The sequence below is a fragment of the Diadema setosum genome, chromosome 1, assembly GCF_964275005.1.
Source record: "Diadema setosum chromosome 1, eeDiaSeto1, whole genome shotgun sequence".
NCBI lineage: Eukaryota > Metazoa > Echinodermata > Echinoidea > Diadematoida > Diadematidae > Diadema > Diadema setosum.
The window spans coordinates 37,983,269-38,099,637 of record NC_092685.1 but is presented as its reverse complement, the minus strand read 5'-3'; the positions used below and the strand labels follow the sequence as shown (position 1 = coordinate 38,099,637).

Genomic DNA, 116,369 nt, shown 5'->3' with positions numbered 1-116,369 from the left:
GGAATCCAATCACTACACAATGGGTTTTTGACTATTTTGGTAGCAAAATCCAGGCAAAGCTTGTTTCGCCTGTTTCTGAGCTTATCGAAGGAACAAATTTTAAGTGCTTCATTATTATTGTCGCCTAGTATTATCCTGCAAGACCGTTTTTGAATGACTTCAAGGAGATCACTTCCTTCTTTTGTTAAGCTGCCACTGAAAACAGGTGCTCCATATTCAAGTATAGGTCGGATGTATCCACAATAGACTGTGATCATGTCACGCAATGGCAATCTGTGTCTTTTCAGACACCTCAGCATGTACAGTTTTTTGTTACACAGTTTCAGTATGTCAGATCATATGGGAATCCCATTTCAGGTTTGATTGAATGGTGATGCCCAATACTTTGGTTTTGTCAACTGTATTGAGAATCTTGTTGCCTATTGAAAGAGGGATTGAAATTGCCGGGTTTCTGGAGAAACATACTGTCATAACTTCACATTTTGGGGGATTTAAAGTCATGTTATTGCGAAGAGACCATTCATGAAAGTCATTATGAGTTAAACAGAGTATGATTTGTGTTTCTTTTAAAAGAATCGAGAACTACAAATGTCACATTCTCTTCTTCTTTTTTTTTTGTATTCAAAAGGTAATGGTCTGTCTGTTTGCTCCGCAGGATGAACTGACAAGACTGACTGAAACATTGGCCGACGAATCGAGCTCGAGGCAAATTCTACGAGAGGAGTGAGTAGACTGGACGCCGAATGTGTGACACAATAATAGTTGTCATGTCGTTCCCAATATCTTCGAATATTTTTGCTTTGTGTTAACTATACAAGCAGGGAGGTCTCTCCCACCCCTTGGTACAAGTGTATACATACTGAATTGTTTTAAAAAGTTGGGATTTGTGTGTTAGTTTATGGTAGCTAAACTACAAAAGTCGGATAACATCAAACCTGTCTACAGCGGCCACCCAAGGGAGACGCAAAGAGAGGCCGGTATAGACAGGGGTGGCCGCTGTAGACAGCTTATCTGACATATCCTGTGCATTGCATACTGTTATCATGCATCATCGTCATCTATAAGTACTTACCTGTAAAAACTTCAATTTTTTGACAGACTGGACGCGTCAAGAAAGCTCTGTTGCGAGTTATATGAGCACCTGCTAACTGAGAGGACTGCGAAGCGCAGATCTCATGATATTGACGAGGTCGAGCGCCATCTGTTGCCAGAAAATTTCCAATATTCGCTGTCGGATGCTGCTGTCCAGACGGATGAATATGCCGCGCCAAATTCACAACTAAATTCGACGAAATCAAAGCTGTGTGCGTCAACTGTAAGTTCCTTATACCATCTTCCTGATGTAGTGAATTGAAATTGTATTAGATATAAGTCTAAATCGTAGAATAAACGACAGTTAACGTTGCAGTGCAATTTTTGTCAAGTAGTTGTAGAGTGTCTAACGTTAGCTAGTCCATGAATGAATGAATGATGCACGTAGACCTACCCCATATCGCACGGTCCCTTGTATTGGAAAATTTGTTATGTAGTGTCGATAGACAAGCAATTTTCTACATGTAGATATCCATCAATACCATTTTCATGTGATTTCTTTTAGATACAGGATCATGAATGCAGTGGCGAGCTCAACCAGACACAAAGTAAGTGAAGTACCTTGGGAGCTTCCTGCATTTCAGTAGTCTTCTACTTGTTCATATCGAATATCAAAAGTTTCTATTTACAATTTTACATTATTTTTATACATAACCTTACTGGTACCATGTATGTGGTACGGTAGATCTAACGTTAGTCGGTACCAGTATTTAGAGTAGAACAGTCTAGGCCCTGATAAAAGCCCCAATTTTCGGCCGGCCTCTAAAATCCGGACACTTATCTGCTTATCACTTTATATCACAAGCCAGCAAATTCTAGAAACTACTGTCACAACACACGCATATCACATTGTTTCACATACTGGCACACTCGTCCACCACAAGAAAGTGCCTTAGTCACCTAAAAAAAATCCATCTAAAATCCCAAATTTTGCTGTCAAAAATGCAAAATCGCCGTAACATTTTCAAAGCGTGCACAAATTAGTTCCCGTGTAAAGAATTGGGGTCGCCAAAAGAGCGCCAAAAATTGAAAAATTACACCGTTCTGTTGTGAGATTTTTCGCTTAACGCAAGCTCAGAGTGTACAATTAATGGTATCCTCAAATTCACAAAAGAAAAACAAAATCTCCGTACGTGCCGATGCAGTAAATAAATGTACAGGGGCTGGATGCAAGTGCAGAGTCACCAAAATTCGGACACAAACGGACGCTGCAACGTCCCCGATGCAACCTTGCGCCAACAAGGTCTGGCTCGCGCTCATTTTTCAGCGGCCTTGTACATGTATGCGTAATGGCATTGTGTGTGTGTCCGAATATTGGGGAATTGACAAGATGATAATATTTGTCGATTCTGTGAAATCTTATGATGTATTTAACAAAACCAATATTGGGAAAAAGTAGGTTGATATATTTAACATACATTATTATAAGTATGATTTTGTAGAGTATTATTTGAGTTGAACAGATATTGCAAAAAAAGCTTTAAAAGTGTCCGAAAATTTGACTTTGTATTACAATAGCAGTATGTACAAGTTTATAAGTATCACTTCTGTATCACTCTTGATTGCAAGTATCAATGCAGAGGAAAATCAAAGAATTGATGAATGTTATGTGCAACACTAGTAAGAAGTGACAAAACCCTTACAAGTGTAATATAGGCAAATGCTGAAAGGTTCTCTCCCTGAGAACATATTTGAAGTCATTGTACTGCATAGCTGTCTGTACCTATGTTTTGTTGTTTTTCTACTGAGAAAACTCCGTGAACAAATTAAACAAACAAACTTGCACCATCTGTTTAAGTGCAACCAAATGTGTGCATGTGTGAAGTGTGTTTTACTATTGTTTGACAACTATGAACATAAACATGACTTTGCAGACTGATCAAAATACTGTAATCTAATACAATGGCTTTTTCGTGCCTTGACTTCCTTGATGCAGATGGACCAAGATCAGACCTGTATCTGTTCAAACTATTGGAAGAGTATCAAGAGACACAGAAGCACATGGAAACTCAGGTAAAGATATTAAATTCTGCTTACTCATGCAACAAAACTGACCTTTATGAGTAGCGGGGTATTTATCTATTGACTCATAGCTTCTTTGTAGCAGGAGATTCTTCATCATTGTAAGTTCCAATAATGGCATTTACCGTGGCAGCGGTCAGGAAACAAAAAATTTTCCTGAAACTCCAAACTGATCACTCATATTAAAAGTGTATCCATGGTAAAACTTGCTTTAACTGTACCTTTTCAGTGGGATCCCCAAAAAGTATGTTCAAACATGTGTTACCCCCAGAATCTTCATAGTAATGTTTATGTGGAAGACATTTAAAGCTATTGTCTGATTGAGAAATGCACAAATGATGCTTGATAGGTGTCATTTCATATAAAAGATGTTTCTTTGGTTTTGTTTGTGTTTTATTTCTTTGTTTTATTTTATTTTATTATTATTATTATTTTTTTTTTTGGGGGGGGGGGGTTGTCAGGAAAAGGGAGCATTCCTGTTTACAAATGAAATTGATGTGCTTAATTTATAATCTTTTTACTTGTTCTCAGCTGAAGAACCTCAGCCTGCAGTGCAGAGACAAAGATGCCAGCTTGAAGGAAACCAAGGAAAAGTTGGTCGGCCACATCAGACTCAACTCCTTACTGCAGTCAGATAAGGGTTAGTGACGTTCCAAAGTGTGGGATAAGTTCTATGATGCATTCACATCAGTGGTCGTTTCAACAGACCAGGTCCTAGTGAGATGGGCTAGTTGACACCTGGTGCCTCTTTAGTCAATTTCATACACTGTTTTCAGTTCATCCATTTCATGTTGCTTTTTTTTGGACAAAATTTCAGTTAGATGAATTCTGGCAAACTGTTTAGTAGAGAGCTAATAGCCTTTCCTTGAAATCCATAATTTTTCATTATGACACAATTTTTACCTCCAAAAAGGAAGAAGGTTATGTTTTCATTGGCGTTGGTATATTTGTTTGTCTGTGTGCAAAATAACTCAAAAGAAGCTGTGAACGGATTTGAATGTAACTTCCAGAAAAAAAAAAAAATGATAATGACTCAAGGAACAAATGATTGAATTTTGGTAGTGATCTGGGAATTTTTGTGGATTTTTGAACAATTTTTTAATCTTTCGGCATAGGTTCAATGAACTTGAGAGTTTAAGCTGCGAGAAGGTTTACATTTATCTCTATGCATGCGAAAAGCATGTGCTCTGCTCAAGGGGCTAGGCAGCTGGAAGCTAATGACATAAACAAAAAGCTTTTATATGCGGAAATTGAGTGATTTGCATCATGCGTGTATTTTATGGAAATGAGCTGCTTGGCGGAGGTCTATGCTGTCTGAGTGCTTTCCGATTATGGTATGAAACTGTGAGTTCATGATCATCATCACTCAAAATCATGAAAATGGTACCATTTGAAGTTGATCAATTTGAAAATATTACTGTCTCACAGTGCATTTGGTTTTCTTTTTATTTGATAGAATCAGTTCTATGCAGTGTTTTTGACATGGTTTCCAGTACTGCTAGCTGGTATCGCAGATTTTTCCATTTGTAGGTCATTTAGCTGCAAAGTCATTCTGCTTTGAAGTACCTTTGAAGTACCTTTGGCACAGTTTGAATAACTTCTTATCATCTGAGTTGACAATGTGCGACTGCTGGCTCTGGGGACTGAAAAATACCTCTTACCTCGAATCTGATCGCTCGAATTTCAGCATGTCTGGAGGACACCGTCTCACGGCTGAGAGACGAAGTGCAGTCATGTGACCGTCTTGTCGCGCAGTGTGAAGGGGCGCTGAGAGAGAAGGAGGGAGAGATCAAAGATCTCCAAGAGATTAAGGTTAGGAGGGAGAATGATCCCAAGGCCTTTCATTGCTACAGAAAAGTCTCCCTTTCCTGTTCTTATGTAAGATTGACCTAGAGGTGCTTCACAATACATTTTGATAATTGATCAGGGCCCTGTGGCATAAAACTGTGGTAACTTTAGACTCAATGGTAGCTAGGTAATCAGTGGTAACCATCATTGCAACACTATTCCAAAGCCAATCAAAGCAGCAATTTCTGGTGGTTACCTCTGATCGGATTGCCAAGTTACCATTGATTGTAATGTTGCAATAGTCTTATGCAGGAGATCCCAGATTAATGTTTCCCATTTATATTTCCAAAAAATACAGTTTATGTGTTAATAATTTCACCATCTTATGTCAGTCTGTACCCTATCAAGACCTTGAATTTTAGATAAGTTGCTGTGAGTCCAATATCATCCTAAGTGGGCAATCCTTTGACAAATGTTAATGGTTGCCATGGATACCTTTGTGGAGAGAGGCTGGAAGGATGACCTAGTGACAGGAGCATCTAGTTACCTGTTATCCTGTGATAACCAACAAAATGATGTGCTCCATGTATTTGAATACATTACAAAACAGCTCCATGGCAGTCTCTCACAGGGTGGCATGGCCGATTAAAATACTCTATCACTGATCACAGGCAAAAAAAGACAAACAGGAATCCCAAAAACCCTCTGTTGGGTTGAAAAACAGCCATCTGGCTGAGCCCAGTACCATGACAAAAATGAAATGAAATGGTTGCCGTGATATCTATTTCATGATGGTATTTTGTTGGTTATAGGTTGTTCTAACAGTACATCCAGTGGGCTGAATTCACAGTTAGCTTGAATCTAGCCCATGGTTTAAATGGGATTCGTGGTCTTCACATGCTCTTGTGAACATGCATTAGATATTGGATGTATGTTGGCATACACGACATGTGATACAAATTTACACAATTGAAATTTGCGTAATTTGTGTACTAGATTTAAACTACCTTTTCAAATTCCAGCCATTGAGGTAAGAATAGAGTGATATGCCTGCTGCATGTGTGATAAAGTGATAGTGCCCAACTCTGAGCATGTCAAAGGATAATTCAAACTGTAATCAGAGTTGGCCCTAAAGCAGGGCTCTACACTAACTTTTTCTTTTCTTTTTTTTTTTTTTTTTCAATGGTGGCCTGTCTGGGCCACCAATATCTTTAAATTTCAAAAAGTGGTGGCTCAAAAAGAAAATGTATTCCCCTGAAATAATGGGAAACCTAATGATGGATTTTGAATCCTAGTTGCCCAATCATGGGCCACAAAAAGATAACCTTTTTTAAAACCTGGTGCCCCTGGCCCACCGGGCTACCACTAATGTTGAGCCCTGCCTAAGACATCAAGTGTGACTTTAATTTTGTTTTTATAGTCTGCTTTCCTCTGAAATGTTATATCATCTTTCTGCTACCTGTAGGTACTTATTTATTCAGTTACCGTTTCACTGTAATCATGTGAATGTATGGTACATTACCGCATGGTTCCTAATCTTGTGCCTCAGGGGCCCTGTCTCTCCACAAAGAGAGGCCCAGGGCCTCGTGGGAATCGAATGGTGGAAGTGATGGATGGAAGCGATATTGAGCTGTTCTTCACGTTTCCTTCCGCAGTTTGAGCTGGAGCGGCGAGTGGCGGAATTTGAGTTCAAGGAGGCCGAGCTGCAGAAGATGGCCTCCAGCCTGCAGGATGACATCGGGGACCTCGCCGCGGAGAGGAAGCGGCTGCGGAAGTGTGTCAAGAAGGCATCCCGTCAACCATCTCACCAGCAGGTAGGCAGAGTCCTCCTAGCTCATTCTTCTTTTTCTTCTTCAGTAATACTGTCAAACACCCCAATGCAGGGGCCACCCAGACAAGGGGTATGTAAATGTTGGTGGTGCAGTTAGAAGTTAATTGCTTTGCTCTTGGATTCTGTGGAAAACTGCTGTATTGAAAGTATCTTTGTTTGTTTCATATCTGTTCTTATTTTTTATTCTTGAAATTATTGGTTTTTATGTGAGGATTGTGTCTTTGTTTTATGGCATTGATGAATAGAAATCATCCTATAACCAGCAACAAAACTAATTGCATCACCAGGAAAAGATAAATGGAATTAAATCAAAACATGCTGTTGGTTCACAAGCGTAAACACATAGGCTTCAGTAATTTCTTGTCATTACTAAGTGTTCTTCTTTAATAGGATAGTGTGATGAAATAGGATGATTTTCTTGGTTTTGATTGCACTAACTTCGTGTACAAGTCATGAAGTGTTTTGCATTAGTGCAGTGAAATTAAAATGAGTTTCCATCTTGGTTTTGCTACAAGTTTTGCATGACATAGTTCTCTGTGGATGTAGGCAAAACAGTTGATATGTGTTTGTATGAGTGTGTATTTATGTGCCTGTGTGTGCTTTAATAAGAGCAAATCATTTCTATCATCAGCTATAAACAGGATTGTTTTTTCCCCATTAAAGAAACAAAACAAAAGTACTAACTGCAGTGAAAACTTATCGAGCATTGCACATAGGGTGCATGACTCGATCGTATTTGATGCATCACACGTTACCCCGGGGTACCACATCGTATAGTGCCACCTCACGTCCACTCGAGGACAGCCGCAGAGAAATGCATGCACTGTGTGTGCGTGTACATAGTCATTCCCATGCCACTGAATGTTATACTATGCATGCATGGTACGCTGTGCTAGCAATAGCGCGTGCTTCAGTGCAATGCAATGCAGTGCAGTGCATTGGCTAGCGCTTGCTAGCTCCAGCACCAAAATAATTTCCTACTTATGGCTACCCAGGGTACAACCTTTAAAAAAAAATTCAACAAAGTGGCTGATTTTTATTTCGTACCCCGGGATACCATTTATGTCATCATTTAATGTCAGTGACACATGTGTAGATTGTACTATAGATACTGTACAATCACCAAGAATGTTAGGTCTGGATAGTATGTAAGTTTTCTATTATTTTTGTATTTATATTTGTTGTGTTGCTGAAAATTCAGCCTGCAATGGAGTCCTTTGAATGAAAAGTTGCAGTGTCAAATTTTCTTTGTCTCCTAATCACATGGACGCAATTACAGAGTGATGGTATAAGCAAAGACACAGAATTCATCAAGCTCATTGGGGTCATATCTTGTAAACAGACGTTTAACCCATTGAAGACAGACTGATATTCCAATAGCATGCATTCTCCATTCACCCCAGCTCGAGAATACTGGGCACTAGTCTTCAACGGGATCAGTAACAGTACATGTCGAAATTACAAAAATTAACATTGACTAGAGTGCATCAGCGTGAAATATGAGTTTGCGTGACCCCGATATAGAATAAGGTACAAGCCAGCTTTTCACAGTTTTCTTCCATTTTTAGAAATTTGGGCAATGTTTTAATGTTTGCAGCAGCAGCAGAAATAATTACAAGACGAGACAATTGGGCTCTTGTGTACCCTTCATCCATTACATGTCGTGAGAACTTCTGTGCCATTTAAAAGCAAAGCTGAAAACAGATGAATTAGTGAATTTATAAGTAGATTTATGAGAGAAACTATGGCTTTACTCATTTATCTATAGACTGTTTATTTCTTATGTTGTTCCTTCGTTTGTTCATTTGATTATTGTTATCTAAGACCTACTCTGCAAAGCTTTACTGCAACTTACGCCATGCATCAAAAAGACAGTTCGTTTAAAACTCAATAAAAGTTTTGAGTGAAGATAGCATGGTTTAGGTTCTAATTACTCACCCCCACATCCCCCCCCCATTTTCAGTAAATGTGTTTGGCAAACAGTCTTTAATGAGTTTACCACTGATGATCACTGGTCTTTGCCTGTGGCTAGATGCTGTGTGCCACGTGAGTGCTGAAGTGTTAGCACCTATTATTCAAGCCTCCACACAAGTGTGTCCTTGTTTTTGCCCTTAAACTCCCATGAACCCTCTCTGTGTGGTAGTTTTGTCTACCAGTAACAATATTCTGTGCAAGTTCTCATCTGTCACAGACATTTGAGCCAGACATGTCAAGGAACCTTCTTAAATGAGGGGCCTTGTCACCCCCCCCCCCTTTTTTTCTAAGAGGCAATGAAAAGTGAAGTTCTGGCTGTGGTAGCTTCCTATTCTGATTGGACTAGAGTAAAAGTATTAGAGCTGTGTTTATTTGCATACTAGGTCATTTATATTTTCCTGATGACTGATAAAAGGAGCTTATCAATGCGTTGCCAGAGTTTTATCCAAAACAGTGTACATCTGCTGGTAGATTTGTGGCATCGTCTTTGTATATTTTGCGACCATAAACTCACCTGCTAGGTGACGTGTGTATTCAGTAAAATTTGTTTTGAAGTGGAGTGGTTAGTGACGTTGATGAGTCATGTCTCCAGGCTTTATTAATGGGGTGTTGATAATCTTGCCAGAGTATCAGGAAGCACACATATAGGGGTCAATTTCATACCTTCCTGACATTGATGTCTCAAAGAAGTATGTTGAGGTTTTTGTGGTCCTGTCAATTCTATGCCAGTTGTTTCTTTTCTGATTACCTGGTTGCCAACAATTCACAGAATCTGTAATGAAATATTGCATTTCCATGGTTTGCATGTAAATCATAACCCAGTTTGTTTGACAAGTCAAAGAGATACTGCTAAAAAAAAAGTTGCCCACACGTGATAGTGAAAATCAGCGGACCCTATCACAGGGCTTTAAAATCAATCCTAATTCAACTGATCTTAGGGACAATTTTAGGATCAAACAGTCCTCAGAAGTTGGGAACTAATTCATGAAGGCATTTGGGAACAGTATCTTGCACCCACCTTGACACGTTCTAGAATATACCTTGAATGTCTATGTATTTTCCCGACTAGATCTGATCTGAATCTGTCTCAACTTAAGGTTCATTGTTAGGCTCGATGTAGTTCCCATGTTAATAAAACAGGGCCCAGGTACATTCCAGTGACATAAAACAGTCTTAAGTGTTCAGATTGGCTTAGGGTATGCTTGCAATTTAAGTGTTACAAAATCTCACTCCCATTTTTGCCATCAATTTCACACACTTAACATGTGGAGAGTATCACTGCTTGATAAATTGTATGTTGCCCCAATACCTTCTGAATGTTTTGTAGGTCAAATTAAGAAAAGGAAGTACTCTGTTAATTTCACGACACCCTGAGTGACAATGTGTGTCTCTGCCAATGAAAAAAAAAGAAGAAAAGAACAGAGTAACAGACTTTACTTGTCCTTGCCGGCTTGTTTTGTAATAGATTTTATGTGGTGTTTTCTTATTGGACTATTAAAAGAAAATGCCAATAGTGTAACAGTTAAGTTAAATTTTTACTCTCTTTCTACTGCAAATCGTAAATGAGTCTCGTGGATGTAATTTGTTGGTTGACTTGACCACAAGGTTTCAACATGAATTACTTCGGTGGTGGCACATTGCTCATTATACATTATATTGTCATTGCTGTCATTATCGTAATCATGGTACATGTTATTGTATTATTTTCAGTATTAGCATTTTTGTTACAGCAACTAGGCTTACTCCCTCTATGATTTTTCTACCTCAAATGGATGTTTTGATTGAGCAACTCATTAAATGGATTGTCATCCATTTCATTCTAAGCATTTATGGAACTTGGGTATGCTGAACAGCAGTTTACCATCAGTCATTGTAATGTCTTTATCAACAAGCTTGTTCATTATTTTTTTTTTCTTTTTTTCCATTGCTGAGCTCAAGGAAAAGGAAAGTAACATAACACATTCTTCAACCCTGTTATGCTGTCACAATGTGGAAGACAGGCTGTTATGTCCAGAGCATTACTTTCTGCTGTATTTCGATAGACATGTGGAGAACTTTACATCCATGTTTAGGGTGAGCTTGTTTTTTTTGCCGCAGAGTGACGCGTAGTCCACCGATCGCGGAAGTGCGGAAAGGGAGTCCCAACCATCATCTGGTCTGTCCTCGTGGCAGATGTCATGATGAGGCTTTCACACGCACGCACATGTGGATCTCATGACTAGCAGCATTTACTCCTCCTACCTCATGTGTGTTGGTGTGTATGTGTGTCTATGTGTCGCTGTGTGTCTGTGTTTGTGTTTATGTGCATGCACATTTGAGTGTGTGTGTGTGTGTGTGTGTGTGTGTGTGTGTACAGTCATCTGCAGTGACCAGCTGTTTCATCATTTCATGTCATGCCAGCCCTCGGCCTTGAGCGGCCATAATTAGTCAGTGACCACAACTGGCTTGCCCTCAAGCTGTCACTTGTAGTGTCTGGCTTTATAGTTTTGCCTTTCCATTTTCTCTCCTGTGGGCATGGGGTCCAATTTTATGCACTTGCCAGCTTATATAAAGCCAATTTTATGAACTTGCCAGCTATGAAATGTGAAGAGAACTTGATTTGCAATTAACACAAGAGAAATATATGGACAAAGTATGCCCATTTATGTTCTCTTGAAGTAGGTAGTTTTTGAAGCTGCAGTATATATCCACCATTTGAAGATGCTTAAAATTGAACTTTTCTGAAGATGCATTGCAAGACTGTTGTTAGATAATGGAAAACAGTAAAGATAACAAAAACAAAAACTATCTAGTGATCTCAATGTGCTTTCAGTTTTAGCTGTATGGCAGGTTTTATAAAATGGGTACAAGAATGTAGCCAATTGGAAGCGCTGAAATGAGTCACGTGTGCTTGTATTAATTTCTCACTAACATCCGGCTCCACGGCCGACGTACGTCACAATGTTTGCGCTAGCAGCGCGCACTCAATCAGTTGTTACAAGTGCGTCGCGCGCTACTATACGCGCTGTCAATCCTGTAAACAACTTTTAGTTCGGGCTGCCGGCCGGCCGGCCTTTCTTGTGTGCATAACATGTGTGGCGTACGTATACTCTTATATGTACAGTACTTATGGATTACCGAGTGCGACGTGTTTGGGACGAACATCTTCGGACATCTTAATCCACAAAGGTACGTGAAAAATGTTTTTAGTTTTCGACCCATTTTATAAAAAAAAATGATGCACAGGATTATTTCGTGGCGTTAGTGGAGATGCAGCTCACTCTCAGGTATTTACAATGTAGTGCAACATGCACTCGGCTTCGCCTCGTGCATGTTTCACAATTGTAAATACCCTCGAGTGCGCTACGCCTCCACTAACGCACTCTATCCTGTGCATCATTTGTATACTATCACATCTCTGATGCTGTGGGTAGAGAGGAGTATACGCTTCAGGAAAATAAACTAATGTTGTGCGATGGATCGGAAAGAAGTGGCATAGCGGTGGGTAATCACATCATCTTGTTTTCATTTGTACAGGCAAAACTGGTTAAACCTGAACGGGCAGATTCAAGGGAAGTGGAGTTGCAGGTATGAACCTGTTAAATGTCAGATGTATGATTTATGACAAATCCCAGGGGTGTTTAATGTAGCTCACTGTGTTGCCTTGTGCTCTCATGCATAATGCTCTGCAGCTGTTGCTGTTCAAATTCAGTACGCAGGCTTGTGAGAATGAATTGTTGCAATGTGTACATTCAGTAAATTATATATCATAGGGGAATGAAATGTCTTGTGTTTGCTTCACGTGACCTTGTTTGCATGAAAGAAAATTCACCTGAAATTTTTATTGTCAGTGAAGTTTGTGAAAGACAGAGCAAAGTCAGTAAATTTGTCATTTGATAAAATGCATTTGATGAAATGAAAGATGATAATGAAAATGGTTTGCTTGTCTGTAAGTATGTAATGTGCTATTCTGTGAGCATCAAACAAACAATGATAAAGAATTATGTTGTTCTGTATGCTATAAAATGTTATTGTTGCAATATTTTCTTGAAGGACACATTTCATTTAGGACTTTGCATTAGAGATATAATGGGTAACCTGTAATGTCAGCCATCAAACAGGTCAAAGGAAGATTTGAGACAAATAATACCTCGTGAACAAAACAGTGGATAGTCAAGGGAGTTTCTTCTCAGTGGCTATTTAGCCATGTCAGAGATGATACATTTGTACATTTCCCCCTAATTTTACACAAATTCCTTGCTTTTGCTCCAGTTTGTTCACCTTATATAATTGCCAGGTTAGATTTGTTTTCATATGGATGAATTGTTATTTCAGATGAGATATATATGAAAAGTTTTTGCTTTTTTCCAAGTGTGTAAAACATGTAGAACAAATATTTCTGAATTGACTGTGATAAAGGAGGGTTTTACGTGAAAGCCTCAAACAATGTGGATTCCTTCTTTCAGAATGAAGTGGCAAAACCAGTTGACCACATCCGTATGAATATGTTGAATGAGGCATGATTCTTGATGTGTAGATAGGTAGAGCCTACAGATTCAAAACCATTTTGCGACGCAGTACCTGTCCTAATTGTGGCATGGCACACGCTCAGCTCCATACATATGTTGAATTGAGTTTTGAATAATACTTCTCTCTTCCCACTTAATGCAGACCAAGGCCCAACTGCTGAATGCCATTAGAGAGATTGCCTTCAATCGTCCATCTCTTGCATCAGAGAGGGATACTCACCGGCCAAGAGGAACAAAAGAGACATCTGTTGTTCTGACGCAGAGGCAGTTTAATCAGCAAGGTGAGGATGACAAGTCGAGGGGGACACAGAGCTACACCACATGTTCTGTTGCCAAATCAGTCCTCATCACAGCAGGGGAGGATACCGTTCTTCTCCAGAGAACCAGTTCTCACAGCATCAGTCAGGAGACTCTCCCTTCCATAATGACCAAGGATGCGGGGTCCACATTGGAGAACATGGAAGAAAACCAGGAGTCTGCAGGTCCTCTCTCTGATTCCAACGAAGACATAAGTGAGCTCAGTGTGGATTCCCCACGGCCAGATGGTTCCAAGAAGCCTCATACTGCATGGCAAGAGCTGAGAGCTAGGCACCAAGCAAGAGAGCAACTGCAGAGGTATCCCTGGGATTACCATGCGTCGGACACCACAAGCCAGGCTTCTTCTTGCCTGTGTAAGAGTAGCCCGCAGCAACGGGGGAATTGTGAAGTGTCGTCATCCTGCCAGAGGCTTTATGGAGATGTGATCAACGAACTGCAGTGCAGAAATGCCCTCGATGCTGCAGGCAACAGCAGCAGCCTTCCCAGGTTTGGCATGAATGATACTCTCCTGGGACAAGGGACACCCTCCCTCGATGCAGAACAGAAGTCAAAGAACAGCCCCCGAGTCAGTGGGTATTGGACCAGCAGCAGCAGCAGATCCTCCTTCCAAGGGAAGGGTGTTGGCACAGTACAGGATAGGTATGGAGACATAGGAACCAACGGGAAGACTCCTGCAGGCAAGGGTGATCATGTTGTACAGTATCAACGTAACACACCACAGCAGGCATGCTCCTCCAACAACTCGAACGACTCTAACCGTGATGACAACCAGGGCAGTCCCGTCACTGTGGGTGATGGAAAAATCACCAAATGCCACATTCCAGAAGTAGAATCCTTGATGGGAGAAACCTCCCCTGTAGGTATAGAGGCAGTTGGTCTAGAGTCTGATTTCTTTGAGACCAAACAAGAGGTAGCAGTTGGCAATGACATGAAGAAGGATGGCTCATGTGAAGTGGCAACTGATGACTTTGACTCTAATCGAGACTTGCAATTTTGTGGGGGAAGGGAAAAATATTGTGACAAGCCAGTGTCTTTATCGTCAGAAAGCAACTTTGACAGTGAACTGGGAGAAACTGATTATGATATTGATGACACAGATGATGAAGACTTCCAGGATATTCAGCCACTGGATGAAGGCAGTCTTGAAACTCTGGAGGATGGGTGGACATCTTCTGAAGATGAAGAAGAATTACGACGAGTTGCCTTTGCCAATACCTTCCGAAAGGGGGCTGCAAGACCACCTGCGCAACCTCAAACCAGACCTCACCAGCACAGTGAGAATGAGAGCATGGTAGAGCAAAATAGTGAAGAGGATACTGTAAGTAAGATGCAAGAACGTGCTATCATTGAACAGCACCTCTCTGACAGTATTGTTGACCGCCAAGGACTTCGCACTACCGGGAACCTCAAACAAGATGCGAAAGCCGGACTTCGCAAACCTGGTGATAGACTTATCTTATATCCCCAGAGAGGCAAACCTCAGTTGAACCCCACAAGTGCGAGGGATGCATCAGAAGGACCGAACATTCGTCTGGAGGGACTGGCACAAAGTCGTGTCCACCGCAGACCTCAGAGACATCGTCGAGTGGGCTGTGTGGATGCCACACAAGATGCAGACCCTGGGGCGAGCAGACTAGGGCGTGTCCAGAAACTGATGTATGCGGATGCTTGTCTCTCTGATGAGGACTCTTTCTCAGACAAAGAGGCCGAGTATGGAGCTGGGGAGAACTCACCTGTGGCTGAGGGTCTGATGCTACGCAAGAAAGTGATGGACAACTATGCCACAAGGGCAAAAGACAGGTGACAGATATCTCGCGTTCATTAACCATGAATTATTTCAATCTATTCATTGTGGTTGTGGTTGAGAGAGAGAAAAAAAAATGTTAAGAGAAAATTTTGCTGTAGATGAAGGCAAAATCATGATTACAAAGTGTCATGCCCTCAATCTTCCTGTCTGAGGGGCAATTTCCTGTTCCTAAAATTCACTGCTGTCTCATTGTGATCAAAATATAGTTCAGGTAGAAAGCTGAATGATCAGAGCAGGAGTGTTGCCCGAGGTTTGGTAATAATGAACACGTGATGCGTAGTGGTGTGAAGTGCTGTACCCTTCCTTCGCCATGAGCAGCTGCAGAGCGTGCATTGACGTATCGCTTACTAGCAATTTTGTGACAGCGGTGGTGCAGTTTTACCTCTTGATGCTGACTGGCAGCTGCCTTTGATATCTTGCGTTCTCAGAGATTTGGAGTTTGAAAATGTGAGCTTTTTTTTTCTTTTTTTTTCACGGTCTCTCAAATGTTATGAATCCACATATTCAGCATCTCATGTACCATCCTCCATGTTGACATAGCCTCATTTCATTTTGCTGAAGTGGTATTTCTACACTCTCGTTGGTGTGTTTGTGTGAGGGAAAAAAAAGAGAAATAAATCAGTCTGGATTTTTTTTTAAAATGATAGTTACAGTGAAATTAATCATCCAGAACAGATGCCATTTTTTACAGCCACACATACAATGTGCTCAGTGTCAAAAGTTCGCTTTACATGCAGAATTTTAGGGCTAATCAATCACATCTAGTCTGGACTATCTCCGCAAACAGGAGACCCAAATGGCCTATTTATATGTCATGAGAGGGTATGCTGGCCTGTTGAAGAGTTGTACTGTGAAGGTTTTAGTGTGTAAATGACTGATGCTCTTGCATTGAAACTAAGGTCAGGGAGAGGGCACACAATGTTTACTGGTTGGCATGATTCATCACAGGCATGGCACTCGGCACCCGACTTTGAGTCGGGGTGAGGTCCCACATGCCTTGCCTGAGCCTCCTCTGACCATGACTGCCTGAAGTGTATTCTTCACCTCTGCTTCGGCTTTATGTAATTATGCATTTTTCAGTTGGACTTTGCTGTTCAGCTCGGTTGTAGGGCTGCGTATTGCTCCGTAATTGATATTATATCAAGATGATATTTCAGAATATTAGGGTATTTGCATATATGTTTGTTTGCAAGTAATTATCTTTATTCCACTCTTTGGAACACTAGACATGAATGTACATCTTGGGCATTTGCCTATCCATTTGTACCACGTTAAAACGCAAACATGGTCTCTGTTCTTTCTGAGCTGAGGAAAAGAAAGCGCTATAAAACACATAAGCCTATATGAAAGAAATACATAGCCTTTGTCTATTACAATTTGTTCTATTTCCTATTAAATCAGTCAGTGATTGTGAACAGATTTGGTGAAGATACTTATAAATCTGTGGAACTTTATAGATAAGCTGTGCAAAATGCATTGATGATATTGTGGTGGTACAATGATAGATGGATTGATATATGTTCTAATTGGATAAGTTCATTAGATGTAGTCTCCTAGGGTATCTTTCCCCAGACACTTCCATGAATACAGCTTGCGTGGTATGAAGCATACCTTTTTCTCAACATCCAATGTTTAAATAGCCAGGCAAGAATTCAGGAGAATAGGATACGATAGAGAAGACTAATACAAGAGTGAAGGTCGTGTGAATTGACCATTGGGAATTAGACACCATTTCCAGGCAAGCCCTGTAAAAGCTATTTGATTAGGCTGAAGGGCATACCACTAGAGCTCACATCTCATCAGCTAATATGGCAGTGGTCATGATCAAATAAGCCAATTATCCAAAGTGCTTAAGCGCAATTTACTTCAGGTGGTGGACCTTGCAGGTCAGTCTCTAAATATATTCACACACACACCCGATATTATTTGTTTTGTGTAAATTGTTTTTTTATGACGTGATGTGAAAACTGATGATTTGTGTGTGTGGACACACACGAAAAAAATCATGAACTCTTGTGATATGCATCAGAATGCGACAGTGAGTCCTGCTTGATATTTCTAAAACTCTTGCGATAATTTGTCCTGGGTAGCTTGTGTGACCAGCACACACACACACACACAAAAAAAAAACCCAACATTCATTATCATTAATTTTTAAAAAATATCTTACAATGCAACTCGGCACACATACTAGGTCTGCACACGGTGGTGCACGAGGTCGTGCTCTTGTCATTGTTCAGGCATGCGCTTTCTGGAGATTGAAAGCACGTCATCTGCAACCGAGTGATTTTTCCTTTTTTTTTTTTTGCCATGTGTGAATGATGGCAAATAAAATGGAGTTTTGCATCACAATGCAAAAAACGGTTAACTCCTGTCTGTGAATGCAGCTATAGAAAATGCCTACATATGAAATCTCCATCCTTCAGGTGCAGAATGTTTGCTGGATTCACAGAGTTGTGGCAGTGCTGCATTTCAGCATGTTAGTTCTTCCTGTCCAAATCACTCACGCATCTCGTCTCAGGTTCCATGTTGCCGCAGAGTATGAGCTACAGCAGTGGCAGTTAAGATAACAGCTCTCAAGTAAAATGCTTGTCCAGTTTCTTGAGTCTGTACTGCTCTGGATTTGATAATGATTATCTGTGTTCCTTATACATGTAGCACTTTACGATAGTAACTCTAAATGATTGCAGGTACTGTGGCAGTGTGTACGAAACAACAGGTTACCTGGCAGCATGTTTGCTGTGGCTGTGGGAGCTGCAGTTATTTCAACATGCCAATCTTGTATAATTGTCTTGATATTTAAAACCAGGGCTTAAATCACTCTGTGTCGTGCAGATTCATCTAACTGCCTTTTGCTTTGAGGAAGTGCATGTGTTTCTAGAATTTCTTTCTAGGATGATAACATACACATATCACTTGATAGTGAGACGTTATAGTCTCCCTACAATGTTTTTGATATTGTAATTATTAATGTGTCTTTGTGTTAGCATGCTCCCAATGAGATTCTCTCCTCAAAGATTTTCAAAACTGTCATATTCAGTCATAGCTGCCAACTATTAGTAATTTCAGCACATGGCTACTGTTTTGGTGTCTTAAGATTCTGCTCTATTAGTAACTTAAAAAAAAAATATGAATATACTGTTTGCTTGTATGCAAAACAACCCACTATTACTAGTAATTTTCATGAGAATGATTAGCAAATTGTGCACAGACATATTGGCAGCTATGTTCAATGAGGTAACTTCCTGTAGTTGATTGTTATCCCAACTGTCAGTGTTTGAAGAACAGCCTCCTGAATAGGAGATACATTACCTTTAACTAAAATATGTGTATATAACCTTTACTGAAATATCGCATCAACAAAATCTTGTATCTACAAAATGTCAAATGTTCAGGAGAGCAAAAAAAAAAAAATAAAATACAATAATAGTAATAATTATAAATAAATAAAAATGAAATAGATATATGGCAGCCAAAGCAATATATGAAATGGGATTGCCTTTCCTTAAACATGCCTTGGTGGCTTCATTTTGGGGGTAAGACAGCTAGGATTTAGACAGGACATCACTTAACTGATTATATGACCATAGACAAAAAAAAAATGTCATTTTTACCAAAATTTGAGGTACAAGGTCTTGTCACCCCAGCGACAATATATTGTCTGACATGGTAATCATTAATGGTAAACCAGTTATGTATTGATGGATCTTTTATTTTGATTTTGTGTAGCTGTTTGATGGAATACAGGTGTAGGATTATGTTATTTATTTTTTTTTTTTAATGTAATACACAAAGGCTTTCTTAGCATCTCAAAGTCATCTACTTGAAAACCATTGCATTTGTTTTCAATGAATGTCATCTCAAGACAGCTGCCTTAATGCCTGTGGAAATTCGAACTCGGAGAATGACTCTGACGTGTCCGTCATGTTTACCCCGGCTTGAATGCAGCTGCGCAATGTTCCTCGGTGTTCCACGAAAGGAGGAAGTAGTTTAATAGTGAATCGTGTGCCGTTCATTGTCTCAAACCGGTATTGACGATCTGAACTGAAAGTGCAAGCACTTTTGAACAGTAATGATCATACTGCAATTTGGAACTCATGTGTGCCTCTGTGTGTATGTGGGGGGGGGGGGGTACAATTTCCATCTGATTTCAGAGCATATTTTCTGTGTCTAGTGTATTCTGTTGATCGCAGGTTTTGAAATCAGTACGTGATTTGCTTGTTGGCTTGTTTGTTTGTAACTGTGAGTTGTTCTGATTTTTGCCCCGGGGAGAGAATCTTAGACCAGGTCAGTGACTGCTGCGGCATTATGAAATTTCAGATTCACTTTGAATCAACTGCAGCATGTATTGTTATCTCATGGTGCATATGAAGATCTGACAGAGTGAAAAGGAAAGTACACAAGAAAAAGAACCGAGACAAATAAAGGGATCTTTTTTATTGCCAATTCTTTGTCTTTCTTCAGAAAACGTCTGTGTTCATATAACCCATCAAAGTAGCTGTCGGTCTTACAGTGCAGGTGAATGATCTTGACCCCTCCCCCAGTTTTACATTATATCTTGAAAAGGTTTCGCAAAGCCAATTCAGCAGCGATACATCCATCGAACATGCAAGGGAACTTTTTTTCTGCAGGAGTCCCACAGTGAGTTGAAGGGGATGACTTTGTTTGAGTTAAGTTTCCAAATTCCACTTCAGATCCAGGGGCTGGCTTGCCCATGTCCTGAGGGATGCTCCAAGAGTGAGTTTGCTCTCAGCTGTACCTCCAACTTGAACTCTTGACTCCAGGGAGGGGGTAACAGGAGGGATAGAGGAGGTGTTGGGGGGAGGGAGGGGGAGGGGGGTAACTCAGGCTGGCTGACGTGTTGTAGGAGTAGAGGGGATTGAGTGTGTCGTGTGCCATTACCAGGTCTCATCATTTATTTGAGTAGAAAACAAATTCTGAGAGCCTGGAGTGACAGGATAAGCCCCGGCGAATGTTCTTCCCATGCTCCTTGGGATGAGTGCGTGCGTATACATCCATCAGCACTTCCTTGCTTGTCCTTCCCCCCTTCACCTTCCTTTCTGAGAACTAAGCAAGTTCTTCATACCCCATTCTCTCCTCTGTTACATGAAGAGCACAACATTATGTTCAAATAGTTCAATGCTACAACATCAAAAACATGTGAAACTGGAAATGAGCTGAAATGATTTTCATGGAATTTAAAGACTTCATCAGGGAAAAATCATGGAATTTTGTTCTATTGAAATACTGGAAACCCTGTGATACCTGTGACACTCCTGCATCATGCTGTTATTAAAGATGTAGTCCAGTGTTAAGAAAAAAAAAAACCAACCACACAAAAAATTGACAAGGCAAACTTCTGTGAAAAAAAGTGGGCCATTATGCAGTATAAATCCCAACTGAAGTTTGAAGTTTCTTTCCATATGTTTGCTGTACTGTATAACCTATTAGAGTGATTCCTTTGGTGGATCACATGAGGTTTGTCCATTCAAATTGAAATTCAGTATATTGCATTGGACCCATGCAAGTGTCTTCATTGTAAACTCTGTTTTGAGTACAAATCAGAATAAATTCAACTTTCTTGCATAAACTTAAATCCACACTTTTCCCCACATCACCATTTTTAGCTTTAAAGGGCATCGGGACTGCCGGGTTGATTTAGCTCAAAGCCGTATGCCAATGAAATATCTAAAGTATGGTTTGGATTTCCGTGAGGGGAAAACCAAGAATCAGTGGCATTTACAAAACATTTGTCAGGCGTTTCAATTCTATGGGCAACTTTTGTTGGTTGCATTTTAGTGATAGGCATATGCACAATGCTTGTTGCATGTGTAATTATAGGGTCCATATGTATCGATACTAGTAAAGCATCGGCCGCATGTGTGCACAAACAATAGGTATAGACTAGATTTATTCTCGCATGTGCACGTGCAGTGGTTGTGACTTGAGTGCATCCCGGGGCCAGGGACAAATATCGCTCCTCGTTTAATCAGTTGCATCAAGTGATGTATCATTACAGAACATCAACCCGCTCAAAGAATATTGTCCTTATGTGGAGTGGTAAGGACCTTCTGAGATGAAAGTAGTTGCGATATATAATGTTCATTAACAGTGTATCTATCATGTAGCCCAAACAAATGTCCTTCACGTGGCGGGAGTCTTTAAGAGGCTGTATGCACATTAAGTATGTTTATCAATTACAGAGATAGTCACAGTATGTAGACAGACCTTCGTGACAGATTTCGTTATTTGGCTGTTGACCAAGAAGCATGTTTGATACATATCATTTCTCAGCTGGTGGCGGTAAGTGGATACAGCTGGTCGTAGGGGAAGGAAAAGGATAGAAACTTAATCACGTCAACCGAGGGCCTTCTTCCTCGATCAGGATGTGAAATTTCATGCTGCTTCTTTCTAATGGAAAGCAGCATGTAATTCGCAAAATGGCATTAATGTTGCTTTGTATCTTCACGTTGATTTCACAGGGAGAGTGTGGGGCACCTCTTTCAGATGTCATTTAAATAGGAGACTCCAGCCCCAAGCTTCTCTTAAACTAGCTGGAAATTCTCCTGCCTGGGGCCCCAGAAGAAACAGGAGACTCTGATCATGCGAATATGCGCACAATATTGTGTGCGTTACACACACATCACAACTAAGCATTAGCGCAATATTTCTTGCGGCCAGCTCCAGTTCTAGGGTTATAAATGCACTCTGGTGATATCGTAGCCTTATTTTTAAACAAACATGTGTATAAAAACTGAATGAGCTTTAATCAAATGATGAAGTTCTTGAATATTATTATTTTTTCTTTATGTAATTCTTTTTTTAAAGAGTTGGTTAGGTGAGAAAAAGTTTAATTTTATTAAAGTGGAAGAAAATTCATGATGGCAAGAGATTATCAAAGAGAGTTTGTTAAAAATGTAGATCAGCAGTTGCGATCTTACTAATTTCATTTGTACAGAGGGAGACAAATTAAAGAAAAGTGATTCTGTGCCCCATAGGAAAATACATCTTAAGCGTGAGACACACGGCTAGAGTGGGAGAAATTCAAACTCATGTGGGAGAGCGGGAGGCTTTTGTAAAAATGGCCCCAAAGCGGGAAATCTCCCGCCAAAAGTGGGAAAGTTGGAGTCTCTGAAAAATGTGTAATTTTTAGTCTGTGATATCTGTGGTGCTTGTAAGGGATAAGTAGACAATTTATAGCAGCTTTAAGTGCATATTTAAATGTAGATTTACTGTAAAAGTGGCTATTTTTGCGCAACTTATTTTTCGCGCTTGGCCGGGTAAGAAGAGTTTCACATGTTTTTAATTCTGCGATATCAAGATATTAACTACAGGAACATATGACAAGCAAAAACATTTGTGTGCTTTTATTTTTGTGCTAGTTTCTAATTGCGCGAAATGTGCAAAATTTCAACACTGCGAAAATTTCCACTTTTACAGTAGCATAAGCAAATGCTTGTATGTGAGGAAATGGGCTAGAATTCCGAGCTTGAAATCAGTGCAACTTATTTTTCGCGCTTGGCCGGGTAAGAAGAGTTTCACATGTTTTTAATTCTGCGATATCAAGATATTAACTACAGGAACATATGACAAGCAAAAACATTTGTGTGCTTTTATTTTTGTGCTAGTTTCTAATTGCGCGAAATGTGCAAAATTTCAACACTGCGAAAATTTCCACTTTTACAGTAGCATAAGCAAATGCTTGTATGTGAGGAAATGGGCTAGAATTCCGAGCTTGAAATCAGTGCACGTTGTATGATCTGTGAAATTGACAGAACACTTTGTAGAGGATGTAGAGAATTTACTGCTGCTTTAAGATGCATCTGGTTTGATCTGTGAAACTTTTGCAATGTGGAAGATCTTGTCAGCAGTCTCTGTATGAAAGCGTTACCAGGCACAGTATGTGACCAGACAATGAGCAGGGATAGATGCATTCATCTGTGATCAAACCACGATCCATACTGCTGGTTTTCTTGCTGTGAATCTGCTCATGGTTCCATCACGGCTCTTTTCCGGAGCCTAAAGTTTGTCTTGGGCAGAATCTCGAAGGTTCCTTTCTTCTTCCCCTCCCTCCCCCCCCCCCCACCCCCCCCCCCCTTTCTGGGTGGATGGGTGATGATTGATTATCAAGGTGTACCCAGTGCAGGTCAGAGGTTACAGAGGCTGATAAGTGGGTTTGACATGAGTTCAGTGTGATTGGACTTGAGAATTAATGAGCTTGTCATCCTTGGAGGAAATTTGATGTGCAGGAGGTGATATAGGTTTGAAACTTAGTACTTGTTGTTTTCAGAGCATTTTGATGCTTTCCCACAAATGGGATGCCAGACCTATCTCTCCTAATGCTCAGTTTGGTTTGTTTGTATGTTTGTTTGTTTTTTGTCGTATTATTATCTCCTTGTCCCTCTTGAACTCTTCACAGTCTTCTCTGTTTCATTCAGGATAGCGCTTGAAGACCACTGGTTACTGAGCAAAGATTTTTGCTCATGCAACGTTCTAGTAAGTTTTGTAGTGTGCATACATAGTTTGCAGCTGTTCTATCTGTAGAGCAAGGCATGTACCAGGACATCAGATTTCTCATACAAGTGGATTGTATAAAAAAAAAAAAAAACAACAACAGACAGAAACGGAATGATAAGTTATTTGTGAGTGTAAATGAAATCAAAATAAGTTTCAACACTATTTCCTGTTTTGACAGGTCAGTTTTTGCTGGATGCATGTATCATCCAATGGAGTAGGATTCTGAAGACAATTTTGTGTGTGTACAGAAGAACAGGATAGCAGCGGTGTCAGCATACCGATTGCATCAACTTGCAAATATTGTTGATTTTGTGGACTTGTGAAAATGAATCCAAGTAAACAAGTCACACAAAACTTGCCCTATTTTCTGTATCCATGCTGAATCTTGTTTAGAGATTTTCGATGCTTTACACCAGGCATTACCTTACTTTGCCAGTAATGTTCCAGAGCCATTATAGAAGAAGAAGAAGAATAACAACTGTGCAGTTTAAGAATTGAATGAGGTGATAAGGAATAAAGCATGCATGGATACAACAGTTATCACAAGATTACAGATATGATTTTTTTTTTTTAAATAAAGTTATGAAAGGGCTTGCTGTTCTCTCCTAATGTTATCACATACTCTTGCAAGTTGTCTCTTCTATACATATTTTGTTTGTTTCTTTTTTTTTCAGGAAAGCTACGCTATAAATCTGACAATATAAATCACTTCTTTCTTTTTTTTTTTTGGGGGGGGGAATTTCTTTATTTCATTACCATTTTTTTTTTTGGGGGGGGGGGGAGGGAAGGGTTGAAATCCTTTTCAAAGATGGATCATGGGCATCTCCATAATTTATTATTCAGGTTGCTTATATGAGCAGTTCTCGAAATACGAGTACCCTACTTTTTCATCATGTAAGCCATATGTTTGCTGGGCTTCACAGCTAGAGGTGTTCTCTGCCAGAGCCTTTGCCATTTCCAAGAAATTCAATCTTCAGATGCAAATTAGCATAAGAATGGCATTTGTTGAATCTCAGATCAGAAGACTTCCTGTTAGGCATTCTGTGGTGAGTTACATTTCTCTGATATCTTTGAAAATGGAAAATTGTTTTGTATGGTAATGTAAATATGCACTTAGAGGTCCCCCATCTCAACAATGTTAATGGTGTGTTCAGGTTTCGAAATCCTTCTTTTTTTTTTTCTTTATGTGACAAAGTCTTCATTATGAGATAAAATAGTTTTCTGTGCAAAATGTTCATCAAAACTGCATCCAACAGAAATGCACTACATACATGTGTTCATACAAGAAGTTATGGGAAAGTGGGAACCCAGTCAATTAACCTTACTGTGTTGTTTTAGAATGCCCATCAGTCAACACCATGGACAGACAGACAAGTTCATTGCGTATCCATGTAAACACCCACACCAGTTCTCAGAATCATGTGTTTAGAAGAGACATGATTTGTGGATGAGAAAAATGGGTGGTTAGAGAGCTGACTCCGCAAGACTGGGACGGGGATGAGAGAGAGGAAGGGAGAACAAAGGCATCCTGTTTGTGTGCACAAGCCAAGTCCTTTCACCTGAGAGCGTCACTCTAAATCTGAGATGACACTCTAGATCAACTCTCTTCTACCGCCCCACCCCCATCAACGAGGGGAAAAACTCATGCCAACCGTAGCTCGCCATCAGCGTACAGGTATACACCGACAAAGATTTAAAAATACAAGATGGTTTCGAGAATAGAGGTGACTCTCTATATCAACTGTCTTCTACCACCCCTCCCCCTCCCTACCCCACCCCACCACAACCCCCATCAGCAGGGGAAGAACTCATGTCAACCCTAGCTTGCCATCAACGTACGGGTACCAGGGTATACACCGGCAAAGATCAAATACAGGATGGTTTCGAGAATAGAGATGATACTCTTTATCAACTGTCTTCTACCACCCCTCCCCCTCCCTACCCCACCCCACCACAACCCCCATCAGCAGGGGAAGAACTCATGCCAACCCTAGCTTGCCATCAACATACAGGTACCAGGGTATACACCGACAAAGATCAAATACAGGATGGTTTTGAGAATATCTCTTGACTGCTAATATCGCTAGGTCAAAGCGTACGAAGATCAAATATTTGGTGGGATGGTTTTGAGAATATTTATCGTAAGGTCAAAACATCATGATGCTTGCTGATCTGCAGGTAGATCCATATACTCCAAACATTGGATCACTGGCCAATATCTGCTCTTTCGAGCCCCTGTGGTTATATCACTTCACCAGGAGTGATATCATTTTGGAAACAGATGTATCTGGTTGAGAAAGTGTAAGCTGTCAGGGATTTCATTGAAGTGTTACAGCAATTTATAAATTAGATTTAGATGAAACCAGGTATAAATTTCAAAAGTGTGGATTGTGTTATTTTGTGAGCTCCTCTCAATGTTAGTACATCCTGTGGGGAGACATTTATATTTTTACAAAAATATTTGACTAGTAGAATTGTTTGTGTTTTTGTCCAACACTCACCTGCTTGATTTCAAGTGCATCATTAAATGTCGAATAAACTGATGTAGATTGATATTCATCCAGTCGAAGTCTCCAAATTCTTATAAATCACAAAACTGGAATGATTGTTAATCGGCGAAACATAGCATGACGTAAGTTTCCATTCCATCTTTGTGACTTACATTACAGAATTTTGAAATCTTAAAATGTCTTCTCGAAGGCTCTCTGTGAAATATGATAAAAACTCTTAAAAAAAAAAAAAAAATTGTGGGTGGTTTCACAGTAACAAAATTGTGGTTTTAAAAGTCAGTGGACATGTTTGTTTTTTTGTGCTAAGTGATGATGGAGAATTGCGCCTTACATCTGTAACTGTAGAAGACACCCACTTTCCTGGGAACCTATGAATAATGACATTTGAGTTTGAACCAAGCATATTTCCTGGTCGGATTACTTGCAGACTAGACTGATAGTGTAAACAGGCATTTAAAGCAGAAGAAAATCTTACAGCTTATTTGCAAGCTCTCCCAATGCTGAGAAAAAAAAATCCCATTGCACACCCAAATCAGTATTTTTTTTTTCACTATCTAGAATTGCAAAGAGAAATGGGAAAATCCCTGATTGTACCTTCTAGATGATTATGGCTTTGGCATGGAAACCAGACTTCAAGAAAAATTGGCTACATATTGTCAGAATAGTTTGTTATACAAATGCCATATCCCCAGACATCTGAGATCATGGGAATGAAACAGCTCTGAGTGAAATGAAAACACTCGTCTTGGTGAAGACCATGTGCATACCGCCTCCTCAGACATTGCCATAATGTGTGGTGATAACAGACATACATTGATACACACGTACAATAACACTGGCTGTGATATTCACAAGAGTGCCTCTCTGCACTTTTGCATGCTGTGAACCTTTGAGAACTGTAACAAAGGAAACTGTGGGAGTACTGAGGAGTTTGTGTGTTTGTGCACATAACTATGTCTTTGTCATCAGAAGAAAAATCTGACCCAGATTCTTGCAACTGCTTCAAATGAAGTAGGTGATGCTGAAATAGCCGGACCCTGAATCTTTGATTTTTTTTTTTTTTTTTAAGACAATTGGAGAAATATGTAATGCAGTACTGAAGGGCCTTCCTCCTCACTAGATCATGATAATCTCCAGTACATCATGAGTGATATATTCCATATGGTACAGGACATCCTCGGAATCATTTCATATGCAAATGATGGCATGATCACATGACCAAAAAAAAGGCTACTCTTTGTCATACCCACAAAATGCCTTGTATGATAGGCCCATTCACACAGCTGCCAAAAGTTGCAATTATTTTGGGCTGTGAAAAACTTGTATGATTTTATGTATGTGGACACGATAATCACAACTATAACTGAGATTCAATCCACGTACCAATAAAAGTACGACATTTCAGAAATAGTCACGCTTTTTCTGAATAGTTGCGATTATTTGAGGTGTGTATGACAGCTATGTGAAATTGAAATTTTTCATATCCCATGATGCAAGGTGTGCCGTACAGTTAGGTCAAAGTCAGGTCAAACCCCAACACTCTCTCATGCGCATTTTGACCTCTCTCGAACTGATGCCATTTGAATTGTGGTTTTTCTTAGTGAGCTGATGCAATTTAGATTACCAATTTTTTCTCGCCTAAGTATATGTGTATGTGAACCAGAGTGCAGAAGAAATTATTTGAATTATGGTTCGACTCACGCTTTTTCGGCATATGTGAATGAGCCTGATGACTCACTGCTGTTTGAATGATGATGAGTGTGGTAGTTCCTCTATCCACTTACCTCATCTGTCATTAATCTATCATATTTCTGTTTCAATACTTTGATCGAGACTGGTAGTCTCCCAGGTTTATACTCTCTTTTTAGTCAGAAAGAAAAAGAAGGAAAGGGGTCTGCATGCAATCAAATAATTGTAGAACAGTCGGGCTCAAGCAGTATGTTCGTTCCCTCCCTCCCCCCCCCCCCCCCAAAAAAAAAAAAATGAAGGAAAAAAAGAGGGGAAATCATCCACCATGCTTGTGGAGTTGGATGTATTTTTGAGATGTATAGAATTGGATCTCAAAGCAAAGCTCTGAATGACAAAAACATTACTGCTGGATGAATACGTAGAGAATCATGGAGAATATAATAAAAAAAAAATAAACAGACAGAACTATTAAACCATTATAAGTATTTTGACAAATGTACTGTACTGCTTTGATATGATTTGTAACGATATGATATACATTGTACAGTTATAGTATTGAGGTAAGTGTTGATTGTTGAAAGCAACTGACTGCCCCCCCCCCCCACCAACAACATCATCAACAAAAATCACCAAGTTGCACTCAATGTGCTTAGCTGTCTTCCCTTGAAAAAAAACATCTTTGTTGTCACTTTCTAGGGTATGTTGTCTGAAGCCAGTCCATTTAAGTGTGTGTGTTTTCTACTTTGTTTTACACTGTATTGGAATGTACAGGAGTAAAAGTAATCACTAATTTTTACCCCCCCCCCACAAAAAAAAAAAGAGAAAGAAACCAGACAATTTCTTGGGAAATAAATATTTGTGGCTTTCAAATCACAAAAGTCACAAAAACCTACTACGTTCCGAATCCGATCCAGATTGAAATAGCTTCCATTTCAAATGATTTCACCAGTCCTCTTTAACACTGCAGTGGCAGCAAAGAGCAGGTTCCATGCAGTATACTGTTTCAAGGAGGTTATTTGGCTGTGTGGCACAAGGGAAGTTGAGGAAGTTTTCCCCGCTCCACATATGCCTATTATGCCCTCCCAAAGGCCATAAAATTTCATTTGAAGATGGCTCTGGCATCTGTACCACCGGTGCTTGTCAGATTATAGATCATCATCAACTACCCAGCAGGGAATATTAGGAGGAAAGCGTTCCGCCTGTGTTCATTTTTTGTTAATATCTGTTGGATGGCAAAGCATCCTTCAAGGATATCGGAGAAAGACAGCCATTTCTTTCTTTCTATTTGTCTTTCTTTTTTCCCCCCTCCTGTTAAAGTCCTATGTAGTAGGAGGCTGTGTTTTATCTGCTTATGGAAACGGCAAAAATTGAGAAAAAGTAGTCAGCAGATGAGCTGTACTGTACATGGTATTTCAAAAGACGGTGAAGTAGGGCAAGATGTGCATGATAAAGAGACTGTCTTGTAATAGGAGCTACAAGGGTAATGAATACCCAGAAACTGATGTCACAGTGGTTGTCTACATTAGTTATGTTCAGACCGTAATCCCTATTAAACTTGAGGATAAGCTTGTAGCTAAGTATGGGACACCAAGTGTCGCATGGTCTCATTCCTGATAAGGAAATTGTACACTCGTTGACGTTGACGAAAAAACAATATCAGAAATGCCGAAAATTTTGTTGATAAGTGACAATGTCAGTTTTGTCAATGAAGGGTGACAAAATTGTCATTTTGTGATGAAATTATTAATTAAGTCAACAAATTGTCATTTCGTTGTAGAAATTGACGTTGTCACTTGTCAACAGAATAACAATATCAGAAATTGTTATTTGGTGACAAAAGAGACATGCGACACTTGGCGCCCCATACTTAACTACGAGCTTATCGTCAAAGTTATGGATCACTGTCTGAACAAAGTTGGGACATAAATGCTGATCGCTGTGATATGATGTGCATTTATACTGCCCTCAATGCTGTCACTAGAAGTAGAAAAATGCTGATCATCTGATCAGGATGATTGAAAAGGGGGGAGAGCTTGTAGTCCCAGGTTAAATTTTCTTTACATGCCAGCAAGCAAGAAAGGGTATTTTTACTTGTTCTTCATTTCATTATGAATTTTAAACAATTGTAGAACATTACATCTTGCATCAGTACATTGGCAGTGGTTTGTGTATAATATCCCACACACCACAACTTTCCAAAACGCATCATGCACGTCTCATTTCATCCGGATTGCTTTTTCTTTAAATCGTTTTCCATGTGTGACATCACAAATTGTTGTAGTCTTCTCATCCAGCGAATGTTGTAGCAAAATTTTAAAAATTAAAATTAAGTAATTATTACAACTTTTGAACAGAATATCTGATTTCCCTCATACTTCACTCATATGTTCTATTAATATTGCTGCATTCACTCTATCTGCATTTTTGGGCTTTATTGACCTTTATGAAATGTTCGTGCTCATTGTCTTTAGATGGAGGTTGACGTGATGCCTCCTCAGCTTGTCTGGCAATCCTTGTCAAGAGATGATATCATATAATGGCTTCAGAAAATATGTAGATTTGTATTGCAAAGATGCCCTCCACTTTTTTCGTGAAAGATGTCCTGGTTAATTATCGATTCGACAACTTGCAGCATACATGTCTGCAGTAGCCAACTACAGCAAGCCCGCGAGAGAGAAGGGCGGTTAGAAATGCAAAGGCGAGAGACTAATTGAGCGTGTAAACAGGCAGTTTGCAAGGCCCGGAGAATATGTAGGTCATACACTTGTGCATGGGGTTACTACCGTTTCGAAATATCCAACCTACTTCTGCATCCTGCAATAAATTGCAAACGTGAGGTTTTTTTTGTTGTTTTTTTATTGCTTGGAGGAATACACACACTTTGAAGACCGAAGGTGCGTCCGCAATAAACTGGCATTTATTGGAGCTTAATCTGCGTATAAGTAGAACAGTTGAATTAAGTCATCTCTCCAAGCAAGAATGTCATTTGGGAAAATTGGGGCATGAGTGGCTGAAGCATGCAAACTTAAAAGGAACCCATCAATATTTCCTGGTACCTGTAGTTTTGCTTAAGACTGCAAGCCATGATAAGACAACACAAACTCACCGTGGAAATCGGACTGCCGTTCTTTACATCTGAAAGAACAGTTTGAGGACACAAAAAAAGATGGTTTATGAGATACTAGCAGTATTAGCTGTACCATCCCTTTAATATGTAATGGATACCTGACAAGCTAGGGTAGGTTATTTATTTACACTCTCGAACAACTTCATCTCGTAGTTTTATGTGGATGGACAAAGGGAAGGTTTTGATACAAGGACAAGGACGATTCTAGTGCCTTGCCCCTGCAGTGCTTGATCAAAGTTCGTCGCAGAAACTGGCTGCATAAAAGTCGGTCATTACCACTAATAACTATACTGTTTTGTTTGAAAATTGTATTTTACAGTCATACGGTAGTTTGAAGAGGGTTAACTTATGAAAGACAGTGGGTGTTTTTTTACTGCCAGGGGTCTTCTCTGTCAGAGATCAGCAATTCCGACAGTCGCGCATTTTCATTTTTTTTGTTTTATACCTCTTTCAAATTGACTTCACCCAGTGCTTATTCATTTAATTTCTGGCTATTCTGTTGTGTGCTTCTTTTGTAGCACTGAATACCAGGTACTTCCGCCCACTTTTTATACTGCGGAGGGTGAAAACTGAGACACAGTGGAGAAATGATATGTGTTTGTTTCAGATGCTGTATGTGTATGTGACAGAATGACATAGTAATTGTTTTCCTTTATTAACTCTTTATGTGCCAAGTTCGCACGTCCGACTCAGTCGACGGCGTGCCAACTTCGCATATTCTGCTCAACAAACAAAGCCGCCAAGACCGATCGATAAACCGCTAATTACTGCTAAGCCCGCGGCACAATGAAAGCGTTTCTCATGCTTTTGTTCCTCTTATATACGACTTGCATTCTATGTGGTGGTCGACTATCAAGCGATGTTTCCAACTAGATTTGCTCGTACATTCTAAGTTTCTGTCACGATTTTATGTGCAAAAGTCATGCCTTTACAGTAATGTAGCAACTGGTCATTCAAAAGAAAAAATTGAAAATAGATTCGTCTTATACAATAAGGTTTATATAGTAACAAAGCTTGGTATTCCTCTTTGACTTTGCCTACTATCATGCCCATCTCAACAGAAATTTGTTGAAGTTATACAAATCGGAAAAACAGAATTCTTTCTCCAAGCATGACACTACCTTTGTGTCTCAGAATAACATGGCACACAGGGGGTTTCCACCATGGCACATAAAGAGTTAACAGAGCATATTGTTACTGAGGAGAAGCAGGAGGGTTTTTTAAATGCAAAATACTGTGTAGCTGTATTGACATAATTTTGGATCTTCTCATTGACAATATTACTTAGAGGAAGGAATATAGCATGGCTAGCTTCATTCCCTTTGTATAAACCATTGCCATAGAGCTGGCAGGAAAACAAACAAACAAACAAACAGAAAACAACATAACACTGATGCAAGATTTAATAATTTGCAGTAGTAAATGGAACAACAGAGATAAGATGTGAACATTAAGGTGCACCAAAAATGGAAGAAAAAGAAAAAAAAATGCAACATATGTAATTTGTCAAAGTTCTTAGAATTGAGGTGGAGAAATAAATCTGTGAGGTAGTTTGGCAGCATGGTTAGATATTGCCAAACAGAAGCAGCTACACACTATCAAAGTGAAATGAGGAGAGTATAGACTGTTTCAGAAATACAGAGCACTTTCTTCTAGCCCCCTTCTGAGCAGTAACAAGTTGATATAATCTTTGAAAAAATATCTAATATGAAGAATTGCCAAAAACAAAGTGATTTAGGCATCATGAACTTCTCTGAAATGCAGCTACAGATATCAACAAAGCATGACTGATGAAAATGAAAAATAAAAATGGGACAATAAGCGATCTCATCAGTCCAGTGGTGTAGGGGGTATTGAAAAGATATTTTGTCCTGATGTTATGTTGCTTTATTTGAAAATAGTGCAATTGTAAATGCGAGCCAGAAACATATTTCTTTAGAGTTGATACATGCAAAGTTGTTTTAAAACATGTTTACATCTTGGACCTGCTCACACCAACCACTGCCAACAACACATCTCCGCTCCTTGGGTGAAACTGCGCAATGGAGTTGCGCAGTGGTACGGCCTCCCAGTCGAGTCCCAGCGGAGTTGATATCAAAATGCAACAATTCGAGAAACATGATCTGAAATGCATTTGCAAACACATTTCGATAGTGGGTATTGAAATGCATTTCAAACATGAGGAAGTTGATGAACGCAGCCGAAGAGGCATATACAATGTACTGTATCATGGTTTCTTTGTTTGCGGTGTGGCTTCATTCACCCTCCATGTAATACATCACAGCAGTACAACTAATAAAATTGAGTACCAGCCCTCATAAGAGGATTTTCTTTCGGTAAGTTTTTTTTCCAACCCTGTGACATTTTCTGCTTGGGTTGATGAAATACAGATACGTATCAAAACCAGTTTGTCTCAACGCAGGAAGGTAAATGGTGCTTCACATTTTAGCTGCTATGTTAATAGGCAACAACAACAACAACAACAAAATGAAACCAAGAGAGAGAAGACAGGGTCAAGAGAGCCTGTGTATTTGATAATCCCAGCAGATTTTACAGGGTGCCCATTAGTTGACTCTGCGATATATGCACCTATGAAGGCCTGATTCCAAATGGATATGTGGTGGCAGAACCTGAAAAGCCCACTCATTGCATGGTTGAGTACAGATTTGTGGCATATATCAGTCATTTCAAGAAATATTGAAGTAATATTTTTAGGATTAAACGAATTGAGTACCTTTTTTTTTTTTCTTTCTTTCTTTGCAGCATGCTGTATGCATACTACACAAACTGTCGCTTAGGCAAGGCAAAAAGATATATGATCTTTGAGTTTGATATTTTTGTTATTTGCCTCTGATTTGAATTCATTACATTTGAAAAAGAAAGAAAGAAAGAAAGACAAATCCTATCATGAGTGCTCTCTTATGTTCTTCTTTCATGGAATAAACGTAGCTATCTATCCACGGAAAATTTGATGCAATTTACCCCCCCCCCCCCAACACAGTAATCAGGCCTTACGAATTGTACCTTAACCCATTGAGGATGGACTGATTTTGCTACAACATGCATTTCCCATAGCCACTTGCCCAAGTATACTTGGGACTCATCTTCAATGGGTTGAAGGTAAAACATAGTTCTTATATGACTGCAGAAACTGTTGATGCTGTTTATACCTGATAAATTCCGTAAATGCCATCAATATTATTTCTTGTTCTTCTTCACAGAAATCATAGTAATACTATAGATAGTTAATTGTGTGTTTATAGACAACTAGTGTAGTTCTCAGAAGGGCTCAAAATGCATCTGCCACCATTTGGAATTTACTTGCAATACATTGGAAGGGTCTACCACAAAACTTGTTTGGGTGACATGATTTGCCAGGATAATGAGTTATTTTGGAGTATTTTGAAATCAGAAGTATAGAATGATTTCGATCGTAGTACATGCCTGTTATTCCAGAGGAGCCTTCCCTTGGTCAGCATTGTAGGTATACGGTATGCATGTAGAACATTACGTGATGGTAGATCGTGCCCTAGCAATCCTATTTTCCAACAAGCTGCACGTGGATTCACTTACGCGTGGAAGATCGGTGGGTACCATTGTGGCCCAGTCTGTTGATGATCAATCATCGATTATGAAAAATTATGTAGCAACCACGATCAGGTGAGCTCTGAGATTCTAGTACTTCTGGCAAACCACTTTGGCTAAAAATCTACATTTTTGTTGTTACTTAACTGAAATTTGAACATTTTGTATGCATATGTGTACATTCTGGAGCAATAATGGACAGTTTTGCAGACATACGAGAACTCTGTTTTCACATTAACATAAAAAAAAAACAACAACCAACAAACAGATAAACAGAAGTCTTCTTCAGCGTGGGATGGTACAGTATTGGTGGAGATGAGAATTGGGCTTTTAACTTTTTGCGAGATACCAAGAAAACACTTATGAAATAGTTCAGAGCATACCATTTCAAGAGGAATTGAAAGTTTTTATTTGATGAAATCGGGTTTGGAATGACTGAAACATCAAAAAACAAAGTAAAACAAAGCGATCGTAATAAAGTGTGGGTCTCACACTTATTAGAATCACTCTGTTTTGGATATCTCAGCCATTTCAAAACCAATTTTCATCAAATAAATGTTCAATTCCTCATGAAATTACATTCTCTTTCATATTTCATAAGAGGTTTCTCATTATCTCCCCCCAAAATGTTAGAAACCTGAAATTAGGTCTCAACCAAAACTGTACGATCCCTTTAAAAACTTAACCTTCCAGATGAAGCATTTCGAGAAGCCTCATTTTGACTTTAGACTCCCCATATCTACAATGTATCTGTTTGCTTTCTCTGTTTTTGTTTCTTCTTCTTTTTTTTTTCATGCTGAGCTATACTTAATGCAATGTTGTGTCACAGGTATTGTCAAGTTTTCACAATATATTCATTATTCTGTGTGTTTGTACGTGGGGTTTTTCACTTTGCATAAAGGATTTCTCTTCTTTTCCTTTCCAGTGGAACTGAATGAATTGAATTAAACCTAGCACTTTGCACTTGGACGAGAACCGTCCGTGACTTCTAAGCTGCACGAGCCAGACTGCTAGTGTAAATGTAAATCGGCAAAGTGAACAAGGCGGGATTACCATAATGAGATTTGAGAAAATATCCAATATGCGATTTTATGAATTATTCAAAAACAATGATAGAAAAAGGGAGGGAGAGTAGCAGGAGGGTTGGTTGATCCTGTTACAGTGTTCCATCAGTGTGTACAATGTCATATGGAGTCAAGGCTTCTTGGATTACCATGTGGCTTTACTTTATGGGAAGAATTGATCACCAAATGGTGTTTGAGGGGTCAAGGATGTGGTGCTGGTGTCCGTGCTATGAATGTGTGAAACCCAGTAATCAGCTGATATTTCTATATCTATAAGTATACACAGACAGACAGACCCACAAACACACACACATTATAATATATATAATTATGTTAAGTAATTTGTAGTCCATTTGTTGTTAGAAATAATATTATCAATAATAGAACAGAACTCCAGAAATGGGCATGAATCATGCTGTCAATACCAACAGTTTATTTGAAGAACATGCTTTTATCTAATAGATAATCTGTTGGCATTGACAGCATGATTTAAAATGCCCATTTCTGAAGTTCTGTTCTATTATTGATAATGAATATGTAAGCATTCATTTATGTATAAGTGTTCAATGCGTAAATTCTGACAAATCGTCAAAATAGAACAATTCTAGGGCACATTTAGTGATTAGATGAAAATGTGAATTTTTGCTTCTTTTTCCACTTCCCCCCCCCCCCCATAAGATTGACGATGATTGAGAATATTTTCTTGAGGGTTGTTCAGGAGAACGCAGCAAGATGATCTTGCATCGCATCAAATGCGGCCGTCAGTATGATATCGGCAAATAGCATTTGCGGGATTTGCTGATCCTATTGAGGCCACGGGAGACCCAGGGCCTCAAGTGGGGAGAGAGAAAGAGAGCAGGCCGAGCTTTGACCATGATTGGATTAGGGAGAGGATGAATTAATAGGATGAGAAATGAAGTGTCCACATCCTCTTTGTTAGGTTTCACTCATCAGAAAGAGAAAATGAAATAAATCTTGAAGTGGCTATTTTGGGTGATTTTGTCATTGTTTTTTAACCAATGATAATGGGTTGATCGCAGAGTTAGAGAGGAATGATATTGAGCGCAAGAGGCATATTATGCTATATACAATGTAGCTTTGGCGCGCAAGTAAAAATGCCTCTCATAAATGCTACAAGTGTACACTAAGGGACACACCTACATACACACACACACACAGACACACATACACTATGGAAGGTCTTATGCACAAACACACACTCATGAGCACACTCTCATTTTGGCCTTTGATGGGAATTCATACATCAATGGCATGATAGTGCCCCTGTCCCATATTCCCAGTACTCACTTATCAGCATTGCTCTTTATCCGTCCAGAGCAAGTGTTACAATTCTGTCATCCATTTATATTTTAACCTTTAGGGCGCTCGCTATGGCTGAATTTCGCCTAAAGAGCAAATTTCAAAATAGTGTGGGGATGAAAAAAAAAAGAGAAAACTGACATGTGAGTGTCTTGTGATCGTGATGATGAAAATTGAAGTTAAGTGCAAAGAATGGAATGGAAGAGAGCACTACATGGTAATGCATTTAGATAAATAGGAAAGGTTTCGCTGCAAAGCAAAGTTGATCATATTGTGGATAGGAGGAGAAAGAACATGGAATATGTGATGTGTTGTGTGCTTCAAAATGAGATGTAGAATTGGGTGAGTGGGGGGGGGGGGAATGGCATGATGGGGGTGTGTTTACAGAGATTGCAATATCTGCTCTGAGATTATAAAGTGGGCTGTCACTGTCGTTAGCTTTCTAGGTCGTGCATTGTCAGAGTTCAGTGGCTTTAAAGGGTTCTTGCGCATTCTACTTCAAGTTTCACAGATGAATAGCCATCGATTCACATATGAACTGACCCGCTTACGAGTTTCGTGTTTGTTTGTTTTTTGTCCACTAGTATTATGTGCACCTCACCCTCGTATAATTTACAAGGTGCAGCAATGACGCTTTTCAGTCAGCAGAGAAGCCTGTTGTATGTTCAAATATATATGTCATGCTTGAGTGCACTCCATGTATGCCGAGTTCTTCACCAGAGCAAGGCTCCAGGGAGACATTAATGGATAGATATGTTTTGTGATATGAATTGATCAGGAGAAATTAAGTTAAAGATAGGGCTGTGAAACAAGTGCAATCATGTTCAAAACCTGAGATAACGATTAGGGGAGAATTGGGGAAGAAGCCTTGACAGGTCAATGGCCTTTGCTTCTTCTCCACATTCTGTATTGCATTTGATGACCATGCTGTTTTGTATTGCTCACTCTTTTTTAACTCGTGTTGTGAAAGTTGTGGGAATAAATGAAATGAAATGAAATGAAATGAAATGAACAGGATTACCAGAGAAGGCAGACATTGTGTAGTTCTTTATTGGTGCTCTCTGGAGTATTGTGTAGCGACTGATTTCTAAAATTCATATTCTAGTCAGTAGTTTTGTAGATGTCAAGTTATAGTTAGCCCTTGGAGTATCTGAACTATGGGTCTTTCCTCTGTAATTGAATACACAGTTTGTTAACTTTCATTGTCGTTATTGGTCTTTTAGGGACTTTGCTCTGGTGGATATTGATATTTTGAATCGGTATGTAACCTGGAATTTACGTTGTAAGGATATGGACTTTGTAAATATGTGAGAGTAGTGGAACGAAAAATGTGTAATCTGCGCTGATGAAGTTCATTACAATTCATAAGACCGAAACATTCCCTGTTTAAATGCAGGACAGCCTGAATCGTGCCTTTAATATTAAAATACAGATATGTGAACCACAGAGAATGATTTTGTTAATCTGCCATGCACAAAAGCTGCTCTATACAGTTTCACTGTGGAGATTTTTTTTCTTTTTTTTTTTTTAAATTGCTGAATGAAGGGAATAAAGACATAATTTACTAAAAGTTGCATTGATCTATCACACAAACTTCATGCCAAGACTTACCGATGTATACTACAGATTGCCCTCAGAAATGTGCTACAATATAGTGAGCAAATAGGCCTATCTCAAATGAGGCAACAGGCATGACAGCTGGCAGAGGCAATACAGTGGTGAAGTGGGGGTGGGGGGGGGGGGAAGACAGTGTGAAATATATCTGCCACTGTTTTGCCCCTCCACCAAGAGATGAACAGAGACAAAAAGAATCTCCTCCATGAAGAAAGGAAGAAAACAGATGTCTATCACATACTGTGCACCTGCACTAAGATTGAACCACACACATTCTCAACTCTTATCAGAATGAAGGACAGTTTCTGCTCGCTAGTTTCTTATCATGTGATGGGCACGTCCTACACGAGGCAAACTGCCTTTTCTGAGATGTTGTAACTTTGTACGAAAACTCATTTTGGCTGCATATGAAGTTCAGTGGCACGCTTAAAGGGACTGTACAGTACTGGTTGAGGTGGGGATTCATGTTTTGAACATTCCTAAGTGAGATAATGAGAAACCTCATATGAAATATGAAAAAGCATGTAATTTTTAGAAGGATTCAACGTTTATTTGACGAAAATTGGTTTTTGAATGGCCGAGATATCCAAAAAAGTAATAATAATAAAAGGCGACATGCCACACATTTATTAGGATCTCTTTGTTTCACTTTGTTTTTGGATATCTCAGCCATTTCAAAACCGATTTTCATCAAATAAACTTTTGATACCCCATAGAATTGCATGCTCTTTGACATCTAATAGAGTGATTTCTGAATATCTTGCAAAATGTTAAAGGCTAAATTTTCACCTCGACCAAAACTGTACACACCCTTTAAAATCAGAAGAGCTAAGAGCTTTTAAAACTAGTCTACTAGCACCACTCCTATTCGTGTGCATCATAGAAGTGGGAAGTTTGAAACTACGCTGGAGCTCTAGGCAGATTTCATCATTGAACAATGTCCCAAACTGTCACGGAAAGATACACATCATGAAAATCTGAATACTGTGTTTTCTTTCAGTTCCCAAGTAGTGGCTTTAGACATCTCTGAAAGACAAATATTGGATGAGTCAGTCTTTGTTTGTTTATTGTTTCCATGTTGCCATTGACACAGTAACAATGATATAATTCCAGCAAAGCAGTTGAGACTAATATTTTATTGCGGTAATAGTTGTTTGTTTCTTGGAGTTCCGTGATCAATTGCAACGATGAAATAACAAGGCATTTGTGTGCCAAATACCCCAAAAACTACCAGGTGCCCTGATGGTAGAATTTCCACAAGATTTGCGGTGCCTGGAATGATTACCTACCAGGAGATGGACAGTGAACAAACCATCGACAACCTTCGTGCATTCCCCTCGCTCTTTGGCAGATAGATAATTGGATTTTCATCTTATCCTTTCGACCGAACTTGCAGAAATTTAATTCTATTTCTAGGTTTTTGCTGAAATGTCAAAGAAAAAATCAAACACACCATGTTTTCATGTGAGATGTTTTGTGCTTACAAGTAGATTGCAGATTTTTATTGTACAAGTTTAACAGCATGATGTTGTCTGTTTTTACCGTGTATCACTTTACATCAAAAGGATGTGGCTCTGTCCAGGTAGGCCTACGTGCACATTTTTGCTGCCCCGAGGCAGTCTCTTTTGAATGCATCCATAGTTATGTATGAAAGCATGTGAACTGGCCTACTTTGGCGGACAAAAAGTGCCACTTCTAATTAATGAGCAAAACGTATTTGTCATTTACTGTGACATCAGTGCATTGTCACAACGTGTTGACATAGATGTTCCTCAGTGTGATGAGTGCTTCTGCTCAAAATTTTGTGTCTGAGTAGCACGTGACGAGTCTAATCTTGAGAACTGAATTATTTGGGTTGGGATGATTTGTCCCTTCCTCTTGCCAGAAACGGCAGTGTAAGTGTCAATAGCAAATCGAGAAGAATTTCAGCACAACTTACTTCTCTTCCCATTCTCCAGAAGGAGATATCTTAATCAGCACATGAGATGTTAAATTGAATGGAACATGACTAAACATAGTACAGGTACATGTATTTCAAAACACTGAAATCATAATGTATGTTCACTCACACACATGCAAACACAAATTATTCTTACATTCCGAGCTTGCAGGGAAAAGATGGGAGTGTACTGTTTGAAGATTTGTTCTCACCCAAAGGAATGCAAGAATTCTAGACACTGCATGATGCACCAAGTGTCATAGTTTTGATCAGCTGCATGGTGAAAAGTTTCTGCACTTCTAGGTTAATGTGTTAGGCCCACATAGGTTATTCAGTGTCGGCAACTTTGCTTGTAGCCTTCAGTAACGTCCAGACAATATATTTACATCTTGCTGGTCAAACAATGGTCAAGCTATATGTGAATATGCCGGTTATGTATGTGTACAAATGTGATTCATCATTCAGGATAAAGAAAGGTTAAATGTAATTTAGCTGCCAGACTTTGTGTGTGTGTGTGTGTGTGTGTTGGGGGGGGGGGGGGTGTTCTAGAGCAGTATCTCATATTGTGGAAAAGTAATCTTAGTACAGCCATCTATTGAAACTCTCTAACCCTTCTATTTGCTCCAAAATGATTTTCAGTTTTGTTTTATGAAGTCTCAGGTGTATTGTTTAGATAATATTTTCTTTCATGTTGCCGTGGAGACCAAAGGCTGGAAGACAAACAAGCTGGTAGGAAGACCCCGCCTTATCGTTGTACAATCACTATGTTTCCAGTGGCACCATTGCCACAAAAACACAAAGACCACAATAAAGCAGGAAGCATCATTTGTGTAAGATGAGTGATTCTAAGCTACAAAATACGTTTTGTTTGTTTTGTTGGGTTTGTTTCTGATGGTTCGGAACTACCCCCATGTCAGTTTGCAAATGATGACATTTGCCACCATACAAACTGGTGCATGGCCCAACTTTGGGTGCAGTCTTTTCTGTGCCGAGGTCCTCATTCTTACCAAGGCTTGGTCGGTCACTGGAGTGTTGCAATGTCAACGTCACTCTGCAAGAATTACTAGGCGTATCCATGAAGGGTACTTCAGGCGTAGCAAATTGTTCAAAGAGAAACTCCGCTCTGTGATCAGGTTGACTGTAAGAATGAAAATGAAACAAAGTAAATTTTATTAAAGGAATGGTAGAGTTTTGGTTATGGTCCTAATAAAAGGTGGGTCCCACCTTTAATTAGGACCACTTTGTGGTTTGGATATCTCCGCCATTTCGAAATGGATTTTCATCATATAAACTCTGAATTCCTCTAAGAATTGTATGATCTTTCATATTTTATGAGTGGTTTGATGAATATCAGGTTGAAATGGCTGAGATATCCCAAAACAATGTGGTCCTAATAAAAGGTGGGTTCCACCTTTTATTCGGAACACAACCAAAACTATGCCATCCCTTAAACAGACAAGACAAGGAAAAAAAAATTGTGAGGATCATGCCCAAAGACAAGCTAGTTGTGATATTATGAAGTTTTACATGAATTCACAAAAGAACTAGAGATTGTAATTTGTCATCACTGACAAATTAAGGTGATCCGATTTTTTTTAAATCAATGATTCGAGTCCTGATAGTGCAAAGTCTCAGCTACAACATATGAAAATCTGAGAGAAATTCACCGAAGCATAAGTAAGATAGTGCTCGATAAAGAGAGTCATGTCAATTTTCACATCTAAAAAATTCCCTCCCATAGAGATAATACGTCATAGCGAAGATAGAAAAAGAAGTACATATGACCTTTGACCCCACTTTGCACAGACAAGATGGCATCTGAGCAAAAAGTGGTTATGTTATGAAATGATCCCTGTAACATGGTCCTTACGTGTGCAAAATATGGGGAAGATAAGACATGTATTCACCAAGATACAGGATGAAACATCTATGACCTTTGACCCTAATTTACATACCCAAGATGGCGTCTGATCAAGTAGTTGTTATTTTATGAAATAATGTTCGTGACATGAACTAAACATGTGCAAAATATGGTGGTGATAGGGTATGTTTTTCTTGAGTTATTGCACATAAAGTTGTAAAAAGAAAGAAATATTACAATACATCGAAGATAAGCTTTAATTTCAACCAAGTTTTTTCACGTGATCCCGACAACGTATGAAAAAACGAAGGGCACACTAACGATAGGCCTACGTCTCAGCTACAACATATTAAAATCTTAGAGAAATTCACCGAAGCATAAGTGAGCTAGTGCTCGATAAAGATAGTCATGTCAATTTTCATTTCCATAAAAATTGCACTCCCATAGAGATAACACGTAAACTGGTCAAATTTGACAAGGTTACCTTCAATCCATTTTTTCGAGGTGATGTCGTCATCTAATCAAAATTGTGTAATTACATTTATGAAAGAACATATCATAAGCTACAACATATTGAAATTTATGTGAAAATTGGCAAAGGATAAGTGAGATACTCTCGAGTAAACTTGAAATTTGATGACGTCATTTTGAAAATTTACTTTTTTAACTTTATCAAGAAATTTGATATCTTTTAATCACTTTGTCAGCATAGCCAGCCCATGAAATGACTTGTACAATTCATCAGCTTTCAGAATATGTCAAGAAAATGGGGGGTCACCGTCCATCCTGACGAGTAAAATCCAATTTAAAATTGGCAGTTTTTTGGCATAGTTGCACTGTGTATCCCCATTGACGCACGCGCGGAATTTTGAATTTGACGGGCTCGTATGACGTCATATTGAATCGGATCGACTTGAAACTTGGTAGAAATATTCCTTGACATTTCGGACATCCGATCCGTGTGAAAAAATTGAAAATTTCGATTTCATATTAGCTGTGCGTGCGAATATGTGCGCGCGCGTACGCGTCCGTCCAATTTTTTCAATTTTTCAAAAAATGCTCAAAATGGTCTGAAACGTGTGCAAAAAAATGTTAAGCTCGATTTGAGCATACAAATATTTCAACGCGCGCGTACGCGCGCGTTTTGAGATAAAAATGAATTTTAAGAATATGTGTAGAATTCGCTTGACTTGAAATATATGTGACGTAAATTTCATTGAAATATTCCATTCCATTAATGAGATATGCATGAAAATGTGTTTTCATATAATGACGTCATAGTGACGTCACGGTCGACTGATCACTATGATTTTACTTGCGCTGTCGTCTTTGCGACATGATACACATATGGTATAAGTTTGACATTGAGAGGCAATGCACTTTCTGAGCTAACCTCTGCACAACTTTTGAGGAGAAATAAAGAAAGAAACAAAGAAAGAAGAAAGATTCAGTACAGATACAGAAGGTGATCCGAGAGGATACTCGGATCACCTAATAAATGCCAGTCACAATTGCACACGCATATTAAATGATGACATCACTGCACCATGCCTCACCAATGTTGGCATGCAAATCTTTGCAAAATTTTTTGTTTTGAAATGAAATAAAAAGAAAGGGAGTTTTATTCTACTGTATACGCCGTATACAGTATATAACAAGCCAAATCTTTTGCAAATTGGGACTTCCTGACAATTTTGCTACTGGTAAATTTGCAAATGTGGAGTACAGTTGAAATGCACGCATGCACGTCGCATTCATGTTTTAAAAAAAGGGTAATATATTCGTGTGTTGTTCAATTTGTGAAAAATAAAATCTCTCAAAATATATAGCATAAGTAGTATTTGCTAGATTATTTTAATGACTTTTCAGAGGGATTGTTTTTTACCTTAATTGACAGAAAGAGATTATGTAAACATATTGGAAAGTGCGAAGGTGATGAAATTAATCAGGGGGGGGGGGGGGGAGGCAGGGGACATTCTATGAGCTTTGAACTGTAATGATTTTGCAGTTTCTATGGTCAGCATCATGGACCGAATCAATCAGTTGAGAGTACTCAATTTGTTGCTGCAGTAACTGCACTTATTGCAGCTTGTAAAAATTGCCAGTGTCAATAATGAAACAGACCTCTAATTTGCATAAATGTGGTTCCATAAATTTGTAATTATCCAATCTTAACGCACTCTTTAATCACCATTCTACATGTTTAAGCGGTATGCCTTTTATTGCCATCAACTGGACTGTGGAATGGAATGCTCCTGCATGAAAGGGAGTAGAAATGAGTGATCATCATTGGAGACATTTACCCTATAGCAATGGTAGTTTATTTCAAGAGAATAGTGTGTAATATTTGCCCAACCCACCTACAGTCTGTAGCTACCATTTCATTAAAGGCATAATTTACCATTTGCAGATGAAACAAAAACCCAACATTAGTGCTTTAAAATAGTTCTAAAATGTGAGTTAGGGATAACAACAACCACTGTAAAAATTTGAATCCGTATAATCAATGTTAAGTATTCTTAAATACACAAAATGTGAACAATAGTTATAATAAGAATGCTTCCAGACTAAACCGTATACAGTTATGGTTTACTGGGAAAATGCTGATATCTCCTCATATTTTAGGCTTTATTGCAAAAATTTTATATGGTAGGATGTTTTGTGATACAACAGACCTACTCATATGTATCAAATGTGATATCTTGAACATTTTTGAAATCACTGCTCCCAAAGGTAAACTGGACCTTTAATACCAGTACACTGCATTCTACTGATGCAATATGTTTACTCTCCACACTCAAAAGACTCTTTTTTGGGGTGCTTTTTCATTTTTTCATATTTTCAAGTTTATCATTTTATAGGAAATGGTTCTTTTTGTCTGATGCTTGATATGCTCCAATGGCCCATTCTGTGTGATATTTGAATTGTAAAAATAGAATGGAAATACCCTGGGAGAAATATGACTTCTTTTGTGTGTGTGTGTGTGTCTGTCTGTCTGTATAATCCCTGTATGTGTGTGTCTGTGTGTTTGTGCATATGGGGGTGGTTGGGTGGGGAGTTGTCTCCTTGAACCATCATTTAAGGGCCTCTCTCACGAATAGACATCTCTGCAACTTGAGCGACTTGAAAGATCAAAAAATGGGTTGCGCTCTCACCAAGAAGGCGACTCCAGGGTGACTTTTGAGATGTTTCCAGACAAGGTGACAAGGTGACATGTCTCCACATCATCGCTGCTTGTCCGCCATGTGTCTCTTCAAGATCATGGAGAAGTCTTGAAGAGTCATCAACGCAATTAGTTAAAAGTGACTTCAGCTCGCCGCACATTATACGATCCGACCGGACATATGACCTTAGGACCAGAAGTGTGACATCACCAGTCTTGCCAGTTTCCAGTTGTACGACTGGGTCTTAGTGCCAGTCGTAGAGATTTGACATGTTGAATTTCCACGACCGGTCGTGAGCTGTCAGCCAATCACAATACAGTATGATGCAAAGAGTATTGAAGCGAACACAATGAGCACTGTGTGCGCTTCTATACCACAGCGAGAGTTCTGTGTTCTGTACTCATTGGTAACCTACTGAAGCCAGAACGGTCGTAAGACTAGTTGTAAAGTCAGGTCGTATAGTGTGTGTTGCCAGGTCATACGACCTCAGGTCTTATGGTCTTAAAGGTACTAGCTCACATTTGCAAACCCACGAAAATCAAAACTGCATAAAACAGGTCCAATATGACTTCAAGTACAAGTTATAACAGTAACATACCTCACCTGTCGCTCTTTGTCTATATCATTCGATAAAAGAGAGAAAATCATCATTTTAAAATCAATTTTCAAACCGGGTCAACCCGACCCAAAATCAAACTAGAGATTGTAATTTGTCATTACTGACAAATTAAGGTGATCCGATTTTTTTTTAATCAATGATTCGAGGTCTGATCGCAATAGGCATGACCATGCAGGTTTCATCTGTGTTTAGAGACATTGGCCGTGTGATGTTTGGATTCTCATTTAGAAAAGGGAGTCATATCTGTCATCTTTGGTACCAAATTCTGTATACACTGTAACGAAGATACAGAATCAAGTATATTTGACCATTGACCCCACTTTGCACAGCCAGGATGGCATCTAAGCAAAAAGTGGTTATTTCGTAAAATGATTCTTGTAACATGGTCTTTGCGTGTGCAAAATATGGAAGAGATAGGACATGTATTCACTAAGATACAGAATGAAACATTTATGACCTTTGACCCTAATTTACATACCCAAGATGGTGTCTGATCAAGAAGTTGTTATTTTATGAAATAATGTACGTGACATGAACTAAACATGTGCAAAATTTGAGGGTGATAGACGCTGTTTTTCTTGAGTTATTGCAAAGAAAGTTGCAGAAAGAAAAGAAACATCTCAATACATTGAAGATAAGCTTTAAATTCAACCACGTTTTTTAACGTGATCCCGACATCGTATGAAAAAGACGAAAGGTAAAATACGATAGCCCAAAGTCTCAGCTACAACATATTAAGATCTGGGAGAAATTCACCGAAGCATAAGTGAGCTATTGCTCGAAAAAGATAGTCATGTCAAATTTCATTTGCAGAAAAACTGCACTCCCATAGAGATAACACGTCATAATGAAGATACAGAAAGAAGAATATATGACCTTTGACCCCACTTTGCACAGCCAGGATGGCATCTGAGCAAAAAGTGGTTATTTCGTAAAATGATTCTTGTAACATGGTCTTTGCGTGTGCAAAATATGGGAGAGATAGGACATGTATTCACCAAGATACAGGATGAAACATTTATGACCTTTGACCCTAATTTACATACCCAAGATGGTGTACGATCAAGTAATTGTTATTTTATGAAATAATGTACGTGACATGACCAAAACATGTGCAAAATATGGGATTAATAGCCATTGTTGTTGTTCATCTATTGCACAGAAAGTAGTAGAAAGAAAGAAAAATAAAGAAAAAATTGTGTTATTTTTATAAAAATTTGAAGGAGAAGCATGAAAAAAATCAGAAAAAGATAAAGTTAGGAAAGGAGATTAAGAATAACTAAAGAAAAAGAAGAAAAAAATAGTGTTTAAAAAAATTTTAAAAACAACTGGCAGGGGTGAGCATCGAACCAGGGACCTTAGGATTACGAGTCGGATGCGCTATGCAATGACCTATTTCATGCTCCATAGGCCCTGTGTATTAAGCAAAATGACGCTGCATCGAAACCACATGCAATTTTCAACCAAGTTTTTCGACGTGATGCCGACGTCGTATGAAAAAATGAAGGGCACACTCACGATAGCCCAAAGTCTCAGCTACAACATACTAAAATCTGGGAGAAATTCACCGAAGCATAAGTGAGCTAGTGCTCGAAAAAGATAGTCATGTCAATTTTCACTGCCAGAAAAACTGCTCTCCCATAGAGATAACACGTAAACTGGTCAAATTTTACAAGGATACTTTCAATCCATTTTTACGAGGTGATGACGTTATCCAATCAAAATGTTGTTTTTACATTAATGAAAGAACATTTCATAAGCTACAACATACTGAAATCTGGGTGAAAATTGGCGAAATTTAAGTGAGATACGCTCGAGTGGATTTGAAATTTGATGACGTCATTTTGAAAATTTACTTTGTTTACTTTATTAAGAAATTTGATATCTTTTAATCATTTTTTCAGTATCGCCAACCCATGAAATGACATGTACAACTCATCAGCTTTTAGAATATATCAAGAAAATGGGGGGTCACCGTCCATCCTGACGAGTAAAATCCGATTTAAAATTGGCGGTTTTTTGGCATAGTTGCACTGTGTATCCCCATTGACGCACGCGCGGAATTTTGAATTTGACGGGCCCGTATGACGTCATATTGAGTCGGATCGACTTGAAACTTGATAAAAATATTCCTTGACATTTTGGACATCCGATCCGTGTGAAAAAACTGAAAATTTCTATTGCATATGAGCTGTGCGTGCGTATATGCGCGCGCGCGTACGCGTCCGTCCGATTTTTTCAATTTTTCAAAAAATGCTCCAAATTGTCTGAAACGTGTGCAAAAAAAATTTGAGCTCGATTTGAGCATACAAATATTTCAACGCGCGCGTACGCGCACGTATCAAGAGAAAATGTAAATTTTGAGAATATGAGTAAAATGCGCATAACTTGAAATATATGTGACGTAAATTTCATTGAAAAACTTCATTCCATTAATGAGATATGATTGAGAATGTGTTTTCATATAATGACGTCATAGTGACGTCACGGTCGACTGATCACTTTGATTTTAGTTCGATTGCCGTCTTTGGGACACGATACATACATGGTATAAGTTTGAACTTGATAGACATAGCACTTTCTGAGCTAACCTCTGCACAACTTTTGGGGAGAAATAAAGAAAGAAGAAGAAGAAGAAGAAGAACTAAAGAATCCGTACAGATACAATAGGTGATCCGAGAGGATACTCGGATCACCTAATTACGAGCGTGGGCTATAGCTACGTACATTGTACATGTAACACGTACGTGGACCGGAGCTAGCGAGCGTTATACGCATGCATACGGATTACGGTGCATTTTCATTTATTTTTATGAAAGTAATGGACTAATTGGAACGAAATTTTGCACAGGTGTTACTGCAATCATACCCAAACTCCATGCTAATTATGAGACCAATTGCTGCAGGTTTACAAATGTGGGCTAATACCTTTAAGGTCGTATTAGTCGTGAGTCGTATATTGTGCAGCTGGCTTTAGCCTCAACAAAGGAGGCGTCGCAGAGACATTGTGAAGACGCATTCCCTGACCAGCAAGAGACGCCTCCTGGGCACTATTTCATGAAAGGTGTCGGCCCTGACAAGTTGGCAGTCTCTGACAATCTCCATGGTAAGAGTCTGTGACCAGAGCTTCTCAGCCAGTCAAAACCAAGGATTGTACTGACGTTGTCAGAGACTGACAACTTGTCAGGGCTAACAACTTTCATGAAACAGCGCCCAGGGCACTTTATGAAGCGTTTTGTCAGATTCTATTTCTGGCAAAGTGTTATAAGCTATTGAAATCGTTCCATCTGATTGACTGAGAGCAAATTTGTACGACAAATATGTTGGACAGCACGCTTCATGAAATGCCACCCAGGTTGCCACCCAGTCTCCAAGCCAATGAGATACCCGCTGTTCTGACTTGCATTTCCCAGTGCTTGTGCCAATTTCTTGAACATAGAAGTCATTGGTGTAACACTGTCCAAGTTATCTGGCTGTTTTGCAGAGTGACATTAAAAAACAAACAAAAAACAACAACAAAAGGAAATATTATGTCACATATTGAAATCCAAATCTTAGATTATAGCAGATGTATTGTTTTGTCAGTGCACTAAACACTGCACACTGATATAGGGTGATAGTACACAGACTGTGCTTTTAAATGCATCCATCCAGCACATTAACATTCTATATACGTGGCAGCTACCTGACAGTCATGCGTCCTGTTGATACAAAACCAATTAGGCAAGTTAGAGGCAACAATAAACACCTCATCTAAGTTTCATATCTGTGGGTGTCACCAATAATGCTGCTTTGTGAAAGCAAGCAAATCTCTCGAATTCCATAGATGTCTATATTTTATGCCAGAATTTTATGAAATTGATGTCACCATGTTTATTCTATTCATTACAGTTATCAGTTGAACATGGAGAGGCATATAACTGTAAATCATGAAACGACTGGTCTAAAAGGTGGAATGTGATGTTTACAGTTCGCCCTTCACTATTAACGTATTGTCCTTCGTAATACTGTTGATCCAATAATTTATACCAGCTTACATGCATTTATTGCTTCTTCAGTGATCACGTAAAACTAATCATAATCGGCTGTTTCTATGATGTATTCATATTCTATGCGTGCTTTGTCCACAAAAGATTGCCATAATAACCACAAAGCTTCCAGATGGCTTACCCCACCTAATGACAACTGATGAATGCTAAGTGGGTCCTGCCAAAGAAACATATAATTGAAGGAGTTGTTACTGGGCTATAGGAAAAGAAACATCCATGAATTTTGGTACAATAGAAAAAGTGATCTTATTAATTTCAAACAGTCCTCATAGGAATGTCTGTCCCCTTCTTTTTTCCCACCTGGTCACTTCCAGGTCCTGGCGCTTTGTGTACCTGGTCCAGGACGGCCCAACCTTGACGTTCTACAAGGACCAGAGAAAGAGGAGACTTGGAATGCTGCTCCAGGACCCTGTCAGGCTTACCAACGCCATTGTTGCGGTGGCGAAGGACTACTGTGCAAGACAGCATGTCTTCAGGCTGCAGTAAGTTAATTAGGACCAGTTATTGAGCTTTTATTGGCAGATATACGCAGTAAAACCAGAAATTTTCACATTCATAAAAACTGTGAGGATCAGCATCAAGATCGGCAAAAGTAACGTGCACACAAAAGTTCTTGTCTGCATGCCAGTCGCCACTTGTGAAAATTTCATGCTGCGAATATGACTCTCGGCTTCCACTTGTGAAAGTGGCCTTCCCCGAATGTTTCAGCTTTTACAGTATTTTATAAGGGAATTACTCAACCCCGCCCCCAGCAATGAGTGTTAATGTAGATGGTTGATTGCAGTGTGTTTACCTACACATACTGTAATTTGCAGTGCACTGTCATACATTTCACAATCTTTTCTCTCTTTTTTTTTTTTTTTTGTCCACCTGAAATGGCTATCGTCATAATACTTAAACCATGGATGGACCTACATTAACATTATTGTGATGGTAACCTTCATCAATGTGTAAATTATCATTAATTCATGTGGTCTCATCAAAGCAGATGTAATGAGAACAATCTTCATCTGGCAGGCAACGATATGACCACGTGAACAATTGCACACTGAACTGGAAAGCAGGAATATGAATGAGGTAGACATGCTCGATCGCTCATAATTGTAGGGGAAAATAGCTTAATCTTTATGAATAAACTCGGGTCCTTGCATCATTTGTATAGAATAAACAAAGCTGTGATGATCAGAGTAGAAAGATAAACAGAAGGAAATAATCTGAAAACTTTGTGCAGTCATCCATGCACATGGAGTAAAGTTTGTGTGAGCATTTATAACTGTGAAGTATTTTACTTTAAATATCAATTATTTGCTGAATATGATTAGACAGATACTTTTATTTGCCTCTTTTTTTTTGGGAGCAATTTAAAACTTTGGATGGCCATGAAGTTGTATCTATTGATATCTCAGTAGAGCGTTGCTGACTGCTAAATTTGTTTCCTGGTTTTGTTTTGTTTTACTGTTGGTTTAGTGCCATTCACACAGACAAAACACAGATGACTCCCATTATAATGAAGTCATTGGGACCAGCCATTTTTTTTTTTGCCATATTGAAATTTTTCATAGCCGAACAGTAAAGTATGTAAAGATATGTACAAAGATGATAATTTTTGGACTTGAATTTTTACTCCGTTGTAGCGAGAATTGTGTTCGTTATAACAGGAGTGCACTGTAGCGGGATGCTGATCACGATCCGAATGCTGAGATTTATCCGTCATAATTGCATGCACTCCCTGGAAGCCACCCACAAGAGTATTTAATATACTATAGATAGCTGGATACTTGCACCCCATGCCCCCCCCCCCCCCAAAAAAAAAAAAGGAAAAAAAAGAAGAAAATAAGTTTACTCATCAGCATTTCAGGTTTGTGGACTAAAAATACACAAAGACTCACCAAGGTACAAACAACTGATGAGAAATGAAATCATGGTGTCACAACAGCCGTTGTAATTGAGACTTTGCACTCTCTCTGCCGTGTGTAAAGAAGAAATGAGAAAATGACTGGTAAGAGATTTATAGGTAGATTCGTAGGCCTGCTCGGTAGGTAAGCAGTCAAACAAAATGGACAGAAATCTAGCCACCTGGATAGATTGAATAGTATGTGAAATAGAAGGCAGAAATAGAGTGAGAAAAATTGATATGGGGAAATGTTTTAATTTTCAACTCTTTATATCTGTCTGTTTATTATTATTATTTTTTTTTTTGCATCTGTTATGAGGAAGTTGATAAAACCATAATACGTTGTCGAGACATTCTGCATCAGTCTATTCATGCTTTAGTGGGCATTCATTGCTTTTGTCTGAATGGTTAGATATATCTCTGTCCCACCCACTTTCCTTTGTATTGACCTTTGAACTCCCACCCTCACAATGCACAGCAAGCATGACGCAGTATATTGTAGTTGAGGACCAAGAGGCAGCTTGTTCAGCATGGTTTGTGTACTGTGTGTTCGGGGATCAGATGCGTTTCCAAATCGCTTCTTTCAGTTTCATGATAGCAAAGTGGCCGTGACTTTTCCATTTTTTTTTCTACCATACACTCATGAGAGAGATTTTAAACACTGCATTTTGCTCATTAACCTGACATGTTTTGTAAAAATCTTTTGAAGGTGCCCTTCATGTTGGTGTTCTTTTGCCTCAGCTGCTGCTGACTGTAAAGTCGTCAATATAATACAGCTATATCTGGTAATTATCGTATCGATGCTGTAAAATAACAGATTTACTAAACAGAAATTCTTGATTTCGTCAATTGAGGGGCTGGAGCGCAGTCATACTTTCCTGTATATACATTTGTATTTCCCTCAGCAAGGAACGTACCAATCAACAGGGACTACATCTGACAAGTGGCTGTGATTAACATGTAGATTGGCATGTCGCTATCTAATTTAGATAACACAATGTGTTCCGGCAGAGAAATGTGTAGTGGCCACTGTAGGCCAAGAGAAACCAGTGACAAGTTTTCAAATAAAGGACATAGTGAAGCAGTTGTTGTACCCCTTTGAAGTTTCCAGCTTCTGGCCAGTGTGTACTATTGTCATGAGTAAATCTGCCATAGATAGTATATTATGATGCAACCTGTAAGCAACAAGTACTGGTATGGCTATTTTCTTGTTGTTGTACATGATCACTTATAAACTTTGCCGGATGCTGTGCGCTTAAAGCCAGTCAGCTTAATACTAAGAGGGTGATAACACTGTACAAATGCTTCAGAATTCTTGTTCTGTATCTCAACTAACAATATGCTCCTTTCATGCATTCTGCTATGACTGGTTTGTTTGTTGTAGTTGGGTTTTTTTTTTTTCTTTTTGAGTGTGTACGTGAGTGGCACTAGAAATGGCTCATCCAACAGTGGTACAGTAGTGTGAATGATGCCGAGATTGAACATGAACTCTGAATGACTCTCTGTCTTGGCTCACCCTGTCACTCTCTTGGCAATCTTGAAATCCCACTGAGCTATAATCTCATCCCTCTGTCGGCCGGGAGGGAGGAAGGCTGGCCCATCCAATTTCTCCCAATCCTCACATATATCACCATCGCAAATTCCCCCCCACACGCAACAGTAGTTTGGCGATGACGGAATGCGGCCCTGTCCTTCGTCCGTTGGAGCCAATCATCTTTATCGCTTTGCGAGAGAGAGAGAGAGAGAGAGCAAGAGAGAGGCGCCACCACCGGAACGGAGGTGAGGGCGCGCGGGTGTCTTGCGAGATTTCTTCGATTAACATCCCGGGCAAGTCGAGAGGAGGAATCGGAGCAGCAGGGCGGTAGACAATCTCACTGATGGACAAAGGTCAAGAGCATCCCGCGTGTGTGTGTTCCCAAGCACTTCTCCACTCCTCCATGACAGAAGGCCCTTCGACCTCTACCAGAAAGATTCTTATTGGCGCCGGGCATCCATCATTTCTATAACTCAATGAGAATCAGAAGGGCATTAAAACAAAACTTCTCATACTCCCCTTCTATGGAATGTTTATACCCGATGAGAATCAGAAAGGCATCAATGCGAAACTGTCCATTTCCCCTTCAATGGAATAATTTCTATTGCCCAATGAGAATCAGAAGGCCGTTCATGTAAAATTGTTCATCCCCTTTCAACGGAATGTCTGTCACCCAGTGAGAATCAGACGGGTGTTATTGCAAAACTGCTCATCTCCCTTTCAATGGAATTTGAAGTTGGTATGATTATTTGTCTTTGTCCTTCACAGTTGGTACTCTTTCTGCACTATGAAGTTGCAGTACAATGCTTTAGAGAGAGTGTGTGCCTAAGTCTGCCAATATTATAGAAATCTTTGAGGTTCAAAATTCTAATGGTCAGTGTGCTTGACGCTATTTTGTTTCTGTAATGAGGACTTCAGACAAACAAACGAGGACATGCCAGTTATACAGTAATCTGCAAGAAGGGAACAAGTCCCTGTGCTTCCATAATGAGGACACTTGATGGAAACCTTGACACTAGCTCAAATCATTATGCATTAACGATTATAAAGGGAACAAGCTCCTCCAAAGATGCAAACAAACCGTTCATGCCAAAGAAAATTAAGTCTGCGCTCATATGGTTCTCATGCGACCTCATGCAGCGCCAAACACAACATGGAATCATGAGAGCTGCACTCTGTCACGTCGCCCCGCCGATGCGGAATGCAATTTACGAGGAAAAGGCTGGCTGCAAAATCTCAGGAGCTCAGGAGGGGAAGATTTGAAAATGTGCTAACCACAATTAAAAAAGAAAGAAAGAAAGAAGAAAAAAAAAATGATGAAATATCACAACAGGATGTCTTGTCTGTCATTTTCATCGATTTATGATGCAACACTGGAGCTGATGAAAACGACTGTCGCCGAGTGCCATATCCAGACTTCTCTCCCGGTAAATGGTGAATGACGGATCGTCGGCCATTAAAGCTCGACTTGCTATTGTCTCCTATAATCGCCAATCACTTTTCATGTCTTCTGCGAAATGGATGTTGCCCTACATTATACACATTTAGAAATCTTGCTGGAGATAATGAGCTACTTGGGGGATCCAGACAAGATGTCTATTTTGATCACTGTTTTTTTTTTTCTTTTGTGTGCATGTCTAGTTTGATCAAAGTCTTTTCTTTGTGTGTGTGTGTGTGTGTGTGTGTGTGTGTGTGTGTGTATCTGTCAGTCTGTATTTTTCTCTCACTTCTTTTCTCCCTGCCCCTGTTGCCAGTGATGAGTCTTGACTGCTCTGATAAAGTAGTGCAGAGTTGACAGACACTTAACGTGTCACTTTTATGTTTACATGCTGCTGCTTTACGAGAGCATTCGTGCCTGTCTGGGTTTTTTTTTTCTTCTTCTTCTTCTTCTTGTTTTTTTGTTTTGTTTTGCTTTTTTACTTACCTTGTGTGTGTGCTGGTAGTCACTTGCGGCAGCAGTGGTGCCGGCAGTTGGCAAGTGCCGACCGCATCTTTCGTGTGGGTGGCATACGTGCCAGATTCTGCTTCTTTTCAGGACACCAAGCTGCGGAGCAACTTCCTGAAAGAGGGGTAGAGCCCCTCCCTCGACTCCAGTGAGATCACATCTGGAGATTATACCTGGCAAATCGTGGAAAGAAATGACGAGAGAGCTTAAAGGGATGGTACCGTTTTGGTTGAGAAGGGAATTCAGGTTTTAACTTCTTGTAAGATATTTAGGAACCACTTATATGAAATATTAAAGAGCATACAATTCTTCAAGGAATTCAGAGTCTATTTGATGAAAATTGGTTTTGAAATGCCTGAGATGTCCAAAAACATAAAGGTCCAAACCTTTTATCAGTGCTACTGTGTTTTAGTTTGTTTTTGATATCTCAGCAGTTTCAAAACTGATTTTCATCAAATAAACTTTGAATTCCTCTTAGGCTCTTCAGCATTTCATGCACACCGCGCAGGGCAAAATATTGCAATAGTTATATTAAACCATCAAGCGGGACTCATTTTTGTTTTGCCATGCAGATAGTGATAATTAACTTTCTTTTTTTTTTTAGTCCATACACACAATCACAGATTTCACAAAGCATTGCAAAAATTGATTTTCAAAAGCCTTCAATTTTGGGTGTGAATAAATGCTTCTAGTATGACTTTATCATTATTACTCTGTGAATGACATTGAGTATTAAGTTAGACGAAGTTTCTCAGAGCAGAAATGTACGTAGTCATGCATTTTCCCCCCTCATAATTAGGTTCCATTTACCACTGATTTATTAGAATTCTGTTGGAATGTTGCAGTCTTCAAAAATGTTTTGTTAAAGTTATTGAATACATTGTATCATCAGTAGATGCACAAGGTCTCCAGTAAAAGCTAAAACTATTGAAAAACAATGACTTAAGGCTAAACTATGAAAGCAGAAACTGTTACATGCAAAAATTTTGTGTGAATGATGGGGGGGGGGGGGGGATTACCATTTTCCCAAGACCTCATGACACATCAATGTCTGACAAACACATTTATACAGCTCATCTTGAAACACATTTTCCCCAACAACTCCCAATAAACTCTCATTATGACCGCAGTGCATCCCCAATACTTCCTGTTATTCCAGTGGAGTGGAGACATCAAAGAGATGAGCTTATCATGGCAGTTATATGTGATATTGCCAAAATGAGACCTTTTTCTAGACAATAGTGGGATTCACACTGACACACAATAGCAGGATACAAATCTGTAGATTTGCATCGTGAACAAAACAAGGTGGGGGGTGTTTCATAAAGCTGCTCTTAAAGTTACGAATGACTTAAGAATGACTGGAACACGTTCTGATGTGCTATACTTATCAGAATTTCAATAATTTAGCACGAGAACTGATCACCAGTCATTCCTATGTCGTTTGTAACTTTAAGAACAGCTTTATGAAACACTCCCCTGGAGGTTTTTGCCTGTGTGGATACGTGGAACCAAATCCCAAGAGATCTTGCCGTTATTTTAGAATTATTGGGATAATTTGAGAAATAGCACAATAATTCATACCATGTGCAACCAGTGTGTGAACACTCCAAATCTCTAGGTTTTTGCCTGTGTGGACATGTGGAACCAAATCCCAAGAAATCGTGCCATTATTTTAGAGTTATCGCGACGATTTGAGAAATAGCACGATGATTCATTCCACGGCGAGTGTGTGAACACTGGAGCGAAAAATCTTTAGATTGTTCATCCTCTCTTTCAAAACATTGAACAGTGCATGAACACAAGGGCTAGGGTCACCATTTTGGTAGATTTGGGGCATATGCAGTTTGTTCAACAAATTATCGCGATTGGCAATCAGGGGGATATTTCTGTCTGTCTGAATGGGCATAAGAAATCTTGATTTTTGTGTTGTGATCTTTATCCCACTATTTTGTCTGTGTAAATGCGACTACTGAGGAAGACAGCTAGCTGTAAATATGGATATGTGCATGGTATGTATGGCTAATCCAAGGTTAATGTGTTTCATGAAACTTTGGGAATAAATTGTAGTTGGCACAAGTGGAATTTAGCTTTCCTGATGAGTGTACAGATAATACAGACCCTCAAGCTCCCAGGCAGTTTTGTTTGACAGCAAAAGATCAGACACATCTACTAAATGCTTGATTTCGATCAATGGAAATTCATGTTATTTATGTGATGAGTCCTTTAAAGGCATTAATTTCAATCAACTTCCATTTATCATCGCCCAGAGCACTTAGCGTTATCAATGTATGCCACATTAAGCTGTCGTATGTACCTAGCATTTTTACCAAAACATTCCAGCATAGTTTAAAAAGGGATTGATTAAATTCGGTAGATAATGATGAATATGTGATATACCTATACCCCTGTTCTAACTACAGTCCAGCATTTAAGCCGCTGTAGGTCCCGTTCGCACACACCCAAAATTAACAGATTTCAAAACCTGAAATACGCAATGTGCAAAAGCTGAATGAGGATTAAAAAACAAGGCTTTTTTTTTTTTTTTGCTCTTGCAATCCACACTGTGATGCAAAAATCAGTTCATCTTGGTTCTTTTGTTGTTGTTGTTGTTGTTGTTAAAACCCTAGCACTAATTTGCCTCACGCTGTGTGTGTGTGAACGACATGCAGAAAAAGTGATGAAAACTTTTTTTTTAATCCCATGGTGCAAGTCGTCTCACTAGATCTGCACACTGCAGTGCCCAGGGTTCTGCTACTGTCATTGTTCAGAGATTTAAAGTGATTTGCTTGCTTCTAAATCATTCCCCCCCCCCCCCAGCCATTTATGAACAGTGGCAAATAAAATCGATATGCAAAAACCAAGTCATGTTTTTATGTCCTATGGTGCAACTTGCCACACGAGGTCTGCACACCACAGTGCCCAGGTTTATGCTCCATTCATTGTTCAGAGCTTTAAAGTGATTTACTTGGTTCCGAATAAGGTGGGGTTTTTTTTTTTTTTTTTTTTTGGGGGGGGCATTTATGAACAGTGGCAAATAAAATCAATTTCTGTATCACGATGCCAGAAACTGATAACTCTTTGTGTTAAAATGGGCCGTACATGAACCATTATGTGAAATAGGTCACTAGTCTCTTATGATATATTACTGACAAGTCTGTGTAAGAATCTGACTTCACTGTTTCCATTTAAACCCCCACCTAGGATCAATGGTGAATGCAAGTTATATTGTATATTCCATTCATGGCATATTTCTGACAAATTTGCCAGTCCGAGGTATGTGTGCACAGCATACCGTAGGACAGCACCACTGCCATGTAGCTTGACCCAGAAAATCATCTCCTGTGTTGACGAAAAGTTCTTCTTCTTCTTCTTCTTCTTCTTCTTCTTCTTCTTCTTCTTCTTCTTCTTCTTCTTCTTCTTCTTCTCCTTCTCCTCCTCCTCCTCCTCCTCCTCCTTCTTCTTCTTCTGCTCGAAATTCATGCTGGGACCATAATAGCTCAACTGCTTTAAAATAATGATATGCCTCCCTTCCGTGGTTCAAAAACAGACTGGATCGTCTGAACCAAGTTAAAGCTATTATACCAAGTGGAAGATCATTCTAAAATAAGTAGTTTTCAGAATTGTGTGGGGAACAGGTTGAAACAGAGTCACAGAGTTTGAACTTTGAAGTTAGCTTTGAATTTGGGGTATTGAGTCACGGCAGAGCCGCCTATTTTTCCGAACGGCTTTCCTATCTTGGCAGTGGAGCGTGTCTCTTCCTGAGAAACCCCACTGGCCATGCAGCCCAGTGATGGAACATTAACCTAGCATTTATGGCCTCCATAACCCATGGAGGCAGGGACTTCCCTCCTCTCCGCTTTTGTTTGCCCAGAAAAACAAGTGGCATTAATGGACCATGGCCGACATAAGTCTCAAAGAAAAGGTGGGGGACATTTCCTCTGCAGAGGAAGTAGAGTGGCAGAGCTGAACAGGCATTTTCGATGTTTTGTTGGCCTTGCTGGTCTTTATTGCCCTTGTCCTGTTGTCTGAAACCTTACAATGTGCTTCTTGGGATTACTCTTTTAAGGACATCTGGTAACCACCCTGTATTATCAGCGGAGATAAATGTCTATGCATCTTGATTAAGGCCCGGTCCCACTGGCCGACGGACACAAAGCGTATGCAGAAAGGACACAGCGGACGAGCAAAATTTCGGGGATGGCTTCATCCGCTTTCATCCGCTCCAGAAATTGACAAAATTGGCGAAAATTGGCGGTAACAGAACGGAAATAGAACGGACGTGGGTAGTATGTAGCGGGGATGTTAAACGGATGTTCATCGGAAGCCTAGCGGATGAAAGCGGATGGAAGGGGATGACAGCTCCGAAGGGGTTACCGGAGATAATTGCGAAACGGACGCATAGCAGAAAAAGTTGATGCAGAGTGGATGCAGAGCAGATGCAGAGCAGATGCAGAGGGGATGGTTTCGAAATGCTTTATATACGAGATGCCTACGCTTACATCCTTTCTATTAACGTGCTATTAACGATGTAAAGACGTTCCACGTACCATATCTTTCCTCCCTCTTTCCGTTTTTAGCTGCAGCGGATGTGAGTTGCGAGGATGCCCAGAGGATGCAGAGAGGATGCAGCGGACGTTTAAGGGATGCCGCACGGACATACAACGTTTGTTGCTCGTATGTCGCGGATTTACATCGTACACAGCGGAAAGTTCATCCGTTCTAAAAGTTTTAAGCAGCTTAAAACTTTTTGCGCGGATGAAATCACAGTGGACGGATGCTCGATGGATAGAGCGGATGAAACACGTATGCAATGGGTACACAGCGGATTCGTAGCGTTTTCCAACGGATGGCAAGATTTTTTGTACGCTTTACATCCTCTTTGCATCCATAAGTGCAGTGGGACCGGGCCTTTAGGAAGAGCGCTGTCAGTGTTATGCACAGGCAGTGAAGGGAAACATTCAAACATTGCACCTACTTGCATGTAGCTGAACCCCCCCCCCCCCAACAGCAGGTAGCTATGCCACTCACAGACACCATAATTTGCACTCCTAAGCCCTAGGAGTTCACATTTGAACCAGCTATAGTTACCATAGAATGTAGCGAGATCAAGCAGTCAAGCAATGTGGCTGACTGAAGGTGACTCTCAGTAGAAAGTCACTTTGAGGGTTTATGCATGTATACAAGAACTTGTTAAGAATCACTTTTATGAAACAAGTCTCCTGAATGCATTTCCAAATGTGTCGTGAGTAGTCAAGTGTGCAGACATAAAAATCAGTCTTTACCACCCCCCCCCTTCCTGGGGGGGGGGGGGGAGGGGGGGAATCCATGCCACAACAGTGCCACAAACTCCAATGCCTGTCAACAAAAGATCCAACTCTTGATACACTAACATGTAAGGAACATACACATAATTACGTAATTGCACAATATAAAGGAAATGAAAACAGTGTCACCTTTTAAATCCTTTTTCAGAGGTTGAACACTTTTCGAATACGTGCCCAGAATCATACAAACTAAAATGTAAGACTGCTCTAGATGACTAGCCTAATGTAATTTGCAAATATGTTTTCGAGAACATGATTAACAGTTGTAATCAGATTTGCAAAACAAAAGAAATATCACTCAATTACCAATAAACACAGGTGGAAACATACAATTTCATTTTTTTTTTAATGAAAAGTACACATTCCTTCGACTTGTTACCTACATACCAATATGGAAAAGGTAATATCCCATCTGCTTTCTGAAGAAGGTGAATCATGAGCTGTTTATTATGCTAGAAAAATGCATAAAAAAGTGGAATTCCCTGTATATATTTTCTTGACATTGTTCCCAACAGTGACATCACATATTTTTTGCAGTCTTCGTCCCAGTAACAAATGGTTTTAACCAAAACTTTAAAAATTCCTGACTTCTGAATGGAACGTCTCATTTTTCTTCACCTTTACTGATTTGTTCTAGTATTATTTTTGCATTCACTGAATCCACAAATATATTTTGCTATGATGCATGTTTACACCTGCCGGAGTATGCTGGGAATAGCCTTCAATGGGTTTAAGGAAGGGTATAGATTTGGATGAGAGGGGAGATTCAAATTTAAATTTTTGTGGGATAATTAGAAACCACTGATGAAATATTAAAGAATATACAAGTCTAAGAGGAATTCAATTATTATTTTATGAAAATTGCGTTTGAAATGGCTGAGACATCCCAAAACAAAGTAAACCATAATGGTCCTAATAAAAGGTGGGTCTAACTTTTTTTGTTAGGACCTCTTTGTTTTGGGATATCTCAGCCATTTCAAACCCAATTTTTATCAAATAAACTTTAAATTCCTCTTAGGATTGTATGCTCTTTCATATTTCATAAGAGTTTTTTTGCTTTCATTATCTCACCAAAAAAAAAAAAAATAGAAACCTGAAGCTCCATCTCCAACAAAAACTGAACCATCCCTTTAAGAAAGCCACCACAGTGATGATCAGGATGTTGCTTCTGAATACTTGAATTCTTTGTGAGATAAAACGTCACTGATTGCAGTACTGCTACAAAGAAGCATTGTCTGACACTGCTTGAAGCTTATGGGAATTCAACACTCTGTCACATGATTTAAAAAAAAAAGACATGGAAAATTCATACATTTTTGTGATAAATCAACTTTTGTGTATCATTTTTTTTTTAACACGATGAAGTAGACCCATCGTGCAAGAGAGATTATGGAGAGATTCTATCTTCAGTCTGGGCAAACACACAGTCATTGTGCTGACAACCTACCACCCCCCCCCCCCCTCACCTTTTACAGACCTAAAAAGATACCTGTCCCATTCTTTCTCTGTCATGGATGAATAGATGAAATGATTTTAGCATTAAATGATCCATGCCCTTGACAAGAGGCCCATCTATGCTGCCATTTGTTTGCAAAGCTCATTGCCATGAACTCACTATTCTGCTGTGTCTTTTTTTAAAACACGTTTTCTTCATTTTCCACCATGTAATTTGGGAACGGATTGTGAGGGTACCGCTTTGTTGTTCTCAATGAGAGGGGAGGTTTGAAACCCCCATTGTAGAAATAAGTCTTCATTGGAATCATATATATATACACTCAATATTACCTAAGTTGAGCTCACACTTGTCAAAAATGTGGCTAAGTCAAAAAATTTAGTCCCTAATGGATATAAACAGTCAAAATTCACATAAGCCAAAGGATTTTCTCCATTCCCTTGATTTCGACTTGAGTTGCTTGGGGTGCTTCAATTTTGAGCGGGAGGAAGTAGCTTGGTATTATATAGCCGTGCCATGATGAGGATGACTCTAATTAGAAGAGCATCATTAAGCAGCCATAATGATTGCACATGAAATAGGAAAGTGTAAGACATATCACTTATAGAAATGTAAGATTTATTGCTTATCTTCCTGGAATAGTTGGTCACAGTTCGATCCATGTAGAGTATGTCCCCCAAAAAATTACAATCGGATTTTCGCATTGATAACTTTCAATATGATTAAACTGTTGAAATGCTATTTCAGGGTCTAAAAATACATATGTATAACATCTTACCTATATTTTGCAGAAAACTCCATTCAATTTGGTTAAGTGGTCACAGAAAAATGTGAGTCATTGTGAAGCATGTCATGGATCTATTTCTTCCAAGTTTAGCACTTTGATGCTCTTGTTGTGCATATTAACCCGTTGAGGACGGTTTGATTTTGCTACAACATGCATTTCTCATAGATGCTCACCCAAGTATACTCGGGACTCGTCCTCAACGGGTTAATATGTGTAAACACAATGGACAGAATTTGGAGGGAAGGGGTTCCTGACATGCTCCACAAAGATCCTCAATTTTCTTTTACCATTGAAGCAAATTGATGTTTTTTTTTGTTTTTTTTTTTTGTGAGATGTGGGTAATGAGCTTTAGTTTCATACCCTGAAATTGCATTTGGATTGATTCACTATTTTTGAATTTATCGTTGCGGAGAGTCCTGTTGTAGTTTTTTGGGGGACATACGGTAGCTGTAACAATGTCATGGCCCCCAAAAATCTCTCATTTATTTGGACACAAAGTTCACTGAGTTTCCTTTTTGGAAATAATGTTCTTTAAGTCAAATTGATCTTGGTTTGTCATTATGTGACAGTAATGACTTTTGAAACAGGAAGGGTTTTATGGTTGCTTTAATTATTGTCAAGTCAGGTAATTTGATATTTTATGTACAGACTTTATGAGATCATTTTGAGTTTATAATGACACCACCTTGTCTACTTTGGATGTAGTTATGAACTTTCACAAAGTATGTTGAACTTTGAAATTCCATAGCATCTTTATTTCTTGACTAAGCCTTCAGTTTCTCTCCCGTCCTTGCTATGAAAAACAAAACAAAAAACAAACAAACAACAAACAGTCAACTTGAATATAGAGTTACATTTCCTTTAAATAAGGAATCTGACTGAACTGATATTTGCCCTACTTGCATTACTGTAAAAAAGAAATCTGCCCATGCATTTTAATTTTGCGAATTTTGCGAGAGCCAAGATTCGAGAAATTAAGTTGTATGCAGAAGTTCTTGTCTACACTGGACATTGAATGCCAGTGGCAATTTGCGAAAATTTCATGCTGCAAAAATATCTTACTTTACAGTATCCTACTATATGCCAAAGGCTCATGATCAGGTGAGCTATGTGAGCAGTAGCTGTCACCCACTCTACTTGTGTCAAATGTCCTTTGAAATTTTATTTTTTTTATGTTAGTTATCTTTTCCTTTTTTGAAGGGGGGGGGGGTCTTCTTGGAATGTAAAGGTTGAGTTTAACCAACTTAAGTTTGTAGGAATAATCCACAGTGTAATTGCTGATCATCAAATCTTTTTTTTGTGTGTGTGTGTGAACTGAACATATTCTTCCTGATTCCTTCTTGACAAAGTATCTCTTCGAAAGTCTGTACTTAAAATTTGGTCAACTATTTTATGGCAGTAGCCAAACATGAAATTGTCTTGGGCCAGTGAGCATCAGCCAAAAACTCATTTAGTGGTAACAATCTGATGAGAATGAACTTACTATCCTACTATTAAAGTGAAACACACAAATGATGATGATGAAATGAACAGCAGCATCTAAACCAACTGAGCAAGTGAGAGTAGATTTCACCTTCCTTAAATTTTAGTACAAGACTACAAAGGTTACATTGTAGTGACATTACATTTTCTGCATTTTGCTGTTCTCCCTGATTTATACACTCTCTACCTGTGTAAATAATTTGTTTTCCCTTTTGTCAAATGTTGTTAACTGCACAAGGGGTGTCTACCTGTTTAGATGGGTCTGCCCCGTTGCATTTGTCACTGTATCAGTTTGTTTTTTCATTTATCCATTAATCTGCATACAGATTGGCAATCTCACTCCGGAAATTGTCTTGACATTTCATTTTATTTTCATTTGGGTGGCATGAATTGCAATTTGCCGATTCTATTTGAGGTTTGGTGCTTTTAGTCAATTTTCGGTTTATTTCGAATGTCGAAACGTACACCGAGTGATTTCAGAAAACATTTTTCATATGCTTGCATTTAGATTAAATAAATCAATGTCCTGAGACAGTATCATTTTGTAAATGCTGGCTTTGCTTTCTTGTATGTCAATAAATGTGGTGTACATTTCGTGGGGCCCAGCGGAATTAATGTGACATACATCTGCAAGGATATTGGCACAAGCCAAGTTATTGCGAGTATACTATGTCAGTATGTCAGGAAAGCTTTCCATTAACTGTGTCGCTTGCAGGTATGTCTGAAATTTCTCTTATTTATGTATATATTGTATATGTATATTTTTTTTTCTATTCTATGTTTTTCTAGATTGATTGATTACTTATGATATCTGTCATAGCAAGAAATTAAAGATGCCTGTAGCAATTGTCACCCCCCCCCCCCCCCCCCCCCGCTGTGACAAGACACAAGAGAAAAGGATGGTCCTCTCCAATACACCTTTTACATCACAGAAGACACAATTAATTTTCGTAGCACAAGGAATGCCAAATGGCTTTAAAATGTAAAGTCACTCACCTCTTCAAGTATGCAAAGTATCGGGGGGGGGGGGGGGGAAACATGTTGGCAAAAAGTACCATTGTCCTATTTGGACGAAGCAATTTTTGGATTGAATGGTTAGCAAAAACAACTTTGTGTTATTACTGTCTGATAAACGAAAGTGCAACTCTTAGCATTTGAACAGCTGCGAATGAATCTCTTTTGCTTCACACATGACAGAAGCCCGCATGCCTGCCATTACCAAGTTCATGGCAATCTGGGCCATGCTTGGTAGCCTCTGTGCTATTTTTTTTCCTCCTTTTTTGTTTATTTGCCAAAAGATATGTTTATCAAATGCACAATGCTAACATTTGCAAAGAACAGTGTGGGTTGCCACATGTGTGGGGCTAATCCTCAGAGGCAGGGGAGCAAAAGGATGTTACACTATCACAGATGGCATATCACAGAGGATAGACCTGGCAGATAGCCGAAAAAAGGGCAGGTAGATGTAGAACTCAAAACAGGCTGACAGACAAACAAGGAAAATGATAACCAAGTATATAAATAAATGAAAAATGGATTTGTGTAGCATTAGCGTGTTCAAGAATAATGAACAGTACACCAACCCTCCCCACTCATCGTCATCATCAAAATTATCAGAACACCATTCATATTGTCTTTGGTAGTCCCGTCACCATATCTAGAAGCATCTTCTGTGGTTGTGTCATTGGCAGCAGCATCATTACATGATTGGTTGTAATGCTATGGCATACTTGCCAACTAGTAAGATTTTATCAGATTCAGTAAGATTTTTTACGTTAAAAATAGCAAAATCAGATTTTCTGTCAGAGAAATCAGATTTTTAAAAAACATTTAGATATACCTTTCATGTGTATTTTCTGAAGATTTGACCAAAAGTAAGATTTTTAACTTCAGTTTGCATATAAAATAAGATTTTTGCAATCCACGAGTAAGATATTTCATCTTGAAATGTTGGCAGGTATGCTATGGTTACACCATGTTCCTGGTTGCCATGGCAGTCCCGTTTCAGGCCACCGTGGACAAAACGGGATGGACGTGAGACGACACGGCGGGGCGAGATGAGCAAACGTGACAGGTCGTGGTTGCCTTGGATGCCTTGTCAGATTTTTAAAGTGTCAGAAAATTTGCCACGGCAGTCACGGTGCTAATGAGAAACTTAGAAAGCCGTAACAAAATGGGGTGAATGAAGCAAAACATGGTAACTCGTAATAGGCGTAACAAAACTTGGAGGCACCCTGTAGTTGGACGTGACAAGAAATATGTGTAGCCTAGCCTGACTAGATGCTGTGAGAACTGTGCCTGACAGCTGAAATGTGCACGGGAGTGAGGACTAGAACGAATAAGACTAGACTGTAGTGGGGCAAGCAGTATATATATTATATATATATATATATATATATATATATATATATATATATATATATATATATATATATATATATATATCCCCTATCTACGTCGCACTTCGTTTAGAGCAAACGGGGCTGCTGTGGCCATTGGGAACATGGTGTTAATGTAGCATAACTCATGTGATAACTGGTAATACAGCCTGTAACTGGTATAGTACACCTCTTGGTTCCCCTGGCATATACAGGAAGTGCAATACATCACAAAGATCATTGTGAGGAGTAATCATTGTTGGAACATGAGGGGGTCAGTGCTTTCAGAGATTGTTTATATCCTAAAGTGAGCTCATTGTTGGTCATACACAAGCATGTTCCTTCTATTGACATTACAAAAGAACAAAAGAAATGACAAAGATGACATAAGTATATGGCTTATTTCTACTGGTATGGTATATGAGCGATGATAATTAGAAGTTGGTAAATGTATTACGGGGGGGGGGGGGGGGGGGGGGGGGTCAGTATGAAGAACATACCCAGAAAGTGACTAGAGGTATATATAAAATCCACTTGTTGCCACAAGTGTGGCTAGAACTGGTTGGTACCAGTTAGGGCAGATCTGTACAAGAAAACATTCTCATTATATTTCTTGGTTAATTATGACAGCTATCAAGTCCTGTACCTGCATATTGTTTGCTTTTCCTGGTAGCTGAATTTATCTAAGTTAATAGCCCAAAACTTTTGTCAGGATCCTGGAAATAGACCAAATATTTTATTGGGAATACCTATCTATACTGGTTCAGTGTGGGAATAAATGCATCTCACAATCAGGGTGTTCAGACAAAAAAGATTTACTGGTATACTAGAATGGTATAGCTATACCAAAACAGTATAGCTGTACGATTAATTTATATGTCTGAACACTGACTAATGAAATGACGTGTACGGTGTAGCGAAATGACGGTCAGAGCATCGTTTTGAATTAGAACTCGATAATTAATCAGCATTCCATCGTGTCCAATGTGTGTCTGAACGTATGGCGACCATAGAACGGTATAACTGTGCGGGGCTTAATGGTAGCGAGAGTGAAAGGTGACCTTGTACCTATCACTCATGACCATAACAACATGCGCAGTGAGAAACTCCACATCTATTCGACGTTTTTCGGGAATGGTCAAAATTAGTGTCTGAACGGTCTGTCGGCTATACGATGATTCTCTATACGTCTTTTCTTTATCAAGTTTTGGTAAAAACTGGCTTGCGTCTGAACAGGGGGAATGCTTCTGGAAATATGCAAGTCGTATCAGTTCCTGTCAAAGAGTGAAATTGAATGCGAACATCAGTGTTCCTTTGCACAGCAGGCTTCTTTCCAAGAAAGCGAATAACCGTGTCCTGCAGAACAAATGTGCCGAGACCATGTCTCGTTGCAAGAATGTCACGAGAAAGTCATTGAATTGGCCAATGAACCTACCATGTATGAATATCCCCTTTCGAAAGAAAAGGATAGTTTAATCACCTCTTACACAGAAAACAACAACTTGCGGTTTTGAAAGTGAATGGACGTTTTCGGGGGGGGGGGGGGGGATTTGAATATTCTACAAGCTAGTGGAGTCTATGCTGTAAATAGACAGGGTAGTTTCACGTCTTCCGAAAACCAGAAATCAGAACGTTTATGATCTGATTTGAAAAAAAAAAAAAGGAGAGAGCAGGAAAAAAAAAAGAAAGAGAGAGAAAATAATAGCAGTTGAAATGAAATTGTCACTTGATACTTCTTTCCTACATACGTGGGTATTATCTGTAGTATCACATACAAGCGAGTGACTAGAAAGGTAGATTTACTACACAGCCCTTAGATTTCACCCTGAGGCAGTGAATGTTTTGGTCCCTGGGAAAAGACACCATGCTCACTGACTCATACACTGATCTCCTTGCGATTTCTTTACTGACACATGAGAGAGCACATCTGCTCATGGGGTGCTTTTTTTTTTTTTCTTTTTTTTTTTTTTTAGCCGATGAAGTTGGTCTTATTTCTGTAAATTCAATCCCACTGTAATTAATCTCTCTTGGGAGTTCATGTGCATGTTTTTGCATCGCTATAAATGTTCATGCGTATGGATGAAATCACAGTTGTGTTAGGAATGTTGTCATCTGCCGCGTGCGCTAGATTCTGTGTGACCCGCCGCGTGGTACTAGCGATCACTTGGGTGCTTTGGCGATGCTGAGTAAGAGAAAAAAAATTAATCTCTCTCAGAAAACATCTTCTCTTACATGCAGCTTCTACCAGCCATTCCCAAGAGTCTTGCAAATATAGCAGAGGCAGTGTAGTTAAAGAGAGAACTTGTGACGGAATGACTTTTCTTTTTAGCCTTTTTTTTTTTTTTTTTTTACTCTTTATGTGCCATAGTGTAAACCCCCTGTGTGCTACATTATTCTGAGACAGCAACGTAGTCTTGCCTTGGGGAAACATTCTGTTTTTAAAATCTATGTAACTTTTGTAGATTTTTGTGACCTTTGACAAGTAATACGCAAAGCTGTAGAAAAAAATGCCAAGCTCTGCTTTGATGTAAATTTTAGACAAATCATTTTCTTTCAAATGACCTGTCGCTACATTATTGTAGAGGCATGACTTTTGCACACAAAACAGTGACAGAAACTAAGAATTTACTCACAAATCCAGTTGGCAACACTGCTTGATAGGCAATCGCCACATAAAATGCATTGCTACATATGACAGGAAGGGAATTGTGAGAAACGTGTTCGTTGTATCGTGGCATTTGGCGATTTATTGATCGGTTCGGGCTAGTTTGTGCATTTGATCAGAATAAGCGAACTTGGCATGCCCTCGACTGGCACATAAAGAGTTCATGCTTTAATGCGGCTTCCACTAGGGAACCAATAGCGGCACCTGATAGATTCTAAATTTTACAGTCATGTGTCTGAATCACTAACTCATTCAATTGAAATGCTTTAAACAAAAAAAGAAAAAGAAAAAAAGAGAGACAAAATTCAACCCCAAGCTATGTAAAAGATATACAGATATGAATCTGAATTGCCAACTCGTTCAGGTGAAACCCTTGACAATTCAAACAAAGCGAGACAAGATATTAAGAATTCAACCCCAAAGTGTAATCAGATCAAGAGAATAGGAGATCGAAAGAGCAGTGAGAGGGGAAAAAAAAATGAGAAAGAGGAAGAAGCAGAAAATAAACAGAGAGAGAGGCCTTCTGCTGCAGCATTATTAGCATTAACCACTGAATCGTAGCCTTCGTTCGCTGTTGAAGAAATATTGAATGTTGGTTTAGATGGTGTTTTCTCTAATCTTTGCTTTAGTGGAAAGTGACGTTGAGGAAAAGGAGGTCAGCGAAGAGGGTGAAGACATGAGGGAGGATGGGGGTTGGGTTGGGATTGGAGAGGGAGTCTTGTAGCATTTTGCAGCAGCCACTAAATCGCAGCTGTCTCTCACCGTGGAATAAATATTGACTGCACGCAAGTGTGTTGCTAATACACCTCTTTTTCACACATACTGAAAGTGCTTGATTTGAAACACGATTGTGATGCCGCATCATTAGAATCGTGATTCAAAGTAGGTGTTCTTTGCCATGTGTATGCAAACTAGAATTGCTATTCGAAAGGGTGATTTGAATCGTAATTCTTACTGTGTTTGAAATGACTGTCGGGGGGTATATTTTAATCCTGTTTCACCAGAATTAAGCAGCGAAACAACCATGTGAATGTAATTGGCCTCCAATCATGTTTTTTTTTTTTGGGGGGGGGGGTTAGTGGTGACCTTTCAACTGCTTGTGGCTTCTGCAGAAAGACCATGCTCCTCAAATGCTCGCACTCCAACCATAGCGTGCTACTTACGGCTCAAGAGTGATTGATAGAAACTTGAAAAGAAGCCAAACTTCCACTCCTCGCTCTGAAATTAAAAATCGCAGAATCCACGAAGCCTTCTCAGTTGTATGAACGAACGATGATTCAAAACATAATTGCAATCATGTTTGTAATTCAGCATTCAAATTGAGCACTCTTGGAACGTGTGAAAGCAAGGTTTGGCTCATTGTCCACAGTTTTAAGGCTGCCTTGCCTGCTTCTTCCTACACTGCCTACTTGCTCTGAGTGTTACTCTGGCCCAGAAGTTGGTTTTAGAAGGAAAATGACAAAGATCAAAGATTTGCAGAGGAAAGCAACAACAGGCTGTACAAAACATTTATCCTATGTTTAGTGCTTGCAAAGATATTTATTCACAGGACTTCACACATATTTTCAAACATCCTCAGAGAAAATATAGCGTGTTACCTTGACAAAACATATGCTTACTACATTTTGTTGAATCATTTTTTCCCCCTACATGCAGTTCATGGAAATGTGCATTTCGTGCATGCAAGTTGCAAATAGGAGTGTAACCTTTTTCTGGAATGTTGAAAGCTATTTTGAAAGGAGAATTCAGGCATAGAAGTTTTGATCTATGGAAAAACTTGTCACATATTAGTGGCAACGTTGGAGGGGATAAGTCCAATATTCTTGATGTTTCATATGACTCTGAAGGCTGTTTTGTTTTGTTGTTTTGTTTGGTTGTTGCATTTTTAATTTTTCACACCAATGATTTCAAATATCAACCAGAGACTTTCACTTTTTGAACTAATGTCATTAGGCTGCACTGCCTCACTCCGTTATGACTTGAGAAATAAGTAGCATTCTTCTTGATCATCCCATGAGCCGTAATCATGATTCTGACAGCAAATTGCCAGATTTAAGTACAATGTAAATCAAATAAATATATATATATTACTTTTTTTGGGGGGGGGGCACAATATGCAAGGCAGAGATGAAGCCACAAGTGATGAGTTATTCCTTTAAAACCATAGACCTCTGAAATCTGCTGATGAAAAGGGCTGCTCATGTTGAGATCACATGTAAAGTCAATGAATGGAACTCATATACAAAAACCATTATGCCTGTGTAAGTAACCCAACAATGGCAATATACAGACACAAATTCTTCTTTGAGAATTCCTGACAGAAAGATCTAAACATGCTCTAATGAGTGCACTTTGAAAAAGCAAATTTGGGGAATGTGGGAGTGGCACAGATGTTATATACGTATGAAGAATGTACCTTTTTTTCGTCTTCTCCTTCTTTAACAGACGAACTCGTTTTAATTTAAGCCAAACTTTAACAATGGAAAGAATGAATTAGTGTGACAGAAGTATGATGTTTACTTTGCCAAAGTGATCAGCCTCCTCCCGTTTCTGCGTTCAAGGTGCCTTTAACATCTCCTAAACATGTCAACTGAAATGCAGTTTTCCAAGTCATTCCACTCGAGTGCACAAAACTACACGGCCGAGGCTTTTTTGTCTACCTGCAATTTGCACTCCCTATCCGTTGGCAAGGATGCAAGGATTGGTTTCGCCTATTGTTGCGTTAGCAGTTTGGCACGGAGTCAAAACTTTGCCCATGTTTGTGAAGAGGAGAGTTAAAGAGAGAGAGGGGGAAAAAGTGATGTGCAGCCAAACGTCCCAATCACCCTTTCTTCGGAGATGCGTATGAATAGATGCAAGGTTGAAACCAAGAAAATACCATTGTCAGATCCCTCTTGATACAATAAACTAAATTGAGCAGTGACAGCAGGTAACTGTATTCTAAAAGCTTTCAGGAAAAAAAAAAAAGACTGAATGTCTCTCTTATGGATCGGATTAAAGAGCTGAGTTCTGTCCGAGATCTTTCCATGTCTCATTCTTCAAACAAATTTTTTGGCAAGAAGATAGCATACGTGCCAAACTCTGTACTTCCGACTGCACAAAGCTCTTGTTCAATGTTATGAGCCACATGTATACGCTGTATGAGCAAGTCGTTGGAAAATGGCCAGCACAACCGGTTTTGAGAATAAGCTTTGCGGAAAAAGGAAACGGTGTCAAGAAAGTTATCTCCTTTATGAATGTTATGGCCTTACCTATTAGATATGATGCTTTATATCTATACGAAAGTGAATCCATTATTACTTGAGGCCACATGATATCCTTATAGCTGATTGGAAGTTATCAACCTTAGCAGCAAAACAAGGAGCTGCAACACATGCCTTGCCGCAATGACATAAATACAACCATTTTTATGCCTCCACCACAAAGTGTCGACGGAGGCATTATGTTTTGGGGTTGTCCGTCCTCCGTCCGACTGTCTGTCCGTCCTTCCTTTTGTAATCAATTTTGTGGACAGCATAACTAAAAGAACGTTTGAGGTATCCTACTGAAACTTGGCATAAGTGGGCAAAGTTGTGCCCATCAACTTTTGGGTGCCCATGCTCAAGGTAAAAGGTCGAAAGGTCAAAGTCAAATGCTCAAAATTGCACTATTTCTCCCATATCTAAGCAATGCGTGAAGATTTTTTTCTTGAAATTTAGTGTATACGTGTACTACCAAATAAAGATTCTCCAGAGAGTTTTAGGGTCATGAGATAAAAGGTCAAAGGTCCAGTAAAAATGTTACAATTTCTCTTTTTTCTCCATATCTCGCAAATGGTTCAAGGTATCTTCATGAAACTTGGTACATATGCATTTACTGACTGGCAGTGATTATCTAGGGAATTTGGGGGTCATGGGTCAAAGGTTAAGGTCAATTCCTCAAAATTTCACTATTTCCCTCATATTTATGCAGTGCCTGCAGGATTTTTCTTGAAACTCAATATATACATGTATTACCCAAGAGAGATTCTGTGGGAAGTTTCTTGCCAAAAGGTCAAAGGTCAAAATGTCAAAACTCTAGTGAAAGTGCTATTCTATCTCACTTCTTCATATTTCGAAAGTGACTCAAGCATTCATCATGAAACTTAGTACATATTTATGCATGTTCTACTTGACAGTGATTCTCTTGGGAATTTTAGGGTCATAGGTCAAGGGTCAAAGGCCAGGCTAAAATGCAAAAATGTTACTATTTAAAGATAATAAAAAGTTTTGGTACCTCAAAAGCTTCCCTGAATTTCCTTGTCTTGGTTTGTGTTTCACGTTAAAGTACGTTGTCTGTGAGAATTACTCGCCCCAAAGTGCTCTCATGTCTTAGTAATCATGCAATAATGGTTTCGTACCAGAGCCAACGCTGTACAGCGACGATAAATATTGTACGAAACCACTGACTGCGACCAGCAGCGTGCAGCCCATTGTACGCATAGCTAACTGCGACCAGCAGCCCCATACGCATAGCGTAATGGGGCTTCGCATTGTAGCATTCAGGATCATGACAGAATTAGTATCGCGGGTAAATGTCAACTTAAAATCCAAAAATTTCTTCGATTTGAAGACTTACCAATTAAGTTGAAGTATTGAAAACAGGCTTCGAACAACGTTTGGTTCTGTCAATAGTCCCTTTCTGTTCGAATTGATGACTGAATGTGACTCGGTCGAGAGGACCTTGGGAGAGCTACATACACTGGATACCATGGCCAGCGCATGCGCACACAAACATCTTATCCGTTCATGGATTTGAAATTTGTGTGCGGGCTGCATGTGATGTGTTCGCATGCACTGGCTGTGGTATTCAGTGTACTGTATGCAGCTCTCCTAAGGTCCTGTCGACCGAGTCACATTCAGTCATCAATTCGAACAGAAAGGGACTATAGGCAGAACCAAACGTTGCCCGAAGCCTGTTTTCAATACTTCAACTTTATTGGTAAGTCTTCAAATTGAAGAATTTATGGGATTTTAAGTTGACATTTACCCTGCGATACTAAATCTGTCATGATCCTGAATGCTACAATGCGAAGCCCGATTACGCTATGCGTATGGGACTGCTGGTCGCTATGCGTATGGGGCTGCTGGTCGCAGTTAATTGCATGATTACTAAGACATGAGAGCACTTTGGGGCGAGTAAGTCTCACAGTGTTAGTTATATAAAAGGTACTTTAACCTGAAACACAAACTAAGACAAGGAAATTCAAGGACACTTTTTGAGGTACCAGAACTTTTTATTATCTTTAACACTGAAATTACACTTTTTTTCCATACCTTAAAAATTACTCAATGCATACACTTATAAAAAGTCAAGTAAAATCCTCAAATCCCCAAATGTATGTACCTGCATTCTTAGACACTAATAGCAAACCTAGTTCAAGGAAAGTGAACATTTAACACATTTGTGACAAACCTGTTATTTTGATATTTTGCCAATACAGGGCCCCCTGGAAAACAGTGCTTGATTACTGACGGGGCCACCCTGTATAAATAAAACAAAATAATAATAATTATAATAATATGTGAAACTGTCATCACACACTGTCAAGACATTGTACTATAGACCTACATGTATTAGGAAAACCATGCTTTATGGCAGAGGCGTGCCAGTCGCCATAGCGACATTTCTATATGTTGAATATGAAACACCATAGCCATTCTCTAAGGCCGACTATTCATTTTTTCCTTTAATTTCATTGGGGGTTTTTTGCCCACGATAAAACACTGAATACTCAGTGCTTATGTGTATCGATGTAAGATAACTTGTTGATCGGTTGCAATAACTATTTTTGTTGTTTCTTTCTAGAGATACAAGTACACTTAACATGGATTCATTCAATGACTTTAAACCTGATAAGGCATTGTAAAGAAAGTACTATAAGAATGTAGTATCTTGCTTTGAATGGTATATTCCATGGGTTTTATTTCGTTACAACAAAGTAAAAATCCAGGTCACAAAATTCTTGTCATCAAAGTCCATGGTGCAAAATTCCCTTTGGTTGTAATGAAATTTTGATTTAACAAAAGAAAATTGCTCATCTCAAGCACTTCATTATAATGGGAGTCGCCTGTATCACTCTTATCCTTTCTCCATCTTATTTAATTAACTCTATCTCTGTGTTCGCTCTTACGCACCCACATCCAGACTTTGCAATGGTTGTCAGTACCTGTTTGAGGCCCGTGATGCTAGTCAGATGATGTACTGGGTGTGTCGCCTGGATGCTGCCGCGGCGGCGTTGGCAGGGCCAGTGCAGCCTTCAACCCAGTCCCACAGGGGAAGCGCCTCCACTGCCGCCGCCTCCGTGCGTCCCTGGCGACCGGCCACCATCACCACGGCGCCGCCGGAGGAGAACGGATCCCCGTCGAAGACGCAGCGGCTGCGGAACTTCATCAAGGGGGGTATGTCGGTGCTGCGCAAGTAGGGCCCTGCAGCATTCAGGAGTAACTGGAATGAGAGGATGCAAGCATGATTACTCTTACTGCTGACTTAAAAGGTTGTATATCACTTTTGCAACCGTCACAGAATTTTGCATAGTTGAAGAATTGCGTCTCCCAACATCGTGTATGAAATCTTATGGTAATACACCCCAAGAGTTTTTAAAAAGGAAATGAACACTAACTCCAATGTAGCTCGAGAATATTCTCCCCCTTTGTATGGAAAATAACAGATGGGGGTCCAAATTAATTGACTGGAAAGCTATGGTATTATTTCCCCCTCCAACATAAAGATGTTTTCCAGTTGTATGATTCTGAGAAAAGGTCTGAATTTACCTACCTCTACAGTATACCAGCTCATGCAAGGAATCAAATTTTCATGTTGGCAAAAGGGACACACAAGCTTTAGGTTTGATGAAAAGAAATTTTATTATTTTATGAGCCTCTGCTTATCATTCATACCAGATAATTTTATATGTTATATTCCAATCAAACATTCCACAAGCTGTTTCTAACACTATTTTTTATGCATTTGGTGGCTCTTCTGTTTATGCTTTGATAATACTATCTTTCCATCTCTTTAATGGTTGTTTGTTTTATCATATTTGAAAAGATATGTCATTGCCTCTGAGATCATATTGTCTATTTAAGAAAAAGAAAATTATATTGGCCATGAAAGTGTAGTTGTGTTTTGAAGGACATGCATTAGGTATGGATACATTACCTTGTTAATGCAAATGAGTATCTAAACTTTGTATGTGCCCTGTAGCATTGATAACATTTCAGCACCTACGCATGTACAATTTCTGTACAAATTCACTTCTTTCAGCAATGATTAAACTACTCAAAAGAAAGAAAGGATGAAAAAAGAAAACAAAACAAAAACCCAAAGCATAGTCTCCCAAACCCAAAACGGAATCTCCCAAACCCAAATATTACGTCAACTGCATTTTGGACGACAGTATGTAATTATCATTATTCATCTCCGTAGTTAATAAAATTGGCTTATGTTTGATTTCATTTAAAAAATATTGCACATGCATACTGAAAACTACAGCAGAAGGGATGAACAGTTTTATTCCAATAATTCAAGCAAAGGTAAACAATGCAATTTGATTTCAGGAAATGAAGTGTCAATGCCTTCATGAAAGCGCAGCATGTAATTCTAAATGTTGACTTTGGAAAGTTGAAGATAAAAAATGCTAGTTTTTATCCATAGCAATTCTGTAGGATGAAACACATTCCCACATTCAAAGCATGTGATCTTCGTGTTAAAGAATGCGGTGTTACATTCAGTTCAGAATGGCATCATCCGAAATGCAATTTTGGTCGGTTTCAGACACGGGCATCATATTTTTATTACCTTTTTTTTTTCACAAGTGCGTCCTCATTCTGTCAGGCTGTGTTTCTGGGGGACCCTTCTCTGGGTCAGCCCGATACCCGTACCCATCCAACAATTGAGTAGGGTTTGGCAAAGTGCATATTGCTCGACAAAACCAAGCACCTGATGCACCCGAGAGCACAACAGCAACAAAGTAAAGATGCCACTTCTATTAGACGAAACAAGCAGACGTCCATGACACAGCGTTATTTAGCAATAAAACACATGGTGAACTCAAAGATATGCTCGCCTCTTTCGTCCAGTAGCATAGAAAACAATACTGATTTATATACACACACATACATGTCATGATTTAAGCTGTAAGTTTTTAAATGATTCACTTCACGTCAGCCCTATCTTTATTACTGAAGACTGCCCAATTGTCATTGTGCATTACATGTGTTCATGCTTTGAGTTTTGTCTTTTTAATCCTCTATGGAGAAGGGACACACCCATCTTAAGTGATACCTTTATTACATGGTGAATACAGTATGGCATATACTTTAATTCCATCCGAGTGGCCTTCTGTCAATAGTGCCCCCCCCCCCATAATATTTTTCAGAACAATGTGCAACAGACCTCTTATAGTCTGGTAAATAATGCGGCCACCTGGTTTTTGCTGTTGCCTGCTCGATGGGAGAATGATATAGGTTTGGAGAAAGCACTGAAACAAAGATAAAAGATCAGCGACAGTTTCTTTACATTCAGACAAACAGGAAGAATCTTCTGCCCATTTGAATGACATTAAAGATGCGTAGACCCGGTTCAGTGGACTCGTGGAAATGGGTCTAAGTGTAAGCGCTAAAGAGGAGTCCTTGCGTAGGTGTCAGTAGGAAACTTGCACCGTCCTTCCACGTACGTATTCGACTAAATCACCGGGTCTGTGTGCCTTTAACTGTGCTCTCTAATGCACATGGAAAATGTTAAAATCGTCACTAAAAAAACATCAGCAAATTCACAATAAAAAAAAAAAAAATGCATACATGGCTTGTAGATGTATCAGGGACATCATATCATTACAAATCCCCCAAGAGAATCAAGGTTAATTTTTTCAATAAGATTCAGCCAAAAAGATGTATCATCTGTTTTTAAATTCATTTTCTTTTCACATGAACAAGTATATTTCCTTGAAAAACATTGTGTTCCTGAAAACCAGAGTAAATATACTTGTTTCCCTGTTGGACTTAAACAAAATAAAGTTTTGCTTTTTCTTATCCCTAGTGATATTTCCAATTGTTGTAATTCTGTACTGTTTAAAGCCCCAACTTTGAAATAATATGGTGCTCTGCTTTTAGTAATCTGAGTTTAATCTACATTATCTGTGAGGTATGTTCTTCTTTTGCAGGATTTCCTTCACCTATATAGGTTTGAAGGTTGTTTTTTAAAGGCTCTGTTTTTGTTTTGTGTGGTATGCATGTAAATCCACTAATGTCTGTTCTGCAGCAATGATGCTTTGTTGAAGTAAACAGAGTCGTCATGACAAATGAACAAGCAGACAATTTTGCAAAACATTCTGTAAAGAACATCCTGCTGTGCATGCTGGTATTCCTATTTTGGTGTTGAATAAAAGGCCTTGTGCTGTAAACCTTTAAAAAAAAAAAAACATCTTTTAACATGGCTGTTTCTTACAGGGCATTCCCTGGCATTTTTTTTTCCTGAATAGCGTGCGTTTTGATTTCATGATTTTCAATGTTATATTGGTGGTGTTAACAACAACAAATGACCATTATTTCTTGACACGCCTCTTATCATGTTTTTGTGTGTTGTATGTGTGTTGTATGTGTCTTAGTAAGGATGTTTGGGATCGTGATAAATGATTGTTATCCAGGCTCTCACCTCATCGTGAGGTGTGTGGGCTTTATGACTCTCCGTTCTTGAAATCTCAATAGAGCACTTCTTGCCGACTTCGTAGAGGTTAATGTGCCAGGTCTGGTACTTAACAGTGCAGGCAATTTTTGCGAGATCTCAGGGGCATAGACAGATGTCTGAGAGTTGTTGTTGTTGTGTGTATATGTGTGTGTATGCGTGTGTGTGTGTGTGTGTGTGTGTATGTGTGTTTTGTGTGTGTATTGGTGTTCGGGTGGGCATAAACATTGCGTCAACCCTCTCCACTAGCTGCCAAATTGTTCATCAAGCCTTTCATGGGCCAAGTTGTGTGAGAAGTGATGCAGATAACATCACAGTTTGCGGGCACATTTTCCAGAATTGGTCATTGACTGCTGTGCTGCCCGCCCAGGAGTGTGGCAGTGTGGAATAGTCCATTTTGGAGGAAGGGTGTTACAGGGAGGTTCTGTTCCATTGCTTGTGAAAGGGGGAGGTTGATTAATAGTTATACTTCACAGGAGATTGATTTGTTGGTTAGATTCCAGTGAATGTCCGTCATCAAAGAAAGAAAGGAACAACACAAAACAAATTAAGGCAATATACGATATGTTAAATATCAGTGTGTTGTAAGAATGGATTGTTTCATATATAAAATGTATAGATGGATAGGTAGATAGGTAGATAGATAGATAGACAGACAGACAGACAGATAGATAGATTGATTGATATGTAGAGATAGATACAATTGTAGATAGATAAATTGATATATATGATATATAAAGATAGATAGATAGATAGATAGATAGATAGATAGATAGATAGATAGATAGATAGATAGATAGATGATATTTTCACATATTGGCTATTTTATTCAATTCTTTCCTTGTTGTCACCCGTGTAGGGGAGCAGCTCAGCCACTTTTCGGAAGAGGCTAATCCTGTTGCTACAAATTTCCTCTGCAGCTGCAAAAATTCATTCAGTAGTTTCAGTTGTCACACCCAAAGGCAGGCAGCCTGTTGAATGTGGCCTGTAACAAGGTAAATGTAATCTGTTGATCTGTTTCTAAGCTGTACACAAATGGCCAGGTGGTGGTAGTGCCCTGTAAAAAGTCTTGATAAGTTTTGCACTGCTGAATCTCATGGAATGAATGAACAACATATGGTACGCATACATTTAGACATCACACGAACGAAAGCAATCCACAACATTTGATTTTATGAGTAATTGTGTATGTAATATTAATAATCATTAATTGAACATTGTCCCATATGATTTTCAGTATCTGCATTGTATACACACACAATTCTTGTCCATGTACAGTGTATTTAAGGTATCTGTGCATTACTTCATAATGCCGTATGAATGGATCAGATTCAAATGACCTGCCATGACTCTGTACAGAATGATCATCTTTTTACAAAGGTCACTCTAATGGCTTTTCTTTAATGGTCTTTCTGTCTAGATGCATGTGTCCTGGGCAATGTAGTGCAACATTGATATTGGTATATCTATTGTATTGTTGTGTCTTTCAATGTTTCTTTGTTTGATATATTTTAAGAAAGTATAGTGATATACCACTGAAATACATGTAATATGTATGTATGCATGCATGTATGTATGTATGTATGTATGTCTATGTGTATGTATGTTTAATGTGTATGTATGTATGTCTATGTGTATGTATGTTTAATGTGTATGTATGTATGTATGTCTGTGTACACTTGTACATAAATTGCCTAAGAATCTTATAGTAACCTTTCATACTGGCAACAGCATCATCATTGCAATGCTTTGCATGGGTCCCCACCCTCAACAAAGAACCTGTGAATGTCACCATTTATGGTGGAAGTGTCACCTGGGGCTAACAAGTCAGCCAACATAAAATTGTATATGAAGGAACATTTGTGGAAAGTGTCATCTCTGGATGAAATGAATGACCCAACAGTTATCTTGCGCTATCAGCTAAAGAAACGTCAAACCAAGGAGGTTCAAGAGAATGGAGTCACAACTGTCGTATTTCCTTTGAAGTCATGTTTGATGCCGCCACTCGAAAGTATTTGAAGCATGTGGCAAACTGGATCTGCCCGCAGATAGGAAGACAATTGACTCATGTCTCATTGCATAATCATCAGCCACTTTCTAACGAAAATATGTCGTTGTGATGGTAATTACTTTTCGCCATCCCTACTTATAAAAGATAGGTGGTATATAATGGTAAAGACACAGGGATGCGCGAATAGAAATTGCGCAAAAAATGATGAAATGAAAATGAAAATTACTTGACTGGCCGTACCCGGCCACTAATCTGATATATCTATTAATATAGAATTATACTCGAAGATTATTCCATATCAGTTTTATTTGGAGGAATTAAGTGGAAAAGTGATAAAACCGGCTTTCCGGGAGGGTACAGTTTTAAACACTTTCACATGATACAGCTCTGATTTACACTTTTGCACATATTTCTTGAAGGGATTGACCTTTGTTTAATGAGCTTTATCATTAAGTGAGATTTCGTTTCATTTAATAGATAAACAAGCAAAATATAGCCAACATTAAGTTCACGTTCAAAATGAATCTTCAGATTGCTCAGCAAGACGGCGGCATCAAACCCCGCCACCAAAGGCACAGATGCACCTGTGGAATTCTTTCGTACATCAATAGAAAAGTGACAACTGTTTGAATAATTACAGCCAGTTGGAACTCCATCTCTTAAACCTCCTTGGTCAAACTCATTAATGTATGTAGATAGGCCTAACTAGTTGTTTTGGTCAATTTTCTGTGCAAATTCACTCATAGGTGGGACACGAGAGGACGGCACTCGCCCTCAAAAAATCTCAGCTGATAAGTTGTTTGTCACATTTCAGCACGCAGAGGAAATAACACACGTATGATCAATCAAGATCTAATCATTCTTTCCTGGAGAAATATGGCCAATGGTTTGGACAGGAACGGCTCAACGTGCGGTATCGGTTATGTCTCCTCGAAACGCGTTTTAACTGTCACAGTTGGGTGATGATAACCACACCAGAAGGAGGGGAGGCCGTGATTTGGATGTGTTCCCCGTTTCCGTAGTGACCAGATTCTGATGCTGCCATTGAACAGAGTGTCACATGAGCCCTGCTTGGCAGGGTGTAGCCAGTGTTGATACAATGGAGTCTGCCCTGCCAGTTACTATAGAGGCTACAACTTCTTCCTCATACTACTCAGTATTACTCCATCATGTCCCAACTACTAATAACTGATTCATATTGTCACATTCTCTTCTGCCTATATACCCTCTCTCTTTCCCTTCCTCTCTCTCTCTCTCTCTCTTTGTTTCCTCAATATATCTGTGCAACTGTTGGAATGCATCAATCTCTATATCTCTGCTCTCTATTCTCTTTCATTCTCCCATTTTATTCAAATTTATTTACTCATGATGATAATAATGACGATAATAACAATGATAAATACAACACATCTTTATTGCATCATCTAAATAGTAGCACTATTCCCAGGCACATAGTTAAGCAGGAGGAGGTAGGGAAGAAATATGACATGCTACAGGCAATTACAATTTTGTGTCAGCTGTGTACCTTATGCTTTTGTGAAGAGGTCTGTTTTCAGGTTAGCTTTAAAAGAATCCAATGTTGGCACCCATCCACCTACTTATATGCCAGTCTATAATCTACCTTTAATAATGTTTATCTGTCTATTCATCTATCATATCTATATACTGTATAATTACACATTTCTGTGATCTAGTCAAATTTTTGCACTTGGTCTATTATGATGAAATTTGCAAGTTTTTTTTTTCATTTAGTTCAGTGTCAATATATATTTACTAGTGAAATCATAAATTTACCTAGACAAGGCACAGTAAGCAACATATTTGCACATTTCTACAATATTTTCATATTTGCAACACTTCAAACCACTAGATACACTAGATATTCTGCATTCACATATCTATTTCTGTCTCCCGATCTTTCTTTCTTTATCATTTGATCTATGTAGCTGTCAATATATGAATCTATGTAACTAGTCATTCTATCTACCTATCTGCCTATATTTTTGTACCTATTCATTCTATCTACCTATCTGCCAATATTTCTCTACCTATTCATTCTATCTACCTATCTGCTTATATTTTTCTACCTATTCATTCTATCTACCTATCTGCCAATATTTCTCTACCTATTCATTCTATCTACCTATCTGCTTATATTTTTCTACCTATTCATTCTATCTACCTATCTGCCTATATTTTTGTACCTATTCATTCTATCTACCTATCTGCCTATATTTTTGTACCTGTTCATTCTATCTACCTATCTGCCAATATTTCTCTACCTATTCATTCTATCTACCTATCTGCCTACATTTTTGTACCTATTCATTCTATCTACCTATCTGCCTATATTTTTCTACCTATTCATTCTATCTACCTATCTGCCTATTCTTTCTATCTATTTATGTATCTACCTGTCCATCAGCCTATAGATCTTTCTGCTTATTTATCCACCTGCCTATGTGTCTATCTATCGATCTATCTACCTATTTATCTCTATATCTCTTTCCCGTCCCCCATTTCTTTGTCTCTCACATATTCTCTTCCAATTGTTGTTGCACATGAAACCATATCCTTGGATGGTATGACCTATTAGTCAATTGCTTTTCAAGTATGGAGTGTTTCCAACATTCCCCCATTTTTAAAGTGGTCCATTTTGTATTTTCTATTCTGTCCAAATTGTCTTGCCAGTTTTTAGGGTATTTAATCACTCTCTATGTGAGTGACCCTGGGGAAGTAGGGATTAGATTTAAGAGTCCATATAGCAGAGATGAATAACAGTAAGATCACACTTATAATCCACCATTTCTATTCAACAGCCACAGGCATGCAGTGCGGATGGGGTATGTATCTGCATGAAGAGGAAAGATGTGACGGTCGAGCGAGGAAAGTTTTGTTGCACATGTGGTAGATTTTGTCATGTGTCATCAATAAATATCAAGTCGGGAAATCCATGGATGGAGAAATATTGCTTCAACAAGACACTGTGTGTGTGTGTGTGTGTGTGTGTGTATGTGTATGTGTGTGTGTGTGTGTGTGTACGTGTGTGTGTTGTGTGTATGTGAATGTGGAGATGGGGATGGGGGAGATGTTTCCAGCCAGTCAAACAGAACTTGGAGACTTTATGTGCCAGAATGCACTGAACTTGCATGATAGAACTGAATGAAGTGCAGCAATGGCCGACTTCCCCATTTCTATTGCTTCCGGTTTCCAATTCATCTTGTATTTGACTCATGAAACTATTGTTTCATAACTTTTGTTTGAATTACATAGCTGCTCTTATGTAGCCACTTCAAATTTGTCAACAAAATATGGATGAAGAGGGAAATATATGAATCAGAAAAGAAAATGTTTAATGTTTTTTTTTTTTCTTATTTCTCAAGGATTGGTTGGCAGGGATTGGAGGCAATTTTTTTTTTTGGCTGGACTTTGCCAAGTGGCTGTTGTTCCTGTCTCTATGTGGCACAGAAACTCGCCTCTGACGAGAACATTTGGCATGGGAGTGAAGCGATACGGCTTCCCAAAGACTCAATCATCAGTTCGGGGCCTGGGTGTCATTGAGTGGATTCGGATAAGTGGCTTGTCTACCGAAACCCTTCATGCGCTCATTTAGGTTATCTCGGGATCAGGACATTTAACAATCTGGAGTGGTGGTGACAACAACAACAACAGCAACAACATTTAACCCTGTCCAAGCTTAAGATTCACAGATATATGTGTGCATAGATATATATCTATTCATTTATAAGTTTATGCAGCAGATCCTAATCAAATGATTGGTTGAAAGCGTGTATGTGACCAGGCATTTATTTTGCCTAACACATAATTTTGCGTGTGATCGGTCATTAGCACTTTCATGTCACTATGGTGACTGGGCAAGAGTTCACAATTTCATGTACTAGTGATGTGGGTAATTTATCAGAACAACAAGGATCTGTTTCATCAGTTTATAAAAAAAATAGCACACATAATTTTGTTTGGGAATTAGTGTACCCATACTTGGTACCTTCAAAACAGTCCAAACACACTCGGCTATTGCCTCGGACCTGTGACTATTCCAAAGGTAGGGCCTACAATATTACTTTGTTTGGGTAATTCTTACTAATGCCCTCATTAATGTGTATTATTTGTATAGAACTGCATATGTACATCTGTTCCCTTAATAGTTCTGTGTTAACTTTGTGTATGTGTGTGCTTTGTGTGTTTTTTTTTTTCATCATCATTTTCAAAGCTGTTGTAAGAGACATCTAAATAGGTCCTCATTTTACTCAAATATCAAAGTGGACGGCTTTTGGTATCAATGTAGCATGAGATGAGCTTCATGTAAACAGCTTTCATTTCTGGCTTTTTAATAGGGATATGCTCTTCCTAGAAGGAACAGTAATGTCAATTTATTTTTGAGCCTGGATTTCAGTGAGTTTAGAACTGAAAAGGAGTTAAGGATGAAAAGGAAAGGTTTCTGATAGAAAGCCAAAATATATGCTGTCTATCTGTATGGTCCAAACTCCCCTGTACCCCTAAGTGCCTCTAAGAACTTGGAATCTGCCACACAAACAAGATTTAAACAAAGTTTTTATGCAGGAAGATTTGATGTGCTGTTGAGAGAAAGGAGTCTTTCAGGGCTTTGTGGGGGGGGGGGGGGGAAGGGGGGGGGATGGGGTCAGTTAAAGAGGTAGTTTGTGCACGGCTATACCCTGACATACAGGGTAGAGAAGAGGATTTATCCTCGAGAACGGCATCGGCAGAAGTTGTATGGTATCATGTCCGCATATTGACTGGAACAATGCCAGCAGCCTAAACATATTTACACACTTCAAGGAACACAAGAAAGTGCACGGGGGTTTGGGGATGCCATCAGCCGCAGATTTTACACTTAGTGCTCATGGAGTCCTTACGAGCAAGCCATCAAGCAGGGTCACAGGTTCTTGTTGAAATGAGATTAATCCTGTTGTTGTCGTGTTGGCTGAAAACAGCTTGTGAACTATTCGAGAAAGTCTTGTTTCAGTGCGAATGACAAAAATCTGCAGAAAAAATTCTCGAACCAACAGTACTTCACATATATAGGGATCTTTAATGTGAGTTGTCCTACAGCACTTGCAGTGACGAACAACTTTGAATATTAGCACATGCCGTGGCAACAGCCAGGCAACAACCAATCGGCTGGTGGCATTGTGCTTGTTTCCATGGTAACTACAATGTTAAACCATGTGTCTCCATCTCAAGTGTCTCCGTCTCAGTATAAAGTGGGTTCTATACACAGCAATGCATTGTTAATACATTAAATGGGAAAAAAGCAAAAGATACTGCCTTTCATGGAGTAGAAAGTTGAAAGGGGGAAATAACATTCGTATGAGTCTTTTCGTTCTACAAGTATCCCTTCTCATGCTGGCTTTCGTCCATACACGACAGATCTTATTAAAGGACAAGTCCACCTTCATATACATGTGGATTGAGTGAATGCAGCAATATCAGTAGAACACATCAGTGAAAGTTTTTCTGTTCAAAAGTTATGAATTTTTAAAGTATCTGCACAGTCACTGCTGGATGAGAAGACTACTAGTGTATGATGTCACATGCGTACAACAAGGAAAATATAAAGAGAATATCACAAAATTTTACTTTTTGAATTACTTTTTGAAAAAAATTGCACATTTCCTCGACACGTCCCTTACGTATGTTAAGGGTAATATTATTCCCCCTTGCCTTCTGAAAGAGGGAAGTCAAGTGTTCTTTTATTATGCAAGAAAAATGAAAATATCTTGAATTTTCTTTATATTTTCTTTATATCGCTGTACACATATGACATCACAAGCTGTAGTAGTCTTCTCATCTAGCAGTAACTAAGCAGAAACTTCAAAAATTCATAACTTTTAAATGGATTGTCCCATTTTCCTCAAACTCTTGCTGATGTGTTCTATTAATATTGCTGCATTCACTCAATTCACATGTCTGTGAAGGTGAACTTGTCCTTTAATGTGGATCTGTGCCATGTTTTGTATTTGTTTCCGAAGAGTGCCTTTATATTGCCTGGTCACATAAAATAGATGACTCGTACAATACCTGCGGAACTAGAGTAAGGTCATGCAATTGTGTTATGTCTGAAAATGTGCCAAAATTGTGTTCCTTTTTGTTTGTTTTTTCCCTCTATTTTTTTTTTCAAGGAGGATATATCAGAGACATCACATCGTGACTACTACTGTCACGTCCAATGGCAGTCGTGAATAAGTTCATTTGGAGACTTTCCGTTAAAGTTGGCCGAATTTGGACAGCCATCAAGACATGCCCCTCTTTGTCCTGTGTGTTCACACTTTGGTCAGCATCTTGAGATAACAAGTTTATTCAAGATCTTTTGCACACATGTGTATGAACTTCAGGCCATCAGGAGCAGGACAGTTTACCCCCAAAGCTTTTGGGGTTGTGTGCACCCTTAAGTGCTAAACCCACCCGTGTGAAATTTTGGCCCCTGGGAGGAATAAATGCTGTGGATTCAGTACTACAGGGTATCATTCACATGCTGAAAATTCTTCTTGTGTTAGTCAGGTCTAGATGTCAATTCTTTAAATCCTTTATATCAGTACTCAGGGCTATACAAACTAGAATCACTATAGGTCTTCTCTGTAACTAAAGCTGTGAGTGAACAAAGTGTGAGTAATCCAGGGGTTATTAGGTATGTTGTATGTGTTCAGTATGCCAGTATCATTGATTTGTAGAGGCATGAGGTGGAAGGGGGAACCATTCTGATAATGGAAAAAAGAGAAAATGGTTGAAGTCAGAATACTGTAAAACCAGAAATGTTTTTGTGTGCATTTCAAATTTGCAAATTTCACAAGAGCTGTAAATTCACAAAATTAAAATGCATATTAAAAGTTCTTGTCTGCACTATATGCATTTAATGCCAGTAGCAATTTGAAAAAATTCCATGCCTTGAAAAAGAGGCTGTCAGCTTCAATTTACTAAGAATTTCATGCTGCAAACATTTCTTACTTTACAGTAGGTAGAAAATGAAAATTTATTACAGTAATACGTCTTTAATTGTTTAAGTGCCAACAGGTTAAAGTGTTATGAGAATTTACAGCTGTCTCTATTTGTGCGTCCAATATTGCTTTGATGTTAATTCATTAGTTTATATTTCTATGGTAACTATTTCCCTTCTTTTTTTTTATATAGAGTATCTTTTCCTTGAAGACAGACTATCATTCTGTAACTTGATACCACCAGGCAGTGGCTGGATAACAAGTGTTAACCCAATTCATGGATATCCAACTACCAGGAGGGGAAAAAAAAAAGGAGAAGCTAGAACATGACCTAGGAACAACTGAAAAATTGCATCAGAAGCGTGCCAAAACGAATCAAGGGAAGATACAACATGCTTCTTACTTTTGATATGGATAGACAGACTCTCACAAGAAGTATGTAGTTATATCTATGTTGGGAGAGACAGGGGATGAGATGGTCAGAAAAGGGAGGAAAATATATAGAAGGAGGAAGATATGGATAAGGAGGAGGATATAGAGGAGGAGTAGTAATGGAGGAGGAGGATATAGAGAAGGATGAAGATATAGAGAAGGAGGAAGATATAGAGAAGGATGAAGATATAGAGAAGGAGGAACATATAGAGGAGGAAGATATAGAGAAGGAGGAAGATATGGGGAGGAATATATAGAGGAGGAAGATATAGAGAAGGAGGAAGATATAGGAGAGGAATATATAGAGGAGGAAGATATAGAAGAAGAAGATATAGAGAAGGAGGAACATATAGAGGAGGAACATATATTTAAGGCAGAAGATATAGAGAAGGAGGAAGATATAGGGGAGGGATATATAGAGGAGGAAGATATAGAAGAGGAAGATATAGAGAAGGAGGAAGATGTAGAGGAGGAAGATATAGAGAAGGAGGAATATATAGAGTAGGAGGAAGATATAGAGAAGGAGGAACATATAGAGGAGGAAGATATAGAAGAGGAAGATATAGAGGAGGAGGAAGATGTAGAGGAGGAAGATATAGTGAAGGAGGAAGATATAGAGAAGGAGGAATATATAGAGAAGGAGGAAGACATAGAGAAGGAGGAAGATATAGGGGAGGAAGCTATATAGAAGGAGGAACATATAGAGGGGGAAGATATAGAAGAGGAAGATATAGAGAAGGAGGAAGATATAGGGGAGGAAGCTATAGAGAAGGAGGAGGATATAGAGAAGGAGGAAGCGAATGGAAGAATAGAGCTAGCTCCAAGGTGGAAGTATGAATCTCAATTAGCCCATCCTTCACACTTGCAGTGTAATATTGTGGTATGTTGTGCGATACTTTGTAATGCAAATGCAAATACACCGGAGATTACCTCATGAAAATACCATGGTATTAAGGGTGGTAATTCAAACTTCACATGTACTGTGAATGTGAGCCTTGCATTTGAAGCATGTCACGACATACTGTACCACCCACCGCACTGCGATGCATTTTTCATGTGACCCGGCACACTTCCTGTCTCCTACCTGTAGGAAATATAGATGCGTATGCGCAGTGCGTAATACCTCAGAGAGGTGTACTTTCTCGCCAAACTGATGCAATGGTATTTCGTGAATGAGAACCGTACCGACTGAAATACTGTTGTATCTATTACTGTGGTATTTTGCCAATGAGTACGGTGACTACAAATTACCACGGTATTTAATACCACAGTACTTCCAATGTAAATGTGCACCTCTGGTTGTATTATTTTCACTTTCTAATACTTCACAAGCAGGTTTATAACAAGGTCACTTTGAATTTTGTGTGTTAACAGCCAAACCTGTTACTCCCCCTATGCATGGGGGGGGGGGGGCATATACAAATCTGACAGCTGTGTAGTGAGAAACTTGTATGACACACAAATTGCTTCAATAGAATCACAATGGAGAAGTGTTTGGATTGAAAATTCAGTTTGCAGCATATGGGGGAGGGGGGAATCAAACAGGTGCATAGTTTACAGAAGACTTTTCACCAATCAAATTTGGCTCATTAAGGGGGAACACCCCCTTCATGGTTCAAGTTGAGTACAATACAAACCGGGCATCATCAAACACACACACACACACCAGTGGGAGTTTCAAATCAAAGAACACAAGGAATAAGGAAGTGAAAAGATGTAATTTGAAAGTTTCACACATTCTCATGAGACATACCATATCTGTTATGGTGACATACACTCAGACCTGCTCTAGTGACCAACTGTCTGTAATGACTACCTGCCCATAGTGACCACCTGAGAACTCCCAGTAAAGAGACTGTGTAGTAATAAGAACCTGTATATATCAAACCACCTGCTTGGCACAACCAGCAACCACATATTTGAGTTCTGCTGGGTAACGAAAAGTCTGTAAAATGATGGCACAATCCGTCAAGCTTGATGGCGTACACTATTCAATTTTTTTTTTTTCACAAAAGTTTAAGATAAAACCCCAACAGCCCTTTTCAGGGCCCCGTTTTATCAAAACATATAATCGATTACAAATTTCTTTACCACACATGATGCCATAGACTTATAATAGAAATCAACTATATAATCAATTATAACTCCTCATAAAATAGGGCCCAGGACTAGCAACCCTTAACGGCCCTTATCAGTGCCTCGTAACCCTAACATCTTTCCACAGTGCCATGTAACCCTAACAAACCTTTTTTTTTTAGGACTAGCAGACCCAGGAGTGGCCCTTGTCAAAGTTCACATGACAATGAGTGAGAAAAGTCCGTTTCGTACTCTTCTTATTGCGTATTAATGCAACTCGGCTAATCCTCGCATGCAAGAAATAAAGTCAATACAGGTTTTGATATGAAAATTGTTCACATATGACTCACACATACAAACACAAGACTAACTGAAATGAAAGTGAAAGAGTGACAAAAGTAAAAAAGAAAGCACACAGTTGGTAAGTGAATGGTAATCCAGTTACAGAAATCTGTCGAATCTCTCGTGAAAAAGCGAAGATTAAGTTAGATCCATTAATTGAGACTCCAATCTCTCTTCGGGCCTTTCGTGCAAAAATAAACTTACAGTTGATGATTTTTATTTCTTGACAGGGCAGAGGAAATCAATGCCAATTTAAAGCAGCTTCATCAACCTTATTTCTAAAATCATCTTTACCCAGTTATTACAGCTCTGTAATTTATCATTTTGATACACCAAATATAATGTCTTGGTGTTTGCTATGTTATTGTGAGAAAGGAAATATATAGACGCATTGGGGGCTTAAAGAATAGCATGCATCTACCCTTTCATGTAGGTAGAATATTACTGATCGCATCAATGCCCCAAATCGAACGGCCAGTGGTTGGCTGAGCTCCAGCCATTTTTCCGTAGCAACCAGTCCCTCGATTGCCCGGTGCTTGCCATTATCAATGCGTGGCTTGGCAATTCTTGAACCGAATATGATTTGGACCCTCAGAGAGAGACAGAGAGGGGGAGAGACAGACAGACAGACAGACAGACACTAAACAAAACCTGTAGCAAATAGTCAAGAATAACTCAAGAAATGTTTGTAGGCAATTAAAACTGTATTCATTATGTAGAAAAAAGGCACTGTGACACGATACAACCTATGCAACAATTTTTTGCTTTCATTTCCTTTAGTTCCATCAGCCTCATTGACACGATACTCTCTCAGAGTTTGTCTTACACAACAGTGATATTTGACAAACAATGTAGCAAAGAAATGCATGTGCACTATACACCCTTGAATACAATAATGCACCCGATTAAATCTTTTGCATACTTCTCCACCCATATTTATTGCACACTGCAACAACGTCCCCTCCCGCCCTGCCCCTTTTTTGTGCATGTTCGATTTCGAAAGCAGGGAACTGCTGGTTTGAAACGTGCATGCCTGCCTTGTAGCAGTGACAGCTAATGATGTAGAGGAATTTGCCAGATATCCAACTGCAATGTCATCTGTAAATGTCATTTGGCATTGATATGGCATTGATTTGCCACTGCCTGCGTTCATGTCTTTGTTTGTACGTGCATAATTACATATTCAGGCCACACAAATTACATTGCAGACCTGTCATTAGGGGCTGGCATTATGCGCTGACATTTCATCTTGATGTGCAATTATAATACATATATCAGGATTGAGTGAAGGTTTCAATAGATATCACCTTGATACCACAATCTTTTTTTGGTATGTGTAATGAAATATGCAATACATTTTTGTGAATGAAATAAATTTCCAGAGCAATTCCCTGAACCAAATACCTATCCATCTGGTAATAATTGCCCATGAATCTGATGAAGGTTTGATAATGTCATTTGCAAATCTACCTGAAAGAAATACAGGAAGAAAACAGGTTGCATTTTTGGTGATGTATATATTAAAGGAAATAGAAAAAAAAAAAAACTTTTTTTTTTTGCACACAGGTTTAGCAACCAAATAATCTAGTAGAGAAAAAAAAGGTAAGATTTCTTATGGTAAATTAATCTTTTCTTTGGCTGGTATAGCCGTCAGTGCATTTGATTTCAAGCATAAATATTCTTTAGCAGGCATTCACAATTCTATTTCAAATTTGTCAGCATACATAAGCACAAAAATGAATTAGAAGTAATGCATTTTAAAGGGACTGTACAGTACTGGTTGAAGTGGAGATTCATGTTTTGAACATCCCTATAAAGTGAGATAATGAGAAACCTCTTATGAAATATGAAAGAGCATGTAATTTTAAGAAGGATTTGATGTTTATTTGATGAAAATTGGTTTTCAAATGGCTGAGATATCCAAAAAAGTGATAATAATAAAAGGCGACAGGCCACGCCTTTCATTAGAATTTCTTTGTTTCACCTTGTTTTTGGATATCTCAGCCATTTCAAAACCGATTTTCATCAAATAAACTTTTGATACCCCTTAGAATTGCATGCTCTTTGCCATCTCATAGAGCGGTTTCTGAATATCTCGCAAAACGTTAAAAGCTAAATCCTCACCTCAACCAGAACTGTACACACCCTTTAAAACATATGTAGCACAGTTCAGCCAGTTGTCTTTGGAAAACACAACAACAACAACAAACAAACAAACAAACAAACAAACACAAAATAATTTTGGTAGCTCTATTAGTAGTACATGTATTTTAATGTAAAGTAGTCCTTGGCCAGGCTTATAGTTCTTGTATGCTCTCTTCAAAAGTTGATACTTAAAGGACAAGTTCACCTTCATTAACATAAGGATTAAGAGAATGTAGCAATATTAGTAGAACACATCATTGAAAGTTTGAGGAAAATCGGACAATCCGTTCAAAAGTTATGAATTTTGAAGTTTTTGTGCAGTCACCACTCTATGAGAAGACTACTGCAGTGTATGATGTCACATGCGTACAACAATATAAGGAAAATATAAAGAGAATTTCACAAAATTTCATCTTTTGAAAAAAGTACACATTCCCTTGACTTGTTACTGACATATGTTATGGGTAATATTATTCCCATTGCCTTTAGAAAGAGGCAAGTCAAGTGCTCTTTTATTATGCGAAAAAAATGAAAATACGTTGAATTTTCTTTACATTTTCTTTATACTATTGTACTCATATGACATCACGAGCCTTAGTAGTCTCCTCATCCAGTGGTTCCAACACAAAAGTGTTAAAAATTCATAACTTTTGCATCGATTGTCCAATTTTCCTCAAACTTTCACTGATGTGCTCTACTAATATTGCTGCATTCTCTCAAGCCTTATGTTCATGAAGGTGAACTTGTCCTTTAAGCCAGACTCAGTCATCAAGTGATATGATGTGGTACGTTTCTCATTCAGTTCACGATCTGTCATTTTGAATAAACCTTTGGCAGTTTCTCTGCACATCCATTGCAAGAACTAGACTTGGAGTTTGATGTTAACCTGTTGAAGACGAGTCCCAAGTATACTTGGGTAGGCGTCTATGGGAAATGCGTGTTGTAGCAAAGTCAGCTTCGTTGTCCTCATTGTAGCTACAAAGCTGTTTTCTCTCTATGTGTTTCCAAAAGCTCACCAATCTGTATTAAGTGAATAAATGAAATATTTCCATATTGGAAACTGATGATCTGGTAAGGTGCAGAGAAGGCACCTGTTGCCATGATAGGCAAGCCTCCTGCCACAGAAATGCTTGAAACTCTATGAAACACATTATGATGATCACATGCATCTGTCAACTGGTTTGTTGTTGTAATACTATTAGTTATCCCCTGCTTGTTCATGAAATACGGGCAAATATCTACTGTCTGGTGCCATATTCCATGAGGCCGAAGGCCGAAGGGAATATGGCACCAGACCGTAGATATTTCCCGTATTTCGTAAGAACAAGCAGGTGGTAACGATTTTATCTTTTAGTGTAAGTGCTAACCTTCTTCTCGCTGATTTCCCCTCGTGAATGATGTTGAAATGGCTGGCTGTCAGTCAGCCATGACCATGCTGACTTAGGCCTACGTTTCGCGAGCTGATTACTGCATGCGATGCGCGCATACAAATACGTACACGTACAAGCCATAAGATACTGCAGTGCAGTTTGTAGCCAGATAGATATAATTTGCTGTTGTTTATCAAGCGTCTAGTGGTCTCAGGTTATGTGCGCAATACGCTTGAGGACCGCGCGCTGTCCATTTGTTTTGTATAGGATTAGCGCGCACTTTCCTATAAGCGTCTTTGGTACACGTGCAGCTGGCTGTGTAATACAGTATCATGACGTCATATCCACGTAATACAGGATATATTAAGTGGTTGATTGACCAATGAGATTACAGAATTCACGATCACTAAAAGATAAATAGCTATATTTTGTACGTATATTATACATATGGGCAGTGACGTGAGAAAATGGCCCTTAGGTCATAAAATACCGAAAACGAGTTTTCACTGCCACATTGTAGAATGAACTCTGACATATTTAGATGTGCAAACCGTTTTCTGAAAGGCCCTTTTTCTTGTGTCACAGCCCATATGAATCTTTTATGTCAATAATAAGTAAATACATGTATGTTTCTGAAATGAAATTGTGTGTGTTTTTTTGTTTGATTTATATGCTCAAGGTTTGGGTTTCTGTTTGTTTGTTTGGTTTTTTTTTGCTTTTTTTTGCTTGTAAATAATGTTTCATTTTGTTTCGTTTGTGTGGGCTTTTTGCTGTGTATCAGTACGTTCTTTGATCTGCAGAAGTGGGCAGCCTTGTTGTTGCTTGAGGAAATAATATCATGGTTGATTCGTTGCTAGAATGATGTCCTTTAGATTGTGAGCGAGTAAAGTGGCAGTGATTTTGCCCACATGCTAGTCAGAAGAAATCAGTCAAGCATTCGTTCTGTGGTTCAGGAAAAATATTCTCCCCGTTAGGTCCTTCATCTAATACAATGTAATGCATGCCGTGTGTTTACCAGGCCCAGTTTCCTCTAGCGAGGTTTGCGAGCCGAGAGGAGTCTCGCTGCAGATGTGAGCCCTTCTCAACAGTTCATGCTGGGGTTCATGCAGCCTGCGGGATTGTTTAGATTATGATGAAATTGACGATAGCACCATGGCTGTTTATTGTTTTTTTCTTTCTATCTATAAAAATTGGCCAGTGAATGGTGTTGCAGTTGGTTGACCCTGGCAAGAATAGTGCAGGAGAACTGGTGAATTTTACACCTCTTTCTTTTAAAAGAGTTGCTGAGTGCAATTTTTGTTTTTCGCTATAAACAATCGGAGTATGATTTGCTCCTTGTTTGAAGGAGTGAATCATAGCAACATATGTTCAGCAGAAGTTATTAAAGTGAGAATCCACTCCGCATTTCAGTTGACTTCGTTAGAAAGAGAAAATGAAATGAACAGAACAGGGAAAGTTCATGATAAAATCTGAAGATAAACAAAAGTTATTGAATGTACATGAAATCACCTCAAACATGCTTGTGTCAACTCTGGAAGTCACAAGTTCTCCCCTTCAGTATACAGTTGAAAACTTTCCAAGCAATTCTATGCAGATATCTATGTCTCTTGCTTTACTTTCAATTGGAGACTATGTCTCTCTTAGGGCTTATAGAGGGAATTTGAGTGTTATTTTCCTGTTTTGGCATTCAAATTACTTTTCTTTTTATATTTCTCTCTTTGTGCGGCCAGAATGTATATGAAAACTGTCACTAAGTCTTCGGAGGACACATAAACAGGAAAAGAAATATAAATGTTGGCCGTACAAGAAAATGCTGTGGCAGAAAGAAAATAGTTTGTTTCAGGTGGGTATATGTAGCAATGTGACAGGTGTGTGCCCAAGTCTGTAAATGAAAGTGGAGCCAAATTTAATGGGGGAGAGGGAAGGAGTACTTGATGGTGGGTAGAAAAGGGGGAAATTCCCCAGTTAGGTGATCTAGGGTAGCTCTTCACTTGCAATACAAAACATACTGTGGCACCTTTAGTAGTGAGATTTCCTTTCAGGAGCTGACCCTAATTTGAAAGGACAGAGGATAAAGTCATTTTCTTTTAACTATTAAAACCTTCAGCCATCCTCTAGGTGTAGGGAAATTATGCAAATACATTTTAAAACAAACAAAAAAAGAAAAACACCTTCTTTCCCAGTTGTATGAATAAAGACAGCACACTACACACATTTATTTGGTAATGTGTTAAAAAAAATGTCTGCAGGCAATTAAACAGAAATAAAAGCAATCAATATGTAACTTTCTCGGTCAAAGTGTAATCACTTACAGCATGTTGTCCCAGTCATTCATATTCATTTCAGCGGCCTTTAATCCATCTAATATGTAGCTGGTTTTACAGTTTCCTCAACATTTGGCTCATTTTCCAGTCTTTCAATGTTTTATAGTATTGAACTTGGCAGTAATGTTTCAGTTTTCCTTCCTTCAACCGTTTTTTTTTTTTTTTTTTTTTTTTTTTTTTGTAATCACCATAGCTATATCATAGCTGTATTAAGACTCCAATAACAGTCTTTAGCTGGTACCCAGAAATTCATTGTGACTCTTTGCATCTTTTTCACGATTATATATGCACATCAAAATTAGACCAAAAACTGGCCTGCTAACATCAAAGACCAAAAACACTGAACGGATTGCATGTAGGAAAAACTGAAGGTCAAATTTCTCGGTCAAGGTCATAATCTTATACTTCACCATTTTGTCAAGTGCCTCAAGTAGCATTTGATGAAATTAGATCATTTTCATAAAAGGATTGACAGGGTAACTCAATGGTTTGATGTTTCGAGTGAGATGCCATACGTCATAGGTCAAAGGTCAAGACTAAAATGTAGAGAATCACTTCAAATCTTATAGAGGGGGTTATAAATCACAAAGCATTTGAAGAAAAAAGTGCCCACTCTTGGTAAAAGAATGAATCATAACACATCATTGAAGTGGACTGAATTCAGGTTGAACGGATAAAGAGAACAGGTCTAAATTTGGGTGTTATTCTCATATTACTTCATGCATCGTCAGATAGCATCAGAAGTGTGTGATAGAATTTGTCATTAAACAGCACTACACGTATTCAAAATTTGCAGATAAAACGAAAACCCAGCTTTAGTGCTTCAAAATAGATCTAAGATGTGAGATTGGGATAGAAACAACCAATGAATGTAAAAATGTTGATCACTACAATCAGTGTTAAATATTGTTAGATATACAAAATGTGAACAATAGTTTTATCAGAATTGTTTCTAGGATAAACCATCAACATTATGATTTATTGAGAAAAATAGTGATATCTCATTATATTTTTGGGTTAATTGTGATATTTTTATATGGTAAGATGTTTTGTAATATAACTTGACCTACACATATGCATCAAATGTGATAACTCGAATATTCTTTTAAATCGCTGCTCCCAATGGTAAACAGTGATGACTCAAACATTCTTTTGTTAAATCACTGCTCCCAATGGTAAACAGTGATTTTAACACAACACATAATTCACCACATATGATTCAATCATACACACCATAGCTGAAGTGAAGAGAGACAGGTAAAAATGTATCCTTTGAGCATGTAAAAAGGAAAAAAAAAATTTTTGTATATCCATCATCTTCCACCAAAGTGACTCTTCTGTGAATAAAATGTTAAATTGAGACTTCCAAAGAGTTGTACATCCCCACAAGAGGCCATTTTGGACAGAACATGAGAGAACGGGGGGAAAAAAGAAGATAACAAAAGGTAGTCAGGTAATGGTTCGGCAAATTCGGTGCTGGACTGCAAGATGGAAAGATGAGGTCTGTCGATGCGCCAGGCCAGCGGCATTTTCGGCATTTACATTTCACAAATCTACTGTTCCCATATGAGTTCACCGGGCCGTGATCCTTTGAGCCCCGTCCAGCTCAGAATTCGCCAGTCGTCGCCTTATACCTCTGCAGTAGCTGGCTCATCTGCCCCGAGGTGTTGCGTCAAGTCAACGGATTGGAAGCTTGCCTGTCACATTTCCCTCACACCCCCCCCCCTTCCCCACCCCAGCTCCCCAACTCCATTTCTATTCTCCATCCCACCCCCCCCCCCTTTCCTCTTCCTTACATCAACTTATCTGTAGCCATCACATTCAATTTTTCATTCCATCCACACAGCTGTCAAAAATTTTCTTTGTAGCACAAGGAACCACCTTTGGCTGTGTAGAGCCATGCTCAGCTGCAGGATTTGGGAGTATTATTGAAGCAGGTTCTTTCGTTTCCTACTTTTCATCAATTTGGCACGTTATGATATTCTCACATATTATTTGCTCATGGTCCAAGTTGTTATTAGAGATACTATACATGTATGGTTTGTTTATTTATATGTCTATTTTTTATGCATTATGAAATGATAAACCCCATAATCAATCACAAATTAGTCATAGGATAATGTAGTACAAATGATAACACAAAGAAATAAAACAAAAAAGTAAAATGGCAAACCCTGAATGACAACTCACTATGATACCTAGAAACCATTAGCCCTTCACACACCCATTAAGTTTTCAACCAGTGCCAAGGTACTTTATCTTTATGTGCCAAATTTGTTTGGAGAGTTCAGACAAATAACAATAGTTGACTCTAGCAATATGATTTCATAGCAGGCAAGCGAGTGATGCATGTAGCTCGGATTTGAGGGGGATGACGTAAACAATGAAATCAGTTTTTGCATGCCTGGTGCTTCAAAACAATGTGCCAAGATCAACAGGCATGGATAGTGACTGTGTGCTGATTTCGCTGCGTGCTTGTAAACGTGACCTTGGCACGCCATTGGTGCTGAGTAAACTTCTCACTTCCTTTATTTTGATATTGATTCGCCAAGTCCAAGAAATCACAATCAAATTCTACTTATTCTTTTTTTTTGTTTCATAGGTCTTTTCACACCTATGGAGAAATGTAATTTTAATGCTAAATCACAAACACGATTGTAATTACAATATGAATCATTGTCCATTCACATGATTGAGGAGGATAGTTTTGCGGATTCTACGGTTTTGATTTTCAGAGCGAGGAGGGCAGGTTTGGCTTCTTGCCGAGTTTCTATCGATCACTCTTGAGTTGTAAGAAGTGCGCACTTTGACTGCAGTGCAAGCATTTGAGGAGTGCGGTCTTTCTGCGGAAGTGGTTGAAAGGTCACCGTAAACTCTGCTCCCAGAACACAATTGGAGGTCAATCCCTTCACACGACTTTTTCGCTTCGTAATTTTGGCAAAACGTGATCTGAAAACACATCTGGACCGTCATTTGAAGCACAATCGGAATTATGATTCAAATCACTCTTGCGATTCCAGTTTGCATTCATACGACAAGAATGCTTAATTTGAAACACAATTCTATTCTAGTGATGCGTCATTGCAATCTTGTTTCTAATTATGCACTCTCGGAACGTGTGAAAGGAGGGATAGATACACCATTATTTCAATCAAAACAATGTAAAACAAAAATAAGACTGTATGTAGATCACTAAATTTGTATCCAATACCTAAACTGGCATGACATTTAAGGAAGTTAATGGATTTTTTAAATAGTCAAAATTCTGTTTGTTTTCTGCTATCTTTTTTTTTTTATTTAATGATTTTTTTTTTTTTTATTTAATGCATTTAGCCAGTTCCATCTGGTTGTTATCCAATACAGGATACACTGTAAAATTCAGGGTTGCAAAAAATTAATGAGGACAAAAAGATCTTCTGCAGCAAAACAATAGCAAGGATTGATGGGTTAAAACAACAATCATCACTATTTCACAATTATATGGTGAAGCCTTTTGTTTTGGCTGAATTATTAAAACTAAAACATAGTTCTCAGAAGGGTTCAAAATTGATTTTCCACCATTTGGAATTTGGTTGCAACACATTGAAAGGGTCTACCAAGAAACTTTCCTGGCTTATGCAATTTGCCAGAATGATGAGTTGTGTGGGAGTATTTCAAGATCAAAAGTGTATAACAATTTCCATCCGTAGTACATGACTTTTATTCCAGGAGAGCCCTCCCCATTGTGGGGAGGTAGAACATTATGTGATGATTAATCATGCTCTAGCAATTGTGTTTTCCAACTAGCTCCACTCTATGTGGGAAGATCAGCGAGTACTGCTGTTTCTCAATTTGACGATTATGGATAATATTGGCCAATATTTTCTATTTTTGCCTTACCCAACTGAAATTGTGTTATTGCAGCATCATTTCATACATTTTTAGTGCCTTTGCATACATTATATTGCAAAAATAACAGTTCTGCAGGCTCATGAGATTTATGTACTCACTTTGAAAACAAAGAGCCTGTTGGGGAAAAGTCTATGAAAACTGCACATGCCAGGTTTATGTTACACTGTCCATTACAGAAAAAAAAAATGACATGAAAACAGAGAAGTATTTTTCATTTCCCATCTCAAATACTAAAAATGAATCTGATCCAAAATCCACATATTATGCCATGGTGATACCAGACAACATTTTCAGAGGATGTTCATTTGAAACCTGGTAAGTTTTCAAAAACAGTCAGTTAAAAGGATTGTTTGTATGTTATGGCCTATTATCAGCTCATTGAAAAATTCTTTTTATATTCACACATCACAAGATCTCTGTTAGGTGTCAAATGGTACATGCATTACATGTAACAACATCAAACCATGCAACTTTATCGCCAACCCCCATGTTTGTTTGTAGTTTGTGTGTTTGTTTGGCTTTTTTGGTTAGGCACCCTGGCAAATAATGTTTGTAGGATGTTAAATGATGTACGATCGCAGGGTCATTGTAGCATAAAATATTCAAAGCCACACAGGGCAATCACCACACACACCATTCAATTTCCCTTGACAACTGGATTCAAAATAAAAACATTCACAGTCGGTGCCCAAGAATAAAGAAAGCATATCCAAAAAGAACCCTAATGATGTACATTTTGAAACGTTACACTGTTAGTGATATTTGACGCATGCATTTGGAAAACTGGACAATATTGTTCAACTTCATTGCGTCTGTCGAGAATGAGAAGGGCTTTACAGTAAGTCTTCTCGAACACTATGGGTTTTGTGGGCACTTAACGCCCTTATCATTCTCAACGATTGTCTGATTTTCTTCTATCTTTTCCTTTTCTTTCTTGTTTGATTGGGGAGGGCGGGCTGAGAAATGCAAAGACTTACGGCACATGACAACTCCCTTTAACTATCTTATTACTTGAGGCAAACCATTTGTCCATACATCCAATTGCATTTTGAGGTTGTGGTCGTCAGAGAGTTCGAGAAATGGCGTGATATATTCAGATGAGCTCAGTGTCGACGCTCTGTACAAATAGCAGCTGACTCCGCAGCCCTTTGTTCGTGTCTCCCAGCGATATTTCGCCCCAGAGGGATATCGTCTTACACGTGTCCTGCCAGGAGGGAAACGGAGGAAGTATTTGATAGGCTTTTAATCAAACAGGATGTTGGAATTTCTATTTGTTGATGGAATCTGATGAATTTGATAATAAAAACAACTAAAAAGGAAAGAGGAAAAAAAATTGTCACCGAATGCGACTGAATATATGGGGGGGGGGGGGTACGGTACACTGAATTCAAAGACTGAGGTCATATTATTCATGTTCTCTTACTTGTATCTGGACCCATCAGAGTGGAGATTGGATCATGAGATATGGTTTATTAGTATGATTCATGAATAATGACATGAGATCATGAAAACAAGTTCAGACTTTTTTTTTCTGTGAGATGACAAAGATATGATCTCTTGTACGAAGTGATTACTAGATATTTAAATGATTACTATCAAAAATCTATATCATTGATCGTAAAAACTGAAAAGGGGCTGGGAACATTGTTATTGTGGCAGTTCTCCATACCATAATAGGCGTTTTGTAGCTGAATATGATAATTTAAAGTCTCTGTAAAATCATTGCATTTTTTTTTTAGTCACAGTGCATAATGATGAATAAAAACATATGTGAAGAGAATTAGAATAGGCCAGATAGCAGATTTGGATACTACATATTTAAACTAGCTGTGAACTGATCTTCAACCTTCCTCTACACAAAAGGACAGAGAGTTGATTTGATTGCATTACATACAGTGAGGTACTTGTGAAAGGGATCAGGTTTATATTTTCATTTGGTTATTACTTTAACGCTCACCTGATAAGGGTTGTTTATCCTGCAGGCATGTACGTCCAGGTCAGTAACATGCGCCCAATGAGTACCTCTCAAAATAAGCTGCTTGTATGTTACTCTATAAGGATTATGCAATACCTTGAGTTATTGTTGTTAAATTAGCAACACAACCGTATCATATTGCCCAGACCCGTGCCAACTGTTGTGGATGATAAAACTTAATGCCTCTGCCAGCACGTTTGATGCATCCTGTGCGCTAACTTGAGGTAAGATCTTAGGTAAGCAATCTCATTTGAACTTACGCCCCACAATTGCAGGCCCCATTTTTTGTTCGCATTTCATATAATCATATCTCAACATTCATGGTCAGTTTTTCTTTCATGCTGTCCCACATTTCTTTGTCAAAGCCAAAGAATTAGGCTTCCACCCTTTTTATTCCATCCATGCAACCTCAGACAGAAAGAGGGAAAAGACTTTTCAGTGGATACGAACAAGACTTCTCTTATGCATTGTAAATGCCACATTAATGTCATGACTTTACGGGGTAGTGTATAACAGTCGGGTATAGATTCATTTGCTAAATGCTAAAGGGCGTCTCCCATAAATACATTATGTGCTCATTGTAGTTCAGAATTCTTGTAGTAAAGCCCAGCCATAGATAGTCATTACTGCATTTCCTTAAGAAGGTTATGAAAAGAAATCATAAAGCTGTCTGGATTTACTCCGTGCCAGAACAATGTTTTGAATACAACCAGCAACATAAGAGTCATTTTTGCATAAACTTTGCATACAATGTAAGAACTTTGAGGGAAATTTTTGAAACAGATAATGGATAGTTCAGTACCTTCATCACCCTTTTCAACATTTTTTTCCATCACTTTCATATGAAATAGCTCTTTATGTTACTTTAAATAAAGCTAAAAAGGCAATCCTGTGATGAAATTGAATATTAACATTTACAATTGTTTTCTGTAAAATCTGTTTTTATTAGAGGCCCTTAATGTCATATTTTAGAAATCTCTTACTGATTATTTTGTTGTTATTCAAATTAGTGAAATTCTTCCGTCGAGATGTTTTGGTTTTTTTTCATTGCAACTGTTGTTGTTTTTAAAAGCATCTGATAACTCATTTTTCCATAAGGTATGATGCCGAAAATGTTTTGCTCCTATGAATAATACATAATGGTGCGCATAAAGCTACAGTTTGTGAGTACAATGAATGATAGAACATAATCAAAGCACATCTATGTTTTATGGTATAGTTGTTGATGAAAGAGTATCTTTTGAAAGAAAGGAAGTTTTTTCGAAGAAAGTTTTTTGAATTTGAACATGCGCAGAAGAAAATTTTGCACATGGCACGCTCATCTAGCGGTCTCATTGTGCTTGCGAAAGCTCATTATCTTCTTAGCAACAACAATAGAACATGCTATGCAACTGGGCACACATAATTATAGCAATGCTGTCTGAAGGGAGGTGAAGCAGCAACAGCTAGCAACAAAAATGAAACAACGAAAGAAGGAAAAATGACTGCCATAAAATGCAAGCATTCCCCCAAAAGTCGATCAGAGACTTTCATGAGGGGAGGAAATGATCAACATCAAAAGAGACAATGTAGAGGAATCATGTGGCTATTTGGAGTCCCTCAATGATCTGTAATTGTATTATTCAGGTCCAATGCATTTCTGTGTCGGTTCTTATTTCATGTGTACAGACTCTATGTGATAGACCTGCCTGCATCCCCCACATTACGCTCCAGTGGCATTCAGGATTAAAGGGAAATTCCAATCTTTCATTACAGGTTTATTCTGATGAGAACAATAGTCAAACTCAATAAAAAGTGAAGAAAGATTGATAAGTTAATTCTAATTTTTGAATGTGTTTTTGCAAAACAGAATTCTGGGTCATGCTCTCCTATATGCACATTAGATAAAGAAGGCAATAATACTTTTGCCTCACAAAAATACCTCATAAAAACGTGACATTATTTTCTCTGGTAATAATGCAGTAACTTTGCTCCCACCCTCTTCCATAGCTTTGCAAACCAACATTGCTAAGTTGTTGAAACTCTGGAACAGTTTGATTAGAAGGCTCTCATGTCTTCCTCCTAAAATTCATGTCAAGAAAAAAGAAAATTTAGTAAAAATTTGTGCGCAGGCAAATCAAAGTACCATAAGGTCATTGCCAACTAATCTGATGGGCATCATCATCACCAATTTTCATAAAGATATTCAAAATTCCATAATGGTAGAATTTGTCCTTTAGAATGAAAACATCTCTTGCTCTGTTTGTTTGATGTCACTGTGCTTAACAAAATCTCCGAGGATGTGGAGTGAACTGATGGTCTACTTTAATGAAGCAGGTGATCAAAGTTTATGGTGTTTTGCAAGTCTGCTTTAATGGGGATATCAACCTAGTGGCTGCACAGCAACATGATGGTTGTTTGCAAAGCGTTTCATCAGTGCGATAAAATTTGAGAGTCACTCATCTGGTTACTGATCAGAGTGAGGGTTGCAGTGGGATTTATGAAGAACTACTGGTAATCATTCAGTTATCATCCCCCAAAGGTGTGGTTTGATTAAAAACATTTGCTTTTCCTTGGTGCAGCTGGAGCAAGCAAACACTTTTATAGAATGGGTAGGAAGAATCCTACAATCTCATTGGCCGAGAGTCATGTATCAATTTTTAATGGCAGTATGCTAGATCACTGGTGATAGATGCAGTAAACATTTTGTTGCGCATACTTGTAAAAAAACAGTTCGCACACGCAGCAAGCATTTGCGCACTTGGCAAGAGATGGCTAGCCATGCATCACTAAAAATTTTAATGCGTCAGAATACAAATGACGCACACGTCTAAGTGCATCAGTCGGAATTGTGTGCATAAGGTAACTATGGAACGCTTAACCCACGAGGCGAAGCCAAGTGGGTTTAGGCTAAATTCCATAGTTACCGCATGCACACTATTCCAACTGACGCATGAAAAGATATGTGCGTCATCTGTGTTATAGAATGGGTAATTTTCTTGCCAAAAATCCATTTTTCTATCATGTTACCCGATGGCAAATTTACTGGATGCATTTCCTTTTGGCTTGCCATAGACGAGAGCCTGAAAATCATGCATCCAGTACCAGGTACTTCAAAACCATGCATCCAGTATTTACTGGATGCATGATTTTTAGCCTATAGGCGTCTCGTGCTGAGTGCGCGAACGCTTGCTTAGCGTGCAACCTTTGCTACAAGTGCGCGTACTATTGCTACAAGTGCGCGATAACATGTTTGGCACTGTGACTCAGCATGCAGTGAGTAAAGAATCAACACATAGCTCTCGACCAATAAGATCACAGGATTCTCGCTACCCATTCTATAATAATTAGGTGCCTACTGATGCATGGTTTGATCTATGGCTAGCCAATAAGAGAGACTTTCAAATTGTTTGAAATGCGATATAAAACAATGGATTACGGGCAAAATTTGTCACCGTTCTATAAAACAAAATGATATAAGTGCCTTTTCGTGGGTCAGAAGGAATCGTGTGCATGCGGTAACTATGAAATTTAGCCTAAACCCACTTGGCTTTTTCTCGTGGGTTAAGCACTCCATAGTCACCTTATTAACACCGACACACTCAGACCCATGCATCATTTGTATACTTTGACATGTGATGTTTTGTGTGATGAGTGACAGACTCTTCTCTGGTTGCACAGGCCAAGAATCCCACATAAGTGTCTTCAACAACATTGTATAGGCCTTACGCCTAGCCACCAGCTTTCATTTGCAGATCCATTCAGATCGGTCATTAAACCCGCAGTGTCTCATTCATGACGAAGTCATTACCACAGTAGGACCTATTCAAAGGGATCTATTCACTCTTTCGCTCTATTTGAAACAAGAAATGCAGGAGGGAGATCGTGAGAAAGTTCTGCCAAGATTGATGAAGAAACTCTCAAATACTTTCTTTCCGCACTTATCCGTTTGAGGCGATTGTTCTTGCAAAGACCTCTTTAGATATCCTTTCAATGTAGCGGTCCAAGTGATAAAAGTGCCACTCACATTACTGTGATGGCCTCGGAGGCCACTCCAGTGCGGTTGTTCTTTTATCTTACCATTCAAAAGTGCAGTGAACATATAGAAACTGAAATCTGTGGTTAGCAGTCAATCGTGAATGAATTTACAATCAAGTTTGATGATATGTGACTGGTAATATAAAACTATATACATGTTGTAAATCCGAGACACTCAAGAGAAGAAGGAGATGTTCTAAACCAACACTGCTTAAACACTATAATATGCTAACATACTTCCTTACACCAGAGCTGTTAATTTTTTTTTTCCTCACAACCTGCTTAGATTATCTTAAATCATTGTATTCAAGCTGCTTCATGGAACTTTGTCCATAAGAATATGATGTTCAAGGCAAGATGAACGAAATAACGAGTGGATTAGGGTCACACTCTAAAAAGTACTTGCAACGCAAGGAACTTACAAAAATGGAAATCACAGTGTCAAAAGTAAAGCAGCAACTAATTAGCTTATTTCGAAATTTCGAATTTCGAATTTCACCATGGTTCTTGCAATAATAACAGTAATTCCTATAGTCTATATACAGTATGGATCTGGATCAGTTAAAATTTAGCTTTCCAAGATGATGATAAACTCATGAATAAGAGTTTCTATAAGTCAATTAATAGGATCTCTTTAAAGACACCATAAGTAGTTATTCTGTCATTAAAGTCATCGCATTAGGCTACTTGTGTTGATCTTCTCTTCTAATTTGCTGTTCATAAAAACTATGACTCCTGCCATGGTTTTCTTGAATTGTATGAGAAATCCTCCTTCATTTGAACATGCCAGTAAATGATCTCCATGATAAATCTTGAGTAGAGCCTTGGGATACAATTATACTTTCAAGGAAATCTTCAGTCAGGCAAAATTTTGTTGATGTAAAACAAGATGGGAATTGCTCAGCAAATGACTCATAAGTGTCCCACCCTAAAGAGTGTAAATATATATACACATATTACAATTTATTGGTATACAAAGGATTTTTATATTTGTCTAATTATGCACAAAATTACCATTACATGTTTTGTTCTTTTAATTGTCATAATTTCATTTATCAAGTTGTGATTTTGGGGTGAAGCATCATAGATTTTTGTTATTGATTATTATTATTATTATCATTATTATCATCATCATCATCATCATCATCATTCTACCAAGACAAGGGCAAGGATTTATGAAGGCCCAATAGTCAACACTGGGTGAGTAAACAAACAAACAAACAAACATGGACAAAATAAATAAAGAAAAAAATCAACATATGTAAATTTATATGGCCAATTTGTTAAGATCCAAATGGATGTTGATGATTATGTGGTAATTTAAACATTTGCAAAGAAAAACAATTAGAATTTTTATCACATGACCACATTATCTTTCAACTGTATAAATTGGTTCTTCATCCATTGTATAACAAGGAGGGAGAGGAAAGTTGCTTTGTTTTACTTTCTTCATTTTGTTTTGTGTGGGCAGGTCACCTCATCACCCTGCCCCCGAAGGAAGAAAAACAAAACAAAACAAAGGAAACGAAAAAATGGGAAAGAAATGAATGTAACCCTTTAAAGGCACAATTTACTATTTGCAGATGAAACAAAAACCCAGCATTAGTGCTTTAAAATTGTTCTGAAATGTGAGTTAGGGATGGAAACAACCACTGCAAAAATTTGAGTCGGTAAAATTGATGTTAAGTATTGTTAAAAACACAAAATGTGAACAATAGTTATAATAAAAATGTTTCCAGACTAAACCATCTACAGTTACGGTTTATTGAGGAAAACACAGATATCTCCTTGTATTTTAGGCTTTATTGCGAAAATTGTATATGATAGGATGTTTTGTGATACGGCAGACCTACACAATGCATTAAATGTCATATCTTGAAAATTTTCAAAATCACTGTTCCCAAAGGTAAACAGGACCTTTAATATGCGATCACAGTATTGCAAGCATCAGTAAGTAGGCCTACGTGCAGCAGAAGGACCCATGGATCTTTCTCTCGCTCCGCCCAAGTAGTGTCCAACCTGCGAGATTAGAGTAGATACTATGATCCAGCTCATTTCCAGTTTGGCACATCAGAGTACGATGTTTGTCTTATCCCTCGCAGGCACGAGATGAGAAATCAAAATCAGAAGAAGAAGAAAAAAACGAATTAAGAAAAAAAATGTAACAGATACATACACCACTTTTAATGTTAGCGTGAGAAGTCGAGCATGACAAATGACTGTGGATGACAGCATCCCACTGAGAGCTAGATGGTCGATTTCAGTATGTGACTCACTGAAAGAACAGTTGGAAATTAAACAAATAAAGGAGTGATAGTAAATGACCCAACCCTTACCGTGTGGAGAGCCGATTAGACTCTGTCCTTTAAGGAGTTTGCGTGAGACGGCAACAGCGTTAACCCTCTAGCTGCCGAGCGAACTGGAGCCCTGCCGTTTTTGTTTTTGTTTTTTTTGGTTCGGCTGCTTGGGGAACGTGGAGGGTTGCAGCCGGGCAGGTCCGTGGGTGGGGATGTTTACACAGCCAAAGTAATTTGTTGCCCGTTACTCAGCGAGAAGTGGACGTGCTGAATCCATGCTTTCATTTACATGAGATGTTGTCAATTATGAGAGGTTCACTGGGGTGGGTTGGCAGAGAGGGTGAGAAATGGGACGCACCCACCGGAAGAGGGATAGATATTACAGCAATAAAATGACAGAATGATATCAAAAGTAACAAAGATCAACAAAGCGCAGGGATAGAGAGATAGACAGTTGAATATGCCTACTGGTATATAACCACCAGGGACTTAAAAAACATTCACTTCCGATAGATTCGTGAGACCTTCAGGGTGTTATACATGTGTGCCCCACCTCGTGTCTGCTGGAAATATCAGAATTATTTTGTAAGTCTGAAGCATTCAATTTTGATTACCTGGTACCATTTTTTCCCTCTTCTCTTTTCTTGTCCCTAGTTGCTATATCTTATTGTTCCATACAAAGCTGGAAAATATTACAGTGCAATGCCTTACTGTTGCCAACATTCCATTCTAATGATGAGTATGGATAAAGTACTTATCATGTGGGTGTGGGTGTGGGTGTGTGTGTGATGACATATGAGACTAGAAGTGCTACCACTTTCCTTTTTTTAATGTTAGTTCATTCGCACACCCCTGAAAGCGTAGTATTTTGATTGAAGGGGAAGGGAAATACGAACATGTTGGAGTGTATGAAAAACATTCAGATATTTACACATATTTTTCAGTATTTTACATAAGTGACCGCAATGTGTTGGTGACAATTATTCAAGTAGCAGTTGTAGTAGTAACTATAACAATAGAATACTGAGAATATAACATACCGGTAATAATGGTAATACTGAGTAATGTTGTAATACAATACTCAGTATTTCATATCCAGGGTTGCCTTATCAGTGTCAAACATTATTCAGCATCAATTACCAAGCACAAAGGGAGATTAATCACAACACATGCTACTCTAAAATCAAGTCAAACATTCAAGTGCTTTTCACAAAAACAAGTGAAAAGCTCTATAGAGCAACCAGGAGAAAATGTTGAATAATGATTGTTGTCAACAAAATCATGAAACTTACCCTGCATCATTTATTCTGAACATATGGGGTACATTTTGTGAAGGGGTTGGCAAGCACTGTAAAGTTACAATCAATTTTAGTTAGGCCTACTCTGGGAGTTGGTAATGATTGATCACATGGGACCATTTATGTTGTTGCCATGGTAACTACATCTATTGCAATTTACGGCACTATAATTGCAAACATCTATATGAAATTGGGACCCTGGTAAAATTCTGGGCAGATTTTGATTCATTATCCTTTTGCCAGGTTATTTTTATTACAGAACTGTTTGTAAACAACAACAGCAACAAAAACTCTTGAAAGTCAAAGGTCGAGAATCCTTCATTTTCAGTGAAATGTTTTGTTATCACAAAATAGCCCTTTGTAAAGTCAAGCATGTCACAAAGTCCCGCAGCTCGAAGTTCAGATCACAAGATTCTGGACTCTCTTTTCTTTGGAGATCACGATTTTGTTCTTTATCATTCTCTAGCAATTCTCACTGGCAATGGTAGGTTCCTTTCTATAATGAATGAATTTCTTGATGTGAAGATGTAGAGGTATAAAAGATTTAAAGGACAAGTTCACCTTCATTAACATAAGGATTGAGAGAATGCAGCAATATTAGTAGAACACATCAGTGAAAGTTTGAGGGAAATTGGATAATCGATGCAAAAGTTATGAATTTTTAAAATTTTTGTGTTGGAACCGCTGGATGAGGAGACTACTAAGGCTCGTGATGTCATATGAGTACAACAGTATAAAGAAAATGTAAAGAAAATTCAACATATTTTCACTTTTTTCGCATAATAAAAGAGCACTTGACTTGCCCCTTCTTAAAGGCAATGGGAATAATATTACCCATAACATATGTCAGTAACGAGTCAAGGGAATGTGTATTTTTTTCAAAAGATAAAATTTTGTGAAATTCTCTTTATATTTTCCTTATATTGTTGTACGCATATGACACCATACACTGCAGTAGTCTACTCATCCAGCGGTGACTGCACAAAAACTTCAAAAATTCATAACTTTTTAACGGATTGTCCGATTTTACTCAAACTTTCAATGATGTGTTCTACTAATATTGCTACATTCTCTCAATCCTTATGTTAATGAAGGTGAACTTGTCCTTTAAGTGCTGAAGCACTTTGCGCCTTCTCATAATGACGACAAGCCTCTCATTCTGGTTATCATTTTCAGGGACAAATTGATAGAAACAGACTTTGCTGAGCAACAGTGAATGTACCCGGCAATTCTAGATATCATGGGTAGTTTCAGAAACTTCGATGTGATTCCGTGGAGCACCCAAGCCCCCTTTGAACTCGGAATCAATGTTGTAATAGAAGTGGGTATTATTGGGACTATAAGATTACCTTCCAGCAGGCGAGGGGTTTCGATCCCACAGGCCGGGGCGAAGGGGGACAGCTACATGAGCCGTTATTGAATTAGGAAAGGAATCCCGTAATGATGAGATGTTGTGATGTTATCAAGGTGCAACGACCCCCTGCCATGCCCAGCTCAAGTTCACCAACTCTTAGTCTTGATGTTCAGACATTTTTTTTTTCTGCAAATGGCATCATGGATTCCAAGTCCCTCAGTAAATACTCGTCTTCCATCCCCGCCTCTTCCACAAGGGGCTCTTTTTTCCTAGATTTCTAGTTGAAGAAAATAATAATCATATGAGACTATTTATCATTCTCTTTATCTCCCTTTTAAGGATCATTAAGGATCATTACCACCAGCAACATTATAGCTGATATCCAAGCCAAACTGCCCATGACCTTACATCGTAACTAACTTCTTCAATCATATATTCTTATAGATGATTAAATAAATCCTTGAATGGAAACGTAAATTAATGGATGGATGTGTGGATGAATAAATGAATATGTTTTAGTGCAAATATGATTTTACCCAATAGAATTTTCTGTAGTACAAAAGTTCTCATAACTTGTATTCTAATTCTTCAACATTTAAAGTATAGCATGTGATTGAAAACTAACTCCATGAAGCAAAAAAATTGTGCAAAACGGTGTCTTTGATTCGTAATCAGATGCTGACATATGATTTCTAAAATCATCTCCTCATCCACCCCTTTAAGGAAAAAAAAAATGTCCTACATAGCAATACTCATGTTTTACTGCTCAGCATTGAGTTTTCATCATGCTTTTTGTGGCATGACTTGCACACCTTACCATTTAGATGAAGCTACTGCCAGTCTCTCCTTAGGCAAGTTTGGTTACCATGGCTACACTTAAAAGGGAGATTTTGAGGTGTGTGTGCAGTGTTTCAGAGTCTTGAAGCCAGAGACTAATTCCAGCTTGTGACCAATGAAGCCTGTCAAAGGAAACTAGCCTCCTTATTGGTTACAATCCGTAGGAGTGTCTTGTCTTGCCTCACCTTGAAAACACTGAAATAGAATCAGCTGGGAATGTGGAGTAAAGGAAAAAGGGGGGGGGGGGGGCTAGGATAAAGAGGAGAGAGGGGAAAGTGAGGAGTTCATCATATACCACCCCATCCTCATATCCCTCGCCAAAAGTAAAGGAAAAATACAGTGTAGTGATGTATGGCATGAACCTGTGTATGGCAACTCAAGGTGGGGTAGAAGGGGAGAGAAAAAACAGACCCGGGGATCAAATATAAATCCAGATAGAGGGGAATTCGTGTGGATATCATTCTTCATAAACATTCCTCCTCTCTCCGGCCGGTTGCACTGCCGCGTGCGCCTGTGTGCGTGAGATCCACTGACCTCCATTAAAACGTAAGAAACCCTGACATGAGGTGCAGGGGCGATTGGGATCCAGCTGTTATTGTTGAGATATAATTGGGATGTTTTCGTAGCTCTTCCCCGTAGAATCTTTAAGCTCCGATTCCCTTTCAACGTCTCTGCATCAGCAGCAGGACAAACAAATCATTAGCTGAAGTTTGACATTAAGGCATTAAAGTTCTTGACAGTAACGCATTAATATCTAAATGGCACACCGCTTACAGTTACATTTGAAAGACTGCATTGAAATCATGCATAATCTAGTAGAATTAGCTAAATTCAAGCAGAATGTCACATATATACATACATGCTAATGATCATAGTATATACACTCAAATAAGAGCTCCAAATAAGTTCATGTTCTGTGAGAAATGTGCCATGAATTTCCAATGTCTTTCGTGCCACTAGTGTTATCTCTTTCAACTTTTTAATCATGATATCTGGAGTTTTCAGTAACTGTTACTATCTGAGTCTTCAAGGTGCACAAATAGCGTGAAGAACTCATTCCATGTGATTGTACAACTAAAGTTTTTTTTTTCTTGTGGTTGTTCAATTCTTAAGAAATTTCGATACCTGACAGTGACTATCTCTTGTTGCATATTCAAAGAGTCCATGCAATAGTAGATGAACAGAAGTTGTTGTTTTCTTTTTAATTTTGATATGTGTGTATAATTTTTTTTAGGGGGGAGGGGGAAGATATCAGAGTGCAATACTTCCGTTGTGTGTATTGCTTACACTCGCAATGCTATTGATTGGAACTGAAAAGTCCCATGACAGTAAGACGAATAGAATCAGTCCATAAAAATTGCCTGGACTTCATCTCGAAAAGGATGTTGGCCCGCTAGTGTAACTGATATCAATGTTCATTCTTCCAAATCTCCTTACCCAGAGGCAGGCATGCACAAAGACACCGCACACATAGACACACAGAAGAACAGACACACACATATTATACACATTCACACACACACCCACACACACATACACACACAGTAGCACATTTTTGGTGTTGATAGATGCTGTCACCTGTTCCACAACATTCCAAGCAGCAATAAAATGCATTCATATTGCACCATTATTTTGGAGGCACATTTGAACTTTTCCCACATCAGTGTCCATTGTTTTAAAGGCTACATTTACCACAGAATCACATCGTGTCATTCCATTTAAAATCTATTTTGACAGAGCAGAAAAAAGCTTTTATTTTTTTCTTAAATTCTTGGTGTTGTTTTATATGAGTGCTTGATGTATCTTCTATGTAATTACCCTACAAAGGACACGAGTCAAATTCCTGTATACATGTGGAATGATAACCACAAATTGGCATTTATTCTATGCCATTACCAGCCCCCTCTTCCACATTTTATTTTTTACATGCCTCATTATAACTGCAGTAATGTCAGAGCCCAGCATTAGTGATACCTGTGTACATCTTTCTTTTTTTTTTTAATTTAACCTTTTCTTTTCTGCAATTATGAAACAAAAGCAATAAACACATTACAAAAGCGACAAACACATTAAAAATGTTTTTATGGTGGTTGCAGTATACTCAACACTAAGGTATAACTTCACTTATGAGTACCAATTATTATTTTTTCTTTTTGTAATTATCGTCAGCTCTTTTATTCCCACTCATCTTTAAGTGGGTGGATGCTTTAAAAAAAACACACAAAAAATAAACAACATAAAAAATGAGGCAAAACAATTCCGCATTGTGCTGGGAAGAATCTGGCCAATGATATACTACATGCCTTGTGAACATAGAGCTTCCTTGTGACGTACGGAAGCTAGATCGGACGAGACATCTTCTTGGCCTTGTGAATCTACTGGAGGGCCCCTCAGCGCTCCCTTATCTTATCGCCGCATCAATCAGAGGAAAGAATGCAAGCAATGACCTCTTGTGAAGTGGAAGATTCCTACGGCCTCTTTATCCTTCCCCCTACACAATATATGAAAGCTATGCTTCCTCTTTGTTTTTGTTTTTTTCTTCATCTATCTTTTTTTTTGGTGGAACTTCTCCATTATATAGGATGAACCTTTCCAAAATCTGAGCTCAGTAGCAGATAATGCACTTATTGAAAGTTCCTGTTGAAAGTGTGGGCAGAAATAATGAATATTTAAGAATATTGTATGTTTTAAAACCATCATGAATATAGATATGGGTTATGTTAGATGTAGCAAGATGGTACTGCTTGCTTTGGTTGTGTTCATTTACTTTGCTGTGAAATTTCAGCCTGAATATGTTCAAAAGATATTAAGTTTGAAAATCGCCTCTTGACAAGTGGTAGATTGGTTTGTTTGTTTTTTCGTATGTGTGTGAGTGTGTATTTTCATTTCCATCTTGTTGAAACTGATTCACAGCTTTGAAATTCTTGTCATCTTGTGGTTTTAGAAAATTTTACAGGATCTTGAACATTTCTGTAAGTCCAACAATATTAATTTCTTTTCATTTTCATTCTAACCTCTCTCATTCTATCTCTCCAATTCTCTTCATCTATCTATTCTTCCATCTATCTATACATGTATCAACCTATTGCTCTTTCACTTTCTCAGCTCAATGCATTATATACACTCCAAACCTTGCTAATTGAGATGGCTGGCTACGCTGTACATATTTCAAACTGATGGCCACTCCTCGTTCAATCTCTCACGCTGCTCTCAAAAGGAAATTATTTATGGCGGCATGCAATGTTCTGGCCGCTTTCACAGCTTTGATTTGGTTGTTATTTGAGGGGACTTCAACTAGATCGACTGGCACCTCGATGAGCTTGGCTATGCAGCCCCAGCCCGACTGCATGCCTGAGGCAGCTTGCAAACAAAATATTATATATGATATATTATGCTTTTCAAGACTCTAGAGAACAAGTCTTCGGCTAAGAGTCTGGACTCTTGCTGCTTATCAATTCTCG

The 116,369-nt window shown here is 38.7% G+C and overlaps 1 protein-coding gene across 1 annotated transcript; it reads left to right on the top strand.

Moving 5' to 3' along the window:
- Nucleotides 1-631: 631 nt before the first annotated feature.
- On the top strand, nt 632-76,305 carry LOC140235188 (uncharacterized). Its single transcript, XM_072315257.1, has 11 exons — nt 632-723; nt 1,099-1,315; nt 1,604-1,640; nt 3,029-3,105; nt 3,646-3,754; nt 4,802-4,926; nt 6,558-6,716; nt 12,224-12,274; nt 13,358-15,333; nt 50,713-50,880; nt 76,029-76,305. The coding sequence occupies exons 1-11, from the start codon at nt 632-634 to the stop codon at nt 76,303-76,305; spliced, it is 3,288 nt and encodes a 1,095-aa protein (XP_072171358.1).
- Nucleotides 76,306-116,369: the final 40,064 nt, after the last annotated feature.

What these genes read in the sequence shown, in the direction of transcription:
- LOC140235188 (XM_072315257.1), top strand. Translation starts at nt 632, where the DNA reads ATGGTCTGTCTGTTTGCTCCGCAGGATGAACTGACAAGACTGACTGAA. An exon ending in AGAAGCACATGGAAACTCAG is followed by an intron (nt 3,106 to 3,645) that starts GTAAAGATATTA and finishes ACTTGTTCTCAG; the next exon opens with CTGAAGAACCTCAGCCTGCA. An exon ending in GTCAACCATCTCACCAGCAG is followed by an intron (nt 6,717 to 12,223) that starts GTAGGCAGAGTC and finishes TCATTTGTACAG; the next exon opens with GCAAAACTGGTTAAACCTGA.